At 42.4% G+C, this 144,179-nt stretch overlaps 1 protein-coding gene across 2 annotated transcripts; it reads right to left on the bottom strand.

Annotated features, from left to right (window-relative positions):
- Positions 1–39,413: 39,413 nt before the first annotated feature.
- On the bottom strand, positions 39,414–123,049 carry SLC27A6 (solute carrier family 27 member 6). 2 transcript variants are annotated; one of them, XM_002710184.5, is made up of 10 exons: positions 122,088–123,045; positions 106,508–106,711; positions 90,999–91,157; positions 89,228–89,352; positions 60,133–60,327; positions 50,994–51,084; positions 47,418–47,616; positions 46,333–46,430; positions 44,984–45,114; positions 39,414–40,321 (listed from the first exon to the last, which is right to left on the bottom strand). In XM_002710184.5, the coding sequence occupies exons 1-10, from the start codon at positions 122,566–122,568 to the stop codon at positions 40,145–40,147; spliced, it is 1,860 nt and encodes a 619-aa protein (XP_002710230.3). In that variant the 5' UTR covers positions 122,569–123,045; the 3' UTR covers positions 39,414–40,144. The 2 variants fall into 2 exon arrangements, with proteins under 2 accessions (XP_002710230.3, XP_017196515.3); XM_017341026.3 differs by lacking the exon at positions 60,133–60,327 and having other exon boundaries at positions 122,088–123,049.
- Positions 123,050–144,179: the final 21,130 nt, after the last annotated feature.

The raw sequence follows: 144,179 nt of genomic DNA, 5'->3' as shown, positions 1-144,179 counted from the left end.
ATCCTACAGCCTAGGGTTCCTTTTCTTAAGTTTAGCCATGGCTGGTTTGGAATCCTTCATCGCATCACTGCCCTCCCCACCACCCTGCAGAAGGTTGTCATGTGACCCGTGGCAAATGCAGCCTTGCTATTTGTTGCCTGCCTGAGAGTGGCAGAACCTTGAGGTCATCACAGACTTTAGCATTGCCACGTTTGAGCCTTGAGGTCATCACAGAATTTAGCATTGCCACGTTCCCTCCTCAGGAGCTGGAGGAAGCATTCTCACTCCTACAAAAGGCGCACATGGACTCTTGATCTCCCATCCTTCCAAGGCTTCTGCTCAGCACTCATCCCCTCCCTCCCTCCTGCACGACCAATGTTTCCCTTGCCACCAGATCTTTCTCATCAGATCTCATTTCTCAAAGTAAGGATAAAATAGAGAGCTTTTCCTTTCCCCCTACAGATATAAGAGTTCTTCAAAACTTTGTGGAAAACGGCAAAAGGGAATTAAGATGTTTACTTTGGAAGAAAAACTTTGAAATCTGCATATTTTTCCATAATATTCAGCATGAACTTTATTTTAGACTCCAAATACCTGTTTCTCTAATTCCCAGAGAAAATCTGCCTGAAAACGGTGATTCAACTTCTCTTTCCACCTACTTTTTAACTCAAACCTGTATGGCTTCTACCTTTCTTGGTCTATTAAAATTGCTCTTGTCAAAGTCACCAATGATGTCCTTATCACCAGATCCCATGACCAAGCCTATGGCTATGAAACACGTCTTTTACTCAATGTACTAAACTTCATAAACACGTTCAACACATCTCTGATCATTCTCTACCTATCAAATCCTCATGTCCTGGTTGCTATTATATTATAGTCCCTTGGTTTGCCTTCTAATTACAGTTCTCACTTGTTCTTCCATTATCTGCCTTTTGAATGTCAGCATTCACAGGCTCCAGGCTGAGCCTCTTGTCTTCTTTCTTTACCCACTTCCTGTAAGTGACATGATTTATTCACATAGTTGTCTTTCTGCACAGCCAAATTGATGTCTCCAGTGCTGATTCCCACTTTAGTTTCAGATTCATGTGTCTAACTGCCTACATGACCTCTCCTCTTGAATATCTCCAGGACTTTTCGACCATACCACAAAGAAAGCACAACTCTTGCTTTTTATCCTGCAGACGTTTTTCTTCAAAGTTACCTCCCATGACAAAATGGCACCACCTTCAGCCCAGTAATCAAACTGGAGACCTGTGAGTCATTCTTGATTTACTGCCACAGCCTCCATTTCCTCAGCAAAGTCCATCGCTGCTACTACCTAGTTATTCCCAGGTCACTGCTTGCTCTCTGCCCTACCACAGCTACCCTTCTTGAACCCCAGCAGCTCTCACTTGGATCACTGGTAGGTAGTTTCCTGCTTCAAATCTTGCCTGCTTGTCCACATTCTACACACCAGACCAAATAAATGGTTGAAAATATAGCTTAGAACTTATCACTTCTCCACTTAAAACCTCTCCTTATTTTCCTAATGTATTGGAAACAAAGAAATCCATTTCCTTACCCTACATCTCCAAGATCTTACAGAGCTAACTTCTGCTTTTCCTCTCCTGTTTCATCTCTTATCTTTCCATTCTCGGCTCCTACTGCTTGCTCCAGCCACACTGGATTTCCTAAGAATTGCCCTGTTCAGTCTTGCATTTTCTCTACTTGTGAGGCTATTTCTCAAACTTCTCCCAGGTGGACTCTTTCTCATCTTTGAGATCTCTCTAGAGTAGATTCCCTTCAGTCAAATCCTTTCCTTTTATCCCCTTACTGTCTTTATTTTTTCTTACTGCTTCCTATTCAGCATTAACATTGTTATAAGTTTGCTTATAAAGTGAACACACTACATGAAGGCAGAGATGTTTGGCCAATTCTGATTAGTCACAGTAGGGCAGCGAGTGTTAAATAATACAAACTCAGTGAAGAGTTGTTGAATAAATCAATAATCATTTAAATTTAATCGATTTCTCCTTCACATTGTTCGTATTCTGTGCTTGGGTGGTTAGAAATCATTTCTTTCCTCTTCCCAAAGATACTGTAGTGTAGACACACCATACTGTGTTCAAGGGACTCCAATCCCAAATTACTGGTGATCTGTATTTGTATATAGTACACTAACTGGAAGTATTTTTACTTGCATGAAACTGGATGTCTGACAAATTGGAGTGTATAATTTGCACATAACCAGAAGTCCCACTGAGAGCAGTGGCTGCAGTGGGGTCAGGTCCTGACAGCATGTTCTCAGGTTGGCATCTCCTTAATCCTACAAATCCTCCTTCTCAAGGCCATGGCACCCACTGCAGTTCCAAGCGCCATACAACTGTGCTCTCAGAGGCCAGAAGTCAGGGCAAGACAAGGCAGAGAAATTTTCTCTGTGTTCTTGAGCTTGTTGATGTGAAAATATCTTTTCCAGAAGCCACTCAGCAAACTTCTCCTGGCATGGCATTGGCCAGAGGTGGGTCACAGTCACACCTTGAGACCTAAAAGTATGTACAAGTATCAAGGAAGAAGACTGGAAAGGCTTCAGTGTGGAAAACACAGAATCAGGGCTGCAAATCATCACAAGGTTACATTTTTCCTCTTTGGTTTTTGCTTGTACATGGTATTTGCCCTAACCTTTACCTCACTACACTATGCACAGTTCTGGCATTTTTTAAAAGACATGAACACTGTGAGTGAAGCAGAAGTAGAGGCCTAGCACTTTCCCTGCTGAGATAATATAAGTCTATCTTTTCTATGTAGCTCATGCAGCCAGTTTATACTGTCAATTCTCTACCTCCATTAAATTTTAAGTTTAGCCCTGAAGAGCTTATATAATTTCTTATAATCTCCTTTCTAGAGCTTAAACCTGGAAAAACAGGATTTCTGTAATTAATGCTGCTTTGATGCCAGCATCTACATTCATACAATTTTTCCCAAATTAAATTTACTTAAAAATTGATTGTACCTGGAAATGCAAATCAAAACCACCATGAGGTTTCACCTCAACCCAGTTACAATGGCTGTCATACAGAAATCAATAAACAACAAATGCTGGCAAGGATGTGGGGGAAAATGATATCCTAATCCATTGCTGGTGGGAATGTAAACTGGTGCAGCCACTGTGGAAGACAGCATGGAGATATCTTAGAAAACTGAGTACAGACCCACCATATGACCCAGCCATCCCACTCCTGAGAATTTACCCACGCAAAGTGAAGTCAAATCTGAAGGGGTTATCTGTACCCCTGTGGTTCACTGCAGGTCAGTTCACAATAGCTAAGATACGGAAGTAATGCAGATGTCTATCAACTGTTGACTGGTAAAGAAGTTACACTATGGAGTACTACTCAACTGTAAAAAAAAATGAAATCCTTTCTTTTGCAACAAAACGGACATAACTGGAAACCATTATACTTATAGAAATAAGCCAGTCCCCCAAAAACAGATACCATGTTTTCCCTGATCTGAGGTAACTAATAGAGTTCCTAAAATGTAATGTATTGCAGTGAAATGGACATTTTACAATTCTAAGATTGTTTACAGCCCTTGTCTCTACTGTTGAGGAACAGGGTTGTTTTTTTTTTCTTCTTCTTCTTCTTCTTCATACTATCTGTTAAACTCTTTTCTTAGTGTAGGGTTAACTTTATAATCATTAAATAAACTGAAAGTAGATCTTTGTAAAAATGAGTGATAATGGGACGGCCGGCACCGCGACTCACTAGGCTAATCCTCTGCCTGCGGTGCCAGCACCCCAGGTTCTAGTCCCAGTTGGAGTACCAGATTCTGTCCTGGTAACTCCTCTTCCAGTCCAGCTCTCTGCTGTGGCCTGAGAAGGCAGTGGAGGATGGTCCAGGTCCTTGGGCCCTGCACCCGCATGGGAGACCAGGAGAAGCACCTCACTCCTGGCTTCAGACTGGCGCAGCACGCCGGCCATAGTGGCCACTTGGGGGATGAACCAACGGAAAAAGGAAGACCTTTCTCTCTGTCTCTTTCTCTCGCTGTCTAACTCTGCCTGTCAAAAAAAAAAAAAAAAAAGTGGTAATGGGAGAGGGACAGGGAAGTAGGGTAGGGTAGGAGGTATCACTATGTTCCTAAATCTATATATATAAAATTTAAGAAATTTATATAAATAATTTTTTTACAAATCTCATCAAAAAAGATTAAGAATCATATGTGTATATATAATATATAAATGCTTGTAATATCTTGATGTCCCACCAATTCTAAACCACTCCAGCTCTACCATGTTACCCACAAACATTGAACTACTGGACTGTGAAGTTTTAAAGAATAAAGGGAACAATAATTTGGGGTAAAACAAAAACAAAAACCAAAAACTAAGAGCAACAACAACAATAGAAAAGAAAATAACCAGAGATTCTAATGGGACTTTTTGTGCTAGATTTTCCCTTTACCTTCTAAACCAACTGTCCACCTAATATTGTATATTTCTGAATGAAATTCGTGATTTGCAGCCCTACTCTTTAATGGATATTTACTACTAAGGACTAGCCCCTAAAGCTGTAGTATTTAATTTGATTCATAAAATAATCCAAGGAGGCCATAATGTTACTTTTCCTCCCCCAACACACGCACACAGACACACACATTGAGAGAGATACAGAGGGAGAGGGAGAGACAGTGAGTTTATGAAGACTGAGGCTCAGAGAGGTGAAATGACCTATTTGGAGAACATAACTCATAACTACAATGGAGAGACTAGGATGTCCTGTCTGCAAAGGCTCTTAAATCATTGTGGTAGAACATCTCTTGCGTGCATTTCTTAACATTCCTTAGGGAGAACATTTAGCTCCAGGTCCTGTTTAAGGCCATTGTTCTCATGGCTTTGACTTTACATACCCTTCCAGGGAATACTGTTGCTTGGACTATAAGACATCTTCTTAATTAAGCAGAAGGCTTTGCAGGTGGACTGGTGTCTCCCTGTAAAGCAGCAGCAGTCCTGCTCCTCTTTTTCATTTGATTAAAGGTGGGCTGGTGAAGGTGGGCTGACAGATGGCATGCCCTCTTCACCACCTCAGCAGACACAAGCTCTCTGACAAGATACACTTAATGGTCCTTCAGTGGTCAAAGTTCTCAGTATGTAACACATGAACCTGAACTTCTAGCCATGCTCTTAAAATACTCATGGTAGACAATTTTATAGTGCTCTTAATATTATGGTGGTCAAAGTATCTGTATTAGTTTCTTGTGAGTGCATTAAAAAATTACCATAAACTGTATGACTTAAAACAATAGAATGGGCAGATATTTGGTGCAGTGGTTAACTTGCCACCTGGGACTCCTGTATCCCATATTGGAGTTCGTGGTTCCAGTCCTAGCTCCTCTGCTTCTGATCCAGCTTCCTGCTCATGTACCTCTGGGAGGCAGCAGATGATGGCAGCCATGTGGGAAATGCAGATTGGGTTTCTGATCCCCGCCTCCATCTGAGCCCAGCCCTGGATGTTGTGGGCATTTGGGAAGTGAATAAGCAGATGGGAGATCTCTGTCTCTCTGCCTTTCTCCATCTTTCAGTCTTTGAAATAAAATGAAGATGATGATGACAGATAGATGGATAGCAAGATGATAGATAGATAAAATAAAGCAAAAAATTTTTCTCTCAGTTTTGGGGGGCAGAATCCCAAAAATCACTATCACTGAATCAAAATCAAGCTGTTAGTAGAGCTGTTTTCCCTCGGAAGTTCTAGGGATGATCTGTTCCTCCTCTTCTAGCTTCCGGTGGCTGTGGGCATTCCTTGGCCTGAACTCACATCATTGCACTCTGCATGTCCATCTCCACATCACCTTCGTCCTTATCTGTGTTTGAATCGGTCTCTGCCTCCCCCTTACACAGACACATGTGAGTGGTTGGGAGTCACTCCAGGAGCTCAAGATCCTTGGCTTCATCACAGCTATACAGCCCCTGTTAACCATCTACAGCCACACTTACAGGTGGTTACTGTGCTGTAACTGATTGATCCAAACATGAACATAGGTCAAAACACAATACAAGTTTATTTCTCACTGGCGTCATAGCCCCAGATGGGTGACTTGGCTCAGCACAGTGATTCCAAGACCTGCATTCTTCCTGCTGAGGCACTGCTGTCCCTGCTTTCTCATTCTCATCTGGCAAAGGGAAGAGGAGAGAGAGCATGGGGGAAGCCATTTGTGCTTCGGGCTTTCATCCGGAGGCAGCACCTGTCACTTTCCTCGGCACGCCTTTCCCCCTGCATGCCGCTGAAGACACATCCCATGCCCGACTGCACGAGTGATGTGCAGTGTTGTCCAGATGCTTGCCCTCAAGTGAAAGTAACACACCTAAAATTACATCCAAACCAGGGGGCAGAGGTAAATTGACACAGTCCTGAGCACACACACGCTTCAGGACAGAGAGGTAGACTCGGGCTGAAGCCTCTCTCTGTGCCTCCCAAACCAGGGCTCTGCGCCAAGTTACAAACTTCGCATCTTATCATTCAGATAACCATCTCCAAAGGGGATTTGGTGAGGAGTAAATAAGATCTTATATTGAAACCATCTACTAAGGTATTTATTGCACAGTGGTCACTTAATAAATGGTTGTTATTCTATCACTGCTGTTTTAAAATTTTCATATTCAAATATATCTATTACAGCTATTCCTGTCATATCAGAATAAAAATATATCACTAAGTTAACTGAGGCACATACATTCAGTGAAACAGACTATGGTCATTTAAAAGTGATAATTTCAAAGTATATCATTCTATGGAAACATAAATAATATATTTTAAAAGCAGGAGACATTTATAAAGAGTATAAGTTTAAATATTTTAAAACAGAAAATTAGCCACTGTTACCTGAGATTTTTCACTTTCTTTTCTGATTTTTTATCAGCTGAATTTTTAGTAGCCATTTTACTGTTTTTCTCCTTGTTTCCTTTTCTGTTTTTATCCTAAGACTTCTTTAAGTAATAAATATTGAAAATAGAGCTGAAATCTCTTTTAGAATCCTAGCTGATGCCAATCCCTTCATCCAAAAGGAAATCATTTCACAAATCTGCCTATACACTTCCTGATCGGGTTTTTACTGTAACTATGCAAGTATGTTTGCATGAAAACATCGGATTATTTAGAATTTTTATAATTATATAGTTGGTATCCATCTTTGATACTATTCATGAAATATTTTGTGTCCAATATACATCCACATTGATTTTATAGATCTAGTTCACTTAACAGTTCCCTAATATTTCACTGAATAAATAAAACAATCCATTTATTCACTCAGAGTAGATGGATTTTAAGTGGTTTCCATTTCTTTCTACGCTGAATAACTATTTCAGAGAACGGTTTTTTATATGTCTCCTTGTGCAAATGTGTGAATTCCCTAGAGTCAATTATGAGAAATGAAGTCCTCTGAATCATCGGCTATGAGGATACTTAGGTTTTTGAAACTTGCCAAATTGAGGAGGCCTAGCCAGCCTGATGCGTCTGTCACAATCACTAAGCTTCGTGCCTGTTGCCTGTCAGAATTCTACGGAAGCACAACGCCCAGCAAGAGAATGCTGGCCTGGAACTCTGGGATGACGTGTGCCTACAGCACAGATAAAGTGGAGATGAACAGTGGATGCCAGAAAATACAACATCCATCTCCCAATGGTCACACAACTCTGTCCACATAAAATTCCTCCAGACGAGGCCGCCTACAGTTCCCTGACAACAGAGCGGGCGTTTCTGGAGCTGATCACCCCCCACCTTCCCTCAGGCTCCACCACGTGCTGGATCCCTACAGCCAGATCAACAGTCTTGGGCACAGCCAAGGCACTGCCCCCATCAAACATGAAGCAGTTACACATGATGAGACATTCACCCAAATGCCAAAACTCATCATTGTTGATTTCTCAGGGCGAATGTACAGGTCACCAGGGCCCCTAGCAATGAGGAAGCTCCTACAAAAAAAATCCCCAGCAACAGGGAAATCATTAGCAATGGAAAAGCCCCTACCAGGATCATCCAATATGCATCTGCTAGATTGTAATCCACATTGCAGCAGTCACAGGCGAACAGCTGGCCTGCTAGGGCACATCTCCCTGATAGCACAAGGCCTCAGTGGTCGGACCTCACCTGACCTGCCTGCCCACTGTCCCCTCGCAGACTATTTTAATAAATCTACTGCTACTTCAAAAAAATTGCCCAATCACTCTCCTACTGGGTTGATATTCCAGTGGGAATATATGGGTTTTGAAATTCCACATCTCTGCTAGCTCTTTTGAACATGCTCCTTTTATTGCCAACTGTATGTTTAATATCTCTCAGTAGTATGAATTCTCCTTTCACTGATGACAAAGGTACACATTTCATATGCTTATTGGACTTTCATTATTCATCTTATATTAACTGCATATTTTACTTCAATAAGTGGGCTTATCTTTTATTTATTCATTTACAAGGTCATATTATATATATATATATATATATCCCCAAGACGAGACTCATTTTAAGATATGCTCTTGCTTATTTTCTGGCCTGATGGGTTGTTTAACAAATGGAAGTTGAAAAATAAGACCTACTTCGTAACTCTCATGGGACATCATAATGCCTCCCGGGTTTTTTTTTTTTTTTATAGTGATTAATACATGTGGCTCACTAAAGGGATTCTGAGCATCAGTGTGTATCCCACAGAGATCAGAGAGCATCACAGGACCTCTTGCAGTTCACCTTCCCGGCAGCTAAAGACAGCAGACTAAACACGCTGACAACTGCAGAGGATTTTCATACTGTTCATCCACGCTGAAATATCTGCTAATTTAGATAATGGCTGCAGCCCATCGGTTAATAGTATTTACAACAAAAACATATGGCCTGTACTTGGAAGTCCAGTCATTAGCTAATGGGAGTCATTTCCAGATGATATGGAGATAACTCACGTTGTCAGTATGAATTCTGTCTGAGTAGTGAGACATCTTCCAGGGTCAACCTTAAGAACAGATGCTGGTAGCTACATATGTGTTGACTGTTAAGGGCTCTACAAAAGGATACTTCTCCTTCACAAGTTATGAAGTACAGACCCCAAAAAGGGCCAGAGCTTCAGACTGGTAAGTGAGAGAGGAGAAGAAAAGATGCAAAAGTGAGAAAAAACTAAGAGGGCAGACACGAAGTCCGTCTTAGGCATGAGAGGTATTACGCTACCTTGTAATAAAAAGTAAACCTCCAGCCATAATGGCTTAACTCAAGGGAAACTTCCCTTGCTTATGGGATATAGTGAGTATGGGTGGGAAGGGGCTCTGTCCAGTGCTGTCATTCAGGAAAGAGAAAGCTTCCATGATCACCACAACCTCCTCTCCAAACTGGTAAATGCCATTTCAGATCACACTTGGTTGCTGAAGGCAAATTTCATGACCACCTACAGACTCCCAGGGAACTGACATGCCTTTCATAGTATGTCCAGAAAGAGACGAACTGGAAATATCGGGCAGATGGTGTGGTGGCCACAAGATTTTGGTTGCATTGCTTTGCTCTATCCCTCACACAAAGTACATGTATCCCTCAGCCCCAGGAAAGGAACCCCAAATCCTACTCTCTCAGGGCATTTAGCTCCATGTCAACTGCTGTGTTACATTCAACAGTCTCTGCCTCAGATTTGGATGTGAGTACTCTTGATATAGAACTATGTCAACAACAAAGTAACTTCCACTACACACACATCACAAATGCCCGCACACACACAGGCCTCCAGGGTTAGTGTACCAGAAACAGGTAACCAGAGGAATGCTCAAAGCAGCTGGAGACCAGTTCAGAGATCTAAAAGCCACAGATTTCTTTGTGAGTCTTAGCAATGAGCAGGGTCAGGAGACCACCAAGATTTTCATCAATCATAAGTTAGGACTAAGCTGATACCTGGAAAAGACAGACAGAACTTCCCCTATTCAATATTTCATCAAAGTAATATGATGTTAAAACCCCAAAGAACGGCCGGCGCCATGGCTCACTAGGCTAATCCTCCGCCTTGTGGCGCCAGCACACGGGGTTCTAGTCCCAGTCGGGCGCCGGATTCTGTCCCAGTTGCCCCTCTTCCAGGCCAGCTCTCTGCTGTGCCAGGGAGTGCAGTGGAGGATGGCCCAAGTGCTTGGGCCCTGCACCCCATGGGAGACCAGGAGAAGCACCTGGCTCCTGGCTTTGGATAGGCGTGGTGCGCTGGCCGCAGTGCACCGGCCGTGGCGGCCATTGGAGGGTGAACCTACGGCAAAGGAAGACCTTTCTCTCTGTCTCTCTCACTGTCCACTCTACCTGTCAAAAAAAAAAAAAAAAAAAAAAACACCCCAAAGAACATATTAAAAAAAAAACAGGCACTAGGTATACCACAGTTTACTTACATCCCGGGCTCGTCTGCCACTTCTTATAACAGCACACACACACACACACACACACACACACACACACAACTCCCCTGTGGGTTATCTAAATTTAAACTCCAAGACTCCTTTAGCAAATGTATGTCTCATCTATTTCCACCTCATTTTCTTCCCGCCTGTGCAATCTGCAGCCCATGGGCTCACTGGGACCAAGTCTAACATCTGTGCTGCTGGCAGCCAGTTGGTGTTGTCCCAAGTGAGACTTCTTACACAAGACAGATCGGTAAAAAGAAGGGGGGTGGTTCTTGTAAAGAGAGGCCATTAGTTGAAGAAAACCACCATGTGACTACTGGTTTTCCAATAACGATGACAGAATTGGCTGAAAAACAAATTCTGCATGAGAAAGCATGAGCATTTCTTTTATTTTCTTACATAGATTAAGACTTTAATAGCAGGAATAGTGAAATGGACCCCAAAGAGGTATGGAATGCCGCATGCTAAGCCAGGCGTTTTTAAGCACAAGTGAGCACAGGAGGCTCAGCCTTGCCATCAAACTGTGGGCTGTGCACCTGGTGCTCGGTATCATCTGGGAGACTGAGAGCACAGACTTTTGGGTCTGGAAACTTACAGAATCTGAGTCTGTATTTTAACAGTAGCATCTGATGATGTGTGTGAGTTAATGTTTGCACTTATCTAAGTTGCAATTATTGAAAGTTATTTTAAAATAAAAAAATGTAACAGTAAACAAATCTTACATTATGGAAGTAGCACCCAACACAGCACCCGAAAACTAATTGCTATTGATGACTGTTTACTATGAAAATTAAACTATCCTTTTTGTACCAGAAAAAAAATGTAGATTCATGCTGAGATAAAAGTTTATGCCGATGACAGAGCAATAAATACAAAATTTGAAGAAACAAACAAGTAGAGGAAGGCCTTGCCACTAATATGTATATATTCCCATAAATGTATGCAAATATAATAATGTGCACAAATATATCAGATATAAGCAAATTTTGTAACCTTTGTCATGTAGGATTATTTATCCAATAAAGGATACTTGGGTACAGAGAAACTATTCAAGGTTAGAACTTGTTAAGTGACAGAATGTGAAGAATTCAGTCCTATTGATCATAGCCTCACATTAAATCCAATCATGTTGCAATATCAATGGTTTATTAAGATTAATTACACTATAATCTATAATGATATCAAACAAGAAACAGGCTACAGCTTGAATTATATGGATTTTATACTCATGTTCTTCTGGAATTTTTAAATAGGAAATTTTCACTTTAAGATTAAATATTTTTCATAATTTATAATATTTTGAATTTTCTGTTATTTTTAAATTACAGACTTACTGTTACAGTTTCTAAACAAGATAGAGGGGAATTATTTTGAGCATTAAACTGTTACCTTGGGAGAATTTTAATTTCACTGAAGATTATTACAAATTTTTGGATTTAGGCTGTAATTTTGAAAAAAAAATACTCCTGAATGTCACACTATTGAAAGATAAAAATCCTAGAAATATAGCTATGGAAAAGATAATTTTCAAATTATTTAAAAATATTTATTTACATTTTTAAAAGAGGATTGACTGGCAAACATAAAAACACAACAAAATTCCTACTTCACTTTGCACACTCAAACTGGCAATAAGACATTAGTTTTTCAAGCAGAAAAAACAGGTGTGCTAACCACAGCCACATAGGTATAATAATAATGAGCAGACAAGCCATATTCATACTGGTCGCAAAGCAAAGTGTGTGTACATTATTCATTGTGGTTGGTATCCATGTCCACCCAGCTTTCCCACTGCCACCATCTGAAATACCATGATGGACAACCCAAGCCTCTGAATGAGCTCCATCAAACTCAGCACAGGTCTCTATGGCTAATGTAGTCGTCCAGTGAGTCACAATCATAAGAATTTACATCTTTTGCAAATGCCTGTGTACAAAAAGAACATTTCTTTATGTACTGGAGAAGTTTCAACATTTTTGTGTGTAGGCACAATGCTTATACCTAAAGTTGTGGTTGTAATTATGCACTTTTGTGGATTCATATTTGTGAAAAGCACATGAAATTTTAGATCTCTCTAAAAGTGTTCACAAAATTTATGCTTCCAGTATTGGATATAATGCAATGATAAATTCACAGCATAATTCTTTGTAAAAATGAATGCTGATACTTTAAAATACTAGAGGAACACTCTAAATGAAAGAAATTTTAACCAGTGAACAATATTATAAAGATGGATTATAGACCACTGCAAAACCCAGTCCAAAAGAACCAGCAGACTTTCACAATTAACTGTTTTGAACCCTTGCATCATCTCGATGAAGGTCTGTTTTTGTTTTTTTTTTTTTTTTAGTTCATGACTTTCCACAGAGCATAAGCTCACATTTATTTTCTCTATGCCAGTGCTGTTTTTGAAAACCGGCTATGATTCATACACTGACCTTAGCATTACCAATTAAATTTCCCCATCTTTTGTGCCATGCTACTCTGTTTTTTTAGCTGCAAAAAAACCCCTTTGGGCATACACTCCTCTACAGACCACAAAGTCATCAGAACAACCCTGGTGCTCAGACAGCAACACCTCTACTTCAGCATTTTCTCATTCGACTGTGCATACAATGATTTCAGCCACTTTGCTGGCTTCTTCAGGCAAATATGGCTTTTCTTCAGTCAATCTTCAAGTTTCATCAACTAGGAGAAATGACAGCGCAGACAAAAGCATCTTAAAATTAAAGTGTGCTCTTGCCGCACTGCATGGTCAGTCAACTCCACAGACATCAATTCTACGCCTCATAGCCCTTTGTCTTCACATGGGAATTGTGGTATTAGGGATTTCAGCTTCCAGGATTTGAGCAAGGGAGATTTTAGTCTTTCAGGAGGGTGATTTTTGAGATTTTAGGCTTCAGGGATTTTGATTTTCTGAGATTTTACATTTATTTCACATTTATGTCCTTTAGAACTGTGATTAGGCACCAAAAAGTTTTAGACCTGAATGTTTTTCTTATACCTGACTGGTTTTAATGTCTTTAATTTTTGTAATGGAGACCATAAAGCATATAAAATGGTAAATACTAATTTACTTATTAAATATTTTCCATGAGTCATTCATTTGGGTTTTACTTTTTCTACCAATAAAATTAAAGTATATTTGGGTACTATTTTTCCTCTCTTTAAAATACTCATATGAGGCTGGCGCCGCGGCTCAATAGGCTAATCCTCCGCCTGTGGTGCCGGCACCCCTGTTCTAGTCCCGGTCGGGGCGCCGGATTCTGTCCCGGTTGCTCCTCTTCCAGGCTAGCTCTCTGCTGTGGCCCAGGAAGGCAGTGGAGGATGGCCCAAGTGCTTGGGCCCAGCACTCCATGGGAGACCAGGAGAAGCACCTGGCTCCTGGCCTGGGATCAGCATGTTGCGTCAGCCGCAGCACACCAGCAGTGGCCATTGGAGGGTGAACCAACGGCAAAGGAAGACCTTTCTCTCTGTCTCTCTCTCTCACTGTCTACTCTGCCTGTCAAAAAAAAAAGAAAATACTCATATGAGCTCCAAATATTGCTACATATAGAGAATAGTTCATTATTTATATATATGAAGACTTTAAAAATAAAGAATGTTGAAAACAATAACATTTATGTTATTTTAAGATAGTAGATAATTTGCATGTGTACAATTACAATGTAAATTTTTTTTCTTTTTAGAGGGTAAGTTGCACACTTAGGAAGGCTATTTTGCTAAATAGATCATTGTAGATTTTACCTTTCTAGACATTTACTTAAGGTTATTTATTTTTTTCAATAAAAAGTGATCAATATCAATGCCACCTCTCTCTGTATTTAATATATACACATACATAATACACACACCTATGACAGATGTTTTCTCATACTCTGTAGCTTGAATTTTAATTTTCTTAATGATGAATCTATATAAATATAGTCTTAATTTTAATTTAATGAGAGATATTAATAATTTCCTTCATATCTAATGGTTTGACTCTGTTTAAATTTTTCTTATCCTTAGTTTATGAAGATTTTCTACCTTACTTTTTAAGAACATCACTGTTGGAGGCCGGTGCTGTGGCACAGTGGGTTAAAGCCTTGTCCTACAGTGTCGGCATCCCATATAGGTGCTGGTTTAAGTCCCGGCTACTCCACTTCTGATCCTGCTCCCTGCTATGGCCTGGGAAAGCAGTGGAGGATAGCCCAAGTCTTTGGGCCCCTGAGCCCTCGTGGGAGACCCAGAAAAAACTCCTGGCTGCTGGCTTCAGATCAGCTCATCTCCAGCTGTAGTAGCCATTTGGGGGGTGAACCAGAGATGGAAGACCTTTCTCTGTGTCTCTTGCTATCTCTGTAACTATTTCAAATAAATAAAATAAATCTTTTTTTAAAAGAACATCTTGCTCATAGAATGGCAGATACCCTAAACAGCACTCTGGCCTCAGAATCAGCCCTTAAGGCATTCAGATCCAGCTAAAAAGCCCATGAGAGTTTCTCAGGCATACAAAGCCAAGACACTGTGGCCAAAAAAAAAAAAAAAAAAAATTACCTAAATGAAAGATCTCTGTGAGTGAGATCCCAGCAGAAAGAATGGGCCATCAAAGAAGGAGGTACTTTTCTCTGAAGGGAGGAGAGAACTTCTATTTTGATTATGGCCTTGTCTAAATAAGGTCATAGTTTGTTAACTCAAGAGTCTTCCATAGCCTTGGCAGCTCATGACAAGAGCCTCAGGTGATTACTGACTTCATAAATAAGAGTGTCAATAGTTAAATCAACAACAGGAGTCACTGTGCACTTACTCCTTACATTTACACTTATTTTCCTTTTTTTTTTTTTTTTTTTTTTTTTTTTTTTGACAGGCAGAGTGGATAGTGAGAGAGAGACAGAGAGAAAGGTCTTCCTTTTGCCGTTGGTTCACCCTCCAATGGCCGCCACGGCTCGCGCTCCGCGGCCGGCACACCGCGCTGATCCGAAGCCAGGAGCCAGGTGCTTCTCCTGGTCTCCCATGGGGTGCAGGGCCCAAGCACTTGAGCCATCCTCCACTGCACTCCCTGGCCACAGCAGAGAGCTGGCCTGGAAGAGGGGCAACCGGGACAGAACCCGGCGCCCCAACCGGGACTAGAACCTGGTGTGCCGGCGCCGCTAAGTGGAGGATTAGCCTATTGAGCCGCGGCGCCGGCTATACTTATTTTCATGTAGGATCTCTGTCCTTAATGTGTTATACTATGTAAATTAATGGTAAAACTAGTATTCAAACAGTACTCTATACTTTGTATGTCTGTGTGAGTGAAGTCTGTTGAAATCTTTACTTAGTATATACTAAGTTGATCTTCTGTATATAAAGATAATTGAAAATGAATCTTGATGAAGAATGGGAAGGGGGAGGGAGTGGAAAATGGGATGGCTGCGGGTGGGAAGGAGGTTATGGGGGGGAAAAGCCACTATAATCCAAAAGTTGTACTTTAGAAATTTATATTTATTAAATAAAAGTTGAAAATAAAAAGAACATCTTGTTTTTATTTCACATTTAGGCTTGTTATCAATTTGTTTTTATGACATGATGTTGAAACATATTTCATTATTTTCTCGTATGTTTCTGGGTTCCCTATTCTCATCCTTGTTCTGCTTTTCCCTCACTGAAGCAACATGACAGCATCATAATTATTTTAATTTGGATAATAAGTCTTTAGTTACAGATATGTTACTTAATAGAAGAATATTCACATGTGCTACTTCTTTTTGTAGGAATTTAAGTAAGTTGTATCTTTCTAGAAGTTCTAATACACACTTAGCTGGATTTCCAGGAAAAGAATAGTACAGAAGGAGCTTATGAGCAGTAAATGGCTAATAATTCTCCAAAACTGATGAGACTTCAATCCACAGACTTAAGAAATTCGAATTCCAACCAAGATATAATGCATGTTAGGTAAGGATAACTGGAAAGAGGGTAAAGTAAGTCTCAGAAGCACAGAAACAACAAAGAGGCAGGATTCCTGGTGAGCAAATGTCAAGATTATGAGTGTTACTTCAAACACTATTCCCATGAGTTATGAACTCAAACACTAGTGACATTACAGGTCAATGTCATCTATGCCAGAAGTGGGATTTTTCAGAACCTCAGATATTCTCGAAACGGTTCTCCAAATCTGTAAGAACCTATTCGTTGAGATGTAGGAGAGCTTGGATACATAATTTTAAATTCAGGAGCTGGAAGCTGCACCTCCTTCACTCTGTGTTGCCATGCTCATCTACCTGTCAATCAGGGGGCCCTATCCCAGGAAGTGCTTCCTCTTACCTGGGACACAGAGGTATTACCACATAAACACTTCCATTTTTCTAAGCTCATAAGAAGCTAGGAAGAATGGAAGCACTCTCTCTCATGGACTCAGGACAATCAGAGCAGGCTATAATTCCCTTCCTTTGGCTCACCCTCCTCATATAAAGCCCTACTGAGCCTCACTTTGTAAATAGTTTATCACACTGCATGCCATGTTTGGGCCTCTGGTTAGAATTCTGTAAGTAAAAGGCAAGATGCTTGAAAATTATTTTAGGCCCTCTCCAGCCCATAACATAAGTTGTGTACTCTTATTTATTCTTCCTATTTTGATTCCTAATCTAAAGCTCTGTGGATATGCAGGGGCCCTCACCATTGTGGACTGTGGAGTTCAACTTTTGTCTTCTGCCCCTTTCAACACTGTCCCTCAGCTTCCTTGCTGCTACTCTGGGTTGACCAGACCCCTAGTGCCTGACCAATTCTCTGCATTTCTATCTTCTCATCTAGTAGCTCTTTATGGCCTTGTTAAGATCCTGACCACTCCAAACAATCTTTTATGCTAGTTTTTCCCAGGGGAAAGACTGGATAAGGATGATCATTTTTACCCCCTCAAACCTAGTTAAAATGGTTTCTCCAATTATTAAACTTCTAAACAATTTTAGTAAACCAATATAAAAATCTCATTAAAAGTCTGACTTCTAAATCAATAATTAATCTTTTTATATTTATAAGCAAAGAGCTTAACAGATTCATTCTAGACATTGCCTCAGTATTCAACTCCAAAATGATTAAAATGGACATGCATCCGTGCAAGGATACATCAATTTCCCTTCATTTAGGTAGCCCTAAGGAAAACCATAGTATTACCAAAGTGTCAGGACTATGAGACAAAAGGACTCCAAATATTTATAACCTGAAAGGTGCAAGAGAGAGAGGAGCACCATGAAGGTGAAAGCAAATGCAGAAATAAAGGTCAACATGTACAGAAGACAAATTCCACTTTTCCTACAACCAACTATGGCTTCTTTGAGCTGTGCTAGAATAGTTGGCAATTGTACTAACAGGCAAACAATGTTGAACTGGAGGCTCATGTGAATATTCCTCCTGTTTCAGTTTTGTAGTTGCCCAGCTTCATTATTCTCAATAGAGAGAACAGAGTTAGATGGTAATATTCTCTATGAGACAGCCATCAGAACTTAAGACTTAAATAACTCAAAGAGTTTTCGCTGCTTTCCTTGGTATGAACAAGAAATATGCACTCAAAGGAAAGAAAGGGATTCAGTGACTTCATGTTTACCCTTCAAGCTTTGTTTCTTGCAGCCCTGTTTGGAAACTACTTATAGAGTAGGAAGATTTCCTGGCAAATCAAAGTCCCTGATGACTTGAATGATGAGTTTGAATTTGCAGACAACAGTACTTTGGACAGGCAATCAATTCAGGGAGACAATTAAGAGGGATATTTTAAGGTCTTGCCATGTAAGAAGACAGAGCAACTTCTGACTTGGGTGATGTGGTGGACAGATAATGATGACAAGACGACTGTGATCAGAAATACAGGAGGTTGACATCCTGAGATAGATCAGTGTCTAAAAAACGAACTGAGAAAGTGGAGCGAAGAACTCCGAGATGAACGCAGAAGAGAATTAGAATAAAGTGATACCCCGGGAGTTCTCGAGGTCAGACTTAAGAAAAGTCATTGTTCAAAAATGGCAAATAAAGCCTGGGCATCAAAACAGAAACTACTGAGAAGTGGCAGGGCTTCATGACATGTTGGCCACTAAGGACTTCTCGGGAGCAATTTTAACATCAGTATCGCATAGAGAAAGACACAAGATTTCGGTGAACTGAGAAGTAAAGTAGGGAAGGAAATGGCAGCACAAGATCATAGAATCCCCAAATCTCGGCAGTAATGGGATGGGGATGTGATGAAAAGGGATGCCTTGTCAACGGAGGGCCTTTTTATTCTCAGAAGAGAGCAAACTTGCAGAATGAGAAAAAAACAAGGGACTAGTTGGATAAATATATTCAAAAATTCATAAGTGATTGAGAAAATTCCAAGTAAAAAGGAGAACCTTGACAGAAAGCAGAGAGAAGCAATTGGCCACAACACTATAGGACAGTTACTATAACAGAAAGTGGGCAACAGTTGCTTAATGAAACTCACGTGATAAGCATGTAGAATGTTAGCTGTGTACATGAGGCAATATCAACCCCTATACTACGCAAGACACAATGATGAAGCTGCACTCTGAAAACTCAATACTGACTTTTCATACAAATATGATTAAGACAACTTTAACAGTCATCCATATAAGGAAGGCTCTAAATAATATAAATTATTGTAGAGACTCCAAATAAGATAAACGTGTTGTAAACAAACCCAACAAACCTTTGAGAAAAGAATCTTGCATGCAAGATTGCATATGAATTATAACTATGGGATGGATACCTGAATGCCCTTGAATTTTAACAGCAGTTGTACTGATACAAATGTAGTCTTTGTGGAACATCAATATCTTTTTTCCATCTATTATTTTTCACTTTATGTTTCTGTGTGGGAGCAAACTGTTGAAATCCTTACTTAAGGTATACTAAGCTGATCTTCTGTATATTAAGATAATCGAAAATGAATCTTGATGTGAATGGAAGGGGAGAGGGAGTGGGAAAGGGGAGGGTTGTGGGTGGGAGGGATGGTATGGGGGGGGAAGCCATTGTAACCCATGAGTCGTACTTTGGAAATTTATATTCATTAAATAAAAGATAAAAAAAAACTACAGTATTTAAAACTCACAAAAAAAAAAAAAATTCAAGGGCATTCAGTTTAGCAACCAAAGAAAAAGCCAGGGGACAGGATAGGGTGAATTTATTTGAGATGACAGAAGTCAAAGAGGAGGAAGTTCCTAAAAATATGATCTAAATTAACAGAGAAAAGGAGTGTTGAACCATTCGCACAATTCTTTGTGTCTACCAGTCCCTCCTATTTCCACTGGCCTCTGGGATTTAGACAAATACCAAGCATGCTTATTTTCCTGGTTTATACCTGTCATCACCTCAGACTCTCCCTCTCAGGGCTTGTTATGTGGAGATCCTAGATTAAGACATAACTGGTTGAATTTTAAAACTAAGAAAGAATGTGAACTGGAGTGAAAATGTTGAGTCAGAATAGCTAGGAAAATTTTTATTGTGATATTAATATGAAGAGAACAAAATTCATATAATTCTAAGAATATACTGATATTTCCTTCTACTCTCCTTCTTTCCCACTTTCTTTCTTTGAATTTTTTTTTATCAGTGTTTGCATTCATTGGTGTGTGGTAACTATATCATTGCCTTCCAACACATTTTCTTTAGACAATTTCACTCAGATGATCATGCTTGGTATTATAAATTTAGCTATTCAGACTACAGTAAATTAGCTACGACTGAGCTATTGGCCTGATGATAAAATCTCACTACAGGGAAAATGCTAGGGAATCACAAATGCCTGGAAGCTTTCCCACAGCCCTCCAGGTCAACAGCCTGTGTTCCAAAAGGAAATCATTATTTGCAACCAAAAATGAGCTGGAAAGGAATCTATTAGTATTTTTAAAGGAGATAAAAAGAAAAGAAAGAAAATGCAATTAATGTATCTTTTTTCTGTTCAAATTTGTTTTATATTCCCTCTCCCCTTCCCACCCCCACACTAGCATCACAACTTCTTCTAAGTTGAAGAGTATTTCCTGAACACAAATGCTCTTTAGGCAAAGAGGGGCATCCATGGCTCTCAGACACTGCCATGAGAAGCACTTGACCACCCATCCCTGAGCCGCGCCCCCAGAGTTCTGACTTGGTCTGGAGTGAAGGCTCGGAACCCATGTCTACGTTCCCTGGCGCTGCTTACGCTGCTGGCCCAGGATCCCACTGGAAAACTGTCTGTGCATAGCTGCTTGGAATGCCCTCTCACTGGGGTGGAACCTAAGAAATACTCACGGATTCTCGCCCCAAATACGCAAGATGCAGTGACAACTCAGGCCTGCGTTAAAATCCCCAATCACTCCTAACTGGTCACGTGCCTCTGGGAACTCTTTTTAACCCTCGGGGGAATCTTGGGAACACAAAGCCAGAACATGTTATGGGAAATGGCTACCCCAATGGCTAATCACAGCCCTGAAAGTCCAGCGGCTCCCCACACAATACCCACGCAGTCAGACAAACCCACTAGCGTAACAGAAGTGTCCCTCGATTGTTAATCACGTGTGTTTTAAGTGTGGGCACCTGAGCAGGCCAAAAAACACTTGTCTGCGAGCCGGCGCCGTGGCTCAATAGGCTAATCCTCCACCTTGCGGCGCCGGCACACCGGGTTCTAGTCCCGGTCGGGGCGCCGGATTCTGTCCCGGTTGCCCCTCTTCCAGGCCAGCTCTCTGCTATGGCCAGGGAGTGCAGTGGAGGATGGCCCAGGTGCTTGGGCCCTGCACCCCATGGGAGACCAGGAAAAAGCACCTGGATCCTGGCTCCTGCCATCGGATCAGCGCGGTGCGCCGGCTGCAGCGGCGGCCATTGGAGGGTGAACCAACGGCAAAGGAAGACCTTTCTCTCTGTCTCTCTCTCTCACTGTCCACTCTGCCTGTCAAAAAAAAAAAAAAAAAAAAAAAAAAAAAACACACAACACTTGTCTGCGACCCCAACTGTGAGAGTTAGCAGATTTTTCATCTCTAAATATGTTCGCTTTCTCTTACATAATGTGTCACTGAAATTATATCTCTTTATCATTTACTCATAGAATGGCAATTTCAACAATAATATGAAATTGTAGAAATTACTTAACAAAGTTAAACAGTAAGCCAGTGAGATTCTTCACCGCTTCTGTCAGCCCTGGATTTATTTTGGGAAACCCGGGAAGCTTCAGACACTTTCCCCGGCGATCTGCTTATGGTTCGCTGGGAAAAGAGATCTCCTGTGGGTCCCGTGCTTTCCAAATTGAGAACTTGTTGCTGTAGGTGCGTCACACTGACAGCTTCCTGGGGAGTCCCGAGATGAGAAGGGCTGCTCCCGACAGGAGTTCACAAACAGAACGCCGGAGGCTCACCTGACCTGGCACTGTCTGTCTTTCCCTCACACATTTCTTTTCCTAGAAGCTGGCATCTATATTAGACTTAGCAGACAACTTTATTAGATCAAGTTAGGACAACTTTCCGCACACTTCATGAAAACAACACAGCCTTCTCTTGCAACCTGGGCTTCACAAGTCCCCATGCAAGGATGTCAACAGCTCTACCCTATTTCAGGAGGCTCTAGGGGGACAATCTGTTTCCCGGACTCTTTGAGCTTCTAGAGATCACTTGCATACCTATGCTCATTGCACCTGCTCCATCATCGTAGCCAGAAACCCAACATCTGCACACATCTCTGCTTTCACCTTTATGTCTCTAACTCTGGCTCTGGTAACTGTCTTGAATCCTTCCTCCTCTTAAAGGGCCCCAGTGATTATTACACTGGGCCCACCAGCATAGTCCAGGATAATCAGACCACCTCAATCTTCAACCGCACTGCACTTGCAAAGTCGCTTTTGCATTTAAGGTGACATATTCACAGATGCTCAGACCTGAGACACAGACGAGGTGCACATGGTTCTGTCTCCCACAGCATCTGTTTCCTTACCTTCTCTCTATTATCTGCTATCTCTTGAGTATCTTTACTTTCAGCATCAGTCAAATAAGGTTAATAATAGCTGAAAATGTAGTTAAATACTTTAAATTTGCTTCTAGTATTTGTTAGGAGGCAGTGACCCCGTGAAATATGAACAACCTCTAATAAGTAGATACTTAATACTCACAGTCTGATCATACTCTTTACTGTTGCTTCCAATTATCTACTGTGAAATCTCTTCACTATGGCAGCTAGGTCAAAGTATCCTTATTTTTGAGATCAACTGAAAGAAGATCTAAAAAAAAAAAAAAGAAAAAGAAATGAGTGGACAACTTACTTTCAAAATGCATAATATAGTCCATAAAGTTCTTGAACTTGCACTTAAATGTAAAAATAGACAACAAACATGAATGCAAAATGCATGATTTCCCAGAAATACCATCCAAAGCATAGTATTGTGGGCTTTTATTTGATTCCAGTCTTAGTAGGAGGTCTTAAGATAATGCAATTTTACTTTGAATTAAATGTAGTACTATTTGTGGAGCAGGCAGTAACATTCATACTTTGACCAATTATTTTTCAATGTCTGTGCCAGGTGCCACGCTAGGCAATGGAGATGCACCACTGGGTAACACTCCACTTTGCGTGATTTGGTTTTTTCAATTTCAGATTTACATCACCTGGAAACAAATCACAATACAATTATAATAAAAGAAGCTACCTTTAAACTCACTTGGAATAATTATGTCATAGTTTTTTCTGAATTATTACATCTGACTACACGTTTATTGCCAAAACGCACTTGCCTTAGTTTATCATCCAAGTCATACATATTAATGATCTAAGCCGTCTTCTTTTCAAAACATTCAAACATCTCCATCACCAGTATTTGAAATAATGTTTCTTTTAATTTTTCTAATGTGCCTCCCTAACATATTCTCATGAAGTATAATAATTTATAGAAATAATGTTTTGTTATTTTAAAATGCTCTTCAATATGTTATTGTTTTAAACTGTCATGAGAATGGCATATTATTAAGGAGAGTGTTTTTTTAAAAATATTATAAACATTTATTTATTCATTTGAAAGAGTTACAGAGAGAGACAGAGTGAGAGAGTAAGAAAGAGAGAGAGAGAAAGAGAGAGAAAGAGAGAGAGAGAGAGAGATCTTGCATCTGCCGGTTCACTTCCCAGATGGCCATCATGGTCAGAGCGGGTCAGGTCAAAGCCAGGAGCCAGGAGCCTAAGTGTGTCAGGTCAAAGCAGGGGCCTAAGTGCGTGGTCCATCTTCTGCTGCTTTTAGCAGGCCATTAGAGGGGAGCTGGATTGGCGAGGGAGCTGTCAGGACAGGAGCGGGTGCCCATATGGGATTCCAGCGTTGCAGGTGGCAGCTTTACCTCTATGCCACAATGCCAGCCCCTAAAAATATTTTTAAGCAAATACATATGTAGCTGATACTCCAGACTGACTCAGCCTTTTCCACAAATCAGACTCAAACCCCTGCTTTATTACTGTATTTAGATTCATATATAGCCTTCAAATCCTGAATTTATAAAGTAGGTAGATACGGTTTATCTTAAAATTTTATGACAACCAAAGAATGAATTCCTCTTTCCAGCAACATAAGCACAGGAGAGGAGGACAGAAACACATGCTGGACAATCAGGGAATACCTCAGGTCACAGACCCAGGTGCCTGGGAGCGGAAGTCGGCCTTGGGCACTGTGACCACTGCCAGCATGTGCAGGGGTCTCCACCAAAGTGTTGTCTCGTCTCATCCACGGGCATCACTTCCTGCCCACTGAGCCTCCCTCCTCCCCACTCCTAAAGCGTTTTGTTCCTATGCTTTCATTCCTGCAGTTTAACTTCATTTTCTAGATGGCTTGGCAAACACTGGGCAGTACTCCCTGGCCAGGCGTTACCAGAAGAGTTCTCTCCAGCTCCCTCCAGACCCTTCTCACCGTGACTGTCAACAGGTAACTCCTCCCATGCTGTACCATGATGCATTTCGGGGACCCCCAGGATTCTGTGGCCTCCTGAGGCTACACCTAAACCAGGGTTCAGACCTTGCCCCTGCCTTGCTCTAATTACATTCCTATTGTTGTCTTCCTTAGTCTCAGGCCGAAGACATCAGCTAGGGCACAGAGTATCTTCTCTGGAACTCATGCCAATATCTAACCCTTTTGTATTCACCCTTGTCCAGTCTAGCTAGCTACAGTGCTGATGAGCTGGGAAGGGAACAGTGGACAGGTGCATTCCTGTGACAACTACAGAGAGGTGTAACAGTGGAGGAACTCACGTAACTATAAATAGGGAAAGGACAAATAAGAGAGTATTTGGGGCTGGTGCTGTGGCACAGAGGGTAAAAGCCCTGGCCTGCAACACCAGTATCCCCTATGGGCGCTGGTTCAAGCACCAGCTGCTCCATTTCCAATCCAGCTCTCTGCTTACATGCCTGGGAAAGCAGCAGAGGATGGCCCAAGTCCTTGAGCCCTGCACACACATGGGAGACCCAGAAGAAGCTCCTGGATTCAGACTGGCTCATCATCAGCCCTTGAGTCCATTTAGGGAGTGAACCAGGGGATGGAAGACCTTTCTCTGTGTCGCTATTTCTCTCTGTAACTCTGTCTTGAATAAATAAAATAAATCTTAAAAAAAAGAAGATAAAAAAGTATTTGGAGGTAAATCTCTTTAAATTAGGTGGAATTCTTGAAACTGGGTGAGTTGTGAAGTGAAAGTGGCTTTCTTTATGAGAATAGGGAGCAGGGGTTGTGATGAGGGGGGTTAAGCCACCACTTCAGGCACCTGGAACCCACATGGGAGTACCGGGGATGGAGTCCCACCTCCACTTCCAATCCAACTTCCTGCCAATGCACTTGAGAGGCAGCAGGTGATGACCCAACTTCTTAGGTTCTTGCCACCTACATGGGAGGCCCAGATAGAATTCTAGGCTCCTGGTTTCTGGTTTCCACTTGACCCATCCCTGACTATTTCAGGAATTTGAGTAGTCAACCAATGGATGGATAAAAGATCTATCTATCTATCTATCTATCTATCTATCTATCATCTATCTATCTTTCTCCTCTCTGTCACTCTGCCTTTCAAGCACACAAATAAAACTTTATAAACATTAAAGTTTCACTTCACTTATGAAGTACATGAGATAAAACAACTTTTGAGTTGTAAGGTAGACGACAGATTGAGCAATCATAGCAGCAGTGAATTTAATTTCCAGAAATCATTTTTAAATGAAAATGTTTTTCTTACATGTTAAAATTAGGCATCTGCAATGTGCTAATCTATCTGCAACTGATAGATGACACTGTTTGACCAGAAAAAAAAATTCTTATTTTTATGGGACCAGCACTGTGGCATAGTGGGTAAAGCTGCTGCCTGCAGTGCTGGCATCCCTTATGGGCACCAATTCGAGTCCCAGTTGCTCCACTTCCAATCCAGCTCCCTGCTGATGCACCTGGGAAAGCAGTGGAAGATGGCCTAAGTCCTTGAGCCCCTGCAGCCATATGGGAGAACCAGAAGCCAGCTTCTGGCTTTAGACTGGCCTAGCTCTGGTAATTATGACCATTTGGGAACTGAACCAGCAGATGGAAGACTTTCTCTCTCTCTCTCTCTTTCTCTCTCTCTCTCCCCCACCCCGCCTCTCTGTAGTTCTGCCTTTCAAATAAATAAATCTTAAAAAAAGATTTATTTATTTATCTGAAAGGCAGAGTTACAATAAGAGGGAGAGGGGGAGAGAGAGAGAGAGAGAGAGAGAGAGAGAGAGAGAGAGAAGAGAAGAGAAGAGAAGAGAAGAGAAGAGAAGAGAAGAGAGAATCTTCCATCTTCTGGTTTACTTCCCAAATGGCCACAACAGCTGGGATTGGGCCAGGGTGTAGCCAGGTACCCAGAACTCCATCTGGGTCTCCCACATGGGTGGCAAAGGCTCATATACTTGGGCCATCTTCCATTGCTTTCCAAGGCATGTAAGCAGAGAGCTAGATTGCACTGGAGCATCTAGGATTTCAACCGGTGCTCATACGAAGTGCTGGCATTGCAGGCAGTGGCTTAACCTACTGTGCCAAAACACTAGCCCCAACAAGAAAAATTTTAAAGAGGATAAAAAAATTCACTGAAGATTAATAAGAATGATTATTCTCTATTCTATGGCATTTATAGAATATGTTAAAATGATATTTCATTTACACAAAGAATAATTTCCCCTAAATTTCCTAATATATAGGCACTATAAAAATTCATATTCACATTATAGATGCAAGTTTATTCAATGTGTTAACTCTTTAAAAAGTTGTCTATAAGTGTAATCATTTTTTTAAAACAGATTTACTTATTTATTTTGAAAGAGTTAGAGAAGGGGAGAGAGAGAGAGAGGGAGAGAGAGAGAGGGAGAGAGAGAAAGAGACTGATCTTTCATCTGGATTGCCTCAATGGCCAGTGCTGGGCCAGGGGGAAGCCAGGAGCCAGGAGCTTCTGAGTCTCACACGTGGAGGTCAGGGGACCAAGCTCTTGGGCCATCCTCCACTGCTTTCCCAGGACACTGGGAGGGAACTGGATCGGAAGCAGAGCATAGCACCACAGGTGGCAGCTTTACCTGCTACACTCTGACACCCAACTTTAAGCATTTTAATTGCTGTTTAATCAAACCTTGTACTCTTCATTTTGTCCTCCAAATTTTAAGTCACATACTTGAGCGTTAATATCGTGAACTTTTCTGCAACGTCATGGAACGCTTATGGCATCCAGGAAGGTATCACTTCCGAGGGAAGAACTGGACTGGACTGCCACAAGCAGAATACAACAGGAGCCTGGAGCCACGGGGTTATTTGGCAATACAAAAATAGAATTGCATTTTTGTTTGCTAAGCTCAGGTAGTCTAACAGGAATTTATTCATTAAGTTATTGCTTTCTTGGCATACACTGTTATGTATTAGCCTCAATATTTGTAGCTTGTTTGTATGAGAACATAATTTCTGATCTGAATACTGCAGCTCTTACTATAATGAGAATTTGCTTTCAATTATGTCTATTATAATTTTTAAAACCTGTGTCTATAGAAAACGGCACTTTTGAGCTCAGACGTCTACTTACAAGGAATAATACATTTAAGAAACAGCATAAAAAAGCCTCAGGGAAAAGAGTATCAGATGAATTAGCTCATCAGTCCCCTTCCCATCTGGCAGCCCTGTGTCAGCATAACTCCACCGTATGACCCCAATTCACGGGTCTGGATCTCCACCTCGCATCTAGAGGCCAGGATAATATCTGGGTTGCTTTTTGTTTTCCAGCACATATGCACAAACAGAAAGAGACAAATATCACTGAATCCGAAGAGACCCGCCTTGTGCATCCTACTAGAAGACTCCAAGCAGCACAATCCATGGGCCATCCCCCGGAAATCTTTGTGTAGAGCTGCATCTTTTGATTATTCTTGCAGGCTAAGAATTTAAAGTCATCCTGTGGGGGATTTAAATTTCCTTTCTAACTGCAATTCATCTAATTTCCATCTGAAAGGCAGGGCGGCAGCATTTCAGATCATTTTGGCCTCTCCTGCCACTTTGGTGGACATTAGGTAGACGCCCTTCAGAGTGTGCTAGAGACACTGGGAGAACAGCAGGCTGTTGGAATCCCTGCTGTGTAACAGTCACTGTTTGATCTGGTTTCCATCAGGAATCCCTGTCGTTCATCACATAAGTGGCCTTCATTTCCAGACACCGTTCTTCTTGAAGCCCAATTGCCTTCACACTAATACCCTGCCAGAACTGGCTTCACGCATGTGTCCTGAAGCAGTCCCACTTCACGTACCTCTCTCCCCAAGGCCAGGCAGCTTCTTCTCTAAGAGAATATTCTGCTGAGAACTTCAGTCTCTTGTTGTCTTTCTCTGAAGTCAGGAAGCGACCTTCTCCCTTGCTGTTCACCGTGGTACATTGTACCTCGGAAGGAATTCCGTGTCTCATATTCTCACATCCCCTCACCCTCATGGCTCCTCTTCCCCACATCTACATTAAAGGAGCCTTTGAGGAAGACAATAGCGCTTCTTCCCCTTGCTGCCCCCTCCCCCCAGGAGTTGCCTGACAACCCGTTTAGACTGCAGAAGAACCGGAGTCCCCACAGGAAGCACCCAGCAAGACTTGAGCAGTGTACAGAGCTAATTTCCCATTCCCCCATTCTGGCCATTCACCACACAAAAGGGAGCTGGGAACACTCAAAGCTTTCTGAGGTTGTTGGATGGAATGTCCTGGAGACCTAGGGTAAATCGTGTCCACACATGGAACAGGAGTGAATAAGAATCTGGAGCCAAAGCAAGTATTTGCCCAAGTGCATTTCACAGTGGCTCAGCTGAGTTCACAGATGGGCCCTGTGTCCTTTCCCCAGTTCTAGAATGCATGATAGAAATGGATATATGAAGCAAGTGGCAGGACCTACATATTATTTTCTCAGCCTATAACATAATACCACAAAGAGTAATGTGGGGAGCAACTGGGAACAACTCAGACTAGACTAAGTTACTGGAATTAAGACTTATTTTATGCATCTGCTCTCCCACAATATGGCGCTGGGAGAGGAGGAAACAGCTTCTACGCAGCTGCCTCTTGCCAACTTGAGTGATGACCTCCAGGAGCTGATCCTGCTCCTGATTGGAGGAGAGCAGCGTACTCAGCGTGTGGGCAGCCGAGTTGGGATTGGTGGAAGAGGACTATAAAGGAGGAGAGAGACAACATGCACCAGGAACATCTGAGGGGAACATCTGAAGGAACACCTGTGCAGCCCCCGAGAGAGCCGGCCGGCGGTGTGCCGCTCCCCCATGGAAGTGGGGAAAGTGGCTAGGGGGAACCGCCCTTCCACGGAGGTGGAAGGGATGGTAGCCAACCCGGGAAGAACCAGCAGCAAACCCGGGGAGGGCCGAGCAGACAAAAGAACAGCGCAGGGTCCTGTGTCATTCCTCCACGAAGACGGGGAGCGACATAATGGTGCCGTGACTCGGATAGGAAACTTAGGAGGGAAGAAACGGGAAGAAGTGGAAAATACCGGAGAGAGAGACTAGCAAAGAACCTAGGGAAAAGCCGGACAGAAAAGGTGCCGGAAGAAGCTATCGAAAGCCTAGGCATAGACTCGGATACGGACTGTGGGAAAGAAGTTAGGATTTAAAGTGAAAGCAAGAAGAAACTTAGACTCAGATACGGACTGCAGGTTGAAAGTGAAAGTGAAACCTATAAGAAACTTAGACTTGGATACGGACTGTGGGGAGAGGCCAGGAGAAATGAGAGGGGAATATTGTTGGAAGAAAACTTAGGGAAACATACCGGGTAGAGAAAAATGTTAGGGAGGATGAAGCCGTGAGTGCAGGCTGAAGCGGAGACGTAAGCTATGTTGGGATTCTTCAAGTCAGCCCGGGGAGCAAAAGGCGAAAATCTGGAACCAGAGGCAGAGACGTGGGCCACCAGGTTGGAATTCGCCAGGTTAGTCCGGGGAACTTGGACTGAATGCCGGTGGCAGAAACGTGAGCTACGCTGTGTGATTCGCGGAAGCCGCCGCGTGCAGAGAGAACACGGGGCGTGAATAGATAGGGAACGTGGGGCTAGTGCAAGGCCGTGGTGCGGGCGCGAAGGGCATGGAGACCGCGGAGCGCGCGAAGCCAAGCCGCGCAAAGCCGGGAAGCCGCGCAGATGAGAGAAGCGCGGGCTGAAGTGGCTCAGAGCTGGGAAGCCGCCGAGAAGCAGCCTCGGGGTGGGCGCCGGGAAGCCACAGAGATAAGAGAAACAGAAGTTTAGAAGTAAAATGAGAAAAATAGGAATGCTGGTAAATAGAAGTAAAATGGGAGAGAGGAATGCCCGGAGATAGAGAAATAGAGAAAAATAAGGCCTCCCCTCAACATGGCAATGAGAAGGCTTGGATTCGGTCTACCTGATTAGTAAGGCGATAAGCACCAGCAGGCAGCTCGACCAGAGTATGAGCTGCAGGTCACCGAAGATAGGCACGAATCAACACCAATAAGTCTCCCCACAATACGGCAATGAGAAGGCTTGGATTCGGTTTGCCTGATAGGGCTTGTAAGCACCTGCAGGCAGTTCTAGCAGAGCAGAGCATGCACTGCAGGGCACCGAACACAGGCACGCATCAGCGCCTAAAAACCTCCTCACAACATGGCGAAGAGAGGACCCGGATTCGGTTTGCCTGATTGGTAGGGCTTGTAAGCACCTGTGGGCAACTCCAGCAAGCAGAGCAGAGTGTGTGCCGCGGGGCACCGAAGACAGGCGCGTATCAACGCCAAAAATAAAAAGAAAGGGGGATCTGTGGGGAGCAACTGGGAACAACTTGGACTAGACTAAGTTACTGGAATTAAGACTTATTTTATGCATCTGCTCTCCCACAATATGGCGCTGGGAGAGGAGGAAACAGCTTCTACGCAGCTGCCTCTTGCCAACTTGAGTGATGACCTCCAGGAGCTGATCCTGCTCCTGATTGGAGGAGAGCAGCGTACTCGGCATGTGGGCAGCCGAGTTGGGATTGGTGGAAGAGGACTATAAAGGAGGAGAGAGACAACATGCACCAGGAACATCTAAGGGGAACATCTGAAGGAACACCTGTGCAGCCCCTGAGAGAGCCGGCCGGCGGTGTGCCGCTCCCCCGAGGAAGTGGGGAAAGTGGCTAGGGGGAACCGCCCTTCCACGGAGGTGGAAGGGATGGTAGCCAACCCGGGAAGAACCAGCAGCAAACCCGGGGAGGGCCGAGCAGACAAAAGAACAGCGCAGGGTCCTGTGTCGTTCCTCCACGAAGACGGGGAGCGACAAGTAAGAAAATAGAAACAGAAGCCCTGGAATTCTGCTCCTCAGGTTAAGCTAATCAGCAAAGTGAAAAAAAAAAAAATCCCCAGAGACGTGGTCGAAGGTTGCCCCTCCTCGAAACCTTCCAGGGTACAGGGGTGGTGCTCTCCATCAAAGGTCCAAGCAATTCACCAGTTCGGCCTTGGTATATACCACAGGGATCATTGTGGATGACAACGACTCACTGGAAACTTAGGTTAATTCATCAGGATGAGCACAAAAATGGCAAACGCAAGGGGTCTTCAGAAAGTTTATAGAAACCGAAAATTATATAAGTCGCTGTGTGGATTTCAGAATTTTTTAATACAAACATAAACTTATGTCTTAATTATATCTTTCCATGAACTATTTAAAGTACTTTCATATGTTAGAAGCCTCACTGGGGCTGGAGCATAGCAGGTTAAAGCCCCAGCCTGCAGTGCTGGCATCCCATGTGGGTGCTGGTTTGAGTCCTGGCTGCTCCACTTCTGATCTAGCTCCCCACTAATGTACCTGGGACAGCTGTGGAGGATGGCCCAGGTCCTTGGGCCCCTGCACCCACATGGGATACTCAAAGAAGCTCCTGGCCCCGGCTTTGGATCGGCACAGCTCTGGCTGCTGTGGCCATTTGGGGGGTGAACCAGCAGATGGAAGACCTCTCCCTTTCTCTCTCTCCCTCTCTCTGTAACTATGTCTTTCAAATAAACAAAATAAATCTTAAAAAAAAAAAGCTTTGCTACCATATATCACACACTTTCACAGGTAGAAGATAAACTCTAGAGAGGTACAATGACCTGACATATCAGTAAAGTTTTTAGAGGTACACTAGTGTACTTTTAACAAATAGCCACTCGGGATACCCTTTCCAAAGACAAGTTCCTGTCTCTTGTGACTCCTGACACTAAAAAGAAGCAAAATCTTCTAAGGATTTCAGAGCAGCACACTTACATATACCATGAATACTGCTTTAACTGATCTATAAGGTGATGCAAAAGGCTTCTGCTTTTCAAAGGGCCTGCGGAAAAAAGAATTTGGAAGGATGAGCATCCATGACACTGACACACATCTGACATAGCTTATAGTTCCAGCCATGTATTTAGTACCTGAAATTTCCCACTTAACAATACATATGTGAGGTCTTTCCAAATTGATACGCCTGATTTTTAGAGTAATTTTGGAAGCATCCCCATCATTCATTGAAGCAGCTTCCCACTAATGGACTCTTGAACTGTTTCCAACATTGTGCTATTATAGACAATGCTCAAATTAATTACCTTGTAAATATTTCTTCCTGTGTGAGTTCGGGTGCATCTGCTGAATAAACTCCCAGAAATAAGATAACTAGTTCAAAATACTTGGTTTTAGAATGTTGGCATATATTGCTAAACTGGACTTCCATAGTTATATAATTTTATGTTCCACTGAACAACATATAATTCCCCTGAGTTATATAATTTTATGCTTCCTCATTCCCCCACCAATTATTGTGAAATTCTGAATTTTTGCCAATCTGATAAGCAAAGAGTAGAGCCTCAGTGTACTTTCAATATGTGTTTGTTTTATTTTGAATACAGTTGGGTATTTTTTACAGACTTGCATTCTTTTAACTGTCTATGTCCATGCCTTTTGCCCATTTTTTCCAATGCTGTTTATCATTTTGTTAACATCTAAGAAGAAATGACCCCTTATCTGTGATAGGAAGTATAGATATCTCCCACAATTTTTCATTTGACTTTGTAGATGACATATTGGAGTGTGTTACTCACCAGTTCAGGAGTGACAGGAAAGCTGCAGTTCTGAGTAGGGCCGGAGTAAAAAGCAGGTTTTGTATCACATCACAGCTACTGCACAGTCTCCCTTTCTACCCAAGCCGTAAGATACAGCACATGCAGCAATGACTGAAGTAGGGGTGCCAGGCCACCACGGGCAGATCACAGCCAGGCTCACAGATAACTGCTCTCCTTTGGAGAGACAGCTCTTGGCCTGCTATTGCCTTAGCACTTGACCATGGGCCACCAAGCCAGTACGCCGCCTGCACTGCCTATCAGGAACTGGGCTGCACCTGGCCTCCCAAGCCATAACGCTGGGCAGGCACAGCAAAGGGCAGATCTCCCTGCTTGAGCCGAGACATCTGTCTTCTCCTGCCCTTGCACAGAGGCATTTCTTATTCTTGGGTCTTCAAGACACTTGCAGCCAACGTTTATCTGAATATGCTTTCTATCTCTGTCTCCCTCTTCATCTAGAACTTCCACAGTACATACAGTGGTTGACTTGATGGTGTCTGCATAAATCTCTAAAGCGACTTTTGCTCTCTTTAAGTCTTCTGGCTACTCTGGGTGGTTGTCAGTGACTTGTCTTTGCGGGGACTGATGGATCTGTCCTGATTAACCTTATCTGCCCTGGGACCTCCCACAGTGTTGTATTCTTCGGCTCTAGGGGTTTGGTTTGGCACCTCTGAATTTTTCCCTTTATTGAATCCCATCTTATTCAGGCATTGCTTTCCTGACTCTGCTGAGCACCTTTATGCTCAAACACAAGGGAACAGAAGACTGGAAAAGCACAGCAAATTCACAGTGTCGCTCACCTACTCGCGGAGGAACGACACCGGACCCTGCACTGTTCTTTTTCCCTGGCCCTTCCCGGGTTTGCTGCTGCTTCCCTCCCACCCCCACCGCTTCCCCCACTTCTGTGGAGGAGCGGCACACTGCCAGCCAACTCTCTCAGGGGTTCCTCAGATGTTCCCCCTGCATGTTGTCTCTCTCCTCCTTTATAGTCCTCTTCCACCAATCCCAACTCTGCTGGTGTTCTCTCCCCATAGGCTGGTCTCCTCCAATCAGGGGCAGGATCAGCTCCTGCAGCTTGTTAGTCGAATTGGTGAGGCAGCTGTGTGGAAGTTGTTTACTCTCTCTCAGTGCCATGTTGTGGGGGCCAGGCCCTGCTCCCCACAAGTGTGGAAGAAAATGACATGGTTGGATTGAGATTGGTGTAGACTGATGACATAAACCAGGGAGAGAAGAAACCTGTGAGCCCTTTGATAAATCTTCAGAAGAGTAAGATGAGACATCAGAAGGTGAAGATGTTAAGGAAAACAAAACAAACAAACAAACAAACAAAAAAACCCAGGGCAGGGGCCTCCCAGGAGCAGGAAGCACAAAAGTCTAGAAGGAACCCTGAAGCACACAGAAGACACCAGCCCTTGGTAATAATACATGAGGTATAAGAGAGCAAAAGCCTCCACTTCCATGAACCAAAATGAAAATGGTACCCTTCACAAAGAATGAGCTTTGCAAGAAAGCAACTAGTTGCAAGGATGGGCTGAGAGACACTGAGGGTTTATAGGGAATTTGGTATGGGCTTCCAAGAGGGCTGAGAGCGAAGTCTGGCATGCAGAACAGTTAGTTAGAGGATCAGAATAAAGAATTGGATATAATAGCCAGAGTTCAGAATCTGGAGGGTATTGTTAAAAGAAAAAATCTACATTCTTAAGGTTACACACATAGTTTTCGATTTCATAGGTCTGGGTGGCACCCAGGAATCTGCACTATAAAATGTGTACAATGATTGTTATGAACAGTAGCACTGAGAAGCATTTGTCTTTTGTTGGGAGCTGGGGACTAAGGTAATAAAGACTTCACGCAGCGATGGGATAGGCAAGGAGAAGCCATCACGGTTCACAGGGTCCAGGGTCAGATGTGTTGACTGAGAAACTCACTGACACTTCGAACCACTCCTCTGAGTTACAGATGGTAATGGCGAAGCCGGGCTCCTGCCTCGGGAGAGGTTAGAGTCGGAACGATTACACAAATCAAACATCAGCTGCATTGAAACAAGAAACCTGTATTCTGAACAAGGAAAAACTGCCAGATGCTCATAAAATAAACCCCATAGACAATTTTACTGCTGCGTTTGCACTTTGACTTCTAGTCTCCTAAAGATTACCCAGAATCTCTTTGTAGGAAAGCTGTAACTCCAGTACTGAACCTCCTCACCAGTGGTGGTGGTGATGGTGATGGTGATGGTGATGGTGGAGGAGGAGGTACAAATGTTTAAGGTGCCTTAAAATAAGGTCATCTTGAGTGTAGTTCAAACGTGGCTTGTGTTACACACATTAAAAGTTGTGCTTGCAGACTGGGTGTTTAACACGGTGGTTAAGAGGCTCACATTCCACATGGGAAATGATTCAAGTCCTGGCTGTAGCTAATGCAGACACTGTGAGGCAGTGGTCATGGCTCAAGCAACTAGGTTCCTGTGGCCTACAGGGAAACATGGACTCTGTTCCAATCTGCTGGGTTCAGCCCACCCTGGGTCCTTGCAGACATCTGGGCATGTGAACTGGCAGATGGAAGTTCTCTCTCACTGTCTCTTTCTTTCTGCCTTTTGAATAAATAAAGAATAAATATTCCCAATATGCTTATAAATTTCCTGAAATTTGGAGAGAACATACAGCATGTTAAAACTTACAAATAAGATTATAAAAAACTGAAATATTTCACTATTTTCTAGAGTGGACCTAAAACAATTCACCTAAAATATATCAAGAAGTGGCTTCTATAAGGAAGTGAATTATATTGGGAGAGAGAGAATGATAACCTGTAAAACTTACAAAAACACTTGAGTATCTTAAATTTCCTCCTATAATGTCACTTACTCAATTTTTGTCCTTGTCTTGAGTTTTCTTAAAAAAGGCAATGCACCAAACTCTTCTAATTATCTTAAGAGCATACATAATCAGGATAAAGCAATTTTAAATTCCAAATAATATAAAAAATATGCTGCAAAAAAAAAAAAAAAAAAACCAGCTGGCACTCATCCAACTACATACTTCTTAATTAAACTAATTAAAATTGCATAAAACTGTCCCTCCAAATATATCTGCTTCTCAATGTGTTTTTAACAAGCAGGGGATCAATACCCTTTGTCTTAATGATGTGCCACGGGTATTATTCCATGTTAGGACTTACTGTTTGTAATCATTGCAGAGTGTAACAAACCATGGATTCTACCGATGGTTAGCCAGTTTGCCTATTTCAGATTGTCTCCAATTATTCAATATTATTAATGATACTGAACTGAATACACCTTGACATATATTCTGGCTCACTATCAATAGTAACTTTTTTACTCCTAGAAATAGAATAGCTGAATCAAAGTCATATGCATTTTATTTTCCGAGAGATGCTATCCTGCTAGTAACTCCCATCAACACTGCCTATGTCTCATTTTTTTCATATATTGCCAGCTGTTGATAGATATTTCTTGCTTATTTTAAGTTTCAGTTTGCTAATTAGTAAGGAGTTTTAAGTTTTTTTCCCCAATGCTTAATAAGTATGTGTTTTTTCCACTGGACTTCTGATTCCTCATACCACAGCTGTCTTCTGAATTTCATCTACATTGAGTATAAATCTACAAGACAGCACTCTGTTTTACTGTAAACAGACATATGCACATTTTAAATCCAGAGAAATAAAATAATTTTTATATTTGCTTAAATATATATCATTTCCAATAATCTTCATTTTTTTCACGGAAGATAGATGTTTCAACTGGTATTATTTTCCTTTGTTCTTTAATGTCTCATTTAGCATCTCTTCTAGACCAGGCTCCTCAATATGAATTCTTTATATATTATAACTGTGGAAACTAATTTTTCCTAGTTTTTAGTTATTTTCTTTTGGGTTCCAAGTCTTTATAGACTTTGGTTCTTATTGTCTTTTGTCTTCGAGGGTTTTTTTTTTTTTTTTTTTGTCCATGTGATACTACTTTCCATCCTTTTTTCTATGCCATGAATTATTTTGTCTGCTGATGGAAGTTCTCAATAAGCATGGGAAAGGGAAGGAAACTCATGGCCTCAATTTTCTATAATTAAGTCCCCTAAAGGCTACAGAGAGGGCCCATGTTGCTCTTTACTTGTGTTTACTGTGTGGTTGGGGCTTCTCCCCTTTGAAGTCATCTCCAGCTGCATAAATTTGATGCCTTGCTTCCCCCTCTTCCGCCACTGTTTCTTTGATAATCTGATCCCATCTGTTTTCTATTTTCACTAATTTCTCACAATGTTTCATCTACTTAGGATACACTGTCTCCCTTCCCCCATTATTTAAATGCACTGTTCTCTTGGTAACATTCACCCTAGGGGCCGGCCCTATGGTGTAGTGGGTATAGCTGCCATCTGCAGAGCCAGCATCCCATATGGGTACCAGTTTGAGTCCCAACTGTTCCACTTCTGAAATAGTGCTCTGCTATGGCCTGGGAAAGCAGTGGAAAATGGCTCAAGTCCTTGGGCCCCTGCACCTGCATGGGAGATCCGGAGAAAGTTCCTGGCTCCTGGTTTCAGATCAGCTCAACTCTGGCCGTTGTGGGCATCTGGGAAGTGAACCATCGGATCGAAGACCTCTCTCTCTTTCTCTCTCTCTCTCCCTCTGCCTCTCTGTAACTCTACCTTTCAAATAAATAAATAAATCTTTTTAAAAACATTCAATCTTTCATTGTGATGCATTTGGCAGCAGTATTAATACGTATGTATGTTATATCTATAATTTCTTTAGTTCACTATCATGATCCAAATTCCAAAATAAAAAAGCTAGAAATTAGCAGGAACAGATCCATTCTTTTATAGAACATAAAGCATATTACAAATGGAAGATATGCATACACATAAAAGCCAAACAATTTTTAAATGAGAACGGCAAAGAAAAGTCAAATCACTACTATGAAAATTAAACATCTATTCAGTTAATATTTTTAAAATATTTATTTATTTATTTGAAAAGAGTTACACAGAGAGAAAAGGAGAGGCAGAAACAGAGAAAGATATCTTCCATCCACTGGTTCACTCCCCAAATGACTGCAACAGCCAGAGGTGAGCTGATCCGAAGCCAGGAGCCAGGAGCTTCCTCTGGGTCTGCCCGCTTAAGCACAGGGGCCCAAGGACTTGGGCCATCTTCTACTGCTTTCCTAGGCCATGCAGAGAGCTAGATCAGAAGTGGAGCAGCCAGAACTCAAACCAGCGCCCATATGCGATGCTGGCACTGCAGGTGGTAGATTTACCCACTATGCCACAGCACCAGCCCTATCATTTAATACTTTATAAATAAAGGAAATTAATCCATTCTCATTTACATAGTAGGATATGGGTCTGCTTAGACTTACTTGCTATTTTACAAAGCTTGTTCTTTTAAGATTTCTGAGTTTTGTATGAGGTTATATTTCTCATTTTGTATTCTAAAGTGTGAACTTTTATTTCTATGCTGTGTTGTTGGTATCCTTTATGTTTAAAATGTTTTAACTTTATAAAATATATTTTCCTAATGACAAAAATCACCTATCCACAACTTCAATTCCAACCAGAACAAGCTCTTTAGCTTGTGGGAGACAACAGGCGTTCTTGCTGGTTGTCCAGAGCTAGGTGTACGGTCACAGGGGCTTCCTGCTGAACACTGCTCTGTTTCTCAGTCCAGTTCCACAATCCCTTGCTGCTAAGTCCATTTTCTTTTGCTTTAATAAAGTACTGAAAACTGCATACTTGTAAAGAAAAGAGGTTTACTAAACTCACAGTTTTGGAGGCTGACAGTCCAAGATCACGTGATGCCATCTGACTGGCCTCTGGTGAGGGCCCTCTTGATGCATCACACTTGCCAGGACAACAGGAAGTACAGAAGACGCCATGCACGTGGTGGTGGCTTTACTCTGTAACAATCCACTCTCACAAGAACTAACGGGGACCCCAGGAGAACTACATTGATCCCTTCCAAGGTCAGTTCTTAGACTGACAACCTGCCATGAGGCCCCATCTCTTAAAGGTTCCACCACTTCAAACAGCCACTCTGGAGGCTAAGATTCCAGCACACGGACACTTGGGGTGCACATGCAAACCATGTTCAAGCCACAGCTCTCATCTCATTAAGAAAGTCATGTCTGTGGTTCTAGCTTAAAGGAAACACGGGGGGCTGGTACTTTCTGCCTGAGTTCGGTACAACAATGCTCATTACACTGTCTATGTAATAAATTTCTCAGTTACCTACTTACAAATTTGCTCAAACTTGCAGACCTTTCTGTCTATGACCTTGGTGATGATTTGAGGGTTCTATTCTAGTGTATTCTGGCTCTGTCCTTGTATTACCAGTGGTTCCTATAGCTCTGTTTTTCATTAATTTGATCCCATTTATGACCACCTTCCAAACTTGAATAAGTTCTCTGGGCTTACCCATTCTGCTTCTCTGCTATTCATGATTCTTCCATCATCTTACTGTGAGTTTAAGATAAGGAAGATATAAGTGCATGGATTTAGTCATCTCCCTTTCACTGGAAATTCACAATAAAAAACATCAGAACAAAAACTCAAAAGACGTATTAATGAACATGGTTTTATTTATTTATACAACCCATAAAAATAAAATATTTTAGTAAAATTTCACCAATTATTCAAAACTAGAAACTTTACATATTAGAAAGTACTTTTTAGATGGTTATCTCAATTGTTAATCTCTTATTATTTAAAATCTTTAATATTAAGACAAATATTATTAGATATTAAATTTCCCAAATAGATGAAAGAATAAACAACTAAAGTGTTGATTATTAAAGCAAATTAAATTCTTATAAAATTAAAGAAATTCTCTTGTATATTAAGGAAACATAACACATAATTAATGTTTAGTCCCTTTCCCAGTTTAATAGTAAAGAATCACATACATACCGTAATCACATACATACTTAGAACAGCTGGACTTAATGATTTCAACTTTACTTTCAATAGAAACTCAGTAGAAACCATTCACTGAATTTTCAGTGTGGGTCTTTCCCTGGGCTATGGTAATGCCTTGTGATACTCTCCTTGGATGCTGGACAACAGCAGGGCTTCGCAGCACCCAGTCAGCCCAGCAACCACAAGGAGAACTGATTCTGCAAAAGTGAGCTGCGTGGCTCTGCAGTCATGAGTGGTAGGTTAGGTGTATTCAATGGAGTTTCTACTTACTACATTTGGTTTACAAGAATGCAACCCCATCAAAATCTGGGGAGCGTCTGTGCTATCCTCTCACTCCAACAACCAAAGCACATAACGATCTCAAATACACACATTCTTAAAGTTTTATCTCTCCTAACATTACTTGATCATAAAGTTCTTTGGTCAACGGAACATAAGATTTTTTCAAGTTATCCATAAAGTAAAGTGGATCAGAAATTTTCAGTGGATTAAATCCTTCTTCCACCAACTGAAACTTCTGTAGTTTGAATGTCCCTGTTGTTTCCATTTTTTCCTATAAAACAATTATAAGGATGAGTGGAATTGTCTAATACTCTCTATAGACAAAATATTTAATATCACAGTCTCTTAGACTTAATCATAACAGTTTTATATCTAACGATCTTCTCCACTACTAATAACTTCACAGAAATAGCAAAAGTATTATAGAATATTTAAACTTTTTTATTTACCTGTAAACTTTCTTAAATATTAACTCATCAGTATATAAAAATTACAAATACAATGAATAATCTGACTATAAGTATGTCTAAAACAGGTAAACCATCTCTTCAATTCTGTGTCAACAGAATATTATGTATAGAGAATACCATTAGATGCCAAAAAAACTCAAAGGTATAAAAGACAGAATTTTCTCATACAAGTACACAAGAAAAAGGTGCAGGCTGAATACTCTAAGAACTAGAGGGAGCACAAAAGGCTCTCAATCTGGGTTCCCAAACTTGGGGCTCCTAAGTAAAATTTCAGGATCTGCATAACATATCATAAGTTTTCCACCATAATACAATGGCATACATTGATCACCTTAAACTAAAATGAGAGGAATTCAAAAGTTCAGGGAAATTGTACAGCATGAAAAAACTATGCCAAATTTCAAAATTCTTCTCATCAAAATAAACTTCTCTTAATTTCATTTCCATGAACTTTTTGAAGTATTCTTATAGCTTAAGGCAGCTCTAGTCTTCACCAGTGGTTTGCAATACATCCAGTCAGTGATGGCGTAACTTTACAAAGCTGGGTTCCCAGCGTACATTCTCCTCTAGGGAACTAGAGTCCTTTGAAAATGAAATATTTTTGTTTTGATTTATATGCATTAGTTTTTCAAATGAATGCTAATTTCTTTATCTTAAATTCATATTAATTTATTTTTACTTAGCAAATGAATAAATGAAAGTTTAGGTATTTGTTGTGACTCAAGAGCACCATGAAAAAAAGTTACTGGGACATTAAAGTTGCCACAAATCTAGAAACTTTCACAGTCTTTGCCTCTGGGCCTGGTGCTGTGGCACAGTGGATAAAGTCATGGCCTGCAACGCTGGCATCCCATATAGGTGCCAGTTCGAGTTCTGGCTGCTCCACTTCCGCTCCAGCTCCCTGCAAAAGCAGCAGAGAATGGTCCGTCTTTGGACCCCTGCAGCCACGTGATAGATCTGGAAGAAGCTCCTGGCTCCTGGCTTTGGCCTGACCCAGCCCTGGCTATTGCATCCATCTGGAGAGTGAACCACCAGATGGAAAATCTCTAATTCTCTCTCTCTCTCTCTCTCTCTCCCTCTAACTCTGCCTTTCAAATAAATAAGATCAATCTTTTTTTTTTTTTTAAAGAATCTTTGTTTTAAGGTTTTAAAGGAGATGAGGGGGTCTCTCTTTTTGAAGTTGCAGCTGTGGAAACTGAACACGTCAGGATCCATCCCAGCCCATCCCGTCCTTGCTTCAGGGCTAATTCGGGATTCAGCTTCACCCTGATCCCATCCCGTGATCTCTCCTCTCTTCTCTCCCCACTGCCTTACCCGGCGTTTTCCTCGCAGAACTATAAACAAACGGGCAGTGGAAGCACACACAGTGTTTCTTCTATTTCACAAAATTAGAAGCCTGTTATATTTATAAGACTTAGTGTTCTCCCTTTATAAAAATTAATATTATACAAAGTATATTTTCCTAGGTCAGGGAATTTTATTGAAAACACTTTTAAAAGTGGTTTTATAAGCCCTCATCTATTGTAGTTTAATTAACCTTGCCCCTTATTCTTAAACTTACAGAGAATTAAAAAATGTTTAACACTATAACACTGAAAATATATTCATATATACTATTTGTGCATCTCTGATTACTTCCCAAGGATAAATTTCTGGAACTGAAATTACTAATTCAAAATACATGCAAACTCCTAAGTCTTACCCCGTTTCCACTCCATGTGTTCTAGAGACCTAAAAACAATCAGCCTTCCCCCAAGAAGAATCAAAGGATCAGATTAATTTTATCCCAGCCATACGAGCATGAGCATATTTTAAAATTTTCTATAAAGTGCTGGCAAAGGGGCCCTTTTTAATTACTTGTGCTAAATTGATTTTTAATAAGTCAGATATTTCAACTGTTTTATATGAAAGAACTTTGACTTCTGCATGTTTTTATCAGATCACTTATTTTTATAATTTATTTGTTAAACAAATGTTTTGAGTGCTAAATGTCAGGGGTTGTGCTAATGACAGCAGACACTGTACTAATCAAAACTAACAGTGATGACTCATCTCCTTTCTGGGGGTTTAATGAACCTAGGTCCTCAATTTGTGCAAGGCCTACCTAGTATTCTAGGTGATGTTTTCTTTCATTTTAAGATGCCTTAGGGGGAAAAAAGTTTGAAACATTATGGGCTCTTTCAACTTTCTACCCCAGGAAAATATGTTACTTATGAGGTGGCCAGGAATAGGAGGAAGTTGTGTAGTGAGAGAAGGACAACGTGAAGGTGACACGAAGTCACTCATGTCTGTACTGTGGTCATGTATGCGTGAAGCTACAAGCACAATTATGGTGTATAAACACATGCATATACATAAGCATAAATAAAACAGGAGGCATTTTAATAAGATGGGTGGGTTATATCAATATCCTGGTTGTGATAGATTTATAAAGTTTTAGGGGAAGCTAGATAGCATAAACAGGATCTCTTAGCTATACAACAACTACATATGAATCTGCAACTATCTCAAAAACTCCATTAAGAAACTATTTGTTTTATATTTACTTGACTTTAGTATTTCATAGGATTGTTATGAAAATCATCTGGAACCACATAAAAACTCCTAAAATAAAAATGTGCAGATGAAATATGTATTTATTAATGACATGTCTCATTGGACAGGCAGTGACCTGGCTTCAAGGATTGCCAGACACTTTATAAATGCATATGATTGGGCCGGCGCCGCGGCTCACTAGGCTAATCCTCTGCCTTGTGGCGCTGGCACACCAGGTTCTAGTCCCGGTCGGGGCGCCAGATTCTGTCCCGGTTGCCCCTCTTCCAGGCCAGCTCTCTGCTGTGGCCAGGGAGTGCAGTGGAGGATGGCCCAAGTGCTTGGGCCCTGCACCCCATGGGAGACCAGGAGAAGCACCTGGCTCCTGGTTTTGGATCAGCGTGGTGGGCCGGCCACAGCACGCCAGTCATGGCGGCCATTGGAGTGTGAACCAACGGCAAAGGAAGACCTTTCTCTCTGTCTCTCTCTCTCACTGTCCACTCTGCCTGTCAAAATAAATAAATAAGTAAATAAATGCATATGACGCCATGTACTGCTCTTTCAGAGATCTAATTATGACATAACAAATATATTTAGATAAAGTCTTTGTGATCAGATGGGATGAGATGACAAATGCAAACTTTGCAGAAAATAATTTGAGGCACAATATTAAACAATGTATTAGAGTGAAATTGACATGTTGAGATTCAATTATCCTTTACAAGATCACTGTTGAGGAACAGTGATTTTTCTTCATTCTATTTGTGGAACTCTTACTTAGTGTAGAGTAAATCTTGTGAGTATAAAGTAAACTGAAAATAAATCTTTGTAAAAATTAAGAGTTGGGGGGCCAGCACTGTGGCGTAACGGGTAAAGCCACACCACCTGCAGTGCTGGCATTCCCATATAGGAGCCAATTTGAGTCCCAGCTGCTCCACTTCCAATCCAGCTCTCTGCTATGACCTGGGAAAGCAACAGAAGATGACCTAAGGGCCCTTGCACCTGCATGGGAGTCCAGGAAGAAGCTCCTGGCTCTTGGCTTCAGATCAGTGCAGCTCCGGCCACTGTGGCCAAGTGGGGAGTGAATCAGCAGATGAAAGACCTCTCTCTCTCTCTGCCTTTCCTTCTCTCTCTTTCAAATAAATAAATAAATAAATCTTAAAAAAATTAAGAGTGGGAATAGGAGAGGTAGAAGGGGCGTAGGAGCGTGGGCAGGAGGGAGGGTAGGGTGGGAAGTATCACTATGTTCCTAAATTTGTATATAAGAAATACAGGAAATGTGCATACCTTAAATAAAATTTCTAAAGAATCAATAGTTGAGTAAGTAAATAAGTAGTAGATGAGGAAAATAATTTTCTTTTAACCGTATTTCATCCTAGTTACCTTTCAAGATGGGTCCCTCATCCCAAAACAGATGAATCTTAGAATTCACCAAAATATAGAGGCAAGGGGTTGGAGAGAATGGCAGTGACAAGCAAGAGCAGAATATGAAAGCCAACTGCCTTTAGGCTCTGCACACACTCTACAGACTCCTGGATGTCTGCCTGGGGTTAAGTCTAAGGACCTGGCTCCAGAGATCTCCACCAGATCCATGCAAGGTGAGGTTCTGGCTTGCACCATCATCGGGACCACCAGGATTGTCATATTTCTATGAGGCCCTGACTACAGAGAAAGGAAGCCATTGTATAACACACACACACACACACACACACAATATGACCTAGCATTTCACCATGCGACCTTCCATACTTTTAGGTATCAATTGTGAGAGTTAAACAGCATCAACTCAACATCACCAAGCTTTTCTCTAATCTTGGATTTTTCTAATATAATTACAAATTATATATATGGATATAATATTATTTTGCAATAAAAGCCCATCTTGATTTCCAGGTCTTGAATTTTATAGTAAATTTGAACAGTAAAATTACCTGAATTCTTAAAAAGCGTGGGCACGCATAAGCTGGTAGAGATGTGACAACTTGCTCATAAACTTTTTCCAAGTCTAGAGACTTTTGTGGTTTTAAAATAATAGAAGCCATTCCTGCTTTTCCTTCATAGCCTGAAAAAAAAGTGTGAAACAGAATCAGCTTTATAATTTCTTGATGAATTTTTAAAATGAATCCTGTTCCTAACTAATCATAGATCTAATGCAGTGACAACAATACAACAGTATCATAAAGGAGTCTGTGTTTGTCTAAGTATATGATTTACTGCCTCGAAATAATTCAAGAACAGGGAAAGACAGAGTCAATTCCTAATTGTCTACATTACAGAATGAAATAGCTGCAATGTAAAACACCATAAATTACCCATAATTTGCATTCTACCAACTGTAACACAAATATTAAGAAAGAAAGGATGGGAGTGAGGGAGGATAGGGTAGGATATATAATCGTACTGTTAAAACTGTATATATGAAATTTTCTTCCTTCTTATAAATAAAAAATTGAAAAAAAAGAACATTTAAAGACAAACATGTCAGCAGAGACATACATTTTGAATATTAATGCAAAAAATACACGGCTTTTTTAAAATTTAAGATGCTAGAAGCTGATTTTCCATAAATAATTAGATCATTTACTGCATGTCGCACCAGCTATGAGTCTGGACAGGGATCAGAATGTCCTAGAGCATTTCATGAACACGCAGAGGCGATTCACTAAGTGGGCAGCCCGTTCCTCTGCTGCCCTGCCCAAATACTCTCACCCCCGGTACACCCTGTTCTACAAACATTAGCTGCATAATATCATCATTTGTAAAAATACTGAGACCGGAGGGGATGGCTGTTGGGGGACTTCCACTTGCTTGCTAATCTGTGCCATTTTCACCATCATGAGAGGATTTCTAAATGCCTCTTAATAAAGACAATGAGGCCACATAAATTTAAAAATAATTTTAAAAAAGACCCACTATAAGGTCAAGTCAGTGTGCTTGAACATTTAAATGAGAACACGTTCCTGTTTAGTTGTGTGAACAAATACTAATCATAAACAGAAAAATAATAGACTATTGAAATGCTCCAGCTATTTTCAAGCAGTGAGTCACCGACCAGAGTTTTTAAGAACTGCTTTGAAATTACAAATAGGCATTAAAATGCAGAAGTACTTCTGCCCTAATGCAACCAGGATGTTTGTTAATTTGACCAAGCGCAAGATAAGATATTAATTTTAACATGCAGAAATTAAAGTGTTGAACGGGTAAAACCACTGCAAGACAAGAGAAAAGCATGGTACATTCTATCCCGAAAATCTTCCCAAAATCTGAGATGCATTTATACCTGACACAGCCACACCATAGACGTTCGTTTCCTGGATGAAATCCAGCATTCCAATGACATCAGCAACCTCTGTGGTTGCAACGTTTTCTCCTTTCCATCTGCATAAGAGGGAAATTCCAGTTAGTGCACCCCTACTTGAGAGTCCAGTGGTCAGTGTTAGTTTACTGCCTGGCATTTGGCCCTGTATAAGAACCTAGAGACCAAAAAACAGCCAGTTTTCATACAGAAGCCATTTCTAGGGAAGCACCTTATTGGTAATTCAACAAACCTAGCATTTGATTTTTACTTAAAACTATCCATGTGTCAACAATGTTAATTGCTTACTTTAAAATGTTTTATATCATAAAATAATAAAATAATAAGGTATACAATCGCAAAATCCTTTAATCTGTAAAATAACCATTAAATGCCAAAAATCCCCTGTCTGTGGCAATAGGAATAATTAAATGGAAAACTATGGTTGTCATTTAATGCACATGCCCGCTTCAATTTCTAGGTATTAACTGCTTTGGCTCCTTAATGTTTTTGAAGGCACAAATTATTTAATGACAATAATTTTATATGAATGGGCTTATAACATGGCACAAAAAAGGCAAGGAGGTGGGAAGTATAAGTTATTTCTTCATTCAAGAATTTGTTGAATGGTTACACTCAGGGTTCTACCGTCATTGACTAGTAATACAAGCTAATTTCATAGGCCTGAAATAATCTTAGGGAATTAAAAAAGGAGATGTAAGAAAGTGAAATTATACTGCTTCAATAGTTTTATCATTAGCTCATGAATCAGACCAAAGCTGACCAGAGTGGTTTTCTGGTATAACACCCTCATTTAGACCTGCCTTCTGTCTGACAGTTTTATATTCTACAAAAAGGAGCTTGCCAATTTGGACTCAACTGATCGATTAAAATAATCATCAGCTTTTACACAAAAAAATTAACTTAAGGTTCAGCCTAGAAACAGAGGGCCAATGGGTGTGGGGCTCAAAAGCAGCCATCTGCCCTGAGGGCTAGAGGATACGGGTCCTGGCGTTTACACAGAAGCCTGGTTCTCATCATCGAGCTGTGTATCCCATGACGGCCCTTACCTGAAAGTGTCTCCAGTGCGGTCCCAAAAATACAGGAAATTCTCCTCGTCCTGGACCATTAAGTCCCCCGTGTTAAAGTAAACATCTCCTTTCTTAAAAACATCAAAAAGCAACTTGCTTTTTGTGTGCCTGTAAGACCCAGCGTAACCAAAGAAGGGATTCTTGGTGTTCACTCGTGAAATGAGAAGTCCAGGTTCTCCTGGGGAGAGAAGGGCGTGTTTGTAGCCACCTGATTAAAACTACTGTCACACACACCATGCATGTTTCCAAATTACGCTTCACACACACACACACACACACACACACCTTATTGTCCCCTGAACTTGCTTCTATTCTATCTGACGTCACTTACTCTTGGTGCCTGCATCTGGCACATCCTTTCACAGGGTACCACAGACACGCATCCCTCCAGGAAAATCAACACCACATGGAATGGGACGAAAAGGAAAGAAGTATTACATGTCTTTTACTTCTTGAGTGAATAGACCACTGGCTATTTTTATTTTGAATTATATAGACACACATACTGTTGATAGTTACATAACCACCCTAATAATAATTTTAATAAAATGATGATAGCAGTATTTACTGAGCACTTGCTATGGGCCTTTGCAACTGTCATCTTCCTTATTCTGCACAGAATTATTTGAAAGGCAGTTATAGAGAGGCAGAGGCAGAGAGAGAGGTCTCCTAGCCACTGGTTCACTCCCCAGATGGCCACAACAGCCAGAGCTGCTCCAACCCGAAACCAGGAGCCAGGAGCTTCCTCTGAGTGTCTTCCACTCTTCCCAGGCCATAGCAGAGAGCTGGATAAGAAGAGGAGCAGCCAGGACACGAACTGGCACCCACATGGGATGCTGGCAGAGGCTTAGCCTACTACAACACAGCACCAGCCCCTATACATAATTTCTTATTCAGATTTATTTTATTTATTTGAAAGACAGATTTACAGAGAGAGGGGTAGACACAGAGAGAGAGAGAGGTCTTCCATCCTCTGGTTCACTACCCAAATGGCCACAACTGCCAGAGATGAGCTGATCCAAAGCCAGGAGTCAGGAGCTTCCTCTGCATCTCCCATGTGGCTCCTGTAGCCCAAGGCCTTGGGCCATCTTCAATGCTTTCCCAGGCACATCAGCAGGAAGCTGGATTGGAAGTGGAGCAGACAGGACTCGAACTGGTGTCCACATGGGATGCCAGCACCACAGGCCAGGGCTTTAACCTGTTGCACCACAGCACCAGCCTCAAGGTGAAAGCTACTTGTAAGAGAAGATGAGAAGATAGAAGAGAGCAGCAGTCCCCGCCCTAGAAACCTTCAAGGCCGCTGTTTACTTGCCTTGCCTGCTGTGAAGAGACATAGCAGCCATGTGGCTAACTAGATGGGGTATAAAGCAGTTCTGATCAGTTTAACATCCTCCATTCCTCCCACTCCTTTTGGGCATTCTGGCTACCAAGACACACACGGCCAAAACAAACCCACTGTGCCTGGAGAGGTCCATCTCACCCTCATACTCATTGCCATGGGTCATTATCACCACCAGTGCCATCCTCCTCCTCCTCATCATCATCACTACTATAACATACACCTAGAGCTTTCTGGGTACCAACCCCTAGTCTGAGGGTTTGCATATGTGTGCCTTCTAAATATCATCAAAAACCTATACGAAAGGTCCTGATAACATTTTACTTTATTCATGAAGAAAATAAGGCAGAAAAAGTAGTTTGCCCAATGTCACACAGTTGTCAGACACAGCAGCTGGCTTTTTACAATCAGGTCCACCTGACCCCAAAGCTTCACCGCCCCTCCCCCATCATACACTGTCAGCTATACTCCTGTTCTGGAATTTTCCAAGACTCTTCTATCGCCCTTAAAATTTATTTTGATTTTCTTCTTCCAGTTACAAGTTAATGAAATTAATCAAGGTAACAGCCTCTTCTCTGACAAATTAATCACTGCAAATGCATAAATAGGTCATAGTGTATGGAAACCACTTCCATTGTTAAGACATAATTCCTTAATGGAAAAAGTATTGAGTATCTCATAATGAGAATTCCAACGGCAAACAGCATTCTGGGGTCAATCAGCTTTTAAGGAAACTCTGAGGTTACATATGTACAATTCTGGGATTCAGTTCTATGTAGACATAGTATTATAATTGTAATTTAAAAAACCCACCAGAAAGGTGTGTTTAGTCCTTTACTCTCCCTGCCATTTGCTCTTATTTTCGATCGTGTCCATAGACTTGAATTTGAGAAATATATATATATATATATATATATATATATATATATATATATATTTTACAGGCAGAGTTAGACAGTGAGAGAGAGAGACACAGAGAAAGGTCTTCCTTCAGTTGGTTCACCCCCCAAGTGGCCACTACGACTGGCACGCCGCACCGATCTGAAGCCAGGAGCCAGGTGCTTCCTCCTGGTCTCCCACGCAGGTGCAGGGCCCAAGCACTTGGGCCATCCTCCACTGCACTCCCGGGCCACAGCAGAGAGCTGGAGTGGAAGAGGAGCAACCGGGACAGAATCCGGCGCCCCAACCGGGACTAGAACCCAGTGTGCCGGCGCCGCAGGAGGTGGATTAGCCTAGTGAGCTGCGGCACCGGCCATAGAAAAATATATTTAATGAAGGCCCTTAGGCTTGAAACTCAAGAGATTGGTTTTGTAATAATGCTTTTTTTTTTTAACCAGTCTTTCAGTTACCTGAAAATAAAAACATACTTGTAAACTTTACTTCAACATTCCAAGAAAAGATGTAATGAATCATTTCTCAAATGTAGTTTAAACATATTTCGAGCTAGTAAAATGTAATTTTGGCCTGCTTTATGCAGAGTGGATCTCTAAGTAAATCTGAGTGCACATATCCACATTTGATTTTCTACTTTGATATATGCAGCAGCAGTTTAATTGGGGCACTTGCTAATATTACAATTTCAAACCTAAAATTATAAGAAAGTCAATGTTGGTGGAGGAATGGAGGGAGAAGGAGTAGGGAAGGGGTGGCAGGTAACAAGCCGCCCAGTAGGCCCTCCACAGGGCTTCACACTCAACTCAGTGACACTCACTGACCAGTCAACCCCGACCTCACAATAAATACTGTCATATATAATATATAGTCATATATGACTCTCTCTATATAATCAATATATGTATATATATGACTCAGACAAATTAATTATTCTGCCCAAAGTCGCACAGATTCTCAGTGTCAGAGCCTATATGTAAGCCCAAGTTGGCCTGAAATGCCACGAAACTTAGAATGACAAATTACTTCATTTATTTTATTACAGTTTGGTGATACTAGGTAGCAGACATATGCCGCTGTTACAAAACATAAGTAGTAGATTAAGAAAAAGCATGGCCAAGCCATAAACATTTTTCCGTTTCCACTGTTTACCACCTGAGTGACGGAGCTGAGGCTCCAGCACTGAATAGCTAAACCATCCTCCCTGCAGTGAATTCTGAATCAGATTGCACATTAGAATCAGACATACGACCACTCACGCAGCCAGTAATAACTACACAGAGGTTCAGAAACCCGGGGGAGGCAGCCTCAAAGAGGAAGTTTACCTTTTTTCACAGGACTACACCGCTCCTGCTCATTTCTCATGGGCTCATCCTTCTGAAAATCATACTTTACCAAGTCAAACGGGAAGAAAAGCTACACAAACAAAATCAGACACAGAATATTTAGTCACTTGTCCAATGACAGATTCAGAAGATTGCATTCTCAACTGAAATACATAAATCATTCCACGCATGGACTTACTAAAACAAATAACTTTTGCTGATTAAAAACAACTAAAGATAATAGTAAGCACCGAGCACTCACTGGCATTTCCTCTCACTTGCTCTGGGTTGGACTTTAGCTGAGCAAACAGGTACAATCCGCACCATGAGTGAGTGCAATGAAGGTACTGAAGCAACTCCTGCCCTCCGCTACACACTCTGCTAACTACAGGGAAGAGGACCACTTTTGCAGTCATCCAAAACATCTCCTGAAATGGAAAGTTTAACTGTACTGAACTGTAAACGAGGCAAATGCCAGGATATTTTCTGAAGTGTGTTCCTTGAAATCTCCAACAAAATGATGACCAAATACCTAACACATATGGCTTTCTTCTGAACCATTCACCTTCAGGCCGGTGAAGTGACAGTCAGTGCTTTGATATGACATGACAAATTTCTCAGAATGTCTGCATCCCCTTGGGAATCAAGCTAACAGGATGGCCTCCCTCATCCCCAGAAGTCCTTAGGCCCCCTGCTTTATATTTAAGAAATCTGAGGTTTGACTCCTCAATTAAACAAGTAATCTATGAAACTAAATTAAAATGCACTAGAATCATGTGCAGGTAGCAAAATAAGGTGCAAGAAAATACTCAAAAAGAGTTAACAGGAGAGCTGGGCAGGAGCAGAGGAAAATCAGCAAATCTAGAGCGAAAGGCAAAAGGTGAAAAGAACAGTAATCACATTACCTAGGATCAAATATTAAACACAAATACCTCTGGTATTTAAACCTGGGGAAATCTTTAAATAACTATAATCACAATTCATCATCTGAATTGGAATACAAATGTGGGCAGCTGAAGTTGACTGAGCATTAACCACACGCCAGGTCCTTGCTCTCAGAGATAAGAGCTGTTTTAATCTAATCATCAACAGGCTGCATGATGAAGAAACAAGCCTACTGCCCTACTTTCAGAGCAGGGTCCATGAAACAGGAAGCCGAGCAGACATGCTTTTACTCTGCACATGAAGAGTCTGCATTAAAATGCAAGCTTTCATCTTGCTGGTCTCCGAGCATAAGATAACAGGACGCTGGCCACTCGACTGATGGTGCTAGGAAGACTGCTGGAGACCTAGAATTGCCTTTTCATTCTGGCCACACGAGCACACAGCCCTGTTCATTAAGCCAGTCTTTTCTCTCCTGTTTCAACAGGCATTATTTTTTGGAAAATTTGCCAAGCAATTGTGGCGTCAGCTTTAGGGTTATTTCTTTTAGATTAACTTGGCAATCATGTGCATGGGCGTGATTTATTCCACACTAAAATCACACTTCAGTCTGTTACCGGCTTTAGGAGACCTGTCCAGAAACTGAATTATCTTATCATTCAAATGAATTCAAATACATCACCATGTTTTCTAGACACAGCCTGAATCAGAGCATTAATATTTAACTAGAAGAATTTCCATTCTTCTTCTTGGCTTAAAGAAACCCTCCACGAGATTGCAAAAATAGCTGCCTTACAACACAAATTTAATTTGAAATTAAAATTTCCTTAAATGTACAGTGTCTGTATATGAATATATCATATGCATGTGTACATGTCCGGAACAAAGCCATTTGGGTCCCACTCGTAGCAATCTAGGTTAATTCACCTCCCACCCCACAACTGCACAGCCTGCCCCTACATACACTGGGAGTTCCCGTACATACCTGTATGCCTCTGTATATTTAGATTCGTAAATTTATAGGTTGGAAAAGAAATACAAAAATAACTTCTGTGTGAAACATTAAGCAGACTTTTGAGCCAAGGGAAAAGTAATATTAAAATCACAAAGTCAGGGGCCCAGTACCGTGGCGTAGCCGGTAAAGTGATCACATCCCATATGAGTGCTGGTTCGAGACCCAGCTGCTCCACTTCCCATCCAGCTCTCTGCTGTGGCCTGGGAAAGCAATGGAAGATGGCCCAAGTGCTTGGGCCCCTGCACCCACATAGGAGACCCAGAAGAAGCTCCTGGCTCCTGGCTTTGGATAGGTGCAGCTCTGGCCATTGAGGCCAATTGGGGAGTGAGCCAGCAGATAGAAGACTGACCTCTCTCTCTCTCTCTCTCTCTCTCTCTCTGTCTCTCCTTCTCTCTGTATAACTCTTTCAGATTAAAAAAAAAAAAAAAAAAAAAAACACAAAGTCAGGCAGAGCTGGGAGAGCATTTTCTGTGTCCTAGAGAACTCAATCCTCCCCATCAGCATCTGAGAGGCCCTCTCCCAGCCCCTCCAGAGCCCTTATTGATAGGACTGTGTTTGTCTAAGGGTTTGGGGGTAACAGATAGTGGCAATACAAACTGTGAACGCGGCTGCAGAGCCACACCACCAACATGATGCCGGGTAAGGGCGTGGCCTCCTGGAGGGCCGGGAGACGCAGGTCAGCCGTGTGGGCAGTCAACCAGATGTAAGGCTCAGTCGGCAACACTCCACACACATTGTCTCATGTGTCTTCCAGGGGAGTAACGCTGTTCTGACTCCACAAAAGGGGGCAGCTGGATTCTGCCCTATGTCCTTCTTCCCTTGGCATGCTGTCATCCGTATCCTTTTGTGCACTATGCTGTGACCACGAGTGTCACAATTTTCAGGTTTCATGAGTCCATCGGGTGAATTACCAAAACTGCAGGTGGTCAGAGGGACCGGCTGGTGGCAGAAGTGATGGCAACCTTGGCTGGAGCATCCCCTAACTTTGCAGCTCACTTTCCTTGTCCATGAAAGACTTCTACTGTGAAGGCTGTAAAAAAGCCTGTAAGACTAATAATGGATATTGATAATTAAGAAAATTATCCTTCTCATTAATCACATTTTTATCTTTAAATTGTGTTTGTGGACCTAGTGAAGAGAGAATCACGACCTATTCTTTCTCTTCTTCTCAGACCTAGCTACCGCTTTTGTTAGTGCTGCAAGTATTTTTATGTTGTCAGGCTTGATGACCCCATTCCATCTGTAAACAGAATCCGGAGCTGTTCCATCTTCTATATTCAAACGATTCCATGCTCACCACTGAGCCTTTCACTGAAGGCTGACCCATCCTTCCTTCCTTCCTTCCTTCCTTCCTTCCTTCCTTCCTTCCTTCCTTCCTTCCTTCCTTCCTTCCTCTTTCTCTCTCTTTCTCTCTTTCTCTCTTTCTCTCTCTCTTTCTCTCTCTCTTTGAAGATTTAGGGCTTTCCATTAGACCACAATACGGCCCTTTCATTTTTAGTCACTTTTTTTTTTTTAAGATTTATTATATTTACTTGAAAGAGTTATAGAAAGAGGTAGAGACAGAGAGAGAAAGAGAGGTCTTCCACCCGCTGGTTGACTCCCCAAATGGCTACACGGCCAGAGCTGCACCCATCCGAAGCCAGGAGCCAGGAGCTTCTTCCAGGTCTGCCACACTGATACAGGGGCCCAAGCACTTGGGCCATCATCTACCGCCTTCCCAGGCCATAAGGAGAGAGCCGGATCGGAAGTGCAGCAGCAGGGTTTGAGGGGATGCCGGCACTGCACACGCAGGCTTTACCTGCTACGCCACAGTGCCGGCCCCTGAAGGTGATTCTTCCATTTCTAAGTTCTGTATAATCTTCTTGTTGATTATAATTTTTCATTCAATTTTATAAGGAGATGTTGCCTTCTAGTAAATACATGGGCATTACATCCTGTGATTTCTAAAGATTTTGAGAAAACATCGTTGAAGGCTTTAGGCCTGAAGTACAAATCAGAAGTGAAATTCTTAGGTGAGACATTTCTCACTTCCTCTCTGGCCTGAGCATCTCGTTTCTGTCTTTGGAGGTGCCGGAACCACCTCACCCCAGGACACTGCACACCCCTGGCCTTTCTCTGCTTCGGCGTATCTGTAGGGTTCTTCAGTTTGGGTTTTTCAGAAATAGCATCAGGAAATATCTTTCTGCTGATTTTTCCCTGGAATCAGTGTGTGCTTCTGCTACAGATTCAAGTCTGGGCTTTGTAGTTGTCTTCCATTATGATTGAAATAATTATTTTTCTCTTTGATCTTTTCTGTAGGAACACCACCAATTACGTACATGTGAGATTCTGTCTCTGTTTCCAAAACCCATCTTATTTCTTTATATTATTTGCGTGTTCCATTTCCTGTGCTGTGTGGCTCCCTAATCCCACCCTTTGCATCCCCGACAAATGTTTATAGTCCTGTTTATTTGAAGTCCTTTAATGTGGCGTCCACTTCTGCAATGGTTTCATTTCTCTGCTGCTTGCGCTTCGAGCTGAGCACGCTGACTTCTCATCTGCTTTTGCTGATTGATGTTCTTCCCAAGCCCTCCTCTCCTTTTAGCTCTAACATGTCGAGGGAATGTTTCTGTAATGCTCTGAGCCTCGGGAAACTGATTTTCTACGCATATATTCTTCACGGCTTACCGTTCTGAAGTGCATGCACAGTCTTCCAGCTGTCTCTTCCGTAGACTCACGGTCTTCCTTTCTTCAAGCTTTACGTCCTCTGTGGATTTCATGTTTGTCTCTTTTTATTCTTTTCGCCTGTTGAAAATACTATAAGGACCAATACTGTGGTGCAGTGGGTCAAGCAACTGCCTGCAATGCCGACATCCCATACGGGCGCCAGTCTGTGTCCTGGCTACATGACTTTGGGTCCAGCCTGGGGAAAGCATGGCCCAAGTGTTCGAGCTCCTGCACCCACGTGGGAGACCTGGATGAAGCTCTTTGCTCCTGACTGAGGCCTAGCCCAGCCCTGACTATTGCAGACATCTGGGGAGTGAACTGGCAAATGGAAGATCTGTGTGTGTGTGTGTGTGTGTGTGTGTGTGTGTGTTTCTCCCTCTCTTTGTAAAGCTCACTTTCAAATAAACGTTTATAAAGAAAACACTACAGAAGAGAAGGCTGTCTGTAATTTACATGAGTTTTTCTCTCAAATGGAACACCTTGTGCCCAGTTATTTATTTATTTATTTTGCCTTGGGGACAATGATGGGGCTCTATCATTTCAGTTGCATGCATTTTTTTTTTTAAAAAAAGATTTCTTTATTTATTTGAAAGCCAGAGTTATAGAGAGAGGGAGAGAGGACGGGACAGAGAAAGAAACAGACAGAATCTCCCATCCACTGATTCACAAACCAGACAGCTGCAGGTCTCCCACGTGGGTGGCAGGGGCCCAAACACTTGGGCCATCTTCTGCTGCTTTTCCCAGGCCACTAGCAGAGAGCTGGAGCAGACGGGACAGGAACTGGGGCCCATGTGGAATGCGGTGTCACAAGTGATGACTTCACCTGCTGTGCCACAATGCCAGCCCCACCCTACCCCACCCCCGGCTGGGCTGTACACATTTAAATGACAGGGACCACAGAGGAAGGGCTATGAGAAATACTCGGTGCAGCACACCATCCTGTCTCCTCCTAGAGGTTGATCCCCCTCAGCTGCAGTAAGCATGAACCCCCATTAGTTTATATTTTTGAGAGAAGCATTTATTAAATCTGCGCACTTATTTGTGAAATGATATTTTTGCCAGATTTTTCTGACAGCTATGCTACAAAACAGCATGTGAATGACATGACAGCAGAGAAAGCAGAATCCGTAAGGTATTAGACACAACTCTTCTTTTGCTAACTGAAAATAAAACTAAAATATATGGCAAATCAGAAGTTTTTGAAGCATACTAGAGACAAACATAACTTTTTACATTACTGACATTTTTACAGTCTGACAGGGGAATTGAAAACAGAAGGCTACAATGAAGGCGAGTCAGTTCTATAAAACACAAATCATCTTCATTGTGCTCTTGTTGGATGGCTACTCCGGAATGACTCCGCTTCACAAAGGGGACTTAATAAGAACACCAACTTAGCAATGGGTCTGGTGCACCGAGTGAGAAAATTACCTGCCCGCAGTGCAGGCCTCAGTCATATCTGCTCTTCCCTTCTCTGAAATCCTTTTGTTCAGAATACAAGAGCATTTGCGAAATGTCAACCAGACTTTCAGAATCCCAAAGAATGCATTATAAAAATAGCTGCACCTTCTTTAGATTTAAAAGAGAAGTGTGATTTATACCAGCCTGGCTAAGGAGGTGAGCTGCTGCGGATGAGAAACACATGTGTCAATTGCTTCCAGATAATGAAAAATCCCAGCCCAGGCCAGAAAGTCTAATTCTTTCTGTTATTGCTTGCAGGCACTATCTGATGTAGGGAAGTTCATTTACAGAAATATTTATTCTACAAAAGGAAAGAAGCTAGGGATGCGAGCAATACAGATGTGCCAAAGTTTGTGCTACAGCATTCCTGGAGGTCTTTCCGAAAACTGTTCCAGAAATGACCTGGTTAGGGTGCTCTGGAAACTTCGACAGCAACATCCGAGGGAAGAGCCACTCTCAGGGCGCAGGTGGATCATTGAGTGACACAGAGAGCGCAGATGGACCGAGACCCCCTCCTCCAATGGTCAGCTTTGTCCTGGGCCTTTCACACCAGCTGGGAAACCTTTTGCTCCTTTTCTAACACCTAGAAGAGTTTGTAAGACTGGAATTATTTGCTCTTTGGTTACGCAGTCTGCTTCACAAGGAGGCTACCTGGGACTATGATAAGATTCCTATGTATGAATTCGTTTCATTTATTGTAGTAGGATAATTCTTGAGATACTACTAGTAAGTTGTATTTTATAGAAACTTATCAAATTCACTTAAGTTCAGATTTGTAGATATGGATGCACTCAATCCAACCTTCTAAAGCTAAAGCACCTGTAACAATGTCCCCCTTTCCATTCCTGATATTGCTTATTGTGCCTTTTCTGTATCATTCAAAATCTGCTTCCTTTTCAAAATGTATTACTGTATCATCAACAGAAGGAGTCACTGTGCACTTCCTCCCCATGTAGGATCTCTGTCCTTAATGTGCTGTACTATGAGAATTAATGGTAAAACAAGGATTCAAACAGTACTTTATACTTTGTGTGTCTGTATGGGTGCAGTCTGTTGAAATCTTTACTTAATATGTACTAAGTTGATCTTCTGTATATAAAGATAATTAAAAATGAATCTTAATGAAGAATGGGATGGGAGAGGGAGTAGGAGATGGGATGGTTTGGGGGTGGGAGAGTGGTTATGGGGGAAAAAACTGCTATAATCCAAAAGTTGTACTTTCAAAATTTGTATTTATTAAAGTTTTCTAAAAACATGAAAAAATAAAACATAAAAAGTATAGCTGTATTGCTTTTCAGCCTTTTGGCTAAGATCAAGTGTAAAAGTATGCCTGTATTCCTTTCATATTCACTAAATGTCTTTTCAATCTCATTCATTTCTGCTCTTTATTATTTTCTTCTGGTTTTTTTTTTTTTTTAGTTTATTTTAGTTGGTTTATAGGTTTTTAAACTGCGAGGCAGAGAGAAAGGGGAGAAACAGAGAGAGAGAGAGAAAGGGAGAAGTAGACACAGAACATCTGCTGGTTCACTCCCCAAATGGCCGCAGTGGCAGGAGCTGAGCCGATCTGAAGCCAGGAGCCAGGAGCTTCCTCCAGGTCTCCCATGTGGGTTCAAGTGCCCAAGGACTTGGCCATCTTTTACTGCTTTCCCAGGAACATTAGCAGAGAGCTGGATTGGAAATAGAGTAGCCAGGACTCAAACCGGCACCCATATGAGATGCCAGTGCTGCAGGCCAGGGCTTTAACCCACTGCACCATAGTGCCGGCCCCTTAAGTTTTTAAATGTAACATTTTCATTAGGATTCAGCTCATATCTTCTCATTTCTATTATCTTTTTATTTGATCCCTGGTGATTTAGAAATTTTTTTTCCAAATACATAGGAAAATATTTAGTAGTCTTCAAAACATTATTTCTACTCCACACTATTATCAGATAATACAACCCACATATATTCAAGCCTTTGAAATTTGTTAGAAATCTCAAAGTTGCCCAGTAATTTTTGTAAATGTTTCATATATATTTGAAAAAAAACAGAGATTATGCATATGTTAGGTGCAAGGTCCTATATATGCTGATTAAAGTAGTTTATTACATTATTCAAATTATGCTAATTATATAATTCAAATTATCATTGAGTATAAATTCTAATTTTACACTTAGCTTCTCCAAATCAGTTGAAGATGTTTATCCACTGTTTTGGGTATTTTAATGTTGGTTTATTTGCTACTGAGCAGTCAGCTGTCAGTATTTTGCTCATTTCTGTAGTTCTTATTAAGGTTTTAGTGGTATCTTGATATAGTTTTTTTAATCCATAAATTATATGCCCACTCACATTACCCTGAAACGATGTAAGTGATGAAAAACAAGTAGAAGGTATGGACTGAAAGTACTCATAAAAATGAAAAGAGTAAAATTAATGTTTACCTGGGCCTATGTTTGCTGTTTCCTGTCATATTATTCGAGTTCATATATTGAAATCTTTTTAAAAGGATTCATTCATTTGAAAAGCAGTATGGCAGTGGAGAAGTGGAAAAAGAGGGAGAGACAGACAGTGGGAGAGAGAGAGAATCTTCCATCCACTGGTTCACTCCCCAAATGGCTAGAACAGCCAGATTTGGGCCAGGCTACAGCAAGGAGCCAGGAACTCCACCTGAGTCTCCCATGTGGTTGGCAGGGACCCATGTACCTGGGCCATCTTTTGCTGTTTTCCCAGGCATATTAGCAGGGAGCTGGATTGGAAATGGAGCAGCTGGGACTCAAACCAGTGTTCCAGTATGGGATGCTGGTGTTACAGGCAGCAATTTAACCCACTGTGCCACGATGCCCATCCCTAGATTATTAAATTTTAAAACCAAACAAAAACAGCCTGTCATTATCCCATATTAGACAGGGAAAATATGTGAAATGACTGAGGCTTGCACATCCATAATACCACCGTTCACCTACAGTCTGCTACTTTATCCGTAGTTCTCAACTTAGAAAGTGACAAGATTTACTACAGTTTATAAGCAGAAGGTCTGGAAGAGTTAGTAGCCTGCAATGTGTTTCTTTCGTTAAACAGGAATATTGTACTTACTTTGTAAAAGAAATTCGTTCTCCCGACAGATCCAATCTTCCCAGTGTGGTTCATGAAACAAATGTTTCCTTCAGTGGCCCCGTAAAACTCACACATCTTAATATGTCCAAATCGGTCTAAAAATTCTCTCCACACGTCGCTCCGAATGCCATTCCCAACTGCCAGGCGAACCCGATGCTCCTTTTCTCCTTCTCTCTGTTAGGAGACAAAGTCTACTTGTAACTAACTCCAGTTCCCAATTCTTCCTTTCACTCATCATCACTGAAATGGACAGTATCCTAGATGTGAACCGCATGTTTGCAATGACCAAAGGGAACAATTGGAGGAAAACAAAACAAAACAAAACAAAAACAAAAAAACTCCTGGGGTCAGTGCTATGGCATAGTGGGTAGAGCTGCCTCCTGCAATGCCAGCATCCCATAGAGGCCGTTCTGGCTGCTCCATTTCCAGTCCAGCTGCCTGCTAATTGTCTGGGAAAGCAGCTGAAGACAGCTGAAGTGCTTGGCCCTTGCACCCACATGGGAGACCCGGAAGAAGCACCTGGCTCCTGGCTTCTGGCATCTACCTAGCCCAGCCCCAGCCACAGTGGCCATCTGGGGAGTGAACCAGTGGAAAGAAGATCTCTCTCTATCCCTGTCTCTCCCTCTCTCTTTTTGTTACTCTTTCAAATGAATAAGTAAATCTTGAAAACCAATCTCCTATGTCAGTAGCAAAACCACTTCCAGCAGCTGGTGAACTTGCACTGCTGGGAAGAATGGAGCTGGTGCCCCACCCACCACATCTGGGAAAGCCCTCCCCAAATCCCAGATTGCTGACGCCTCTTTCTGGGTAACTAGAGGGTTGAGAGGAAATCATATTTCCCAAATAAAGCAGTACTGTTTAAATAGCATAAAACATGCAAGCCTACCTTCCCAGCTCCTCGCGTGTCAGTACATAATCTGAACACGAGGTGGATGCCCACTCTTGATTCTCAGTTTAGTCATCTATAAAAAAATACTAATACCTGCCTCACTTAGATGCTGCATTGTTCATTTACTACTCAGAGTCCAGCGCAGAGCCAACAATAGATCAAGACCACAGAATCGATGGGATGCTTCATTTGCAAATATGACAAGTATATGACTATATGTAACTCTAATTTTAGGATGTGCAATAATCTCTTTGTGATTTTCAGTCCATATTTTAGAAATAGTGGGAAAACAGTAAATAATATGTGGACTGGCATATATTATATGCCGACCTACAATTAGAGCAGCAATCTACATGCACAGTCATGGTAAACCCCTGATTGGCTGCCTCATCACCACCAAAAGTGATACAAGATAACCACAAGTGATAACAAAATACCAGTAACAACAAAATAGAAGAGTGAAGCTCACTGGTGCTTAGAATTAAAAATGATCAATTGCTCATATCATTTATTTCAGTTTCTTCTATAAATACCACTAAAACAGTTTCAAAAAGAGACTTTAATATATGAACTCTCATGAGCAAAGATAAGAGAGTGAGTTAATTTTGGAAACTGAAAAGTGCATTCATAAAAGGAATGCGACCAAGCACAGTAAGGAAGGCTGGGGTGAGTGTTTGGTGCAGGGGATGAGACACTGCTTGGGATGTCAGCATCTCGTATCACTTGCTAACAGTACAGACCCAGGGAGGCAGCAGGTTTGAGCAGCTGGGTTCCTGACACAGTCAGTGGACAACTGGATCAAATTCCCTGCTTCTGGCTTTGGCCTGGAGCAGTCCTGGTTCTTGCAAACATATGGGGAATGAGCCAGTCTGTCTCTTTCTGTTTCCCTCCCTCTTTCCTTCTCTGTGCCTCTACCTTTCAAATAAATAAATTTCATTAATTAATTTTTAATAAAATAATGAACAAGGCTGAAATCCAAGCCTGTTGGTTAGTTTTCAACAAATGCTCCTGAAAGTGTCGATCAAGCAGCAACAAAAATGAGGAAGGCAGAAAACTTGACTGGAAATTTATTTAGGAAGCAGCTGTACCCCTGGCTACCCTGGTAGAGATACAGACAATGCATCTTGTGGGTTACTCTGGAGATACCCAACAGGACAGACCCCAGCTTGAGTTAAGAAACCTGCAGAAAACCTAAGAGCCCAATGACAGCCTGAATACTAGATGGTATTAGCGAACACTTTTCCTGCACTAATCTTGGAACTCTGGAACCCAGAGCTGTACACCAGAGCAGGAAACTCTACTGAGTTATCGTCAGGGAAACAGATCGTTGTGAGAGCAAAGATATCACCTTCTGGAAATACCTCCATAAAACGGCTAGATTCCCACTTCATCTCTCTGGAATCTGACCCATTTGTTGACAAATCCCTGTCATATGCAGCCAGATTTCTAGAGCCTCATGCTTAAATGTGATGACTGAAGAATAGACTCTTTTAAAAGGATGAAAAACACATTAAAGGAAGTAAAAGATAAATAGGACACAGTGAAAATGTCAAAAATACATCTAAGTGGGCTCTTATACAACAATAAAAGGAGGACAGGAAAGAACCAGATCATTTTTGAAGGGACAATAAGAATATTTTTGGTTGAACTTTTAATAATAACTATGGAACCCAGAAGAAAATAGAATGCTACCTTTAGGCTGAAACAAACAAAAAAAAAATCAACCTCACATTCTATAATCAGTTAAAGTAATATTCAAAAGCAAAGGCAAAATATATGTTTTATATAATTAAAACTAAAAATTGTGTTGTTAGTAGACTGGTACTAGATGGAATACTAAAGAAAGCTATTCACATAATAACGATACAATGCCAATTAGAAGCAAATGAAAAGCAGGCGGGAATAAGGGGACCAGAAGAGGCAAATACTTGATCCATGTAAATGAGTGCTGATTCTTTAAAATAATGTTAGCGATGTTTTTAGAATTTAAAATGTGTAGAGCTAGAATAGATAAAAAATAAAAACATGAAGGATTAATGGTAAGGAGATGGAATTAAAGTATTTAAAAGCCCTTGCCTTGTCAAAAACTTGGAAAAATGGTATTTTAAGATGGAATCTAATGAGTTAAGAATGAAAATTGAATTCTCTAAGGCAATAATAATACTCAAAATTAGTTAAAGGAACTAAAGAAAAATGAAGATATATATATCCAAATGAGAAAAATTAATAACATTTAATAAAAATTTAATAAAATTAAATATTAAATGATTTCAAAAGAAAACAAGAAATAGGGCAAGGGGAACAAATAAAAAGTCAAACAGAAAAAATAGCAAGAAAAGATATAAGCCCAAATATATCAATAAATACATTCAATGTAAATGGATTCAATACTTCTGGAAAAGACTTTTATAATACATAGAAATATAAAGCTCAACCTTATATGGCTTTTAAATAATTCAATGACACAAAAATCGAGAATAACTGGATGGAAAATGTTACACTCTGTAATCAGGGAGAAGTCAGTCTAACTACACTAAGAGCAGACCAAGTATAGTTAAGTCAAGAAGCACCTCTGGGGTTAGAGGACCGCAGAACAACTGATAGCCTAAATTTCTATTCGCCTAATCACACAGTCAAAATATATAAAGCAAAATCTGTCAGAGTTAAAAGGAGAAATAGCCAAGTCTATTTTTAATCTATCTCTGTAAACACTGCTAGAATAAGCACAAAAAGAATCACATACAGATGTTTGAAAAAATTAATGACATCACTTAATTTATGAACACACAAAAACACAACAACTCACGAAACAATACATACCCTTTCCCAACGTGCATGAGACATTACCAAAAGAGACTGATCCTATGTTCCATCTTCTATATAACAACTCTTCAGCAAAGTATTGACATTTATTCAGGAGTAAGTGGTTAGCCCTGTGGTTGTAAGAAGCTTGCAAACTCTATCGGAGTGCCTGAGGTCAACTCCTGGCTCTGGCCCCAGCTCCTGAATCCATCTTCTCACTAATACAGAACCTGAGAGGCAGCAGGTAAGTAAGGCTCAAGTAGCTGGGTTCCTGGCACCCATAGGGGAGACCAGGATCACCTGGCTTCCAGCTCTGGCCCCAGTCCAGCCCTTGCAAGTGAAGGCATTGGGGGAGTAGACAAGCAGAGGAGTGCTTCTCTCTCTCTCTCTCTCTCTCTCTCTTTCTCTCTCTCTCTCTCTCTCAGCTTCTCAAGTAAATAAAAAGTATTTTTTTTAACTTTTCAAAATATGTTCTTGGATAACAACACAATTAAAATTGCAAAAAGATAGCTAAAAAAAAATCTCCAGATATTTGGATAATTATCAACACAATTGCAAACAACTTATGGGGAAAACATTTTGCTTGACAAAATGTTAGGCAGTTTATTCTCAAAGCAAATAGCCAAGCATCCAACGAGAATAGGAAAACATGCCAATGTCGTTAGTCATCTGCGAAATTAAAGTCAAAACATGAGATGACAACAAACACTTCAAAAACAGCGAGCAATTTCTTCTGTAGGACTATAAAATCTCACCAAGAGCTGGCAAGGATCTGAAACCACCGGGACTGTGAACGGATTGTGTGTGTGTGTGTGGGGGGGTGCGTATATTAGTATCATTGCTTTGATAAAATGCTTTGTAATACAGGGGGCAAGCATTTGGCCTAGCAGTTAAGACAACAGGTTGGAAGCCACATCCCATAGTGGACTGCCTGCATTCAAGTCCTGGCTCTGCTCACAATTCCAGCTTCTTGCTAATGCACACCCTGGTAGCACAAGGTGACAGCTCAAGTAGATGGGGCCTGTCATTCACTTAGGAGATGCAGACTGAGCTGACTGAGTTTACGGCTCTTGGCTTCTGCCTGTGTTCAGCCCAGCTCAGCTCTCAACACTGTGGACATTAGAGGAGTGAACCAGGAATTGGACTTGCTTGCTCTCTCTCTCTCTCTCTCTCAAATAAACATTTTAAAATTAAATTAAAATTTGAACAAATACTTGACATTATCTACTGATATTAGATACATGCATAAAATATGATCTACCAATTCCACTCTTGATATTGTAATGAAAGAAATATGTACATACGTTTCCAAGACATCCACGTAAGAATGTTCATACATTATGAAGTAGAAATCCAAATTCATCGATAGTAAAACAAATCTTTCCAAAACACTGCTGTATAGCAATGCAATGGAACAGTCTTCTTTGCTAGTGGTATAATACAAATTACCACGAATCCAGAGCTGTATGCACTGTAAATTTATTATCTCACAGTTTCTGTGGGTCAGAAGTCCACACTGGCTCAACTGACTCATGACCCACAGTTCTCAAAGCTAAAGTGAAGCTGTTGACTGGCAGGGCTCTTACTTGGAGGTTCCTGGAAGCATCCAGTCCCAGGCTCATTCAGGATCTTGGCAGCTTCTACCTTCTTGATAGTGGAAGGACTAAGACTCTTCGCTTTGCTGATCATCAGGGGAGGGCTGCCCTCAGATCCTACAGGCTTCTCGCCGATCCTCGCCATGGGTCTCGATATACCTGAACCAGAGGTGACACACTGACCCCCTCTCATGCTGCAAAAAAGTCTCCCACTTCCACTGGGCTGAATCTCCCCTGCTTGCCCACAGAGAAAGCTCACGAGTTTGCTCTAAAACCTCAAGAGCTGAGATTGCATCTATCAGGCTAATCTTTTTACAGAGTCTGTACCTGTAAGGACAGCTGCAAAGTCCCTTCTTCCGAAGTCCCTAATGCACATATATTCACATATTCCAGGAATTACGGTATGGACCCCTTTGTGGGCAGCAGTGGGCATTTTTCTGCCTCCCACCTCTCTGGAGCAATGAGTGATAACTTATGGCTGCACACAAAAACCCAAGGCGAATCTCAGCATGCAATGGAAGAATCAAGGACAAGAGAAGGCAGCCATATGGTTCTATTTAGATTCGGTTTTTAAAAAACATAGGCAAAACTAATTCATCAGAGTACTCCATGGAGATGTCTTCAAAGAAAAAAAATTTATTAAAAAATACTCATTGTTAAAGTCTACTAAGTCCAGTTATGATGGAAAACTAAGTGAACAGGTGATCAGCATGAACAAACTAAAACAGAAAAGGAAAATGAGGCAACTATTATTTGTAAAGAATGAAAAATGCAAAACACAAGTTATAAATAAATAACTGAATTTTAATAAGTACTACTTTGATTTTTTTTACAAAACTTTGAGTTGCAAAAACAAGAATCATGCGGAATAACACTCTCACTTTGGTTTCCTTAGCCCATGTCAGTGGGGCTCAGGTCATGATTCTGCAGACAGAATGAACTCCCCAGACCACAGCAGCCACATCCAGGGCAGAGGGTCCTTTGCTGCTCCTCCTGACAGCCCAGGGCAGCCACTGCCTGGCTCCCAGCTCGTCTGCACGCGGCAGGCACTGCTAACCTGACACTGAATGAGCTCCAGGATTTTCCACTGCCATTTTTCTTCATAAAACAACATCAGATCTTGGGATTTATTTGGCTTGAATGAAGAGAAACCTTTTATGTGGCTTACCTCCTGGATGCTCTTCAGGTCAGAGAGGAGGCTTAGCAAGCACTATTATTTGTAAAACGTGCTGGCATGTTCTGAAGGGCGGTTTATAAACCAAATGCCACAGAGACTGTAACTAGTTCAGGCTGCAGCTACACAGCTTCCTAATAACAACAAATAACCAACCGAAGCGGCTTACTTGATGCAGAAAATGATCACGACTTCTATCCAGAACTATCAGCCTCACTTCTCTAACTCTCAAGATACTGTGATTTCACTCGGCTTTCCTTTACAACGAAGTCCAGGAGTGGCTGTTTAGCCTAGTGGTTAAGATGCTGCTACGGATGCCCACATTCAGCGTCCCAGCGCCTGGGGTTCAGCCCAGCTCTGCTCCTGATCCCGGCTTCCTGCTAATACACACAGCCTGCAAGACTTGCCTCCAGACGTTGTAAATAAGTCTTAGGAAACACAGCAATGCCAACTCATTTACAAATCATCTATGAGTGCTTCCATGACCCAGCGAGAATTAGGAGTTTGGAGAGAGACAGGCAGTATTACCCAGGAAGCCTAAAATAGTTACTAATCTGGTGCTTTACAGCAAAAGCTGGTGATCCTTGCCCTAAATGCTAAGTGAAGTCCAAACAGCAAAAACTTGTTAATATTCACACAGATTAACTAACTGGACAATACGTGGGTGCTACAGATACCACTTCACTGAGTTTTCTCATGCAGAGACAACGGGGACAAGTTGCAGAGGTAACTGGGAGTTGGATTTGTGCCAAGTAGGGCCAAGAGTCTGCTCCATGCCCTCAAACCCGAGGCTTCCTGTGCACATTAGGAATATTATCAGGTGAGCAAAATATGGGTCGGACGAGACTTTTCTTAAAAGCCACCGAGCTATTTCTATTGTGAAACTACTGTTGGGCTGGCACTGTGGCGTAGCAGGTAAAGCCACTGCCTGCAGTGCCAGCATCCCACATGGGTGCCAGTTCATGTCCCGGCTGTTCTACTTCCAATCCAGCTCTCTGCTATGGCCTAGGAAAGCAGTAGAAGATGACCCAAGTCCTTGGGCCCCTGCAACCGCATGGGAGACCTGGAAGAAGCTTCTGGCTCCTGGCTTCGGATCAGCACAGCTCTGGCCATTGTGGCCAACTGGGGGGGGTGAACCAGCAGATGGAAGATCGATCTCTCTCTCTCTCTCTCTCTCTGTAACTCTTACTTTCAAATAAATAAATCAATCTTAACAGAACAACTACTGTTGACCTCACACGATGACTGGAAGCCAGAGGAGGAAGGACAGAGAGTAGAGACTGGCATCATCACGTTTGCCTGGGGTTGCCTGGCGGGACCGGCGGGGAGGCAGGCAGGCTGCAGGACAGCAGCTGAGGGGGTTCAGGCAAAAGACGGTGATCGTCAGAGCCCAAGCTGTGATCACAGAAGAGAAAAGCAGGATCAGCAGAATGACAGATGACAGGATAGGCAGGGGAAGCCTGACAAAGCCCTGGGATATCTGGACAGTGAGAGCAAAGGCTGAGAATGGCTTACGTTTGGTTTTGTGTCAGTTTGCAGATGCTGAGAAATTGCCAAACACCACCTAAAACACAACGAAATCTTGGCCACGTCCATCTGTAATTTTTAAAAATCTCCTTCTCTGTTCATAACCCCCCACAAGCCTTCTTTTGAATAAATTCCTATTCCTTTTTATTCTTCGTAAGATATGAAATTGCTACTAAAATCACTGAATATCTAAGCCACATTGGGGACGAATGAAGAAAGTGTGCATGAATAGGATAAGCATAGTAAATGAATGAAATTCTAAAAACTACACAAATACATACACAAATGAGAGGCAGGGAGTAACAGGGACTAAAGAGAAAGACACACAGACAGAGTACATGAGGGACAGAGGCGAACAGAAATCAGAACACATGGAGAACGATAGTGAAAGAAATTGAGAAAGACTGACAAAGAAAACAAGTGACACAGAGCAAGAGAGAGAGAGGGAGAGGGAGAGGGAGAGAGAATGCATCAGGGAGCAGCGGTGACGAGGGAAACAGAAGGAGGGAGAGAATGATCTGAAAAAGACAACTTACAATAAAAAATGAAAGACGCTGAGAGGCACCAACAAATAAGGAGACATTTGTTGCACAGACAGATAAAGGTACAGAGACACACAGAAACAGACACACCAAAATAAAGAGACAAACAGAAACCAGAGTAGAGAGAGCACTGGGTCAATGCTGGGCCTGCAGCCATAGCAGAAAAAAATGGAATGAACCTGTTTGAGCTCCATGGACAGCTACTTGTATCATTTCATCTTATCTACCACAGCAACCCGATAGAATAAAAAGCATTACCCCCATCTTATACATGGGGGAGCAAGGAAATTCAGGTCAAGGACAGAAGCCAAACAGAGAGAGAATTTGATCTCATTATTAGGAGCTGTATGAGGCCAGGACGATTGCCTGCCCTGCCCCCTCCTGTACCCCCGCCTTGCACCATGTCTGCAGCTGCACCTGCAGCAGGGCCTGGTACACCAAAGGACTTCCCAGGGCATCTGAGGAAGGCAGGAGGGAGGAAGCCAGCTCTGGAGAGCTTCAAACAGGTGCTCTCCTTTACCAAACCTGCCCCCATGACTACAGGAACTGGGAGTTTCTAACTCAGTAGTTCTGTCCTCTACTGAGTGAGGCTGAAACTCCATGCAGAAATCTTGAGAGCCATGGCTGTCAAGTGCTTACATCATGGCACACCTGAATAAAGTAGGCCACTTCCCAATATCCAGAAAATATCCATTTCCCCTTCAGCCATAAAACCCACTTTTAAAATATAAAAGAGAAATGTATTGACTGGGTCAGAGCTTTTAACACAGAGATCCCAAGGGCTTGGGTGTCAACAGACCTTTCCCTCTGGCTTCTAGTGCCCCAACAGCAGTGAACGCTTTGAGACCCGTGAAGGAGTCACAGAATTTGAACCCAGGCTCTGGTTTCCTCCGAAGGTTCTTCGGGAGCTGCTTCCCCTGCAGCATCTGCTAAGCTGCTGGGAGGTGGGGCAGTCCTCGAACTCGCTGGCTCCTACCAGGCCCAGGATTTATTCAACCACGTGCTGAAATGCTCAGGCCTCTAACACTGCCTAGAAATAAAGTCTCCTTCTTCCAGTAAAAGTGCTCATTCCTGCTCAGGGTATCCCTTACATACCCAGGCTGACTAGTTTCCCTCCATGTCTAAGAAAAGTGAAGCTGTGGAGGTTGTGTTTAAGTGCAGTAATTCTGTATCAAGGTGAAGTTTTTAGGGAATAAGAGAATGTTTGTTGATAGACGAACAGACAGAAAGAAGCAAAAATTCAAAGTAAAAACGGAGGGGCAAGTCAATTCTGCATAACTTATATGCTTAATGCAAATGACACCAGTCTGGTCTAATTCCTAAAGGCTCAATTAAAATTTAAACAACCCATGTTAGGAATTAGGATTCTTCCATATTGATTCTATTTAACAGAGGACATCCTTTTCCTAAAATCCACCAAAAACTACACGTGCGTCACTACAACACGTCCATGGAACAAGTACGGCTCAATGCCAACAGCTTGCTTTCTGCGGAGACACACTGTACACTTCACAGCACAAGCGGGTATTACAGAAAAGGCACAAAGCAGCACTAAATGCAAACAGGAAGTCAGAGAACCCTGGGGCAGAAAAACAGGGTACAGAGAGCAAACTGAGAAGTGGAACAAAGAGGCCCAGAGGAAGATCGTCCTGTGATGCGATCACCTCCTAGGAGAAATATCAACTCAAACAGCTTGTCCTACAGAAAAAACAAGCCCTGTCCAAGAGCCAGGAAACCAGGGTAGAGACTACAGGGTCTTCTTTAACATAACAACAAGACAGCACGCTTGGAAAAGGCCAGGTAGAAGAGACCCACCCAGGTCATGTCACCTCTTCCTCCAACTCCGAGTCCTACAGGTTGGAAGGAGGCAGTGCCTGCTGAGGGGAGGGTGAGGGAGCTAAGTGCAGGCCTTGGACTTGGAACCCAACACCACGCTTCCCACGGTGCAAACCAAGTTCATGCAGTCTCGTAGCACCTGCCCCAATGCCAAAGCCCATGGAAGAAGCTTCTGGACTGTCCTGGTGCCAGATGGAGACACACGGTCCCTGAGGGAAGACAGACATATATTCTGTCCAGTGTCACCTCCAGTCAGGTGCGGTGGCCTTAGGCTAGAGGTATGACACGTAGCGGGCAGGCCAAAGCACAGCGTGTCCTGGTCCTGCCCCAGAGCCAGGCTGTGGGCCCTGGTGCAAACACGTGTCGCAGTGTTGGAGACCAAAGGAGTGCCCACCCCACTCCTCCACCAGTGCACGCAGCAGAAAGTTGACAGTCATTGTTCCTGTTAGGAAAAGGGGCACAGACTAGAGAGGAGGCGGTGTACGAATCTACAGCCAGACCGAATTTATTCAGAGCACAAAAATTCCCAGAGGTGGGTAACCAGCTGCCAGCGTACACACAGATCGAACCCATGGCACAAGGCCCTGCCCACGACGGGGGCGGAATCTTTTTCTATTTTAGGAGGGCTAGGGATGGGAGTGGCGGTGGGGGGGGGGGGGCAGCAGGCAGAGGTGAACTCTTGGAACTGGGCGGGGCCTTGGGAACCTGGAAAAGAATGCAGGGTGGGGTATGAGGCCACAGGGTGTGAGACCCCACTGAGACTCAAGGGCAGGGAATCTGTTCCAGGGTTTATTGATCTTTTGGGCAATGAGCAAGAATGGCTGAGGCTTACGTCTTTGTTCCATCAGTTCCCACGGGGGAAGGGGAGGGACACTTTGGAGGCTGGGTCATTCTCTCCGCAGTGAAGCAAAGAGCAGGTCACAGCGCTCAGGTGCCCAACTGTAGATCAGTCCCTAGGGGTCTACCCTACCCCAGGGAAAGCCTTCTGGGAATGCACTTCTCTTTTTAGGCACTGCCCCAGTCCACCCTGAACAACACACCAGCTGCATGCTTGCAACCAGCATGGGCCTGGGCAGCGGCAACACCTTAACAGCCGACTTTGGCGAGGCTGGGCCTAGAGCACTACCTAATGCTGGCACAGCAGCAGTGAGCAGAGGGTCAGAGAAAAGCAGCAGGCTGCTCAGAATGTCTGGGACAGGCACACAAACAATCCACATCACAAACGCTGAAGTGAGTGCCCAGTGCTTCAACGCACAGACAGCACTGTACGCTAAGACAGTAAGAAATTCAGGGAACCATGACCTCACTTAATGGTCATAATACGGTGCCACAAAACAACAAACTTAAACCACAATGAGGTGCCTATCATCAAAAAGTCAAAGGAGGGGCCACCATTGTAGCACAGCAGGTAAAGCTGCTGCCTGCCAAACTGGCATCCCGCATGGGCACCAGTTTGAGCCCTGGCTTCTCCTCTTTTGATCCAGCTCCCTGCTAATGTGCATGGGAAAGCAGCAGACAATGGGCCAATTCCTTGGGCCCCTGCATCCATGTGGGAGACCCAGAAGAAACTTCTGATCATGGCTCTGTTCTGACCCAGCCTTGGCCATTCCGTCCACTTGGGAAGTGAACCAGCAGATAGAAGATCTCTCTTTCTCTCTCTCCTTTCTGTCTCTCTCTGTCTGTGTAACTCTGTTTTCAAATAAAGAATTCTTTTTTTAAAAAAAAGTGGAAGGCTAACAAATGTTGGTGAAGCTGTGGAGAAAAGGGAGCACTCGCACACTGCTGATGGAAATGCCAATTATTCTAGCCATCATGGAAATCAATATGGAACTATTTATAAAATTAAAAATAGAACTACCATATGATCCAGCCATAGTGCCCGTGAGTTATAGCCAAAGCCTGTCAGAGACACATCTGCACTCTCATTACTGCTACAGCACTTTTCCCAAGAGCAAGAAGGGGAAACAACCTAGGTATTCACCAACGGGTGAACGGCTGAAGAAATCGTGGTGCACCCACACAATGAGCACTACTCAGCCGCAGAAAAGGGTGAAATCCTGTCACGCGCAGCAGCACGGGTGAACCCGCAGAATGCTGCGTGAGATACGGCAGCTCAGAAAGATCCTGTGATCTCACCCACACGTGCAATCCAAAGGAGCTGATCTCACAGAGGTGTAGGTCAAAGAGAGGTTACCAGCGGATGGGGAGAGTACCAAGGAGAAAGGCACGGGGAAACGTTGGCTAAGCGGTGCTGAGCTCCAGTTACATAGGAGAAAGAAGTCCTGCTGTTCTATTGCATAGCAGGGCGACTACAGATCACAGTAATGCAGTTAATGTTTTAAAAAAGCTAAAAGAATGGATTTTGAATGCTTTACCACAAAGAAATGTTAAATGTTGGAGGAGCTACATACGCTTACTCACAGAGCACCCCAGAAATATTTGCAACCTTTACATGTCAATTAAAAAAGCCAATTCTGGCCAGCGCTGCGGCTCACTAGGCTAATCCTCCACCTAGCGGCGCCGGCACACCGGGTTCTAGTCCCGGTCGGGGCGCCGGATTCTGTCCCGGTTGCCCCTCTTCCAGGCCAGCTCTCTGCGGTGGCCCGGGAGTGCAGTGGAGGATGGCCCAGGTGCTTGGGCCCTGCACCCCATGGGAGACCAGGAGAAGTACCTGGCTCCTGCCATCGAATCAGCGCGGTGCGCCGGCCGCGGCGTCCATTGGAGGGTAAACCAACCACTCTGCCTGTCAAAAAAAAAAAAAAAGCAAATTCTCCTGAACTGAAACAGGAAAGGAGTGAGGTGGGTGGGGGGAGGGGATAAAGAGGAGAGCCTTTTTAAAGAAAGGATTGGAAAGCGATTTATAAGGAAGGTCCTTCAAGGCTAAGCCTGCACAGGCTCTGGCTGCCCCTAAAACTCTCTCAAGCCTGGGTTCAGCAGGCCGAGGTGTCCAAGTCGCAGCCATCAGTTAGCAATTTTAAGGCATAAGCAACAGTTTGGAAATACCTCAGTGATCTCACGTGCTGGAGCAGAAGGAGACCGTACTGGAGACTTCTGTGAAGCCCCTCCTTTTGCACAGGCTCAGCAACGGGAGCGCCAGGTACAGACTGCTTGGTCTGCACACGTGCCTTTGCTGCGGCAGCCCTTGGGAGAACAATGGAGGCAACGCAGAACCTTCAGTCCCAGGACCTTCAAAGGCATCTTGAGAGAAGGCCCAGCTCCCAGAGTATGCAAGACTCAACCCTCACACCGAGGACTGTGTTCACAAACAAGCCTCTTCTCTGTAAATGCACCTGCTGGGGCCCAGGAATGCGACATCCCGACAAGTGCAGCCCCATGAGCAAGGTGCCTTCCGCTGTGAGTTGAACTCTTCAAAGGCCTGACTCCCTCCATGCAGTGACACAAATCCTTGCTTTATCCAAATTCCCTTCCTGGACTCTGTCCTCGCTGGGGATCCAAACTTTTTGGCTAGAACGGAGCTTTCCTTGAAGGCCTGCAACAAGGGAAAGCTTATGTTGGGCATGAGTGCATAAGTACCATCCAACCGGGCCGGTTCTGTTGGCTTTGCTATTTTCATTTAGCTATCAAAAAATCATCACTGAGCATCTACTATGTGTCAGGCACCATTCCAGGCCTTGAAGTTATAATAATAATAGACAAAACACAAAATCTCTCTGCTTTTCTTGAGCTCCTGTTAAAGAACATGGAAGAAGATTAAGAGGGCATAAAAAGGGGCAGGCATTTGGCACAGTGGTTAAGATTGCTTGGGATGCCCTCATCTCCTATCAGATGCCTAGGGAGGAGTCCAGCTCTTCTTCCAATTCCAGCTTCTTGCTGATGCACACCCTGGGAGGAAGCAGGCAGCTGAAATATTTGGGAGACCTGGTTGAAGTTTCCACCTCTTCTCCTGGCTTCAGCCTGACCCAGTTCCAGCTCCTGCAGGCATTTCTGGAGTGAATGCGTCAGCAGATGACTGATGGGTTGGTTTCTCTCTCTCTCTCTCTCTCTCTCTCTCTCTCTCTCTCTCTCCCCACCCAAACCAATACATTTTTAAATGGCATAATAAAGAACATAAATATATAATGAGGTAGTAAGTTCCCCAAGGAAAAATAAAGCAAGAGGAGAAGACAAGGAGACGGACATTTGAATACAGAGTCCGACACCATTCCTGATGTTTGTTTGCTCACAACTTTCAGACCTCCCCAGCCCTGTCCTGAGTGTGCTGATGAGAATGTCCAGTGCACTCAGACCTCCCCACCCCTGTCCTGGGTGAGCTGTTGAGAATGTCCCGTGCACTCAGACCTCCCCAGCCCTGTCCTGGGTGAGCTGATAAGAATGTCCAGTGCACTCAGACCTCCCCAGCCCTGTCCTGAGTGAGCTGATGAGAATGTCCAGTGCACTCAGACCTCCCCAGCCCTGTCCTGGGTGTGCTGATGAGAATGTCCTGTGCACTCAGACCTCTCCACCCCTGTCCTGGATGAGCTGATGAGAATGTCCCGTGCACTCCGACCTCCCCAGCCCTGTCCTGGGTGAGCTGATGAGAATGTCCAGTAAACCTTCCTTTGGCACCAAAAGGAAACTCAAGTAATACAAGCAGGCCTACATGCAGAAGGCGCCTCACCCTACTGCTACCCCCTCATCCCAGTAAAAGCCAAGTGGCCTCTATTGCCCAGTTCTGGGGCCTCTTCAGACATGCTTGAGACCCTGTCTGGTCTCCCCAGGCAGCTCCATTATGCCACTAATAAGCATTTTCATATCCTCCTGGTGCCTATGTGACATTATCCATGTCCACATCTGAGCCAAACTGTGGGTAGAGGCTCCATCAAACTGGTGGGCTGACCACAACAGACAGCAGCAGAACTGTGGGCCGACATGCCTTCCCTGGAGAGGGAAGGGGTTAGAAGAGTGAGTTGTGCAAACGTCTGGAGGGGGAACAGTCAGGGAGGAAAGTGAGGGTCTGGTGCATGACAGAGAAGCAAAGAGGAGGTAAGGCTGGGGCTTGGGGAGAGCAGACAAGGGATAGAGAGGCAGGAGGTGCCACAGCAGGGGAAGCAGATCCCACACAGCAGGGCTGCCTATGCCAAAGGCATCTGGATTTTCTTCCAAGTAAAACCACCAGGGGGGTTTGAGTAGTGAGGTCACATAATCTCACTCACATTTTACCAGAACCATTTCAACTGCCGTGCAAGGACAGAATTTCGAGGGCAGGAATGGAGTTCAGAAGAGGCTGTTGCAAACAGCTCTAGACTGACATGGTACTGACTTGGAGGACAGCAGCAGCAGAGATGGCAAAAGTGAGGCATGACTGTGGATATTTCTGAAGGTGGAATCTGCAGGATCTGCTCAGGGACTGGACCATCTTCAAGGGTGAGTGCAGAGAGTGCTGACTGCGCACTTGGCAGAATGGACATATTGTTAGGTAGACAGTCAAGATCTAGGTAGGCAGCACATTTTGGTTGGAGGAAGGTGCTTAAAAAGTTGGACTTTGTCCATTTTTGAAATAAGAGGTGAGTCACATATCTAAGTGGAGCTGTGAAGTAGGACTCCAGTTATATACAACTTGAAATCAAAGGAGAAGGCAGGGCTAGAGATACAGTTTGGAAAGTTAAGTCATGGATGGCATTTGTGGCAGGGAACAGGTCCAGGGAGTGAGAATACAGAGAAAGAGAAGAGATAAGAAAGTGAATCCTGGGCATTCCCACGTTCACAGGTAAGGTCCAGACACGGGGACCACTTATTTTTTATTTTATTTTATTTTTTTTGACAGGCAGAGTGGACAGTGAGAGAGAGAGACAGAGAGAAAGGTCTTCCTTTTGCCGTTGGTTCACCCTACAATGGCCGCCATGGCCAGCGCACCGTGCTGATCTGAAGGCAGGAGCAAGGTGCTTCTCCTGGTCTCCCATGCGGGTACAGGGCTCAAGTACTTGGGCCATCCTCCACTGCACTCCCGGGCCATAGCAGAGAGCTGGCCTGGAAGAGGGGCAACCGGGACAGAATCCAGTACCCTGACTGGGACTAGAACCCGGTGTGCCGGCGCTGCAAGGCGGAGGATTAGCCTATTGAGCCGTGGCGCCGGCCACAGGGACCACTTAAAACCATAAGAGGCATCCTTGAACCTGGTGGATGTGTATGTGTTAGTGTATGATGCTACAGACACGCACTAACAAAGTAGGTTCTGAATCTGTAAGGGTAAAGGCTAGACCTTCGGGACAGGCACTTAGCCAGCAGCAGAGAGGCTGAAAGATACCTGTGTCTCGTATTGGAATGCTTCGGCTCAACTCCTGGCTCTGGCTCCTCACCAATTTCCTACCTATGCAGAGCCGGGAAGGCTGCAGGTGATGGCTCATACTGCTGAGTTCCTGACTAGCCACAGCCCAGATCATTCACTGCAAAAAATGGAGGAGTCAGTCAGTGGGTGAGGATGCTCTCTCTGACTCTTGGTCCCTCTGCCTCTCAAGTCAAAAAAAAAAAAAAAAAAAAAGACATAAAGACATACAAGAATGAATGACTGCAAGGAAGAGAAGACAAGGACTAGATGTTCAAGTCTGTCATATTCACTTTGGTAGTAACAACTCTCCTGCAAGGCACCTGGGAAAACTCTATGTCCTCTTCCAGAGAGTTTCCCCCACTGTGGTCAAAGCCCATTTCTATTTGCATCTGCACATTTAACTCATTAACCCCATGTCAACTTGGGATGTAATTGATGTAAACTCATTTCACGGTTGATGGGGAGCTACTCTGATGAGCAGGAAACTGCCCCTAGATCGCAGCCTTTGTCAATCCATGGGGTGAGGCTGGACTGTCGATCTTGATGACCTCAAAGGGCAGGAAATTCAATGACTTGTGCAGTATCACTTTGTGAATTAATGGAAAAACTCAAATTAGATCTTTGATCTTTTTAATCTAAGTCTTTTTACGCCTTTTCTCCCTTTTGGGGAAAATTTATCTTCAATGGGAAGATTCTAGCAGTTTATCAGTCACTGAAGATTCTTATATTTCCTGGTAAGCCCTCACTGCAGAGCAAAGAAGAACCATTTCTGAGCTTGACCCTGTGTCCATGGAGAAGCGGTCAGGAACAAACAATCTAACGAGTAGGCAATGTGAAAAACGGCAAATACTGGATCAAATAAACAATCTCAGTTATAAAGTGTCAAGTTAATTTAATGTCAGCTGTGGAAAAACCTTACTAACACATCTAAAATAGTAACAGATAACTCAAGAGGAGACAGGCATAATATTTTCAGAGTTTCTTATATTCTTATTTTTAGTATTTCATGTGTATGAAGACAGTTTAATAAAATTTTTGTTATTATTATAAAATTTTTATTTTAAAAACGGCCATAATGTATTTGAATATACTTTTACAATCATTGTTGTAGGATTTTTATCAGTGAAAATGACAACTGTTTTTCAACATCCACAATAGTTAACTTATAATGGCATGCATAGAAAACACTACAATTTTTTGTTTAACAATAAAACTCTATTTATATTGGGCTTCCTGGTTTGCATGTTTCCAGATATATCTCAAAACCAGATTGTAAGAATCAAGGGCCAATCAGAAGAATTAGGTATTGTACCCTATTTTATATGAAAACAGAAACTGTGGCTTAGAGAGGAGACATGCCCAGCTGAGATACAACAAGAAAGATTACAATGGAACCTGTGCCTTTCACTTCATAGCTAACGCACAATCTGATAGTTGCCACAGAAAGTTTTACTTCCTAGGAAACAATAAATGAGGGACATGGATATTCACAGAGGAAAGGAGAGCTTGAATGGTTTTAAGCAAGCAGATCTGAAGACATGTACATATTTAGTACTTACTTATACCTATGAAATGTAAATATTAAGTGCTAAAATTACCACTTATTTTTTAATATGTTCACCTTGTTCTAAAACACTCCAAAATGTGTTACAAAACCTCGAAAATTCCCTTGTAATTCTGCTAGTATTTAGATTGCAAACAGTTACTTATCTTAGCGCCCCACATCTCTATATTTCTAGTTTTTAAGCAGTATGAGGGCTCTGGCACCTTGCCAGATGCTTTTATATCCATTATGAGAACACTAAGCATATCTTTGATTTATTTAAGGATAATTGAGTTTAAAAGAGGTGATTTTCTCAACAGTCTAACAGTATGCTTCAAATATTTCAGGGAAAGAAATCATAAAAATGTACAAATATCCAGATTATAGAGACAAAATCAAACATTCCACATTTTGCAGAATATCTTAATGAAACTAAATCCTAACACCTTGATACTAAAGTTTATATTAATTTGAAAGCATCATTCTTTAAAGATTCCTACAGTGCGATGAGAACATTCTCCTAAAACATAATACTTTTATTTAAAAAAAAAAAAACAACATTTTTCTACAAGATACAGAAAGGGAAAACATAATAATGAAACTTTTAAGGTTACACACAAATTAAGAAAATGAAAACATGATTGAAGAGTAAATGTTCTTAATATTTCCATTTTCTATAGAAAAGAAAGAATAAACATTAATGTGCTCATCCAGGGACAAGGTAACATGAAATCTTCTAGCCTGTGACTCTCTTCCAACTCACCCAAAATAAGACCAGTAGGACAAACAGGTTCACGAAACCAAGAGCAGCTCAGCACCACCTGATTTCCCCACTATTACAATCTCATTCCCTGGACTCTCATACCTTCCTTTTCCCCATTTCTTCCCTACATATAGCAAAGAAAACTCTTAAAATGTTGATAGATTCTTTTGGATAAAATAAAGCAGGTGTTCTTTCTTTAAAAAAATCTCACAGTGCCATCATTTGTTGTCTTTTATCACTCAAAAATCAAAATGACTTGAATAAAAAACAGTGAAGTATTTAGGGGGTCACTGTAGGATAGTCTTAACATTACTAGTGAAACAGAAATGCAATTTATATGGTTTTAATGAACAATAAATATTATCAAAAACCCAGGTGCTTTAAAATGCTTCTCTTTTTGTAATGAGAGTTCACTAACACATTTTGTCAAAGTATTATTAGATCAACAGAAGTATCTAGATCATAAGGGTGCTTCCTAGCTTTCATGAATTTCTTAGCTTTTCTGCAGAATAGAAGGAAGTATAATTTAAAAGAAATATATTACAACAAATATATATTATGTCTTCAGGATGTCAAAATGTGGGCATTCTACTTTTAAAGGTATACACAAAGGTTAGACCCACTTAATTTGAAAAACAGGCATTTTACACATGCATCATAAAACAGGTCTCTGCTTTGCTAAATGGTCCCGTCTTCAGAATTCTTGCGCACCAGATTCCTACATTCCAATACTATTATGATATGTTTAACATATCAAACTTAACAGGCCCAGAAGAAATTAAATTTAGATTGTTCAAGTCTCAGCAAATGGTGTGCAGTTTCCCCAGACGTGTGAGCTCACATCCTGGGCCTCACCCTTGATCCCACCAGATCCTTCCCACCCCTTTCCTAACCCAACAAGTCCTGGTGGCTTTCCTTCCCCATGCAGCCCAAAGGAGTCTCGTTTTTTTCAGTTCTTCCTTCATCTTTTGTCAGATGCTCTGATGGGAATAAAATTCGACTTTGTCCTTCAGGGTCTGCAAGGACACAAGCTCCAGGAGGTCTGGTCTGTGGACAGCCCGGCCACGCCCTCCTTCCCTGCAAGCAGGCAGGCTGTGTCCCCTGCCATGTCTCCTGTTCCAGTTCCTTCTGTCATGACTGAAATCCGCACCTTCGCTGGGCCTGGATCCTCAATGTCCCTGAGCTCACAGGTCACCGTCTCGGTGATGTCCACCCCACAGGCACAGTCTGATCAGCACTACCCAACTCCCGCCCATTATTCCCATCACCTCGTCCTGTTCTGTCTTCATACTACTTGCCCTGTCTGCAATTACACTTCTTCACGGATTTGTTGGCTTATTTTTTTTCTCTCTTCACCCCATACCGAGGGTGTGAGCTTTGTGACAGAAGAGAGAAGTCACCTGATGTGTCTTGGGTGGCCCTGTCTATCCAAACACACAGTGTTACTTAACTGAATGAGTGAGTGACATACACAATGCTCATGTCTAAAGTTCTATCACATCCCTCACTGAGCCATGTTAAAGCAGCAGTAATATTAACAAAATACACAGCCAATCAGAAATCATAAGCTGAGGCTTCTTTAATGAGGAAAACTAGGCAGAAGAGAAGTGGGGAAGAGATGCTTTTCTTTCCTGGTCTTGGGAGAAGAGGACCATTGCCCCACCCATCTCTAACAGGACCCAGGCCCACTGGCTTTTCCCAGGGTACCCCTACTGCCAGCCGTTCTAAACAGGCACGTCTAACATTTATGCCCAAAGAACTTTTGGTAACTGGAGTTTTGAGAAAGAGAAGAAAGGAGAAAGGGTTAGAACCAGCAGCAGACTCAACACACCAGCGCTGGAACGCGAGGTGAGCCGAACCTCAATAGCCCGAGACACTGGCAGGCAAGCCGAGAGAGGAGACTAGAGGGAATGACCCCCGGGGGAGGGGGGGGGAGGGAAGTTCACCAGGCTAACTGGAAGAGAGAGAGGAAAAAAAAAAAAGGTGACTGGTACGGACACGGGTTTCTCTCTCTCCGCTCACCTCTCAAGGGTGAGCAAGACAAAGAGCAGGCACCATCTTGGACATACGTCATAAGCAGAGCGACCTCAGGTCTGCACCGGCCATGAGCCTAGCAGAAAAACCTGACTCTGGGCGGGGTGAATTAACAGGAGATTAGGACCTAGTAAATTTGTGGTGCTACTGAACTGAGACTGTGAACAAAGAGACGGTGGGGGAGAGAACTCACGGAATTCACCTGACTACTCTCCAGAGACGCTACAATTCCGTAACTTTGGCAACCCAGTGGGAGACTGAAGGAGAATTTGAGCCCACTCTGAGGGCTGAACAGATTCCCTGTGTGGTCCTTGGGAAAGAGCTTCCGATCTCTGGCTCCTGTGGGTATATCATTTGCCTGCTAACTAACTCCAACTTCGTTCAGCTGTGCAGAATTACTTCCTTTTTGAATCAAAAAAAGAAAGAGAGAGAGACAGAGATTTACCACGCCTAACCTGGGAGTGTCACCTTTGGCACACCAAACAGAGCTCTCAGGCCACACCCATCTCAAGCCCTAAGGCTCCATCAAAAACAGATAGTCCACTTAATCTAGAGTCATAGTATAACAAAAAAAAGCACCACAGTGAAGAAAATAAATATCTCCAATATGCCAAATAACAAACGCAAAAACCGAGGTAATAAAAACAAGGAAGTCACCATGACGCCCTCAAATGAAAAAGACACCCCAATTCAAGATTATGAAGATGATGACATAGAAGAAATGCAAGAAGCAGATCTCAAAAAATTGATAAGAACATTAAGAAGTTCTCAAAAACAAATTCTTGAACTACATAAAGCCTTAATGGACAAGATAGAAAATCTCTCTCGTGAAAATGAAATATTAAGGAGGAATCAAAATGAAACGAAACAACTAGTACAACAGGAAACTGTGATAGTGACTGAAGTGAAGAATTTAGTAGATCAAATGAAAAACACAATAGAGAGCCTTACAAACAGAATGGGTGAAGCAGAAGAGAGAATATCGGACTTAGAAGACAGAGAACAGGAAAGGATACAGTCAGATCAAAGAAAAGAAGAGGAAATTAGAAATCTAAAACATATTGTCAGGAATCTTCAGGATACTATTAAAAAACCCAACATTCGGGTTCTAGGAGTTCCTGAAGGCATGGAGAGGGAGAAAGGATTAGAAGGCCTTTTTAGTGAGATATTAGCAGAAAATTTCCCAGGTTTGGAGAAGGACAGAGAAATCCTAGTACAGGAAGCTCACAGAACCCCTAATAAACACGACCAAAAGAGATCCTCACCATGACACGTTGTAATTAAACTCTCCACAGTGAAACATAAAGAAAAGATCCTAAAATGTGCAAGAGAGAAAAGTCAGATTACTCTCAGAGGATCGCCAATCAGACTCACAGCTGACTTCTCATCAGAAACTCTACAAGCTAGGAGGGAATGGCGAGATATAGCCCAGGTACTAAGAGAGAAAAACTGCCAGCCCAGAATATTATATCCTGCAAAGCTATCATTTGTGAATGAAGGTGAAATAAAGACTTTTCATAGCAAACAGAAATTGAAAGAATTTGTCGCCACTCGTCCAGCCCTGCAACAGATGCTTAAAGATGTGTTACACACAGAAACACAGAAACACGGTCATCAGTATGAAAGAAGATAAAGGAAGGAAACCTCACAGCAAAAGATCACAGGGAATTCAAAGCATATATTAGAACTTATCTTTGGCAAATGGCAGGGCAAAGTTACCACTTTTCATTAGTCACATTGAACGTGAATGGCCTGAACTGTCCAGTTAAAAGACACCGATTGGGATTTGCTTCTTAACCTGATGCAATTTTAAATGATGCTTAATTTTGTTTTTAAATTTCAAATCCTAGCTCTTACCCATACATGGAACAACAATGAAATTGTACATGTAATTCGCCACTTTGCTACACTAACATTGTTCCAGGGGTACTTATGATGTACTTTTGAATTTTCTATACATGCAATAATGACATTTGCTAGCAGTTTTATGTCTTCCTTCCCAATATGTATGCATTTTGTATCCTTTCTTTGTGTTACTGCACTGTCTAGTAATTCCACCATAATATTGAAAAGTAGTGGTGAGAAAAAGACACTTCCCCCTTTCTCCAACTTAAGGGAAAACTGTCCAATTTCACTATTAAAGCTGGTTTTGGTAGATATTCTTTATCTAGATGAGGAATTTCTCTTCTGTTCCTTGTTTGCTCAGTTTTTTTATGCCAAATATCTTCTACAAAAGTTGATGTAATCATTTAACATTTTTGCAGTTTGTGTAGTATGTCCAATTTATTGATTTTTTTAAATGCTGACAGCCTTGCTTACGTGGGATAAATACCACTTGCTTGTACTACATAAAATTGTTGGATTTTACCTATTATTATTTTGCTTTCTATTTTTATTTTGCATCTTTGTTCATGTGAAATGTTTTTCTATAGTTTTCCTTTCTTAGAAGTTTAACAAGTTTTTTATTAAGGTAATGCTGATTTCACCAATTGAGTTATAAATTATTATCTACACTTCAGATCTCAAGAGGAAATGGTAGAGAGTTGTCCTTTTTTGTACTTGGAATGTATGGTAGAATTCAACTATGAGTTATCCTTGCCTGATATTTTCATTCCTTTTTTTTTGGTGGTGGTGGGAAGAAGTATGCATCTTTGATTCAATTCTTTTAAAGGAAATGGGCCTTGACTGATTATATTTCTTTTTGTGTAAGTATTGGCAATTTGTGTTTCAAGCAATTGTTCTGTTCATTTATCAAATTTTTGTGCATAGTGATTTTAGTAGCCCCTTATTATCCTTAAGTTTCCATGGAACATTAATGTTCATTTCCAATGATGGCCACTCTTTGATTTCTGATACTGGTAATTTCTGTCTTTCTCTTTTCTTAATGAGCATGGAGAGAGGTTTATGAATTTGTTATTTCACTGAAGTATCTTTTGGTTTTGCTGATTTTCATATATTATTTTCCTATTTTTCAATATTATTCTTTTATACTTCAATTTTCATTCCTTTTCTTTTTCATGCTTCAGTTGTTCTTCTTGCTACAGTTTCTTAAAATTTATTATCTGGGAACATTCTTCATGTGTTTTGTGAACATTCACAGTTTCAGGTGTATTTTGTTGTCCAGACTGTGGTCCATCCATGGAAGCTTGATCTTGTTGGACAAAGAATTCTGTAAATATTATTAGACCAAAGTAATTGATAAGGCTATTAAAGCCAAATTTATGCTTCTGGTTTTTTGCATTTTTGAACAGCCAATTAATGGAAGATTGATGTTCCCAAATATAATAGTGGAACTTTCTCTCTCTCCTTGAAATTTTGTCAATTTTTAAAAAATATTTATTTATTTGAAAGTTAGGGTGTCTGGGTAGAGCAGGAGTGGGGAGAGACAGAGAGAACACACACGCGCATGCAAGAGAGAGAGAGAGAAAGAGAGAGAGAAACAGAAAGAGAGAGAGATCTTCCATTCACTGTTTCACACTTGAAATGGCTGCAATACCTGGAGCTGGGCAGGCTTAAGCCAGGAATTCCATCCTGGTCAACCATGCAGCAGAAAGACAGAGAGATGGATTGAGAGGGGAGCATCTAGAATTCCAAACAGCACTCCAAAATGGAATACAGGTGTCCCAAGCAGTGGCGTACCATGCTTTGCCAGAATGCCCACCCTCATTCTGTAGGTTTTTGAAGTGTATTTTGCAGTTCTGAATTTAGGTGTATACACAAATTTGCTAGGTTTTAAAGCAATGGCTGCCTAATCATTAAGTAATCTTCCTGTTTGTCTCTGATAATTTTCCTTGTTCTGAATTCCATTTATCTGAAATTAGTGTAGTACCTCCAGCTTTCTTTCAATTAGTTTTAGCATATCTTTTGCTATCGCTTTATTTGAACTTGTCTGAATCAGTATATTTAGTGAATGTCCAAAAGACAAGATGTAGCCGAATATTGTTATTATACTCATTTTGTCAATCTTTATCTTTTAATGAATATATTTAAACGATTCACATTTAAGCCTTTAAATAAGAAGATGGTTTTCATCCTATTTCACAATGGTTACTGTTCCTCTTCCCTGTCATAGCTAATAAATGATGTTTCTAAGCCCTCTACTGTGAAAAGTTGGTGGGATTCCTCAAGACAAAGCAAAGTATTGGATCCCTAAGTCCATGCTGCCTGAGAGTTTCCCATTCATGGTAGGAATGGCCTCCAGCCACTGGGTAAAATTGCCTTCACACAAAGTTACCCTCTAAGTGCTTCAGCCAGGGCTCTGTTCCAGATAAGCAGGTCCCAGCTGTGATTCCAGCTTTACGACCTTTGATGATTCCTGGGTGCTCATTGCATTGTAACTGCAACTCCTTAGTGTGCCCAGAGAAGCTGTTGATATTTGTTTTGTTTAGCTTACTATTGTTGTAATGAGGAGAGTAATGACTTTCAAGTCTTTTCATTTCGGAAATGATACTTGAAAGAACTTCCACTTTGACTATGACATTGTCTAAATAAGATCGGCGTTGGAGCCTCGGGTGATTACTGATGCCATAAACAAGAGTGTCAATTGTTAAATCAACAACAGGAGTCACTGTGCATCTACTCCCCATGTAGGATCTCTGTCCTTAATGTGTTGTACTATGTGAATTAGTGGTATAACTAATACTCAAACAGTACTTTACACTTTGTGTTTCTCTGTGGGTGCAAACTGTTGAAAACCTTACTTAGTATATACTAAATTGATCTTCTGTATATAAAGATAATTAAAAATGAATTTTGATGTGAATGGGATGGGAGAGGGAGCGGGAGATGGGATGGTTGCAGGTGGGAGGGAGGTTATGGGGAGAAAAAGCTGCTATAATCCAAAAGCTGTACTTTGGCAATTTATATTTATTAAATAAAAGTTAAAAAAAATAAAATCATTGGTATGGAAAAAAAAAAAAAAGAAAGGGTTAGAAGGAGGGGATGAATAAATACTGCTGGTCTGGCCACGGAAGATCTACCTTAGGGAGCTTACAGGCAGCTACGCAGCACCGCTCAGCTCACCTCGGGACTGTGCCCACAGGTAAATCTCCCTTGGAAGACACTATGTACTGTGAGATGGACAAGGAGTCAGGATTTGCTTAGAGAACACGTGATTCTGTTTTCTCCTATTTAAGGACTTCTTTCAAATGCATGTCCGTGGGGCTTCCCAACACGGCTTATGAGACACTCAGTGACCATTCCTCTAAGGGGGGGGGGGGGGCTGCTGGTGCCACCTGTTCAGGCTCCAGCCCCACCTGCATCCACCGCCACACTGGCTGCCCTGAAGACACTGTCCCTTCCCGTCAAGAGTACGTCACAGGAGGGAACACTGGGGGCCAACAGCGAGGTCCCTGAAGTCACAGCAGGATGACTCTCTCCTTGTCCCAGGTCCTTGATGCCAAGAACTGTCTGTGCTCATTTTGTGCAAAATCAATAAAGGGGATTAGATAATCCTATGCTGTTTTGCTTTAAAAACTTAGTAAGTTTTCCTCTGGGCAAAGCAATTTTCATTCCCCTCTGTCTTCTCCTCAATTTTCACTTAAGTAAAAATTAGAGATTATTTCCTAAACATGATTTTTTTTTCTTCAAAGAGACTTAATTAAGAATTAAAACTAAAATTAACTTAAAATGAAGTCAGAAATTCCATTTGTAATTCTAAGTCCTCTCAAATTCTCTGTAGCTACAGCATTCTCCAAAATTAGTGCAATACAAATTCAGAGAAGTGGACAGGATATTTTATTTTATAAAAAAATTTCAAAGGAAAATACTCTGGGTGAAAGAATTCTAGCCAATATGATAGATTATTAATGCCTTTATTTATGAAGTAAGAGTTCAAACAGATAGAATAAAACATTATACACTGAAGAAATATATGCAAAAAGGACTCAGAAAAGGCATTTTAGAAAGAAAATTTATCTGGAAAATGTTCACACTTTGGCAGTGACCTTAATAGGGAAAATCAACATGTGTTTGTTTCTAGTTACTAAACTATGAATAATATTAAATAATCATTTTTTCAAAAAAAAAAAGTAGGTATTCTTATTTAAAAAAAAAAAAAAAACACTATTGAGAAGCTCAACCAAATGGAGTTTCCTCCCCAATATTTGAAAGCATGGGGCATAGAAACTGGCCGGATCTTGGCAACTTCCCACATTTCAGATTTCTGAGGGGGCTTGAAGGAGCTTCTGTTTATGAAGCCCCAATACAAGAACATCATTTGAATAACATCGTGCACTAATAAAGGACTGTGAAATAGAGGTCATTCCACGTTGCAAAGGCAATTCTAGATCATCCTAAGCACTTTGAAAAGCAATCTGGAAATACAGCCCAAAAAAACCACAAAGGCATCCATCACTATGACTATACGCATTCATTTCTGAGATCCTGGACTGGCTAAACGGAGAGAAGACACTATTTGTAGCATGATTGGACTTGGTGAAATTTTTGAAAAAAATAAGTTCATGTATTCAATCATTCAAGAAATGCTGGGAAAAAAAGTGACCTTGGAAGAGCTGACGTTGCTATTACAAGATGAGAGGAAACAGGAATGGATATTAGCATCTTCATCCAGATAGCAAGAAGATAAAGAAATTCATTAGGTAACACCTGCTAGCTCCTGTACTATTTGTGGTCATGGGACCTCACTAAAAATGGCTTTAATCCTACTGGACATTAATTCTTACTGGCATTAACTCTGAGTTTAATCTTACTAGACATTAATTCTTACTGGCATTAATTCTCTAAATTAACCTAGTCCAGATATCAAATGATCAGAGACTATAATGAAAACCAGAAGAGAGAATATGTAAGGTTGTGGCATGATGACTTTTACATTGGGGCTATTCTGATAGGACCACATCCCTTACCTGAAGCAGGGTATTCTTGAATAGAGAAAAGTTCAGGAAACCTACAACACTCCCCTGGAACTTTAGGTCTAGTCTGTGAATCCATGAAATCTATGGTTACGTTAAGCAATCCTGAAAAGATTCAACACGAATGGCTCCTCCCTCCAGGATGTGGATCTGCAGCAAGATTGGAGGTCTCATCACAGTAAACTCCAAGATCAAAATGATTAAGAAACCGGGTTCTTCAATCTCACTTTTTATTTCAGTTTTCATGTCCTTTGTATAATCCCACATCAAGAGTAAAGTCTTATTTAAGTGCCTCCAGCCTAGTTTCAGCTGTGCCTTGAGTAATTAGTGGAAGAATTATGCACGCCTCTTCTAGCCAGTGGCAATGAGAGACGCGACTCCAGGACCCCATCCGATGGCAGGCAGAGGTAATGAACAAGAAGACCCCTGGTCTAGGAAGGTGTGTCTCAGAGCACAAGGCTCTCTCACCCAGTCCCCTGGCCTTGGGAGGCATCCTCCATTGCATTTTCAAAGGGACTAGCACTGATTCGATTAAGGAGAGAGTCACTTCTTTGCAGACCCAAGAATGTTTACAAAATCAGGAAGTTAAAAAATAAGCATTTGGAAAGATCACTAAGACCAGAAAAAGGAAAATAACTTCTGAGTGCAAAAAAGCAAACAAACCAAGAAAGACAAACTTCAGACTCTTTCAATCCTCTCTACTTTTTGCTTTTTTAAGTGGTGCCAGTTGATCAAAACAAAGCAGAAATGACTGGTTTTGGTGGGGACACACATGCAAATCAAAGTACAATTTCATTTTAAATTTAAAGGAAAACAAATGATACTCTAATCATTACAAGAAAAAATCAGCTAAAAACAAGGATTATCAATTTTTCTAAAGAACAGTACTTTAGAAGATTATCTATTTTAACCCTGGAATCAGTGACTTTTGCAGACATCACAGGCGTCTCCCGGAACGTGAAGCACACTGTGTTTGCGGGGACTGTGTTAGGAGCCTGTCCTGTCTGCGGCCACACAGCGCTCAGCTCTGCTTCCCCAGGTTACCACTCCTTTTCTCTGACTTGTTTGAGGTTCACTTCTTCTTGGAGGACTGCACGCATCTTTTACAGTCAGCTAAATTATGTTCTGAAAGAAGGTACACTATCACAGGAAATAAATTTACATTTTCCCTCTCCGTGTTTATTCTTCCTGAAATACCTCTGTTTGTCTTGGATAACGACGATTACTCTTACCTTAGGCTGTCTGCAAAGGTAGCGACAAAGTTCTCCGATGTACTGAAACACCGTCACATTGTACTTCTTGCAGTCATTCCAAAACTGGCTTGCTGAGAATTTCTTCTTCAACACACAAGTGGCACCTATCAGAAAAGATAAAAGCAGACACCAAAGGAAAAAATTGTCAAGAGCAGAATTAGCATAAAACACAAAGGGCGCTGCTCCGTAGTAGAACAAGTCTGCTCACTTCTAAGGCTTTCATAATCCACTGTTGATCATTTACATCACGCTCACTTGAAAACATTAATTTTATGGTCCAATGACTCAAAATTATTCATGTTGTAATTCTGTTATTTCCACTGCAAATATGCTTTTGGCAACACAGGGAATAAAAGCAACAGTCAAAATAAATAGCAGAGTTGCATGTATCAGTGTGACCAGAAATCACGGTCTTCACAGAGGCCAAGAACATTCGTTTTTGACCTTGAATGTATGCATAGTATATTTTCATTTATGCATTTATCTCAAAGAGTTACAGGAAGAGGGAGAGGGGGAGAGGGGGAGAGAGGGAAAGGGAGAGAGGGAGAGAGGGAGAGAGGGAGAGAGGGAGAGAGGGAGAGAGGGAGAGAGGGAGAGGGAGAGAGGGAGAGAGGGAGAGGGAGAGAGATGTTCCACCCTCTGGTTCACTCCCCATTATGGCTGCAATGGCTGGGGCTCGGCCAGCTGGAAGCCAGGAGCCAGCAGCTTTATTCTGAACTGGTGCCCGTATGGGATGCTGGTGCCACAGGCAGTGGCTTTACTCACTAGGCCACAATGCCAGCCCCTGTATAGAATATTTTTAAACTCTAGGCCAGCCTCAACTTACCTTGAGGTAAAGACTTTGTAATGCTCATCCCTGACCGTAGAACCTAACTTAAGCAACTCACTCCCCCGCCACCCTGAAACCTTTCATTTCAGGAACACAAACTGCATGCATTTCAAAGTACACCTTTAGGCACATGGTGATTCCTCATGAGTGTGTGCTATATGAATAAACTCCATAGAAATTTCCCTATCTTGATTCTCATTGTGTACTGTGGATATTGGTCATATTCTGAATGGAGTATTCTAAAAATGACTTCATAGCAAGTTAGTCGTGTGCAGGCTGTGGTAGATGATCTCTGTGCATTATTTTAGGACTAGTAACTGGCGCATCATCTCACACACCTGTGAATGGAATCCACCGAGTCACCAGCTCTACCAGCCGAGCTACTGAGTGTCTGGGGTCGACAGTTTGCAAAGATGGACTTATCACTTCCTTCAATGCTGTTGCCTTTGCAAAGTCAACCTGCTTCTTCCCCCTTAAAGAAGTGGGATCTATTTACTTCCTCTCATTTTCAAATCTTGAATCTGGACCAGCCTGGGGTGACTTGCTCTGATCAATGGAATACAGTGAAATAATCTATAGGACTTCCAAGATTAAGTCTTGAAGGCTATGCAGCTCCCACATTCACCCCCTTTGTATCCCCCCACCACTGCTTAAGGCATCTGGGGTTTGAGCATAGGGGATGAGCACCCTGCAGTCAACGGCTAGCTCCAACCTCAGGGCCAATTCCCCAGGCCACTGCTCTTCCTTCCTCAGGACTACACTGAGTAGGTTCTGAAACAGAGTCCCTTTAATAAACATTACAATTAAACAACATGCCTGTAATCACTCCAAATGTTAAAGACTGAGAATCAAACTTTAACTAACACAAGTTCTAATTTTTAGGCATTTTGAAAACTTATCAAAAAGAAAACAAGATCTTACCCAGCTCAACACATCCACCAATTCCCAGGAGAGAGCCCGAGCTATGGTACAGAGGAAGGGTTATGTAAACAATGTCATCTGCAGTGCAACCAAAAGCCCACAGTCCCGAGGAGCCCTTGAGAGCCTGCAGCTGACTGATCACAGCTGCTTTTGGTAGACCTGGAAGGTAAAAAGAAGAAAAAAAAATATATGTATATATGTAAGAGGAAGGTTATGCTAGCATCAATTACAACAGCACCTGAGACAAAACACACCAAGTACTCTACGCGCTTTAGAAGAGAGCCCCTGTAAATGAGAGCTGCTCGTCTGCATCTATCGAGAAAGACCAAACCACAAAACTGAAGACACTTTCAGCTACTGCACATTTCAGAGTCAGGACTACTGCAAGAATGACCAAATCTGAAAAGGTAAACTCCAAATGAGGCAAGCTGGCACCGCGGCTCACTAGGCTAATCCTCTGCCTGCGGTGCTGGTACCCCGGGTTCTAGTCCCGGTTGGGGCACCGGATTCTGTCCCGATTGTTCCTCTTCCAGTCCAGCTCTCTGCTGTGGCCCAGGAAGGCAATGGAGGATGGCCCAGGTCCTTGGGCCCTGCACCCGTAAGGGAGACCAGGAGAAGCACCTGGCTCCTGGCTTCGGATCAGCACAGTGTGCAGGCCGCAACGCGCTGGCCATAGCAGCCACTTGAGGGGTGAACCAACAGAAGGAAGACCTTTCTGTCTCTCTCTCACTGTCTAACTCTGCCTATCAAAACAAAATAAAACAAAACAGCCAAATGAGGCAAGTAACAATATCAATACAAGTTACATTTGAAGTAGGAATTTTCTAGTGAACATTCTAGAGTACGCAGCCACTCATGTCAGCCTGTTTGACAAGGGCTGGAATATGATCATTACAGAATATCGGATCCCATGACCTATGATATTGACATTGCTTCATATAGACTTGACTCAGAATCCTGAAAGATACAACCTGGAACGACACAATCCCAAATGTTGAAATCTTAAAACATTAAAACCCCTAAAGGTTAAAACCCGAAACCTAAAAATTCCAAAAATATTGTTCTGTAAAAAAACAATTTAAAAAATCCTCTATGGGGCTGGTGTTGTGGCGTAACAGGTTGGGCCACCGCCTGCAGTACCAGCGTCCCATATGAGCACCAGTTTGAGTCCTGGCTGCTCCACTTCCAATCCAGCTCTCTGCTATGGCCTGGGAAAGCAGTGGAAGATGGCCCGAGTCCTTGGGCTCCTGCACCCGCGTGGGAGACCTGGAGGAAGCTCCTGGCTCTTCACTTTGGGGAAAGCTCTGGCCATTGTGGCCAACTGGGGAGTTGTGGGGAGCAACTGGGAGCAACTCGGACTAGACTAAGTTACTGGAATTAAGACTTATTCTGTGCATCTGCTCTCCCACAATATGGCGCTGGGAGAGGAGGAAACAGCTTCTACACAGCTGCCTCCAGTTCAGCCAATAAACTGTAGGACCTGCTCCTGATTGGAGGAGAGCAGCGTACTCAGCATGTGGGTAGCAGAGTTGGGATTGGTGGAAGAGGACTATAAAGGAGGAGAGAGACAACATGCACCAGGAACATCTATCCGAATAACACCTGAGCAGCCCCCGAGAGAGCCGGCCGGCGGTGTGCCGCTCCCCCGCGGAAGTGGGGAAAGTGGCAGGGGGAACCGCCCTTCCACGGAGGCGGAAGGGTCGGTAGCCAACCCGGGAAGAAGCAGCAGCAAACCCGGGGAGGGCCGAGCAGACAAAAGAACAGCGCAGGGTCCTGTGTCGTTCCTCCACGAAGAGGGGCAACAGGGAGTGAACCAACGAATGAAAGATTTCTCTCTCTCTCTGTCACCCTTTTCTCTCTGTGTAACTCTGACTTTCAGATAAATTAATGAATCTTTAAAAAAAATCTTCTAGAAGACATTCATTTTCATTTTAAAAATAGGATTTATTTGAGAAATATATAAAAACACAGCATAATATTTTGTGGCTACTTCACACAATAAAACAGGAAAAGTAATAATGTTCTGCAAGCATAAACAGTTCTACTAAAAACAGTCACAAGAGCAAAACATTTATGAGCTGATTAACCACATCCATAAAGAGACAGGTCAAAAAGTAAAATGCATAAATCCATGTCACAGTCGTCGGTAATTGTACGCACCTGGTTTTACAGCCACAGTCACCTGAAATACCATGATGGACAAATTCAGTCCGCGGTGAGATCCATCAAAACCCACAGTGGTCACCAGTGCATACCATGCAGTCACCCCAAAAGCCAAGACCTTGCAAAACTGTCCCTTTCACAAATGCAGATGTATAACAAGAACAACCCTTTCATTTATTATAAGTTATCAGTATTTTATGTATATGCACAATGCTTACATACAAAGTCTAAGTGATGTGATAATGCATTCCTACAGGGTCGAAACAGCAAAAAATCCATAAAGTAAATTAGAACCCTCTAGTCTCCTTTAAAACAAGTTTTATTTATTTATTCATCTGAAAGGCACAGTTACAGAGAGAGAAGGAGAGACACAGAGAGAGATTTCTCATCTGTTGGTTCACTCTGCAACAAGCTGCAACAGCTAGGGCTGAGCCAGGCTGGAGTCAGGAGCTGGGGGCTTCATCTGGCTCTCTCACAAGGGTGCAGGGGCCCAAGCACTGGGGCATCCTCTCTTGCATTCCCAGCTTCATTGGCAGGGAGCTACATTGGAAGAGGAGTATCTGGGACTCAAACTGTTGACCAAGCTGGTTGCCTGAATCACAGACAGCAGCTGGACCTGCTACACCACAACGCTGGCCCCTCTGATGTCTTTACACAATTTATACCTTCAGATTGGAAACAATGTTAGGATGAAACATACTGCATAATGAATTATAGAGAGTAATACTGACAACCTAAAACAGTAGAAAATACAAGAAAATCCAACATAAGAAAAAGTGAATTACAAAGAAAGATTATGGGAGAATCCATAGAATCAACCAATTTCCATAGTCACAGACTCCACTCTGATGAACAGCTGCATTTATTCTTTTAGGGCATGGTTCTCCTCAAAGCACATGTGGGTATTTATTTCTTATGTGGTTCTGTTCTTTTTAAAATGTCACGATTTGATACACACTGACATGAGCATTCCTTATTAAACATTCTCATCTCCTATGCCACGCTTTGCTGTTGTTTTGGGAATGGAGAAGTTCATTCCATGTGCATTTGTGTACACATCACAGATTTGTCAGAAACAACACTGGTGACCCAACCTCAGCACTTCTGCCTATTTGCCTTCTTATCCAACTGTGCACATAACGATTCTGGAGCCAGCCAGTAACTGCTGGCTTCTTCAGGCAAATGCAGCTTTAATTCATTAAAAGCTCCTAGAAATTTATAAGCCAAAAGGAATGTTAATGCAAACAAATGATGCATTTTAAAATGTTTTCTTTATTGCCACATTACATGGCCAATCTATTCATTTGATTTTTCCACCACATGGTTTTGGCTGAATGGGGAAAAAAAAAACACTTTACTAGCAACAGCTTGAAATCTAGCTACTTTGCTTGCATCTAATTCTAAATCTATCATCTTGGAGGCCAGTGTGGCACAGAGTGTGAGACTACCGCTTGAGACACCAGCATCCCATATCAGAGGAAAGGCACCAGTTCAAGTCCTACCTTCACTTCTTTCTGAGTTAGCTCTCAAATAATGTTCCAGGGAGACAGCAGAAGACAAACCAGGTACATGGACCCTGCCATCCACATGGGAGCCTGCATGGAGCATTTGGCTCCTGCCTCAGACCTGGTATTGCGGTCATTTGGGGAGTGAACCAGTGGATGACAGATCTTCTTCTGTCTGCCTCTCCCTCTTGCTTTGTTGCTCTGTCTTTCAAAAAAAAAAATAAAAGAATAAATAAATCTTTTCAAAAAAAAAATCTGTCATCATGGTTTGGGACTCAACTGAAATCCATTTTTTTTCCTGCAAAGTCCACCAAATTTTCAAATAAACATTCAAAAAAATGTTTTACTTTTTCCAGTCATTAGTACATAAACAACTGAATATATTTTAAAATTTCCAGATCCAGGCCGGCACCGCAGCTCACTAGGCTAATCCTCCGCCTTGCGACGCCGGCACACCAGGTTCTAGTCCCGGTCGGGGCGCCGGATTCTGTCCCGGTTGCCCCTCTTCCAGGCCAGCTCTCTGCTGTGGCCAGGGAGTGCAGTGGAGGATGGCCCAAGTCCTTGGGCCCTGCACCCCATGGGAGACCAGGAGAAGTACCTGGCTCCTGCCATCGGATCAGCGCGCTGCGCCGGCCGCGGCGGCCATTGGAGGGTGAACCAACGGCAAAGGAAGACCTTTCTCTCTGTCTCTCTCTCTCACTGTCCACTCTGCTTGTCAAAAAAAATAAAAAATAAAAAAAAGAATAAAAAAAGAATTTCCAGATCCAATAAGGGCATGAATATATATACATAAAAATATATATGAATAAATATATATACATATATATATTTAGCAAAAACAAGTGTCATCCAGTAGACAAAGTAGACATAAGTTCCTCTATCTTAGATTTAGCAGGAAATTTGTCTTCCTTCTTCAACACTCAAACCCCTTACCCAAGAATAGCTTGCATCCAATGTGTTTTGACACTGAAAGACCCTCTATATTAGCAAGTGTCTTTATTTAAAACAATCACTGTGCTAACTGTATTCCTTTTACACTCTGAAGAGCATTTTTAAAGGCAAGGACGACAAGATGTCCAAAGGGACAGAAGCGGTACATGACTGAACCATCTGACAGTGGGGATGTCTCCTATTGCGTGTCAGTGTTTTCACCTGTTTCATGATCTTCAAAACACCTGCTGCACTTGTATGTGGACAATGGTTGTAGTCTATACATTTTTGAAGTATAGACATCCCAATCGAAAATCTACTTAGTAGGGCTGGCATTGTGGCACAGTAGGTTAAGCCACCAAATGTCATGTCAGAATCCCATATGGGTGCCAGTTCAAGTCCCGACTGATCCACTTCCAGTCCAGCTCCCTGATAATAATCCTGCAAAGGCAGCAGAAGATGGCCCAAGGCTTTGAATGCCTGTATCCATGTAAGAAACCCAGATGGAGTTCCAGCATTCTGGCCTTGGCCTGGCCCTGGCCCCACCCCAGCTGTTGCCAGGAGATGGAATCTCTCCAACTGTCCCTCTCTCTGGAACTCTATCTTGTAAGAAAGCAAATATGCTTTTTCCCCTATCATTGCAATTGTGATTTTCTGTTTCCTCAGCACCAATAATACTCGGCTTTTAAAATTTGTTCTTTTACCATTCAGTCCCCATTGTCTTTAACACGAAGCAAGTGTCCTGGGTGCAACTGTAAATGGACCAGTTGCTTCACTCCAATCTGGTTTTCTACCTCTCTTACAGAGCCTACTTTTTTCCCAGTGAGAATTGTGGTTTTGGAAATTTCAGCTTTCAGGATTTCAATCCTTTGGGGCATTTGGTGGGCACCATGATTTTGGCATTTTTGAATAGGGATTTTGATCTTTCAGGATTTCAATATTTGGGATTTTACCATTGAAGATTGTATCAACAGAAAGCAGTTCCATACACTGATGAGCTAAACAAAAACTTCCCTTCTAGTTTTCTGTTGTATACTACCAATGGCTTATAAAAAGTTATAGTTGCAATTAATGTATAAAATTTATACTTGTAATTAATGTATAAAATTTATAGTTGTAATTTGTGTATAGAAAGATTGCATTCTTCTTGGCATTTCTAGTCCAAACATTTTTCAAATTGTTACATACTTTTTTCCAGTCATAAGTAAGTTTTAATAATTTCATCCAGTTAAGATAATCAATCTCATATGAATTGCTATCATTAGCAATTTTACATGTTTGAACCTGTATTTCCTTATCACCAAATCTGTTTCCACCATGTAATTATTATCCTGGTGATTAATTTGTTACACTTAGCTATATTTTAATCATATCTATATCCTCTATGTCGGTTCAAAGGGTCCTGGTATTTCTAGAATATCGTCATGCAGAGCACACCATCTCAAAACTACCTCATCAATAACATCAATTCGCTTCATATAATGCTACTTGGACAAGACGTATCATTGGATTTCTTGGAAATCCAGAGACCAATGTCAGGGAAATGACAGGAAGCAAACAGAGGGCAGGATCAGGAGTGACAATTCAGTCAAGCTGCTGGTGGGATCCTCTTCTGTACCCTATGGACTGATACAGTCATACTCTGCAACGTGTCTGCAAACTTGGTGCACCTATTCTGAATTTATTTCCCTGTTCTAGGAATTAACTCCCAAGGCTGACAGTGTAGCTCACAGATTTGGATACTACTTTGCTCTTGTTTGCTTCTCTAGGACAAGAGTTCTACATTAAAATGCACTCCCATGTGTAGCATCCCAACTTTTACAGTCCCCATTCCCTATGGATCACTACACGCCTCTGTGGGTTTGCTCTCCCTATCATGGCTCAACTTCCATTATATGAAGGTACTCCAAAAAGTCCACAGGAAAAAGAATTAAAAGACAAGATGATCTGCGTCAAAAAAAAAAAAAAAGGAATTCATGCAGTTTTTCCATAATTCATACTTCCTCTATCTTCTTGAAGCCCACCTGTATGATGCTCTGTCCCCCAACTGATGTCTTGACCCACGCTTGCTACTCTTGCTATCTCCTCATACAGGTCTCACTTCTGTCTGTTCCATGCAAACTCAACCCTGATCTGGCTCTTGCAGGCCTTCTCTGGTTTTATAAGATAGTTGTTCTTCAGTATCAAAGGGGATTGGTTCTAGAACCCCTCACAGATATTAAAATTTGCAGATGTTCAAGTCCCTTTAAATAAAATGGTGTGGCATTTACATATAATTTACATAAACCCTCCTAGATTACTCATGGTACCTAATATAACATAAATGCTATTTAAACAGTTGCTATACTCCATTGCTTAGAGAATAATGATAAACAAAAAGAAACCCACACATATTCATTATAGATATAATTTTTCCCAAAATATTTTGAATCCATGGTTGGTTGGATCCGTGGATGCAGAACTCATGGAGAGGGAAGGTCAACCCCAGTCAGCCATACCAGAGCTGCTTATGCAATGCACACTCAGTGGAGCCACAGCCTTACTCAAAGCAGAGGTCATTCTCTGTAAGTTCACTTTATCTACTGACAAAAGCCAACATTTTCATGGGGGTTTTGGTCACAGCAACGCAGCCAGCCCTGGACCACAGTCTGCAGTGATGTACGGATACTCTCACCAGGCAGTTTCAAGTCCACACCATTGCAGCCCCTGTTCTGGTATTTTCTGACAGGCTTTGAGCCCCATTTCCATGAACTGGACTGGACTTGACCTCGTACGTGAAACTGACATTGTCTGACTTACCACCCTAATGAAATTCATTTATTAATATTCCCAAAAGATATCTCTGTAGCTATTCTAATAGCTTAGAACCTCACAGCCTATGGAGTTTATTTTCATCCACATTCATAGAGAATCTCTCCAAATTTCCTCCTCAAAACCATGTATACATATCTTGAGTAAAACCAGCTCTAGACTTGATGGCTGAGAACGTAACGTCCTTTGATTTCTCATCCAAAGGAGCAAATGCATGAAAGCGGTCCCCTCTCACGCTTCTTCAGTCACCATATCCTCTACTCCTCTTAGTGTCTCTGGATCTCATGGCAATTCAACTTGAAAAACTAACATTTCAGGGCCGGCATTGTGACACCGAAGTTAAACTTCTGCCTGCAGTGCCAGCATCCCATATGGGCATAGATTTGAGTCCTGGTTGCTCCAGGACTTTTTTTCTTTTTATTAAAAATAAGAAGAAAACATAACATTTCAATTTAAGCCTTGTCAAATACAGGAGGACCCAGCTAATTCTCCAATTTTATGTTCATGTTACCCTTTCAAATCCTTTCTTAGAATAATTAGCCATGTTTTTCTTAATTTGGTTACATTTAAGTGAATTATTAATTCATTCTTATTAATTTATTAGAAACCACCCAAGGTACTGAATAGTTTTTTTTTTTAAGACTCATTTTATTTATTTGAAAGACAGTGTTAGAGAGGGAGAGACAGAGAGAGAGAAAGAGAAAGGTCTTCCATCCACTGGCTCACTCCCCAAAGGGCCGCAATGGCTGGAGCTGAGCCAATCTGAAGCCAGGAGCTAAGAGCCAGGAGCCAGGAGTTTCTTCCAGGTCTCCCACGTGGGTGCAGAGGCTCAAGCACTTGGGGCCATCTTCCACTGACCTCCCAGGCCATAGAAGAGAGCTGGATTGGAAGAGGAGCAGCTGGGACTCCAGCAGGCACCCATATAGGATGCTGGCACTGCAGGCTGGGGCTTTAACCCACTGAGCCACAGCACCGGCCCCTCAATCTAGTTTTGCAATACATGAGACAAAAGAGACACAAACTTGTCCAGCAAACTTAGACGATCAAAGGTTGATGGGGCTTAGGGTTTGAAAGAAGGAAAGAAGAAGCAGAACAAATGAAGTTTGAGAAAACATTTTAGAGCTCCCTTTTACAAGATTTTGAAGCACGTTAACACACGAAAGAGGCAAAGAAGCCAAGCGAGACAGGAAGCTTGATATATCTGTCAATGGCCTGTCTCAGATTTATGTGGCCATGAAACTCCTTTTCAATTTTTTAAGACAGTTCCTTGAGAAAGGCCACCTCGATGGTCTCTAACGTCGTTGTCTTTTCTGACCTTTTACGATTCCCTGAAGCGGGAACTCTTCGAATACCACTAGATGGAGCACACCACCGGGGTGGGGCCCAAGGAGAGGGGTGAGGATGTGTCCAGCAACTTGGGGATGAGGAGGAAGAGTGGATGATGCGAGGAGGAAGAGGAGATAAAACCTGCCCAGAGCAGTGGCTCCTGGCAGACAGCTCCTCCCACTCCTGGTGCTCCTTACAGGAACCCAGAGGGCACTGCAGCCGTGTGCAGGCTGCACAGTCTCCCCTGGACAGTGCTGAGGCTACCTGAGCTAGCCCAGTGCAATGAGAACCCTGCAGAGACAGCACACACATGGACCCACGGGACAGAAAGAACCAAACTGGAGATGAGCGCATCAGCATGTTATTAAAGTCTCCGAGTGTGTGCTGAGTGACACAGAGACCCAAGAAGCTAAAACATGAGGTGAGGCTTTGAAGAACACCCGTCCCCGCCCCGAGCTCCAGGGAGGCTCAGGAATTTGGGTACCAAAAATCCAAAAAAGTGGAAGATCAGCAAGGAACTGCATACAGGAAGTCTATGGAAAGTTCTGTTTAAGAAGCAGTTTCAAGGGCCGGTGCTGTGGCGTAGTAGGGTAAGCCTCCACCCGCCGGGCTGGCATTCCATAGCGGCTGCTCCTCCTCTGATCCAGCACCCTGCTCATGCACCTGGGAAGCAGTGGAAGGTGGCCCAAGAGCTTGGGCCCCTGAACTCATGTGGGAGACCCGGAAGAAGCTCCTGGCTTCCGATCGGTCCAGTTCTGGCCATTGTGGCAATCTGGGGAGTGAACCAGCAGATGGAAGACCTTTCTCTCTGTCTGTAATTCTACCTCTAAAATAAATAAATAAATAATCTCCTTTTTAAAAGCAGTAATTGAAACCCTGGATTACTTCCTCAGAGGTTTATTCTCTGGAAAATTACCAACTTGGAGAGACCCAGGAACAACGGAGTTTGGAGAAATTAGGGGAGTAGGAAGAAGTCTATATGCTTTCACGCCTCCAAATTCCTTTACAAAATACTCTGGACAATGAACCCCGCTAGTAAGTAAGTCTCACCTAGGAACACAGGCCTTCTAGTCAGGATTTAGTTTGCATTGTTTTCTCTTTTGCAGTCTGCATTTTTAAATATAAAGTGACAAAGTTCACCAGATATTTGCGGAAATACTCTAGGACAAAGGATAAAGACTAATAGGGACCAAAAGACAAATGGGGTCTTGGAGTCAAAAGAGCTAAGATAGAGGCGATATTGCCAAGCAAATTTTGTCAATATTCTGCATAATATGAGACAATGAATTATCAAAAATAAACATAAGAGCACAGGCATTCAAAGAACACAAAGTTTGGAAGTTAAAGTTAAGTTCTCAAAAAGTAAATTAAAAGGTCAGAAAAGAAAAATAGAAAAGATCAATAAATTTATTACTCTTCCAGGAGGGCTACTATTAACATAAATAGGACTTCTAAAGATTGATGAACAACAAATAAGCAAATGGGATATAAGAGAAAATCTTCAGAAAGAACAGAAATAATGAAGGAAAGAGAAGATGATGCAGACTTTCTTTCAAATTTAAAATACCTAGAACACGAGTTTCCAGACTGAAAGGCCTACGAAATTCCCCCCAAAGGTAATAAATCAGACCAGTCTCATGACAAATTATCATGGTGTTACAGGCTACCGCAGGCACATAAAACATCCTAAAAATTCAACAACAGGGAAATAAAAGAAATTACTAGGTTACAGGCAAAGGATAAGAAATCAAATATTTATCAATATTATATTGAAAGTCACATGATTTTAAAGCAATGCCTTTAGAACTATCATTCTAGTATAAGGGTGGGAAAGAGATATTTTCTGGGGTGAGCACTGGGTATTGTGGCTTCTTATTACTAAACACACCTGAAAGATGGCAGGTGATAAATTAAGTTCTTGGGTCTCTGCCACCTATGTGTGAGACCTGGATTGAGTTCTGGGCTACTGGTTTCATCCTGGCCCAGTCCCAGCTGCTGTGGGCATTTCGGGAGTGAACGAGAGGATGGGACAACTCTTCCTTACTCTCTCTCACTATTCTACTCACTCTCTCTGTCTCTACCTGCAAGCAGATTACATATATGAAAGATCTAAAAAAAAAAAAAAAAATAGAGGCCTGCATTGTGTAGTGGGTTAAGCTACTGCTTGCAATACTGGCATCCCAGACAGATGTCAGTTCAAGTCCCGGCTGCTCCACTTCCAATCCGGCTCCTTGCTAATGCTCCTGGGGAAGCAGCAGAAATGGTCAAGTGCTTGCTCCCCTGTCACCCATGTGGGAGACCCAGAAGAAGCTCTTGGATCCTGGCTTTGCCTTGGCCTTGCCCCAGCAGTTGCAGCTATTTGGACAGTGAACAAGCAGATGGAAGATCTCTCTCTCTCTCTCCCTCTTTCTTTCCTTCTTTCTTTTTTTTTTTTTTTTGACAGGCAAAGTGGACAGTAAGAGAGAGACAGAGAGAAAGGTCTTCCTTTGCCGTTGGTTCACCCTCCAATGGCCGCCACGGCTGGCGCGCTGCGGCCAGTGCACCGCGCTAATCCGAAGCCAGGAGCCAGGTGCTTCTCCTGGTCTCCCATGGGGTGCAGGGCCCAAGCACTTGGGCCATCCTCCACTGCACTCCCTGGCCACAGCAGAGAGCTGGCCTGGAAGAGGGGCAACCGGGACAGAATCCGGTGCCCCAACCGGGACTAGAACCTGGTGTGCCGGCGCCACAGGCGGAGGATTAGCTTGTTGAGCCACGGCACTGGCCCTCTCCCTCTTTCTCTCTGCAATTCTGCCTTCCAAATAATTTTTTTTAAAAACTGAAATAAATTTTCAGACATCTGATGACTTTAGAAATCTTACCTCCTGACTATTCTTTCATCAGTTACTGAAAGCGTACACTCAAAATAAAAAGCAAACCAAGGAAACAAATTTCAGATGTATGATCAAGTGATCCAAAACGAAGGACTGAAGGAAATTCTCAGGATGATGGTGAAGAAGGAGCCCAGGACAGCAGGGGGACAATCGGTCAGGACGGCCACTTCTGGCGGAAGTGTCTGGCAGAGAAGTGGTGTCTGCAGGTGAGCTGCCTTCCTGACAATGCGGGATGGGGTGGGCATTCGCCCACGGGTAGGCCTGCCTCGTGTCCTCTGACCCTCGGCTCTACCCCATTGCTTTAGCCCAGCTAACTTCCCTCCCTTTGTGACAGTGACACAGCCGGCTTGCTCCTCATCTCACCCACTGGAAACCCAACACACCCACACTTGCTGACCATGCTGAAACCTGAAGAACAATGTCAGAGTCAGGCCCGGTGCTGTGGCATAATGGGTAAAGCCGCCACCTGTGATGCTGTCATCCCGTGTGGGTGCTGGTTCAAGTCCCGGCTGCTCCACTTCCGATCCAGCTCTTTGGTATGGCCTGGGAAAGCAGCGTAGGATGGCCCAAGTCCTTGGCCCTCTGCAACCAAGTAGGAGACCCGTAAGAAGCTCCTGGCTCCCGGCTGGGCAAGGCTATTGCTGCCGTTTGATGGGTAAACCAACAAATACAGATTTCACTCTCTGTCTCTCCCTCCCTCTCTGTAACTCTGCCTTTCAAATGAATAAGTAAATCTTCAAAAAAAAAAAAAATCAGTCATGCAAATAAGTTCCTCCATTCCCAGGTGCTTTCTTTCTTTTTTTTTTTTTTTTTAAGATTTATTTCATTTATTTTAAAGACAGAGTTACAGAGAGAGGTAGAGACAGAGAGAGAGGTCTTTCATCCGCTGGTTCACTCCCCAGATGGCCTCAACAGCCGGAACTACGTTGATCTGAAGCCAGGAGCCAGGAGCTTCTTCCAGGTCTCCCACATGGGTGCGGGGGCCCAAGGACTTGGACCGTCTGCTACTGCTATCCCAGGCCATAGCAGAGAGCTGTATCGGAAGAGGAGCAGCCAGGACTAGAACTGGCGCCCATATGGGATGCCGGCGTTTCAGGCTAGGGCTTTAACCCGCTGCACCACAGAGCCGGCCCCACCCAGGTGCTTTCTTAAAGGAGTCAATCCAAGGCTCCCACAGGACAGCCTGAGGGGTAATTCCTACTGTCTGGATAACTTGCTACAGGCAGGGTCCGTCTCACAGTGCCCCCCCCCGCTCCACTCCATTACTCCGGACCTCCGGGCGGCACTCTGACCTCTCTCCAGTGACTAATACATTTCTTCTGTTTCACACATGTTGGCTTCCCGGCTTCATTCGTCTCTCCTTCCACAGACACACACAATACCCCCCGCTCAGGGCTCTCCTAGAGAGTGACCATCGTGGCTTATGGCCAGTACCCACAGGGAGGCCCCAAGACCAAGCCATCAAGACAGCACAACAATACAGTCATGAACAGTGCCTATAAAGCAGTTACAGATGTGTGGAGAACTAAGTGAGCAAGCAAACAAATGAGAACAACAATTAAATCCAGATTGAGAACAGTTTTACATAAACGGCCACAAATACAACTCCTTTAGACCATGCGGCTCAACTGGGAAGTGTTTGCTCATTTATGAAACTGATGTCCAACTGATAGATGGGGATGGAAAGAGCCTGCCTCAGGAAAAAAATGGGTGGAAGGGAAGGGTGGTGTGAACACAGGGAATTCTCATCTTCCACGGTAGGAAATCAGTAGATGCTTGCTAGTATCCATTCAGTGCCCAGTTAAGATATTCATTCAAGTTGGAAATCAGGAGGCAATTATAAAAAAAAAAAAAACATACTGAATGTAGGTGTTTCAGGTAAGTAAAACCAGAGAGATGAACAGGATACTTTCCTCCAAAACTCCTAAAACTATCAGATTTTCTAAAATTCTGTTCTGTGTAACTTTCATATAAATAAATATCAAACAAAAAATTAGGGGTAGCTATGTCCTACAATGCTTAGAATGCAACTTGGGACACTCTCATCCCACGTCAACGTGCCTGTCCCATCGCAACCTTCCATTGTAGCACACCGTAGGGGGCAGCAGACGGTGGCTCCTGTACTTGGGTCACTGCTACCCACGTGGGAGACCCAGATTCAGGCCCAGGCGCCCGGCTTCGACCTGCTGACACTCTGGCCATCACAGGCACTTGGGGAGTGACATATCACATGGATGATTTCTCTCTCCCGCTCTCCTTCAAATAAAATGAAAATCAACCCTTTAAAAATGTTAGTCATGCTTTTACTTTCATCCTGCTGTGAAAATGCCCAAGACACCTGGTTTTCATCCTACAGAACAAAAAGCTGCTACGAATGTGCTCTAGGATGGGTGTTAGGGAAGCAGTGAGTTAAACTGCCATGGTGATGCCCACATCCCATACTGGAAGGCCCGAGATCGAGTCCTGCCTCCTACTTCCTTCTGGCTCCCTGCATGCACAGACCTTGGGGTACAGAAAGTGATGGCCACGCAGCTGGGGTTGTGCCACCCACGAGGGGGACCTGGATGGAGTTCCTGACTCCCAGCCAGACTCTACCAAGCACTTGGGGAGTGAGCCCGCAGAAAAGATCTTTCTCTCGCTTGCTGGCTCTCAATCTTACAAAAAATAAAAAGAAACTTTTATTAAATTAGAAAGAAAAAAAGAATGTGTTCCTCCTGTTCTGTTTGGATGGGGGAGGTGCAGTTGTGGAGACCAGAACCACTTCTGTTCTCCCCTGAGAAGACAGCTCTGTAGAGAAGTGGGTCCAGTGTTTCTGGACGTTTTCAAAGAATATGTTTTCAAAAGTATCATTTTCTTTCAGAGTTCAAAGTCAGAATAAATTTATGCTGACAACTTGATAGAAATTAGCATTTTCCAGTTTATGTAACAAAGCTGTTCTAATCACAGCCAAAAAAAAAAAAAAAAAGAAAGAAAAGAAAAGAAAAAGTCTCCAGTCTCATGGAGATCACAGACAGGTAAGCATACAGTTTCTTTAAAGTAAGAAAAACTTTACTTATGCTATCATAATTTTGTTCACAATACCCCTCCCAAACAAGAAATTAGTAACAGACTATTTTAATGTCCAAATCAAATCCCCAATCATGTTCAAACTAATTATAAACACCTATTTCTCCATCACTAAAACCATTCAATTTTTTCTAAAAGTCAATACTGTTAAACTTTCCTTTTGAATTCTGAAGCAGTCTATTCTTTGTTGTTGCTATTTACCTATCACAAAGGGAGCTTGGTTATTTGAGATCATTTTCTGTCTCTTCCCAAATCTGCCAACGCCTTTGGACTTCCTGTTTGTCATATGATCCAGTTACCCGAGGAAAATCAGGAGAGCGGCCACTGCTGTTTAAACTGCGGGTATATATAAACAGATTATGCTTCAGGTTTTACAGTGTACACAGGAACACGGGGAAGTGTTTTCCAGTTGAATAACAGAGTTTAAATACAGAAGTGTAGTTAGAAACATGTACACTAATCTCTTTCTTTATTTTAGATATGAGGAACAAGAGGATGAGAAAAACAAAGATCTAGCAAAGTAGCCAACAAAATATCATCCACTACTCAACCGGCCTGGAAGGAGGTCTCTGACACTCCAGGGCTCTTTTTTCTAGCAAACTTCAAGAAAATCTTTTCAGTTGACAAGACAGCCAAGGGAACATGGTGACTTGCCAAGTTACAGTTAAACAATGAACCTTTTCATTCACATTTGCAAGCTCCAGGCTGTGAGAACCTCAGCTATGTGGGCACGCATGCTTTCTCAGATGTTTGATCACCACATATGGCAGGGAGTTGCTTTGCAAATATGTTGAATGTGTTGCATCCTTTCCAGCCCTTAAGAAGAACTGGATCCTACCTGTGGTTCCAGAAGTAAAGATATAAAGACAAGTGGACTTGAGACTTGTGGCAACGTGGTAGCTGCGTGGCACGGGCTCATCCGACGACATGCTGAGTTTTTCTTGGAGTGAGATCACGCCTTGTGGAACGGAGTCTTTCATCCCCCAAATGCTGATGTCTTTGGGGAGACTTGGAAGGATTTCTTCTAGAGTTCCAAGCAAATCTAGAAAGCAAATGGTTAGGAACAGGTCAATAAACTTAAATCTTAAGCCATTCATCTGAGTCTGCTTTTGTGTGTTGCAGCAGGGATCGGATGTAAATAAAAGGCTGCTCCGCCCCCCCCCCGCCCCCCGTAACATTGGATGAGTAATGTCATAGCCGTTCTACTGCTCGGTTTCAACGGGGCTAAGTGATTACCTCCTGATGGAACAATGTATGTAAGCCAATTCAGACTGATTTTTAGGATTGATTATCCAAATTATGTTTTCTTTCCAGTGTTTAAATGAAACAGTGTTTTATACTCTGGCTTTAAATCCAGGGTATTCCACTTAACCTTGTCCTTGAACTACAACTTGGTCAGTTGTTACTGCTTAGTTCTGCTACAATGCAAAACATTTGGGAAATGCCCGACTCCTCTGCAGTTACAAGATCACTGTGGCTTAGAGAGCACTGCAGAGCCAGTGATGATCAGAGACAAAAGTTTTCACAAGCAACAGGAACAAAAGAGCATCCTCCACGAAATGCGGTTCATCATGCAGAGGACGTGATGACGGCAGCGGAAAGCCGGCTGGTGAGAGCGCAACCCCTCCCTGGCCCTGGGCAGCACCTCCAGCCAAGCAAGAGGAAGAGCGGCAGAAAACCAGGAAAAACTTCCAGTTTCAGGCCTGAAGGGTCTGGGAGTCGCACCAGATCAAAGGCCTGGGTTGAAATACACAGTTCAGAGAAGGAAAACCACATGAGTCTCAGTAAAGGCCTGTTGCTCAGGATCCTAAAAGAGCAGTTGTGGGGGAGGGGGGTGACATGGAGTTTATCTAGAAGATTAAACCAGACCTTCTTAATTTGCCTATAAAAGCAGGACACAGGTCATCCGCTAACAGGACAGTGTGGTGCAAAAGAATGAAACAGAAGTGGGGAGTGGATCCTGGGAGAGGAAATACAAGCGCCGAGGTAGCAGGTGCCTTGTGGGATAAAAAGGAAGTGAAAAGTCCTCTAGAGTAGAAAATCATACTTACTGATATTCTCTAATTTCCTTTTAAATTTAAAGTCCCTGACTGCAGCATGGATTTCTGACAGTGAAGCTCAACCCCGATCCTCTGCACGCTGCCCCAGCCTTACCGCCACATTCCTGCTCTATGCCGTCCTTTCCTAACGTCTAAGGGATTTCCAGGTTCTCCGTTACTTATCTGAACTCTCCATTAGCGTCCTTGGGGACACTACACAACACCATCCACTGGCCTTTTGGGGTTAATGCAAGGAAAGCCAAGGATTCCTGCAACCACCAGAACTGTGAAGACGCAGGGCGGCGTCTTCCTAGCCCCTTGGAGGGAGCGCAGCCCTGCTGAAGCCTTCACTTTGGACTTTAACCCCCCACAACGGAGAGAGAACAAATCTCTCTTGTTTTAAGCTACCCAGTTTGTGGTACCTCTGTATAGCAGATGGAGGAAATCAGTACAACGAGTTCACAAGCTGCTGGAAGGTAATCTAGCCCAAGCCTGATTAACCCTAAAACTGTGCATTACCTCATAAGAGATTAGTGGTCAAGAAGTATTAAATGGACAATGCACTCTGACCAGAATGCCCAAGTACATGCAAACATGAACCTTTACATATTAAGCATTTTGGGGAGAACTTTTAAATAAAGTTTCAGAAATACCAAGCTATATTCTGCTTGAATCTGAATACAATGGACTGCTCTAAATATTTTTCTAGAAGTGTAAATCAGAACCCACTTACTTCAAAAAACATATGTCAGTCACTGTTTAGTTCTACCACAATGGAAAATACTGGGGAAAAAACTCATGATTTACTTTCTCAGCATCTATAACACCAACAAATCACAAAGAAGCAGCAAGCAAAACATGGCGAATGGAAAGAGCCAATTCCCAAACAAAACTGACAAGAAAATAGAAGGACATACAGAAATGATAAGGAGTTGATATTTTGCAGGAAATTGGGCACTTAAAATGTTTTCATTAACTTTATATTCCTAGAACAAGTCCAAATAAAACGGAATGTAAGAATGCAGAGAAAATACCCAGTTCTACGTAACACACAGCACCTGCTGCATAAAGAGCGCTTTGACAGAGAAAAGTGAAAAACACAGGGAATCCTGGAAGAAATGCAAGTCACCAAAAAATGGGAAAACACAGATCCAGACTGCTTTTTAAAAAATGTGAATTCTATATTCTGTTTGAACAACCCTTTCTGGTATGTTCAAACTACAACTACAAGTCTCTGCACTGACTCATTTGGTTATCTTAATTTCTAATCTCCTATCTGCAATTATAAATTAACAGCACAAATTTTTAAATATTTTTAAGGATATTTATGTCTAAACTGGGAAGACAGGCACACAGAAAATAACAACATGATGAATTATGACCACAAATCTTTGTTGGACTTCTGGAGTCTAAGGAAACCATGAGTTTTGATAAAAAGAGCTAACTTTTACAAGCAAAAAGAAACTGAGCAGGTCCCTAGGAGTCAGCAGAAACAGAATCTGACTCCCTTCATACATGAAAGTCAAGTTGATCCAGTAGAAGCAGAGTTATGGAAGAGAATTTTATCTCACTGAGTTATTTCTTCAATAATGGTTAGAAATGTGAGTGGGCACAGTGAAAATTAAACATTTGAAAAGTCATGTAGCACATAAAAATCATTAGTTATCACTGATAATCTTTTTTTAATATTATTAAAACTTGATGCTGTTTTGAGAATAAATCCTGGGGGCAAGTATTTTGGCTAGCACTTAAGATGCCAGGTTCAGATGAATGCCTGGGTTTAAGAATTGCCTCCTGCTCCCACTAAAGAGCCTGGCACTCAAGGGTGATGGCTCCTGTCACTGGTTCCCTGTCACCCACGTGGGAAACCTGGATTGAATTCCTGGCTCTCAGCTTCAGCCTGGCCCAGCCTTGGCCATCAAGAGTATTTCAGGAGTGAACCAGCAGATGGGAGTGTGATCACGCTGGTTTCTCTCTCTCTTTCTCTCTTGTAAATAAATAAAAATATTTTCAAGAAGGAAAACAATCCTGAATATTAAGTTCTGACACAAAATAGCATTTGTTTAAATACTTTAGTGGAACTTGAGTTTATTTCATGCATACTTACTCTTTAGTGAAATGTATTACCACGGACACCTGTATGGGACTGCATGTACCTTAAAAGATTGATGTATGTCCTCCTGGGTCCTTGTGCTTGCTGCACCAGGCACATACAGGGTAGGTGGTAGACAGATACCTGGTTAAAGACACTGAACTCTGCACCACGGGGACCATGCATGCAGGTCTTAATAAACTATAAGACAAAGAGACATCTGGGTTTTCTATGACCTTGAACAAAGTCTATATTGCAGAAGATTCATTTTTTTTTTCAAAGCAACGAGCTCTTTAAAGAAATATGTATTTTTTCTGGGGCTGATTTCATGGTGTAGCAGGTTAAGCCGTTGCCTGTGACACCAGCATCCCATATGGGTGCTGGTTCAAGAACTGGCTGCTCCACTTCTGATCCAGCTCCCTGCTCATGTCCCTGGGAAAGCAGTAGACAATGGCCCAAGTGCTTGGGCCCCTGCACCCAGGTGGGAGACCTGGAGGAAGCTGGGCCTGGCCCAGCCTCAGCTGTTGCAGCAATTCAGAGGAGTGTACCAATAGATGGAAGCACTCTCTCTGACTCTGTCTCTGTCTCTCCCTCTCTCTGTGTAACTCATTCAAATAAATAACTACATATTTAAAAAGAAACATGCATTTTTCTCCCATTTTCAAGACACAATATTAGATGGGGTTACAAGTACAAATGCAGATAAATTATGAGTCTTGTCCACGATGCTTTACAAATTTTTCTACAAATTGATTTGTTGTATTTACATAAGTATTATATATCTTATTTACATTCCTGAGACTATAAAATCAAATAGTAAAAGTTTTTTATATCCCTCTAATATGCCATATTGTGAGTGATGCTATGCATGCTGCATGACAAACTGCATATTATTCAATATTACATAAAACAAGCTAGACTTGCAAAGGTGAAGAAAGGGAATCATTGCATAGTAGCTCTTAAACATGGGTAAATGTTTTAACTCCAATATTTGTGCACAATCAATCTGATGTGAAATTGCTATATATGGTGCATTGGAGCTCTCCAGACTGTAAGACAGTAGTCCTAGAGGATCCAGAGTGAAATTACAGACCTCACTCTATGCTGCGACTGCTGGCCCAGGGTGCAGCGTGGCTCCACAGGCTGCTCTTAGGGTAGGCTGTGTTTCTAAGAAAATTTATGCTGACATAAGCAAAGTCCTAAAGCAATTCACATCAAGACACACATACCAATATTCCGTATCAGGCCCAGAAATTCATTTTTCATCAATAATGTACCATTTATTTTTACAAATATTAGTTTATTGCAGATTGAACTTAAGGAATTCGAAGGCAACTGAAGGTTAGAAAAACTGATAGACCTAATTAAATTAATAAGTTATTTTTTTTCTTTTGAGGTGTGTGTGTGTGTCATAATTCAGATGTAAAATCTACTCCCCCAAATTTAACACCTATACACCACTTTCATTCATTATAATTATTTTTTCTTTTTCAACTTATTTATTATATTTATTTGAAATGCAGAGATAGAGATCTTCTAGCCACTGGTTCACTCTGGAAACAGCTGCAAAAGCAGGGGCTGGGCCAGGCCAAAGCTAGGATTTCAGAATTCGATCAAGGTCTCCTACATGGGTGGCATGGACCCGAGTACTTGAGACACCACCTGCTGCCTCCCAAGGTACATGTTGGCATTAAACTGGGTCAGAAGCGGATCTAGGACTTGAACCCAGGGATTACGGTTAGAATGAGGGCATCCCAAGAGGTAACTCACTCACAGAAACAAAGCCCAACCCCACTAATACTGCTTTCAAAATTAGTTCTTTCAATGTGATTTATTGCATAATTCTTCATTTTCTACTGATAGGAGGCAGCTCTGAGTCTTTCTGTTCCACTCAATTCTTTGTCTAGTTTTGTGATTATCATATTTTCTATTTATTTATTATCATTTGTTATATATGATATCATATTTGTTGATTAGTGTAGCTTTGCAGTATATTTATAGAACTGGTTGTGCTACTGATTTCTCATTAATAATTATTATTTCAAAACTAATTTTTGCTATGAACATTTTCACCCATGCTTCAACATAAAGCTTATAATGAGAATGCCAAAAGTGCATTGTTCAGGCCAGTGCCGTGGCTCAATAGGCTAATCCTCCGCCTTGCGGTGCTGGCACACCGGGTTCTAGTCCCGGTCAGGGCGCAGGATTCTGTCCCGGTTGCCCCTCTTCCACGCCAGCTCTCTGCTGTGGCCAGGGAGTGCAGTGGAGGATGGCCCAAGTGCTTGGGCCCTGCACCCCAAGGGAGACCAGGATAAGCACCTGGCTCCTGCCATTGGATCAGCGTGGTGTGCCGGCCACAGCGCGCCAGCCACAGCGGCCATTGGAGGGTGAACCAACGGCAAGGGAAGACCTTTCTCTCTGTCTCTCTTTCTCACTGTCCACTCTGCCTGTCGGAAAAAAAAAAAAAGTGCATTGTTCTGATACAGTTTGGAAATTAAGGTGTTTGATTTGTTTTCCCTCTTACATGACCTTTAACAACCAAGGAACATGAGAGAAAATGGTTCACTTTCTGAACTGAATTACTGATGAACTAACAAAATTTCACATTGCTTTTGCTATCATGTATCTTCTTTACAGATACAAAATAAATGCTAATAATATTCTCATAAAAACATAAAACAAAATATAAGGCCGACATTGTGGACTAGCAGGTGAAGCCGCTGCCTGACACGCTTGCATTCCGTATGGGCACCGGTTGGAGTCCTGGCTTCTCCACTTCCAATCCTGTCCCCTAATAATGGTCTTAGAAAGCAGTGGAAGATGGACCCAGCGCTTGCGCCTCTATACCCACGTGGGAGACCTAGATCCTGGCTGCTGGCTTCAGCCTGGCCCAGTCCCGGCCACTGCAGCCACTTGGGGAGTGAACCAGCAGATGGAAGAGCTCTCTCTGTCTCTCTGTAACTCTGCCTTTCAAACAAATAAATGTTTAAAAAATATAAAATATGTATTATATGTATGCAATAAAGTAAAGGCATCAAAAAGTTCCTCCCACCTGACAAACATCAAATGCTTCATCTTAAAAAGAAAAAAGTGATTAAACTCACTTCAACTCCTCCTATATTGTTCACGTGCCATTTACCAACATAAAGACTTATGAATTTTTTCATGCACCTGTCAGATCATATTAAGTTGTGGCAAAAATCCATTTCTTTTTCTTTAAAAAATAAAGATTCAATGTAAAGTTCTAGCTTTATCCTGTTACTTGGAGCAAAAATTAGAGTCTATTAGAAGGAAGACTGAGAAAAGTTAATACCTGGGAAACAGAGAAGCTGTCCAAGAATGGGCTCCGACTTACATTGTGGACTCTACCCTTAAAAAAAATATATATATATACACACACACACACACACATATATATATACACACACACACATACTTTTTTTAACTCATTGGAATTCTAAGTTGAATCTTCATAGATTAGGATTTTCAACCAGAGGGTCTGGATTCAAACATTGCTTTTGTACTTGCTAGTTGCATCACCTTGGAAAAGTCACTTCACTTCTCTTGCTTCAGGCTTTTTATCTTAGAAGTGGCTCCATGCAGCTCATGTAGGTGTTCTGAGAATTAAACTATAAGTGAGAACTCAGCAGGAAGCTCATGGAAAACACATATTATGGAAAATGGCATGGATTTCAAAATACTTTGCATCAAGATGAACTTTTCTTTGATTTCCTTTTTTCCACAAAGCGCTCTCTTATGTACACCCTTCATGGGGGTATCTGGCACAGAATCAGTCCTGAGTAACGGTGGTCACCACGGCTTGTGGTGAGGATACCAGCAATGATGACTGTGAGATGACCTCGGTCTCAGAAGGGGAGGGCTGAAGGCTTAAAGGAGGCAGCAGACCCGGGGAGGGAGGGAGACGGGTGCAAACAGGAGAAAGGGCTTCTAGGTTTGTCCTCCGTGTTTTTCTCCAAGTCGGATCACTGCTCCTCCTCTTCCTACTGGAGATTGTGTAACTAGGCAGGGGCGAGTTGGGACTTCACTCCTCACTTAATCCATCAAGTTCTCAAGGAATGGGATACAAAGCTGAGACAGGACAGAAGGCAGAAGCACAACTCTTGCAATGATGATGACATATCCAGACATGTTTGTGAATGGGTTTTTGTGTTTTCACTCTAAGCTGTTCCCAGATCTTTTGAGAGAGCAAATAGTATATTTATGATAAGCAAAACTAGGCAAGAAAAGAAAAAAAATAACCTCACTGAATATTATTTCAACATACCCTGACTTGCCAATGAATAAATTATTATATAAATTGGGCAAAACAGACTTCTTAGTTTTCAATGATGAACAGTAAAACTTACAAGTAAAGATGTAAAGCCCTTCATGCACACTTAGATTCAACATTAAGTAAATCATATATATTTAGAAGTGCAATTCATTCCTAGGTAGTATTTCTGCAAGATTCAGATCCCATGGATCTATTTTCCTGCCTCCTAAGTGTAACCAGTGGAATTCTCTTTGTTTTGGCCACAGAGAGCGAAGGACCCTACTCAAAACTCTTGTCTGGCAGCATTCTGTGCCTGACCTCTGAGAGCAGGCAAGCAGCTACTGCCACACTGCTATCAAGGCCCATGCACTTCGCCTGTGAAACTCATTGCCCTACTCCCCCTTCAAACAGCCCTAGGTTCTCAACAAATCCCACAGAGGGCTGGGCAAACACCAACCTCTCTCTGTGTGTGTCATCTCTGCCGCCGTGTAATCACAAGTAATGATGGTAGCTGCTACCTGCACGGATCCCATTGTCCAGGCATTCCATCCGGGTCTTCTCCATTTCATTCGCACAAGTCCCTGCGGCAGTCACTTAAGGACAGAGTTAGAATTCAACTCTGCAGTTTCCTGACTCCAAGATGTGTGTTTCTCCCATTCAGCCTTGACAACTCTCAGAACAGGCACAACTTCCCTTTATATTGCTTTTGCTTCTGCCAGCGTTCAAATATCCTTCTCTGTCAGCAGAGCTTATAAATAAGAACTCCAGGCCCAGTGTCTCCACCATCAGTAAAGAGAAAATCATGCACGCATCAGGGTTGAGAACATAGCCTTTGTCAGCAACAGAACCAAGGAAGCCACTTAAACTTCTTACATGCATCAGTTGTTTTCTTTGGGACTGGAGGAAATCCTTAACATTGCACAAAGTAAGATGGAAAAATCACAAAACAGCCATTTACTAAATACAAGTAAAAATGTTCCAGTGCCCTGAACACTGAACAAAAATCATGTGAGGGCATCATGATGTATGGATAAGCTAATAAAGGCACACATGGCCCATGTGTTTTATATATCTGAATACACATTATCTCCTATAAACCTCCAGGGGTCTTTATTTTTTTCTCTGACTCTTCCTCTTGATCTTTATGAAGCAGTTCCTTTTATGGTTGAAAGTCACTTGGAGAATTACAATGGTTCTTCTATTAACCAGAACATTTGCCCTGCACAATCTGAATGCAACAGTTCTTGAAGATTAACAGGGCAAAACTGTGTGCTTTCTTGTGTGTTTATGGCGAGGACAGAGGATTTTGCTTTTCCTGAAGAAGAACCCAAAATTCTTCAGAACAGATGAAAACCTAAAACATATATCATCAGATCTAAAGTAAAAAGAGTCTGGGGTAATATGAACAGCTCTTTTAGTTATTTATTATAGTATATTTAGTTATTTATTATAGTATAGTTATTTGTGATAGTATATTGATAAAGTAGAAAGAACAAAATATATGCATGCAAGAAGTTTGAAACACTTTGTGCCTTTTGGAGCAAGGATTCCAAAGTTTAGCAACACAAATATCAAGCAACATAACAAAGAAGTCCAATAATGTCTCTTCCTTCAAAACAAGTTTCCAAATGAAGAGCAGAGGGTAGACAATTTATTAGAAAAAAAAGTGAGGGAGCAGGCGCCATAGCACAGTAGGTTAATCCTGTGCCTGTGGTGCCAGCATCCCATATGGGCGCTGGTTCTAGTTTCAGTTGTTCCTCTTCCAATCCAGCTCTCTGCTATGGCCTGGGAAAGCAGTAGAAGATGGCCCAAGTCCTTGGACCCCAGCACCCGCATGGGAGACCCAGAAGAAGCTCCTGGGTCCTGGCTTCAGATCGGCACAGCTCCGGCCTTTGTGGCCATTTGGGGGGTGAACCAATGGAAGAATGACCTTTCTCTCAGTCTCTCCCTCTCACTGTCTGACTCTGTCTCTCAAACAAATAAATGAAATCTTAAAAAAAAAAATGGAAGAAAACTAAGTCACCAACTGCTCAAACATACCTCATGTTTTTCACTCAAATGCATGGATACTCATTTACCAGGCAATAAATATCGATGGAATATGCCCTTTGTGCTAAGTGCCGAGAATCTGGTGGTGGAGGAGAAAACTTCCTCACCTCAAAGACCTTGCAAGCCACTTCGTGACGTGCTCCCCAAGGTTGTGGCCGAAATGCAAAGCAGCTAAGAGAACTTTATGATTCCATTGGATAAAAAGCCACAACACACTTGACGGAGGAATGGTGAGTAGAAAAGGTGCGGGGAGAGGGTGGATGGACAAGACACCAGGTGAGACGGGGTGGACGGCGTCTGGTTCCACCCCGGAGCACACGGCTTGGACGCCCAGCTCTGCCCCTGACTCCAGCGGCCCAGTCCTGTGCACCCTGGAAGGCAGCAGGTGAGGGCTCAGGTAACTGGGTTCCTGCCACCCATGGAGGACACCTGGTTTAAGTTTCTGGCTCCTGGCTTTAGACTTGGCCAAGCCCAGGGCATTCAGGGATTTCCCCCCACCCACCTCTCTCAGTTAATGTGGAAATTGGCAGGAAGGTAGAGAGGGAACAAAGGGGCGCTCTGGTAATGTGAGAAACTTTCCCAGCTGACCTGGGAAGCGGGCCTGAGCAAGTAAATGAGCCTGAGAATGGAAGAGGCAGAGAAGCCCACCTGTTAGGAAGAACCAATTCCGGAACTAAGGCCACACAAATGGCCAGGTGGCTAATTTATGCTGACCAGCTGTCTGTCACCAGCTTTGGGAGTATGGTGAAAACAGCTTCCTCTCTGGTGTCAAGATAGAGTTTTCCTTGGTTCTATGGAAAAGTGTTTGATGATTATATATATAAACCTCCAGTTCTAGAATGTAGTGGACCTCTTTCCCCTCCGGGTTGTATTAACGAGAGTTCTTGTCTTCCCTTCTCAACAAAACTCTGCTAAATCACCTTCTAATTTGTTCATCTGCCTTATACTTCAATGCTAATAGAGCAAGTTCCCAGGGTTCATATCAATTGTGCCAATATTACAAAAATAAACAAATTTAAATAAATGAATCTTTTTTTTAAAAATTGGGTTGTTGTTGTGGCACAGCGGGGTAAGCCACAGCCAGCAATGTCAGCATCACATATATATGGTCATTGGTTAGAGACTTAGCTGCTCCACTTTCAATCCAGCTCCCTGCTAATGCACCTGGGGAAGCAGGGGAAGATTGCCCACGTGCTGGAGTCCCGGCACCCATCTTGCACACCTGGATGGAGTTCCGGACTCCTGGCTTCAGGGAGCTCAGCTGCATTTGTTGTAACCATATGGAGAGTGAACCAGCAGATAGAAGACCTCTCTAGGTCTCTCCCTCTCTCTGAAACCATGCCTTTCAAATAAATAAATATATCTTTTAAAGTAAATAAATAGAAGTTAAGAGAAGAAAGAGTTAGGGTAACAAAGGAGAAAAGGGGGGTAGGGGTGAGAAGAGATAAGGTAATGAAACAAAATACAAAGGTGGCGTCAGCAAAGCTTCATGACCCAGTGGCAGGAAATCCACTCCAGCCCCCTTGCCACCTGGTTGACAGGTAGCAGCCAAAGCAGATTGCTTGCCCACTACAGCCATGCTTCCGTCATTCTAATACCCACCTCTTAGTTATGGTGAGGATCACAAAAGACAATGTACTAAAACACCTTGTAATCTCATAACATACTTTAAAATGGAATGGATTATTATTATCATCATCGCTATTATTATTATGACCAAATAAACCAAGGTTATAGAGGTAATTACATATAATTTTGTAAGTGATAAACAAGCATATCCCAACATTTTTCTATTTAAGGAAGAGAAAATATAGATCAGTAGATGACAGCCTTGGCAGCTGACACCACCACAAATATCAGAGGTGGAAAACTGGGCAAGGACTAGGTTTGATCTAAAACAGTTTAATTTTCAGCAAGTGCTTAAATTTCATCCAGAAATTTGGGATGGCACTGGACACATCTTTTGATCCAAATACAGATCAAGTATTTCTTCCCAAGTATTTTTTTAAGATTTATTTATTTATTTGAAAGTCAAGGTTTCAGAGAAGGAGGGGCAGAGGGAGAGGGAGAGGGAGGGAGGGAGAGAGAGAGAGAGAGATTTTCCATCTGCTGAATCACTCCCCCAAATGACTGCAATGAACAGAGCTGGGCTAATCAGAAGCCAGGAGTGAACCTCTTCCAGGTCTCCCACATGGGTTCAGGGTCCCAAGCACCTGGGCCATCTTTCATCGCTTTCGCAGGTGCATTAGAAGGAAGCTGGATCAGAAGTAGAGCAGTCAGGACTCAAACCATCACCCATAAGGGATGCTGTTACTGCAAGTGGCGGCTTTATCTACTACACCATGGCACTGGCCCCTTTCCAAGTATTTTTTGAGACTTCTGGCTATATGGAAAAGGAATAACAGTTGAATAAACACTTTGATTTTTCTAAATATCTGGGCACTAAACACCTGATTGCTTGGAGCAAGGGCTGTGGCTTCCTTAGTAGGTTAAGTCTCTGCCTGCAGTGCTGGCATACCACATAGGCACTGGTTCGAGTCCTGGCTCCCTGCTAACGGCCTCGGAGAGCAGCGGAGGATGGCTTGGGCCCTTGCACCCACATGAGAAACCTGGAAAGAAGCTCCTGGCTCTAGGTTTCAGATCATCCCAGCTATGGCTGTTGCAGCCACTGGGGGAGTGAACCAGCAGATGGAAGACCTTTATGTCTCTCCTCCTCTCTATCTGTAACTCTGCCTCTCAAATAAATAAACAAATCTTAAAAAATTATTTCTTAATATTTTTAACTTTTAGTATTTCTACGTAATCTGAATGCATGTTCCATTCGTAATTGTACCAAAATGCAATAGCCATTCTCAGAAACAATGAATCCATATAGCAGAGCAGAGTCCTGGGTCAGAGACCAGGGTTTGAATCCTTGCTCTTCCGCCCTCTAAGCTGTGTGGCCTTAAGAAAACAGTAACAGAGAGAGAAGAGAAAGAGGGAGGGAAGTATCATTTTATTCTTAGAATTGTATCAATGACCTACACTGAAGCCTTTTCTTTATAGATTACATTAACACCCGAATTGTGCTGGAGTAACCACCGTGCACTTGCTGTAACCTTGATAATCTAACATATTAAGTTCCTTAAAACAATGAATAAAATAGTAAAATAAGTCACTTACAGCCTTTCCACTTCAGTTTCCATAGCGCCTTCTATGGAGTCAGCCTTGAGTAAAGGGTAACTGGTGATATTTTTGTCAACAATAATAACAAACTTGTTTGAAACTGGCTCTACAAAACCCATGGAAAAGAACTTTTCCAGAACGTACCAAAACAATGTGCTCAAGGTCCTATTTCGGTCTACATACTTGTGTTTCTCTTGTACCTAACAGCACATTAGAGGGAAGCAGTGAAATCCAAATGAGATTCCATATTAGAAGCTCTGGGATGACTCTATAATCATAATAGCAATTACCTGAATTCACTAAGAGTCTGGTTATCACACACCAGGGCCTCAGCTACTTTACAAGACCTGTGCCCTTTAATCCTGAATTATCAGCATTTTACAACTAAGTAAAGTAAGACTCCGGGGAGCTGATGATGCCATCTTTCATCACACAGTGAGCAGGTGGCAAGATCTACATGAAAGCCAGGTGTGTCTGGCTCATCCCTCTCTAAGCCACTTGACTCATCGTTCCACCACAACATTTTCTCCCTGGGGATATACAATTTAATAGTAATCTCCACCAGAAACATTCAGCAAGAATCTGAAAAGTCTGAAAATTCAAAGTTTAAAAAACTGCATGTACTCTACATACTGGCCACACATGAGGCTCAAGATGCCAAGAACACAGTATTTCAGCGTAAGAGCATCAAATCCAGAAAAGTGACTGATAAACTACCTCTCTCTCTCCCTCTCCCTCTCCCTCTCTCTCTCTCTGTCTCTCTCTCTCTCTCACACACACAAACACATACATACATACACATACATACATACACAAATTCATTAATCAAAGCAGAATTGTCCTATTTTTGAAAAACATTAATTTATATTTTCGAGGTGTGCCAAACAGAAATGGATAGCCTAGTTCAAGGTTGACTTCTCCAGCTACTTACTTACAGAGTGAATCAAATAAATAAAGGGTACTTCAAAAGGTTCATGAAAAAAAATTATGAAAAAGTACATCTAAGTTCAAAACAAATTTTGCACTAAAATAAACACCTTTTAATTACTTTTTTATGAACTCTTTGAAGTAACCTTGTAGTCTTGGCATAAAACTCTAGTACTCCTAAGTGGATTTTTTAAATAAAAAGAAAATTGCTGTTGGTGTTAAAAACAAACACAGGGAAATGATTCAATTAGTTATTGGCAGTCAAAGCAAAAACTGGCGCAAGTAAAACTGCAACATTAATTGGTCCTAACTAAGCACCAACTTGGTCAGCAACAAAGCTTAAACGCTCTATTGTGAGAGGTATCCAGCTCTCTCAAGGGCAAGAGTGACTGGTGCCGCTCGAACTGGCCTCAATATCACGGCCCTCACGGGGAATTTATGGTCTTATAATTCTCAGCGCAATCTGGAGTTTCCATTTACTCCAGGAACTCAGCAACTAGTTTGAGTCATATTGTACGCAGTGGGCTAAAACTGCCAAGTATGCCCATAGATGAACTTCGATAATTTCTCCTCACTGGCTCCCATGTAAGCAGCAAACACAATTCCACCATCTTGTCTAAATTCGGAATGACTCATTTATTTTACTTCTTGTCATGGCTCAGTGAAACTCAAGCACACTAGTGATCCTCCTTGCAAAGTGAGAGATTCAACTGTGGAAGAAATAGCTTAGTGGACATAAGTGGGGAGGAAAATGAACGAGCAACACACAGGGGCATGTTCAGGCTCCTCTACACGTGCAGCCCAAACAAAATAAAGTCAGTGCTTCCCCAATAACGTTTTGCCACTCACTGGGTTGCAAGGACAAACAGGAACCAGAAAGACAGACAGGCTTGAAGGAAGCCGAGCCCTTTTTTCTGTTCATTGCCAGGTCTCTTTTTATGAGCTGTGTGAATATCATGTGATAAAAGTGATCTGGAAAGTTCAATGCTTTAGACCTCACTAGGGTACACGTGTAGATTTCTTTTGCATATTGCTCTGACATCAGGGCATACCTATAAATCTAAAGATTTGTTTACTAAGGGCTGTGTCAGGGATACTCACCCACTCATATGAGAATACCCAGAAACCATTTAGCCTATGCCAAGTAAGTCACATTTCTCATACCTCAACTTCATGTTGCTAAGCAACCCAGATTCCTGGGTTCTTGGTTAAGTAGCGCTGAACCAAAGACTTCTCTTTGCACTTCAGTGAACTTATGTGCATCCAACACCATCCTAACTCTGAGGTGGTGGGAGAGGGAGGGGTGGAACAGGCCGGAAAAGAAATGGTGACACGCAAGTCAGGGGAAGACAGAGAGAGGCCTCACAGAGGCTGCCGGCCCCCAGAAAGATGGGAGCCCAACTTTGCTGGGCAAATCCCAGCTTGCAGAGAGTGTACAAGAACAGACGTAAAGCAAGGAAAGCGTGCCCTGCAGATTAAACCTATCTATTTTGCAAATGCAATCACGCAGCACCAAGTTACTATTAGAGGCAAGCAGGCATTCCATAAATGACGTCGCGATAAGTTTCCTACTCCTCTAACGTTTTGTCTGAGCTGATAAAAAGCAGAACTAACAGGCTGTGTGTGTGCATTCCCTGAAGGTACCAGGTGCAGTACCGCCCTCTTCCCACAATGGTACGAAGCAGTGCACCCCCCAGACCCTGTGGACAATCACTCAGCTGTAGCAGAGAAAGTGACTGAGGGGGAAGATGGGTCAAAGCACCACCGGCCACAGGGCACCGCCTTTGCACCCTGGCCACGCGCGCCTCATCACACTTTCCTGGACCACTCTGGAGAACAAACAGGCGGGGGCCACCCACAGCCCGTCTCCTACCTGCGCCCACCACCAGGGCGGTGGGCTCGCAGGTGCGGATGCAGTGCAGGAGGCAGTGCGCGCGGATGTTGGAGTTGAGGAAGGCCACCACGCAGCCCAGTTTGGCCAGGCCGAACCACACGTGCACGAAGTCGGGCTCGTTGGTCATCAGCAGCGCCACCGTGTCGCCGGGCTTGAGCGAGGCCTGGCTCAGGAAGACGCGGGCCACCCGGTTACTCCTCCGGTCCACGTCGCGGTAGGTGTGCACGTCTCCCTCGTAGATGATGAAGGGTTTGTGGGGCTGCCTGGCGGCCTGGCTCAGGAACTTGTCCAGCACAGTGACCAGCTCCCCTCTCCGCTTGTACACCTCCATCCGAACGCCATAGCGCACCACCTTCAGCAGGAACCAGAAATCGTCCCAGAAGTAAGGGAAGAGGAGCTTCTGCACCACGTGCAGGCCGAGCAGCCCGGCCCCCAGGCCCGCTAGCCACGACACGAGCATGGGGACCACGAGGCCAGGGCTTCCGCGGCTCCCGGCGCAGCCCTGGGCAGAGACAGCTGCACGCTGCCCGCACCTGCACCTGGCGGATCCCGCCAAGTCTGCTCCGAGAAGCTGGCCCGAGGCGTGCTGTGGATGCGACTTGGGACCCGGGCGGCTGGAGGGCTGACAGCGCCGGCTTCCTACGAACCCGGACGGCCTCGCCTCGCTCCCTCTTCGATGGTGGCTGGCGGCTCGGCGCGCACTCCTGCACCAGGGCTCCTTCCCCCCCGCCCGGAGCAGCTCTTTGAGCTCTTAGACTTGGAAGCTGAGCTGCAGCCGGCAGAGGCTGGGGTGACTGAGAAAGGTAGAAGCGTCCTGTCTCCACCCGCCCCGAACCACGCAGGGTCGCGGGGCCACGCCTCGGGGCCCACGGGCTCCAGGCTGCGCGGCGCCGCCCCCTCCACGCCCCGGCCCCGGCGGCCGCTTCCAGGCCGGCCCTGCGCGCGCCGCGGCTCCCCCTCCCAATGTCCTTGGGGTTGCACTGCCTGAGTCTGCTCCGGACGTGGCGGGGGAGTAGCCCGCCTCCTCCGGGCTCCGGGCTCCCTGCCAGCCCAGCCTCGACTGCCGGGACAGCCCGGGCCCTCGGCCGGCTCCTCCCCGGGCGCGTCCGGCGCGGCCAGGCTCTCGCGCCGGCGAGCCGGAGGTCTCCAGGGCAGGGCAGGGGGTCCCACAGGGCTGGCCTGGCGGCCTCGGGGTTGCCCCCGAGGTCATTCACTGAATCAGCTGGAAAGAAGGGAACAGGACCGGGACAGAAAATTGCCCGCGGCGGGGGAGGCGGTGAAAAGTCCGCACTTATGAATCGGACACATTCGGGAGTGAGAGCTTGTGAGACAGGAGAGAATACTTGAAGTCTTTTCACAGAATGTCGTGAAATTAGCTGCTGCTTAGTTTTTTTACACACGTATCTTTGAAAACCTCTATGGATAGGTAGGTATTGACATTTGCATTGGAACTTTTTACAGTATTTTCCAAAAGCATTGATTTGCGATTATCAGCATTTACATCTCTCCGTCCCTATAAGTCCAGTCCCTCCTCCCCATCAGTTGGGTTCCTGAAATAACTGAGGACACCTAAAACTCAGATTCCACCGGGGGGCTTGGAGCTGAGAGTAAACCGGCAGATGGAAATAACGATAATAGTTTGTGCAGAGATAAGGTTTTACTAACGATGAGACACCGCAGAGTATTTCCTTTTACATTTTTTTCTAGTGGACACCACCATCCCACACTCTGCTCTGCAGCCTGTATCAAGGGCTAACTGCAGCGCTGCAGTGACTGAACATGGCCTCCAATCACCAGGCTTTCTCCCTTGTGTCTTATGTTCTGCAGCTGGGTTCTAGCTAACCTAGGATTTCCTAATACAAGAAGCAAAAGCAGATAATTCCAAAGACATACCACTTTGTTCATCTGAAAATGAGTACTTTGAAGTCATACATGGCAAAAATCCCCCAAAATAACGTAGGCTTGTAAAACCCTTTCATGTAGAGAAAGCACATGCTTTAGAATTTAATCAGAAGCTCAAGTCTTCTCAATTCAGAAGCACATTTTTAGTTTAAAAACAATTGGTATTCATACTAGTAGTAATGCTAGTATCAAATAGTTTACAATTTGAAAAGTTAGCCTGTAATTTGAAAAGCATCTTTGAAAATTGTGTAACTTTCTCTGCCAGCTCTAGTGTGGTTCAGTCACTTCCTAGAAAACATTACAGGCAGGGAATTGAATATGGAGCAGCCGGTCTGGAATTCTGGTTTCCAACACCAGCAGAACCCATCCACGCACAGTGGGAAAACCACGGGTAAGGAAAAAGAGCCTTGCCATCTTTCTTTTTCCCTGAATTAAAAACATTAAGCACATAGTACAATAATTACCATCTCCTGTTACCAGTGTTTCATAAAGAGAAGGCTTTATTCCAAACTAAGAAGGGAATACAGCACTGTTATCATAAAGAACAGTCTCAGAATCAATCAATTTAACTCCATAAAACACACATGATGCTACACTGATTTTTTTTTATTATGGACCTTCTAATACCATCCCAATACATGGAATTAAATTTTTAGGAACCGCTAATATAAATGGCACTAGAATAGATTTGGAATCATAAATGCAAGAATGATTTATTAGGAAGAATTACAAACATATGCTGGCAAATGTTATACTACCCCAAACTAATTTTTTGCTTGAAATTTTGCCATGGCAGAGGGAATCAATGAAAATCTTGGGGCAGTTCATGGTACTTTGTGGATTCCTACATCAGCCCATGTTTCTCTTCCCATTTGGTCCAGAAATTTCACCTTCGTTTTCAAATCCTGCCAAAGAAAGCTAAGTAGAATGGCTACACTTTTTAGTTCCTATAGTTAATAATTAACTGGGAAGGCAGTAAGAATTAACTGTAAGTGAGTAAGTCGATAATTTAACCTCTATAAAGAGAAAAACACATGCAAATAGTCTACACATTTGTGTTAGCATTACTGTTGGTCAGGGACAATAAAATCTTTCTCAGGTTCCCCTTAGAAAATACAGAAATGTTGTTTTTATGTTATTTAAAAATGAACACATGAGGATCAAACACAAATCTCTGCAAAAAGACAAAAATCTTCTTCCGATCTCTGTATGCTCACCCATTTCTGAGTTTGCCTCCCCTCTACCCTACTCCCAGTGCACCCTCAGCTCTGTTGTTCAGTGAGTGGATCAGAGTGAGAGTGAACAATACCATCATAAGGTGCACAAGGAGTCACCAAACGTCCACAGGAGTTTGTCACTGTCACCTAAGAGTCCGGGGTTTGTGCTGCGACATCACTGGTTTCCAACAGTCCCCTAATGGGACTGAACAGCAATCACCATGCGGATTATGGGAAGCTCGGGTGAGCAGTTTCAGAAAGAACACAAATACTGTTGATACCAAAACATCATGCCATGCCGGGTGTTGGCATGGGCCAGGATGCTCCAAGTGCCCAGAGTGACTCTGTGGCTTGGGAAGGGAACTGGGTGCCTCTCAAAGAGAGGCGAATACTTAACGCAGGGCCTGTCTACTTCCAATTCCACCACGCAACAGTGTTCTGTGCAGTTCTCAGCCACTGCTCTAGGGGCTGACACTAACTTGGGTTTTGATGGGAAACTTACTCTTCCCATAATATAATGCTTATTTGTATTAGTGAATAATCATTGCCCTAAACATTATTCCACACAGGGACTCATGAAACAAACTCAACATTAAAGAGGAGGAGTGCTGTGAGGAAGTTGGGGGCTATTAATATTACCACATGTCTTACACACATCAAACACGTCTCATAACATGACATTTTTTATAGCACCAAATAAATGATCCCATAATGACAGGCTCTGGAATAATTACCAAACAAATTAAATATTTAAGCATCATTTTTACCACTCATTGCAAACTAGAAATTTATGTCAACCAGGATCCTGCCAAGAGGTTATTCTACACATGCATTTTATTCATGGTTTTTGGAAACAGCTTTCTTTTATCCAGATACTTTGGGTTATGACAATTTGTCTCTCCTCAATGTTGGAGACAGTTAGTGCTTGTAACAGGTATTTAAGAAAAGTTTGAGCACCAACTCAGAGACCTGAGGTCAGCTTCATTTCTATTTAATAATCCACCTGCATGGAGACAGATCATTTGGAAATTAGTGAGATAAATCAAAGGAATTCTTTGGCAAATTTATAGAGAATGAGACATGCTTCAAATATTACAGTGAATTGTCCTATGGGTTCCCCACTCTCACATGTCCAATAGGTCTCTGATTTAGTCTTGAAGGTCTAGGAGTGGAGCATGAGACCTGTGACTAGAGTATAAATTCTAATACAAAACATTGTGCAAATTTACAATGCTTCAAGTTTAACAGTTGGGCTTCCAGAGACTTAATTATGATTAGTTTTTCCCTGTAGGTAGGTGGTCTAGAGCTAGTAAGCAGGCATTGCTGGGCTGGTACAGCTTTGCCAACTTCAACTTGTGGCTTCAATTCTTGGATTCTGCACCTGTTTCTGTCCTCTTCCAGTCATCAGCAAGGGAAAAGGGTACCAAGGAAATCACCCTAAGTGGCATTTCTTTGCTGGATTTTATTCTTTAGCTTCTTAGTAAATGAAAAATTTGCAGTGTAAGAAGTGTCTTCAAAAATTTCATGGCAATGTGGATTATGAAAAAACTATGCATGGATTTCAAAAACATTGCAGCAAAATAAACCTTATTTTCCACATTTTGAAGTGCCTTTGCACATAATGGCAGAAATAATGAAATATTGTTCCACCACCATTATGTATATTCTCACCACCTAGATTTAATGATTAACAGTAAATTTTAAAAAAATTTTGTGATAGCATATTTTTAATTTACATTATGGTCAAAGGCTTAATGCTCCATTTAATAAACAGTTTAACAAGTAAAAAGACTAGTTCAACAGGAATATAGGTAGGGATATAAACAAAAAATCAAATGAAAAGATGTCAATTTCAGGCCTATAAAATTTAAAATAATCACAGGTCATAAAAACAACAATAGTAGGATGTCATTCTTGACAATTTGCTTGACAAAGGCACAAAACTTAATTTGACAATTATATAAACAAACAGCACACCTGATGGTATTTCTCCTCTAAAGCTCTGAGTACATCTTTGAACAAAGGCTATTTCCATAACCAGTCATATTTCCATGATCACACCTGATAAATTTAATAATTCTTAAGTATCATCTAATACTTAGTCCACATTTATTTCCTTAAATGTATTTCAGACATTGGTTGACTGGACCAGAATCGACGGAAGCTCTAAACTCTGAGTTCTTCCTTAACCTACAACGCTCCCCTCTCACAACCACTTTGTCTTTTTCCTAGATTTCCTTGTTAAAAGAGAAGCAGCTGCTGGCTGTGTACCATTCCCCACCTTCTGCATTGGCCAGGCTGCTCCTTTCTGTTCTCTCAACATCTTCCTTTGTCCAACGTATTTCACAGATGGTAATTAGACCTCAAGACTTGGGAAATGATGGTAACCATAAAATTTGTGAAAAATGGAATTAAAATGTAAGTTTATGTTGGTGGAAAAAACTGGAAAGCCACGCAGAGTGTTTTCCATAATACGTGTTTTCCATGAATGTTTCCCCCTCATTATTTCACAGCTAATGCAATATCCTTTATTTTTTGCATTATATGTGGAGAAACAGGTTCTGGTTGTGGTGAATCAGAGAACACATCACTACTGGTGATGCTAAATTGACTCTGGGTTTCTGGTGGTAATATCTGGTTATGTTTTTTCCCTTTGCAATGTGCTACATCATAAGTACAGAAAATAGCACTTTGCTCCTCTGTGATTGCAGTTTTCTATCAATGCTTCATGCAGTTATTTTTAGGGACACATACCTTAACTTTTTTTCATTTAATATATCTATGCACCTATCATTAGACAGAGATCCTCTTCATTTTTCTTCAGTGCCTGTATATATTTGGTTGTATGTCTACATCATAATAAAGCTAACTCACTTCTTGATGGTAAACATTTAAGATTGATTCTAGTCTTTTTCATTACAAACAGTACTACAATTGAAGAGTATGTGCACATGTTAAATATTTTTGGGAAAGCATCCCAGAAATGGGGCTGTTGAGCCAAAGAGTAAATTTAATCTATAATTTTTATGGATTTTGTTCATTTCTCCTAAATATTGGTTATACCCTTGACATTCTCATCATCAATGCCTGAACATATTGGGGAAGTACAGAAGAAGTCTCTGATAAGACTGTTCATCAGTGGAAAATCTAGGGACGACATAAAATGCTCCCATAACTACATGCAGGCGTACCTTGTTCCACTGCCCCTCATCTTTTTTTTTTTTTTTTTTTTTATTTTTTTTATTTTTTGACAGGCAGAGTGGACAGTGAGAGAGAGAGACAGAGAGAGAAAGGTCTTCCTTTGCCGTTGGATCACCCTCCAATGGCCGCCGCTGCAGCCGGCGCACCGCGCTGATCCGATGGCAGGAGCCAGGAGCCAGGTGCTTTTCCTGGTCTCCCATGGGGTGCAGGGCCCAAGCACCTGGGCCATCCTCCACTGCACTCCCTGGCCATAGCAGAGAGCTGGCCTGGAAGAGGGGCAACCGGGACAGAATCCGGCGCCCCAACCGGGACTAGAACCCGGTGTGCCGGCGCCGCAAGGTGGAGGATTAGCCTATTGAGCCACGGCGCCGGCCCAAATACCACTGCCCCTCATCTTACTGCACATTCTACATGCTGCGCTGTTTACAAATGGAACGTCTGTGGCAATTTTGCATCAGGCAAATTTGTGGATGTCACAACAACAAGTGTTCACTTAGCGTGTCTGTCATATTTTGGTAATTCTTGCAGTGTTTCAAGCTTTTCCACTACTACCACATCTTGCTTGGTGCTCTGTGGTCAGTGATCTCTGATGTTTCTATTGGTGCTGGTTTAGGGTGCCATGAACCATGCTCATTAAGGTGGCACAGTTGATAAATGTGTGTGTGTTTGAGTGCTCCAGCAACTGGCTGCTCGCTCGCTCGCTCGCTCACTCTCTCTCTCTCAGCCTTCCTTTTCACATCAGACACGGTAATTACACATCAGTAATAGTGACGTTAGAATCATCAATAACCCCACAAGAGCCTGTAAGTGTTCAAGTCAAAATAAGAGTCCCATGTCTCTGACTCTACTCAGATGCTAGAAATGATTAAACTTAGTGAGGAAGGCAGGTTAGCAACCAAGATAAACACAATGTAGGCCTCTTGAGCCAAATGGCCAAGTTTTGAATGCATAGGAAAAGTTCTTGAAGGAAATCTTGAAGTACCGCTCCCACAAACACGTGGGTAATAAAAAATTGAAACAGCCTTCTTGCTGATATGGAGAGAGTTTTAGTGCTCTGATAAAGCCAAAGCATTCCCTTTAGACAAAGTCTAATTCAGAACCAGTCTCTAACTCTTTCTATTCAGCGAAGGCTAAGAGAGAAAAGTGTGAAGCTGGCAGAGGTTGGTTCATGAGGTATATGGAAAGAGACTGTCTCTGTAACACAGAAGTACAAGATGAATGAAGCAGCAGGTGTTGATACAGAAGCTGCAGCAAGTTATCCGGGTGATGGAGCTAAGAAAATTGATGAAGGCAGCTACGTTCAACAGAAGATTTTCAGTGTAAAGGAAACAGCCTTCTATTGGAAGAAGGTGCCATCTGGGACTTTCATAGCAAGAGAGGAGAAGTCACCTACATGGCTTCAGGGCTGCAGAGTGTCAGCTGGACTCTCTGGGTAGGGGCTAACGCAGCTGGTGATGTTATGTTGAAGCCAATGCTAAATTACCATTCTGGAAATCTTAGGGCCTTAAAGAATTACATGAAATCAATTCTGCCTGCTCTGTATCAGTGGGACAACATAATCCCGGACGACAGCACATCTGTTCTACAACATGATTTATCGAGTATTTCAAGCCCGCTGTTGAGAACTACCACTCAGAACAAATGAATCCTTTCAAAATGTTATTTCTTTTTTTTTTAATTTTTTTTTTTTTATTTTTTGACAGGCAGAGTGGACAGTGAGAGAGAGAGACAGAAAGAAAGGTCTTCCTTTTGCTGTTGGTTCACCCTCCAATGGCCGGCGCAGCCAGCGCGCTGCAGCCGGCGCACCGCGCTGATCCAAAACCAGGAGCCAGGTGCTTCTCCCTGGTCTCCCATGGGGTGCAGGGCCCAAGGACTTGGGCCATCCTCCACTGCACTCCCTGGCCACAGCAGAGAGCTGGCCTGGAAGAGGGGCAACCGGGACAGAATCCGGCACCCCGACTGGGACTAGAACCCGGTGTGCCGGCGCCACAAGGCGGAGGATTAGCCTAGTGAGCCGCGGCGCCGGCCTCAAAATGTTATTTCTCATACACAACAAACCTAGTCAGCTAAGAGGTCTGATTGGAGATGGTCAGTGAGATTAATATTATTTTCACACCTGATAACACAACATCCATTCAGCAGCCCATAGAGCAAGGATTAATTTTAAATCTTATTAGTTAAGAAATACATTCCATAAGCCTGCAGCTGCACACATGATTCCTCTGATGGATAAAGGGAAATCAAACCGAAAAACTTGTAGAAAGAACTCCCCACTCTAGCTGCTATTAAGAACTTTCATGTTCACGAGAGGAGGTTAAAATATAACATTAACAGACGTTTGGAAGAAGTGGGCCCCTGTCACCCATATGGGAGGCCTGGTTGGAATTCCAGGCTCCTGGTTTCAGACTGGCTCAGCCCTGGCTTCTGTTGGCATTTGAGGAGTGAATCAGCAAATGGAAGATCTCTCTCCCTCTCCCTCAGTCATACTGCCTTTCAAGTAAATGAAAATAAACTTTTTTTAAAGAAAGGAATGACTCCAATTTTGAAAGAAGTTTTACTGAAGATTAACTATCAAATAGCATCACATGCTACGGAGAACTCTTTTGTAAAAGGAAGCCTCAGTCAATGCAGTAAATTTCATTGTCTTATTTTTTAAAATTCTCACACCTCTCATTATTCATTAATCACCACTCTGCTCAGTGAGCAGCTGCCAATATTGGGGCAAGACCCTCCACCAGCAAGAAGATTAAAACTTGGTGAATGCTCAGATGATTGTTGGCAATTTTTAGCAATAAACTAAAGCTTCACTTTTTTTGACATAGTGATATCACATAATTCACAGTCTACAATCTAGCATAAACATAACCTTTCTATGCATTGGGAGACCAAAAAGCTCACGTGACTTGCTTTATTGTGATATATGCTTTCTTGAGGTATCTGGAAAACGAGCACACAATAACTCTGGATTTGCCTGTCCAAACTGCTTCACAGTGTCTTTTGTAAATGTTTTGGTTCTATATTCTAACACCATTGTTAAAATGTTTCATACCTATAGAATATAAATTTTGATTTATGTAAATTGAGACTTTATAATTAAAAACCATATCAGCTTTGCTTTTTGCTACACCAAATTTCCTGTGTATATTATGTAGCACATTAGAAAAACGCGTTCAAGACAAAAACCAAACAAACAGATCTTGCAGAGATGAAAAGTGGGCCATGACCATGGCCTCAGAACCCTGCCCATGTACCTCAGAGGGATACTGTTGTCTAGACCATGATGGAACGTGTGTCCTGACGCGGTACAGGAGGCACAGAACACACTTCAGCTCATTGAATCAGTGATGTTTCTGAACTCAAATACAACATGAAATGAAAATCTGAAGGTTGCAAATGAGGAATGTCTGATGTTCACCAACAGGAAAGATTTGCCAACTCAGAGAGAGATTCCAAAACGACTACGGGTCTATTTCAGTGTGGAAATGTCATGAATAGAACTACACATTTCACAATGCATCTTTTTACCAGTGAAAACTACATCTGGAAACAGATGCAGAAAGCCCAATATTCCTTCAGTTATGGGTCTCCAAGAAACAGAGCCAACACCAGAGCCTATAGCCCTGTTCCCAATGACGGCCCCGGACAAGCACTGGCATCCTCCTCTAAATCAGATCATGAGACACGTGCCTTCCAGCAACACCGTGCAGAAAGAACCTGAGGTTACAAGACTCACCTGGGAAGCAAAGAAGCACAGGTAGACCTTGCTGCTGTCATCTGCTCAAAGCTTAGGCACAGACAACCTAATGAAACTCAGGACTATCTTTGGCAAGGCCCTAGAGGGAAAGTTAATGGTCCTGTCTCACCTGGTAGGTTTCTGTTCAGCACTCTACCTATGCCCTAGCATCATATGGCAATATTAGGCATACAGAACTGGTGCTTTAAGATCCTCTGGTTATGCCCAACTGAAATAATGGCCCAGCCTGTATAGAACATACACATCCAGACAAGATGGACAAGAGTTTCCTGTGCCTGCTCCTGATACCCAAACACCCTGGGTTCTGCTCTCAGTGGATGTGCATATTGATCTTCATGTGCAAAATAGCCAAGGTTGCCCGTTCCACAACCCTTCCCCTGAGTCATCCTCAGCAGTGCACACTCAGACATTCCTGTTCTTGGGCTTCCAAGATCACATGAAATAAGAGTAAAGAATCTTGGGGTGGGGTGGAGGGTGGGAGAGTGCAGCGTAGTGGCATAGTGTGTTAAACCACAGCCATATGGGTGCTGGTTCAAGTCTCAGCTATTCCACTTCTGATCCAGCTCCCTGCTAATGTGCCTGGGAAAGCGGTGAAAGATTCTTGGGCGCCTGCACCCACATAGGAGACTCAGAAGAAACTCCTGGATCCTGGTATAGGCCTGGTCCAGACCTGACCTTTGCAGCCATTTGGGACATGAACCAGAGGATGGAATCTTGTGCTCTCGCTCTCTATGTCTCTGTCTCTCCCTCTCTCTGTCTCTTCTCCTAATTCTATCTTTCAAATAAATAAAATAAATCTTTTAAAAAATAATCTTGGGGTCAGTTTGTGGTATGGGGGTAAAGCTGCCGCCCATGGTGCTGGTATCCCATGTGAGCACATATTCTCATATTCTGACTGCTCCACTTCCAATGCAGCTCCCTGCTAATGAGCCTGAGAAAGGGAAACTGGGTGTCTCAGCCCTGCCACCCACATGGGAGACCCAGATGAAGATCCTGGTGCCTGGCCTGGCCCTGCAGACTACCTGGGGAGTGAACCAGTAGATGGAAGATCTCTTTCCCATCCCGCTCCCTACACCCTCATAATTCTGAATTTCAAAATGAATAAATAAATCTTATAAAAAAAGAGTGAAGAATCTCAATTCATATTCTCTTGGTGTACCTTTAAAAAAAATCAGTTATTTATATAGTTAAGCACAATTTCCACTTCCAAACCTACAGTAAATACAGAAAACAACATAAGCTGAGGTGAATATTCCAGAGCTCATACCCCAGCCGGTATTCACTTCTTGGGGACAAAATTGTGACGCTCTAATTCTCTCCAGGCTGTTACTAGTATACACGTCCAGCACACTAACTTTCCACTCACTTTACTGTCACTGTGGCTATGCCAGCAGTATGCCAGGGTCTGGGGTACATGCAAGGCAAGGACTCAAAGCAGGGAAATCAGAGATACAAAGCCACAGCCAAGAGTTACATACGCTTCTAATGCATCTGTATTACAGAGCCTAGGCAGGCATAATCTACGTTCTCTAATCTCCTTAATCATTCCAACTGGACCGTCCACCAAATGGAAGTGAGTTCTTTGACTAATGCTCAGAGGTCAAGCTAAAATACGAGCAAAACATCTGCCTGAAACTTCTTTTTCCTTCTCCCAGGATCATCAGCCCACAAATTCACACCTAGTTGCACCTCTGTATTTGTAAACCTCAGCACTCACAGCAAAAGACCAGGATATGTGGCCTGATGTTCTCATACAACCAGCAAGACCAGTTGCAGTATGAGGTAGAATGGGGGGGGGGGGGGAGTGGGGTTCCCTCAAGTCTAAAATAGCTCCCGGATTCTATTTCATCACCAGGATACATACCAGTGGTCCTATCCTATCCCTCTTCCCATCAGAAGATTAATGGGCACAGTTGCTTGACCCTTTAAGTACCCTCACCCTACATGTGAAAGCAATGTCACCACAAACACCTGTTCTTGGGCTGGGCCATGAGACTTGCCATTGCCCCAACACCTATAGGTTGCCGTATCCCAGTCTTTTAATGTCTGCAACTTATCATTCCACTCACTCTCATGCCCGATTGACCCTTAAATTCACCAACCTGCCAAAAATCAGTGTGATGAATGATAAAATCATCAACAATTAATGCCCTGAAAAATAATTTGCAGAACCATTAAAAATTTCTTTAGTGTCTTAATTGTACTTTAGTATCTTCCTCTAATTGCCACCAAAGACTCCAGAGGCACTCAAATATTAAAATCAGTGTAGGACCATTAACCAGGCAGCACTGCCAGGAAAGGCGGGGAAGGCACAGAGCCAACTACAAGGGCAAGATCCTGTGAACGGAGTTTAACAGGCTGTTTACTGTGGGGATACAAAGCAGGAGGGACAGGGACAAGTGGACAGAGTGCACCAGGAAAAGATGCTGGAGGCAGGGACCTTATTTAGCAAAGCAGAAACTTTCCAACTATCCCAGCATCTTTCTTCCCAGGCCACACTGCTTGGTGGACTGTGTTAGGAGAAGGATGAAGTAAAAGTGCAGTTTACTGAGCTTCATTATACAGCCGCAGTGAGCGAGGGATTGACAAATCTGCATGAGTTTTTCTTTCCTGAAAGCCTCTTATTTATTGTAAAATGCATTTGAGAGGTGGTGAACTCAACAGGTTTGGAAGGCGGGTGTATTTCAAATGGGTTGAAATACACAAGTTACTCCTTTATATTTTATTCCTGTGATTTCTTTTAAAAAGTGCCTTTAAAAAATAAGAATGAGATGAGTCTACTCACTCTGCCAATTGCTTCAGCAACTGCTTTTCTGCTTTTCGCAGAGGTGGAACATTCTTGATGTTGCTCTCAGGGATTGTGAGTCATCTGAGCAGAACTGCACTGTAGATTTTGCACATTCAGAGGACTCAAAGTGGACTCACGGACACTTAACTCCTGGTGGAGCTGGGCATGCACAGTAGGATGTGGGTTCTTTCACTCTCATGACCAGGTGAGCCACTTGGATTTACCTAAACATACATTCAGAGGGGCTTCAAAAAGTTCATGGGATGTGGAACTAAAAGATAAGATCATTTGGGTACAAAAAAATTGAAATCCATGCAAAGGTTTTTCACAATACTCATTTTCTAAGAAGTTTTAAGAGTCTTCGCATGCACAGATTTCAAAATAGTTAGCATCAGAGTAAACTTATGCTTTAGTTCCATTTTCCATGAACTTTTTGAGGTACTCCCATGTATACATGTTCAGGTATGTATATTTTTAATATCTCATAAGAAACATTAATGACATGTAGTAATCTTTGGGCTACTGAGTTTTCATTTCTTGTTCTTTCCAAAACAACTTTATTGAGAGGTACTGTGTATATAATATGAAACAACACATAATAACTTAATAAGCTTATTTTTTATTTTTTTGACAGGCAGAGTGGACAGTGAGAGAGAGAGACAGAAAGGTCTTCCTTTTTCCATTGGTTGACCCCCCCCAGTGGCCGCTGTGGCCGATGCACTGCGCTGATCCGAAGGCAGGAGCCAGGTGCTTCTCCTGGTCTCCAATGCGGGTGCAGGGCCCAAGGACCTGGGCCATCCTCCACTGCACTCCCGGGCCACAGCAGAAAGCTGGCCTGGAAGAGGGGCAACTGGGACAGAATCCGGCACCCCGACCGGGACTAGAACCCGGTGTGCTGGCGTCGCAGGAGGAGGATGAGCTTAGTGAGCCGCGGCGCCAGCCAACTTAGTAAGTTTTGACATACATATTTTACCTGTGAAATTATCACCCCAATCCAGATGACAAATGTCTCAAGCACACCCGGAGTTTCCTCGTTTTGTAATCTCCTTTCCTGCCATTCCTGCCACATCTGCCACATCTGCCCCCTGTCATCCTGAAAATCCCGACACCTCCAGCTGCTACAGAGATCAGCTGGCATTTTCTAAAATTTCATATGAATGGCTCATCCACTCTGCACTGCTTTTTGTGTTGTTTTAACCTGGCCATTTTTGCTCAGCATAATTATATGTCAATGCGTCTATGCTGTTGCATGTAGAACTGATTTATTTTAATGAATAATATTTTGTTGAATGGTTATGCCAAGATTTGTTAATCTGTTCTCCATCCAAAGGACATTTAGACTGATTCAGGTTTTGCCTATTACAAAGAAAGTTGCTATGACTATAATTTCACAAATCTTCACCTTGGCACGTTTTCAATTCTCTTGAAATCAGTTGTCCAAAGGAGCAGAATGGCTAGGACATAGGGGAAGGAAATCTTTACCTTTTGAAGAAACTACTGACATGTTTCCCAAAGGGGTCGAATGCTTTTCGTGCCCACCAGCACTGAATGAGAGTTCTAATTGCTCCACAGTTTCACCAGTATTTGGTCTTTCAATTTTTTTTTTCAGTGTAGACATTCTAATTAGGAGGAATATTCACAGAGTTCATGGAAAATGAATTTTTTGAAAACTCTATGCATGGGTTTCAAAATTTTCAAACCCAAACAAACTTACCTTTTAATTCAACTTTTCCACATTTTGATGGAATCTGTGCAGTGATATGCCGTTGTGGTTTTAATTTTCATTTCCCTTACAAGTAATGATGTGGAGCAACTTTTCAGGAGCTTGCTTGCATCATATATCCTCCTTGGCGAATGTCTGCTTAATTCATCTGCCTGTCATTGTACTGGCTTCTTGTTGTTGTTTTCCTATTGTGTTTCAATAAATATTTCCATATATTTTAGAGAAAAGTCCTTTATCCATATGTGATTTGCAAATATTTTCTCGTACTCTATGGCTTTTCTGTATGTTATTCTCTTTCTTTTTTTAAAAAAAGATTTTATTTACTTATTTAATAGGCAGAGTTATAGACAATGAGAGAGAGACAGAGAGAAAGGTCTTCCTTCTGTTGGTTCACTCCCTAAGTGGCCGCAATGGCCAGAGCTGCGCCGATCCAAAGCCAGGAGCCAGGTGCTTCTTCCCAGTCTCCCATGCAGGTGGAAGGGCCCAAGCACTTGGGCCATCCTCCACTCCTCCACTACTTTCCCAGACCACAGCAGAGAGCTGGACTGGAAGAAGAGCAACCGGGACTAGAACCAGTGCCCACATGGGATGCTGGCGCCACAGGCGGAGGATTAACCTAATGTGCCACGGCACCGGCCCCAGTATGTTATTCTCTTAAAAAATGTCTTAAAAGAACAGAAGTCCTTTATCTTAATAAATTTTTAGTTTTTTCTTTTATGGTTCATGCCTGTTGTATCCTATGTAAGAGACTATGCCTAACCTAAAATCACAGTTTTTCTCCTTTGTTTCTTCTAGAGCACTAAAATTTTGGGTTTTACATTTATAGGCAAAATTTATTTTGAGTTATTTTTATACGGCATGAGTTACAAATATTAAAAAATCAACTGTCCATACATATGGCTCCATTTTTGTGCTCTCTAATCTGTTTCATTGATGTAGGTGCGTGCCTGTGTACCAAGGCTTAAATGTCTGTATTACTCTAACTTTATATAATCAGTGTTTAAATATGATATGATTAGTCCTCCTATTTTAATTTTCTTTCTCAAGATTCTATTGACTTTTTCTTGAATCTCCTTTGCATTTTAGTTTGAATTTTAGAATCATTTTGTCATTTTCTACAGAAAAGAGTCTGGGATAATTTTTATTCAGAATGCATGGGATCTCTTGATTAATTTGAAAGAATTGACATCTCTCCCAATAATCATCTTTTCCTTGAACAACACAGTATCTGTCTCTTCTTCTTGTTCAACCTTCTTTAACTTTTGTACTTTTAAACATATAGGAATTCTGCCTAGATTTTATCAGATTTATACATAAGTATTTCATAGTCTTGATAATACTATAAATAGTATTTTAACACTCAATACCTGCCTTTTCATTATTGGTATAAAGACATAAAATTGATTTTTGTGTGTTGCTCTTGCACCCTGGAACTGTTTCTTAACTCACATTAATGATAGCAAATTTTGGGGGGTCACATTCTATATGAATTTTTCTTATCAATGATTAAGCTATTGGTGAATCAAGACACGTTTACTTCTTGGTTTTAAATGTGGGTACCTTTATTGATTCTTTGATTTTGCCTTAATGTTTTAGCAAGAACCTTTATTACAGTGTTAGACAGACGTGGGGACACTGGACTTCCTGGTCTTATTCCTGATATTGGAGGACAGCATTTGATTCTTCACCAATAAGTGTACTGTTATCTGAAGATTTTTTGATAGATACCCTTAACCAAGTTGGGGAAATTCTCCATATCTAGTTTGGTGAGAGATGCTGAATTTTTGTCAAACAGCTCTTGCCCGTGTATTGAGGTGCTCATATGACATTCCTTTTACTCTAAAAATGTTGTGAATAAAATTTATTAATTTCCAAATGTAAAAACCAGTCATTCATTTATTCCTGGAATAAACCTCGTTTGATCATGATATATTAGCCTTCATACCTACAATCCTTATAGAGTAAAAGGGACTGTGCAGAAGTGATTAAGTAAAGGATCTTGATGCGGCCGGCACCGTGGCTCACTTGGGTGATCCTCCACCTGCGGCGCTGGTATCCAAATGGGTGCCAGCTTCTAGTCCCAGCTGCTCCTCTTCCAGTCCAGCTCTCTGCTGTAGCCCGGGAAGGCAGTGGAGGATGGCCCAGGTGCTTGGGCGCCTGCACCCACGTGGGAGACCGGGCGGAAGCACCTGGCTCCTGGCTTCGGATCGGCATAGCTTTGGCCATGGCGGCCATTTGGGGGGGTGAACCAACAGAAGGAAGACCTTTCTGTCTCTCTCCCTCACTGTCTGTCAAATAAAAAAAAAAATAAGTAAAGGATCTTGAGATAGGGAGAGGACCCTGGAGTTTTCAGGTGGGCCCACTATAATCAACCACACTGAAGGTCACAGGAGAGAGGAGAGGCAGTCAGAGAGATTTAAAATGTTTGACTGCTTGTTTGGAAGACAGAGAGTGCCCATGAATAAATTCAAATGGAAACAGTTAGGGAAGGCATTCTCCCCTTGAGGCTCTAGAAAGAATTCAGTCCTGTCTACTCCTCACTTTTAGCATGGGGAGCTCCATCTCCACCTCGCACCTCCACAACTATAAAACAAGAAATTTGTTCTCTTTTAAACTCTAATTTTCTAGTAATGTATTATAGAGACAACAGCAGACTAATATACTCATCAGACTTTTTAATATTTCTAGATTCTGTATTAATGTCACTTCTGGTGGGTGTTATTAATATCTTTTTCTGATTAGCCTATCTAGAGATTTATCAATTTTACTGATATTAAGAACCAATTTTTAGTATCATGATTAAACTTTGCTGTTGTCTGTTTCATTGAATTGTTGTCCCAGGCTTATTTCCTTTCACTCTGCTTATTTTGGGGTGTACTTTAATCTTTATTTTCCAGTTTCTTAAAGTGGAACTTGAACCTCTTGATTGTCTGCTAAGTACTGCTTTACTTACATCTTCCAAATTTTGATATGTCATGTTCTTAATTTCATTCAGTGCAAGTACTTCATGGTCTCTTTTGAGTCTTGACTCATGGGCTATTTATAAAAATGTTGTTTGTTTCTAAATCCTGGCAAATTTTCCAGATATCTTTCAAGTTAATTCTACTGTGGTCAGAGAAGACTCTTCATATGATTTGAATCATTTGAAATTTATTGAATCTTGGTTTGTGGCCCAGAAAATGGTCTATGAATGTCCCAAGGGCACCCAAAACAGTATATCTTCTTCCATCAGTAGTAGTTTTCCATAAATGTCAATTAGCTCAATTTGATTGATAGTGTCACTCAAATTTTCTATAGTATAGCTAATTTTATTATAATTGTTCTATTTATTGAGAGTTGGGTGTGGAAATTTTTAACTATATTTGTGTACTTATATATCCTTGCAATCCATTGTTGCTTTATGTATGTTAAATGTATTTTATTATATACAAACATTGAGATTGTTATGTCCTCTTACTGAATTTATACTTTTAGCATTATTAAATGACTGTGATAATATTCTTTCCCATTAAATATACTTTATCTGATTAGAATATAAACAGTAATAATACTTATGTGCATATTTTACTTGATATTATCAGTCTTTTATTATACTTAATATTTTACTGTCCTTTATTAACTCTATCACATGGATTTATTTTTTCCTCTCAAAATGTAGCATACTTTTTTCTTTGCATAGCTGTACCTAGTAATTTTTTATTAGACTCTAGATATGGTCAATTTAGCCAGGGTTAACTGTATTTGCATTCCCCTAAGTATTGAACTATCTTCTGGGATGCAGTTAAGAAGCATGGATATGGTTTGACCAATTTGAGACTTGATTTTAAGCTTTATTGGTCAGAACAAGAGGGACAGTTTGTTTATAAGTAAGTTTTACCTAATATTGAGCTACAACTTTTCTGATTATTCCACTCAGTGCCTTGGAAACGAGGATCTTTCCTTCTCCGGGCGGTTAGAGTAAGACACATTCCTGGTCCTGTGTGAGCTTCAGTATTTTTCACTGCTAATGCTTTTGGTTGGCTCTTCTCCTAGCCTTGGACTCTTTACTCACATGCAGGCACTGATGTGACACAGCTGAAATTTTACTTTTCACAGATTTAATTTCCTCCGGATAGGGCTTACTCTCTGATCCTGTGCCTGGCAACCTCTAGCTGTATTGTGCTCCCTGGATTCCAACGTCCTCCTCAGCTCAGCAGGAAGAACGGCCAGATTCCCAGCAGCTCTCCTTCCCTGCGCTGTGTCTCGGTAAGCAGAGAAGACTGCAAGACTTGCCCCATTGACGCGTATCTCCCAGGTATCCAATCATCTTGAAAACTACTTTATCAAATATATTGTTATTTTTTAAGTGATTTAAGGCATGGGATTTAGTCCAAACTGTTGATGTATCTCAACCAAAGCAGCTGTTGTTGTACTAATGATGTCCTTATCACTATGAATCAGATAGAATCTTATCTTTCCTTCTAAAACACCATTTTTATCGGTTTCAAACAATACCCACAGCTCTGTGCTCAATAGACAAATCCCAGGACAAACAACAAATGTGTAGCTGACTAATTAATTCATGATCTATAGAGAGAACAGCACTTGTACTATAATTCTAAAATACGATGGTACTCCTTTCTTCCAGAATAAATGGTATAATTAGGAACACAATTCTCAACTAACAGATCTAGTAAAATAAAAATGCCAAGAAACTATACAGTGAAAGTGTTACTATTGAGTACTACTGAGTGCAATATGATAAGATGATTTTCATAACTACCTACACTTGGTTGCAATCCTTTTGAAATAAACTTACTTGGCAAATTATTTTTTGATTGTCACTTTTCTGAAATGTCATGTTATGAACCTTTTTACATTCACATGTTATGTTTGAAGAGTATCAACATGATAGTGTAGCATCTACGGTACGTCCATTGTTCAGCGGAGACACAGACGCATTAGAAACCACAATTCAGTGGATTTCTATGTTCTTTTCCAATAAATGGGAAAAGCCCCTACATGACAAGGCTGTAAAGATCTAAGGAGTACATGTATAACCATGTGCTTTGTAAAATCTGAAACGTACAGTGAAGGAGCAGAAATGTTATTAATGAACCTAAGTGCCTACTAGATTTTACACCACTTACACTAATATTTAGTGCTTATGTCTCTCTTGAATCAATGAGTGCTTTAAGCTTATCATTATTTATTTCTCCTTCCTTTATAGATCCAAATATAGTAATAAGCAACATTACTTAGCATGCTATCGAAAAATGTGTTTTTGTACATTAACTTCTACCTAAATGATTGTTATTTATAAATATGTTTTCATGATAAATTAATTTAACATTATTATTTTGTAAGTTCTAATCATAAATCTATGAGTACCAGCAACTTTAGCTACCACAGGCATACTGTGTTTTTCACTGAGATACAACTTTCCATAAACAGGAAGCTTTGCTCTTCTTAGGAAGACAGTGTGTACAAGGCGGGTGACTTCTAAGAGCATTCATGAGACCTTGCCATCATCGGTAGACTGTTTTGTTTACCAAGGGGAGAAATTTCCAAACAAGGCTTTCACCTATTGGAGAAAGGAGCTCACACATCTCAGGCTGTGGATACTGGAAGAACCAGGTTGGCAATGTCTCCCTGCACCAGGTAGCTCTCTAGGACATAGCTGCTCTGTTGCCAAACAACATGGCAGATTCACCCACATACGGTTTACACTGGCCAAGCTGCACCACGTAGCAACACTGCTGATCCCTATGTTCAACCCAGTTCCTGTTCACACGGTCCTTACTGAAGCAGAGCCAGGGTGTTGGAATCAGGTGACGGAAAGTGTTGTTTTATTCTTGGTGATGATGCTGGATTTCAGTTCCATGGAAATAGACTAAACACACCACTCTCTTATTTTCCTATTGTGTATCATATATGTACAGATGGCAAGAAATAATACAGCCCCTCTCTCAGGAAAGAGGGTGGACTTGGGGCGACCAGTATGCTAATTTATGTAATAAGCCCATGAACAAAGAGCACTGCAAAGCAAAAAGAAGGCATTCTTGAGTACCATGGGACTAGGATTTTTAAAGGAAGTGATATTCGAAATGATTTTGTATTTACTCAGAACTAAAAATATAAGAACTACTCTCAGGACCCTATGAAAAATGGAATTAGAGGGGCCAGCACTGAAGTATAGTGGGTAAAGCCATAGCCTGCGGTGCCAGCATCCCATATGGGTGCCGGTTTGAGTCCCAGCTGCTCCACTTCTGATCCAGCTCTCTACTATGGCCTGGGAAAGCAGTAGAGGATGGCCCAAGTGCTTGGACCCATGCACCCACATGGGAAACCCAGAAGAAGTTCCTGGCTCCTGGCTTCTACCTCTCTCCCTCTCTGCAACTCTGTCTTTCAAAATAAATAAAATAAATTTTTAAAAAACCAAGAAATTTAATTAAAAAGTGATGTGGAACCAAAAGCCTCTGAGACGCCTTCTCTTCCTGGTGTCCTTTTCTAAGCCCCAGATGGCCGCCACCAGGTCCACGCAGTTCTTCCCAGTGACCGGCAGAACGAGTGGGAAGAGGCAGTGGTTGTGGAACCATGCTCTCCTCTCAAGACAGAAGCCATCATGGAGATCCGACAGTGCCCACAGCCCCGAGCTGGAGCTGCCAGTGTTTTCACTGCTATTTTTAGGCATCCCGTGACTCAGTAAGGCAGCATGCGTGATGTTTCTATACGAAACATATTGAAGTTCTAAACAACTGATTCATCATAATTTGGCAACTTCCCCTAAACATTCTGAGTAGAGCAGGGGTTGGGGAAAAGCCACATGGGCAACAGAGGAAGTATCTTTCAGTACTGACCTCTGAAGGGGCAGTAGAAGCTGTGTATAAATGGCTTTGTCACTTTTTTTCATGTTGCGTAAGTTCTTTTTTAAAAGCCTGTAAAACTTAAGCTTACCTTTCTACAAACTTCAGTATCAGACATTTTTATTTCATCATATTTTGCCATTACTCATTTTTAGGTCTCCCTAAAACTGGGTCTGATTAATTTGCAGACACCGGGAGTCCATCTGTTTTTTCCTTCTGAGGGGGCAGATACTCCTTGGTAGTATCTCACGGAGCTTCTGTGTAATATGTCCGAGCACTGCTTCTTCACATGGGAGGAGGCTGAAATTGCAGAATTTATCCTCTGAGTAAGCACTGTTCTATAGCTAGACTGGCGTGGTCTGGTGTGGCTCAGAGCACACGAAACTACAAGGAAATAGCCACTCGAAACAGAGACACTTTTCCGTACACAGCACTAAATTGTGAATTTCATGAAGGTAAGACATGTGATTTACTGAATTCTGTGTTTTCATGTTAAATAGAGAGCACAATACACAAACGATGCTCAGCCAGCAATTCTTGAATGGGCAGTCACATTCCTCACATTTACTGAGTCTGTTCCTGTGAGCTCTTAGCCTCTGCTAACAGTCTTCACGGAGTTGAGTTTGACTGTTGTCTACATT

Source organism: Oryctolagus cuniculus, chromosome 6 (assembly GCF_964237555.1).
Source record: "Oryctolagus cuniculus chromosome 6, mOryCun1.1, whole genome shotgun sequence".
Classification (NCBI taxonomy): domain Eukaryota; kingdom Metazoa; phylum Chordata; class Mammalia; order Lagomorpha; family Leporidae; genus Oryctolagus; species Oryctolagus cuniculus.
Note: the sequence above shows the minus strand (reverse complement) of the source record. Positions and strands in the feature narration are given on the sequence as shown.

Excerpts from the sequence above, each read along its gene's own strand:
- SLC27A6 (XM_002710184.5), bottom strand. The coding sequence starts at position 122,568 with ATGCTCGTGTCGTGGCTAGCGGGCCTGGGGGCCGGGCTGCTCGGCCTG. Across the intron at positions 89,353-90,998 it reads TGGTGGATGTGTTGAGCTGG|GTGCCACTTGTGTGTTGAAG; the intron begins GTAAGATCTTGT and ends CTTTTCTGATAG. Across the intron at positions 60,328-89,227 it reads ACCTTTGCAGACAGCCTAAG|AGAGAAGGAGAAAAGGAGCA; the intron begins GTAAGAGTAATC and ends GTCTCCTAACAG.